Source organism: Oncorhynchus kisutch, linkage group LG3, assembly GCF_002021735.2.
Source record: "Oncorhynchus kisutch isolate 150728-3 linkage group LG3, Okis_V2, whole genome shotgun sequence".
In the NCBI taxonomy this organism is placed as follows: domain Eukaryota; kingdom Metazoa; phylum Chordata; class Actinopteri; order Salmoniformes; family Salmonidae; genus Oncorhynchus; species Oncorhynchus kisutch.
The window spans coordinates 45,962,891-46,084,786 of NC_034176.2; the positions used below are offsets into that span (position 1 = coordinate 45,962,891).

A 121,896-nucleotide genomic window follows, 5' to 3' on the forward strand; every position below is an offset into this window, starting at 1 on the left:
CATGGGCATTAATATGGAGTTGGTCCCCACTTTGCTGCAATAACAACCTCCACTCTTCTGGGGAAGGCTTTCCACTACATGTTGGAACATTGCTTCGGGGACTGGCTTCCATTCAGCCACAAGATCATTAGTGAGGTCGGGCACTGATGTTGGGCAATTAGGCCTGGCTCGCAGTCAGCGTTCCCATTCATCCCAAAGGTGTTCTATGGGGTTGAGGTCAGGCCAGTCAAGTTCTTCCATACCGATCTCGACAAACAATTTTGGTATGGACCTCGCTTTGTGCACAGGGGCATTGTTATGCTGAAACAGGAAAGGGCATTCCCCAAACTGTTGCCACAAAGGTGGAAGCACAGAATCATCTAGACTGTCATTGTACGCTGTAGCGTTAAGATTTCCCTTCACTGGAAGTAAGAGGCCTATTCCTCCTCCACCAAGCTTTACAGTTGGCACTATGTATTCGGGCAGGTAGCATTCTCCTGGCATCAGCCAAACCCAAATTTGTGCGTAGGATTGCCAGATGGTGAAGTGTGATTCATCACTCCAGAGAACGCGTTTCCACTGCTTCAGAGTCCAATGGCAGCAAGCCACTCGAGCCAACATTTGGCATTGGCTTGTGCAGTTTGCTCGGCCATGGAAACCGATTTCATGAAGCTCCCGATGAACAGTTATTTTGTTATGCGCTTCAGCACTTGGCGGTCCTGTTCTGGGATCTTGTGTGGCCTATCACTTCGCAGCTGAGCCGTGGTTGCTCCTAGACATTTCCACTTCATAATAACAGCACTTATAGTTGACCGGGGCAGCTCTAGCAGGGCAGAAATTTGACCAACTGACTTGTTGAAAAGATGGCATCTTATGACTGTGCCACGCTGAAAGTCACTGAGCTCTGCAGTATGGGCCATTCTACTGCCAATGTTTGTCTATGGAGAATGCATGTGTGCTTGATTTTATACACCTGTCAGCAACAGGTGTGCCTATAATAACTTAATCCACTTATTTGAAGTGGTGTTAACTGTCAAGGCTGTGGGTAACTGGTGAAAGGAGTCAGGCGCAGGAGAGTTGAGATGCGTGGACAAGTTATTTAATTCAAGAAAACACCAGTATTAAAACAATACTATGGCACTGGAAAAATACTGGTACCACGAAATAAACGGGCGTAATAACAAAACCCGGCAACGATATACCAGCCATCAGACACAACCTTACAAAAAAAAAAAAAACGCACACAAACATGGGGGAAACCAGAGGGTTAAATGATTAACATTTATTGAAACCAGGTGTGTAAAAAAACAAAGACAAAACAAATGGAGAATGAAAAGTGGATCGGTGATGGCTAGAAGGCCGGTGACGTCGACCGCCGAATGCTGCTCAAACAAGGAGAGGGACCGACTCCGGGCGGAAGTCGTGACATTAACATACTTTTGGCCGTAGTTTATAAACATTGGCCTAAATGTAGACACATTTTGCTGGAGGGCAATGAGGATATTTGGGATCTTTCCCCAACGGCCCTTTCTCACACACGATTTTATGGCATTCCATTGTTTTGGTTGAGTTCAGTTGACTTATTTACCGCATATATGTGGACAATTACCTGGTTTGCTCCCCCACTCGGGAACAAGCAGTACGAGACACAGCTTCTCTTGTAACCCACCTCTCCGAGCTAGTGTTTGAAAACTAGATAAAAAGCTGTTTGGTGCCAGCACAGAGAATAGAATATCTAGGTGTTATGCTAGACCCTCTCTCATCAGGCATCTCTTTCGGACAGGCGCATTGCATCGTCCCGACAGTGCCTCTCCCTGTTCCACATGGGCACTTGGTCACATTCCGAATGTGTCTCCGTGTGCTGGAGTTGATGGCTTCCACCATTTCAGTAGTACTGTGGATGAGAGACTTCCTGCATGGGTATCCTCCCTACGTCTGTGGTCCCGAAGTCACCTCAATCATAAAGGTAAAGGTGACCTCAGCATGTCTTTCAGCTCTCTGTCATTGAAGGACCCCTTCGCTCTTTGTTTTTGGACCACACTCAACGAGCTATGTAGGGCCATAAGCAAACAAGAAAATGCACATCCAGAGGCGGCATTTCTGGTGGCCGGTGATTTTAATCCAGGGAAACTGAAATCCGTTTGACCTAATTTTTACCATAATGTCACCTGTGCAACTAGAGGTTACATTTACTCCACACACAGAAATGCATACAAGGCCCTCCGTTGCAAATCAGACCATAACTCTATCCTCCTGCTTCTTGCTTACAAGAAAACACCCAAACAAGAATTACCAGTGACACTCTCAATACGGAAGTGGTCCGATGAAGCGGATGCTAACCTACAGGACCGTTTCGCTATAGCAGAGACAGGAATATGTTATGAGATTCACCTGATAAAATTGAGGAGTTTACTACATCAGTATGTATTTCATTTCCTGTAAAATGAAAAATGAAGGATGGCACGTTGCACAAGCCCTGCACTTTTAAAATGTCTGTGTTCCTATGGAATATGCACATGTTTAGAGTGCCACCATTAGGTGAAGAATTAGACAAATTGTTAATAACAAATCCATTTGGAACAATAAATTGGTGACATATGTTATTTTAAACCTAGACTTTCCAATCTCTTAATCCCCAACACAGGAACATTTAGGGGAACATTTCAGCTGTATCTCTGTAGTAGTCACATTGTTTCTGACTCTCAGAATCCCACGGTTCTTATATTTCTAACAGTACTAAGCATGCGTTTGTAGGACTTACAGTTTTGAAACCGAAATGTACTTCATGAGGGCAGTATACAATATTACGTGTCGTTTAGAAAATGCCATCAGAGGGCATCAGAGTTTAAAAGGATAAATTCAAGATCCTTTAATTCATTTATTCACATAAATCCACCCTGTCCCTTGGCAGCCAGTACACTTCTGGAGGTATTCAAACACCTCTCTATTAGTATCTCTTGTATGGAAGAGCACAACTTGATACCTGGTAACTACAGTATGGTACTAGCTATAATACATACTGTAAAAGTCTGCTCTTGAGCGGGAATCAACAACCATATCTGCCCGATGAGACTTGAAGTCTCATACGTTCTCTCTTTCTTACACCATGATCATTCTTATCGAGCTTTGGGAGTCTTGTGCTTTTCTGTGGCAATTATTTATTGCTTATGAGTACTTGTATTTATAATGCATTTATATATTTATAATGCACACATATTTGTACTTAGTTTATTATCACATGTTGGCTAAATAATAGACAGATCTTCATTGTAAATAAGTAATGTAGAAGTTAAAACTCATATCGAGGTTTCCAAGGCTGGACCCCATACTGAATTCAACGTTTCGCATGGATGGACAGGATGAGGTACCTGTATGTAAACAGCAGCCCAGGGGTCTTGGTTTGTCTTGGTTTGTCATTACAGTCATTGAAGCAACACACCTATGATTAATCTGAGTCTGGAATATACATTGGAATGTAAAGTGCATATGTTGGTTTGTGAGAACTCCCTATAATTAATTATGTTTGGATAAGCACATCTACTTCTTTATCCTCACCTCTCCAACTTGGACATTGATTTCTGTTTCAACAGTCAGTCTGGTTAGGACAAGCTTCAGCGGTCGCTCATTGTGAGGTGAAAGCATGTGACATCGGTCAAGTATCTGTGGCTCTATTCTGTAAAGATGAAGCGTTACAGATTCCGCTGTAGAAATGTAAAGGCAATTTCTGATTGAGCGGACATATGCAGAGTTAAGCGTGAATGCAGTGAGCTGCTAAAGCGGTGTTGTGGCAGAATTGGGGTGAGCTTTTGTAACTTCAAGATGTATGCTCTGTTCTGTGTTGAACTGTGATGTTGTGCATTTCATAGACTCCTGTTATGTCTGCACCCTAACACAAGGCCATTGTGTTCTGAAACTGTTTCTTGCACAAAAATAACTGTGGTGTAAACAATATGATTGTATTATCACCTACCACTATATAAGGGACATGTAGCCTGACCATTTTCTCTCTGAGCTCCTTCCCTGCCCACAATCAGAGGGATCTACCTTGTAGCTGCTCATGTATTACAGATTCACTATTATAATTATAAATTAGACTCTCCTTAATATTCGGATTGAGTTTACCACATTACCTTGATATTTCAATCACGCTGTCAAGCTGAAATTCCACCCAAAGTCAATGGACGCTCCTGTTCGACATGCTGTACATAAGAATAACTGCACTCCAGACAGACAGAGGTCCCCCATTTACACAGAAAAATGGATAGACAGGTTCTTCCTGCAGGATTCTGTAGGCCTACAGAAAGTCAAGATGTATAACCCCATCCCCCTATGATTTCAGGACATTTCAAGTGGCTTCATCTCCTCGCATCCTCGCTTTCATCTGGCTCCTATTCACTAGAAAACAAGCATAAGGAAACAGTCTGAAACAGGGAAGCACTGACAGAAAAACACCTGTTTTCATTTTGCTACGGTGTGTACTAATGAATACCAGTGGCGTGTATTCATGGATGCCAAAGGAAGCCAGGCTTCCTAAAAATATTGACCAAGAAAAAATATTTTAAAAACAAACAGTTGTTTATCTTTTGTCTCTCTGTGTTTCATAATTTTCCTTCAATTCGCAAGATGCTGAATGTATCTCACCGGAGAAAGCATTCGAGCAAGCAAAACAGCACCCTTCTGTCTCGCTATGTGTAGGCCATCTATCTGATGCTGTCTAGTCAAAACGAGTATGAAATTGTTGCCGTCCATAGCATTGAATGGAATGCAAGGGAAGCCAGACAGAGGCCTCCCTTGATGAAAAAAAGCATAACAAATTTAGTAATCAGCATTGAGCTAAACTGAGCGAGCTCAACTATGAATGGTCCTGGCGCACCAAAAAAAACATGATAAAACAAAGGTGTGGTTGAATTTATTCTGCCACTATCTTCCCCCTGGTCTTCTGAAATATTGAACATTTTGAACTGTTATTATGGTGGCGATTTGACACAATTACAATCATGGTCTTGAGTTAGACTCACTGTTCTGGTCTCGGTCCTGAATCAGTCTCCTTTAGGTGGCCTCGAAAACAACACTGTGACGCTGCACTGAAGACAAACAACTAGACAGTTGAAAGCTACATTCCTAGAGGGTGAATGGGCATCATCCACCACCACCCTTGCACCTATTCCTGTACTATTAGATCAGGATTGATAGGCTAGGAAGAAACCAGGAGAGGAAGCGCCACTTAAGAGTATTAGGATGTAGCCCTTAGTCTTCTTCAGCGTAGACCAGCTGAATATTGACCTGGTCTCTCAGTGCCTCGTTCTCTCTGTACACGTACAGATGGCCATTCGGGATGAGCCCGGAGCTGCCTTCATCCTCTGTCTCCCTCCCTCGCCACATCTCTATCCTCTTCCTGGACCATCAGGTCAATTGAAGGATTTAACACAGAGGTCGTGCTCCTGGAGGGAGGCGGGGTAGCGAAGTGCAGACCTATTGATCCTCACAGAGCACCTGGCGTGGGTGAAAAACCTCAGCTCCTGTCCATCCATCCACGCGGGCCACCGCCAACTCCCTCTGCTGGCTCCTGAAGCCACTGCGGGTGGGAAAAATCAGAGAGAACAGCTTATAGTACATAAAGATGGTGATGATTTGAAATAGCAGCTCCAGTCAAAAGTAGTGCAGGGAATAGGGTGCCAATTCAGACATGGTGATGGATACGTGACATACAACAACCTGACTGCTTGTTGTATGTAATGCATGTAGTGGCTGGGCACAAATATGTGGCATAAAATGAAGCCCTAGTCAGGTAGGCCTACATTTTCTGCAGCATAGCCTATGCTACAGTAATATTAAGAGTCTAATTTAACCAGCTCCCTTTGGCTATCTGGGGTCACCTTGTTTTTTAACTGTAGAGATGATTTTTTCTCATTGCAGCTGCAGAGTTTGAAAACAGCCTTTCACTCAAATATCGTTGCTTTAATTCAGTGTACTCTCTCGCTGTCTCTCTCTCCATCAACTCCATTCAAATTGCATCCAAAATAGAGAATCCTGTTCTAGATTGATATACAGTACGCATGTCCTAGCCTACCACTTTCAGGTAATAAATTCAAGGCAGTATTAGCCTTATATTTAGCTAATTAGTGATGGTTTATGCATAATAAGCTTCTAACTTATAGCTGCTGTCTCTTACGCAATACGCAAGCACCTGTGTTCCGCTGGCTTCTGCTTAAAAAAATGCCCCTTGCTCTTGGAGTCTGACTGTTTTAAATGCCATGATGAAACAACTTAGTTAAGGCATGCTCTTTTTCAGAAGCAAAATTATCTGAACTTTTGAAATGTTAAAGCAGCTCAGCCCTGGTAGGGTCAAAACAGAAAGAGAAACCCTGTGCACAGCAGTGCATCCAGATCCGGGTGCTGGTTTTGGCAGGAACAACTATGGCCAGGATTCAATTCAAGGCGCATTATAGCTCAACACACTAGGTCATTTATGCTTGAGCCGGTTTGAACAGCATTTACTACCACCAATGTGATGTTATGCAAAACGTAGGGGAAATAAAAGTCACTTTGCCTGCTGTAGGGGAGTTGTGATAGTCTTTTCTAGGAAACCTTATGTGACCTAATATTTAGGAAGATGTATCATTTAATGGAGCCTGAAGGAAGAAACCCCAGATTATCCATTATGCTGACCAGATACTCCATTGGCCGCTCTAACAATGAAAATAAATGTCTTCAAAAATGGAAGGCAGTCAGGAGGAGGCAAGGTCAGGTGGGAACATTCTAGCCAATGAGAGGGCAGATACGAGTGTGATAACAGGTACAACTCCAATAAAGTGTTTTTTCTCACATGTCCTACTGACATTGAGTGTGTAAAACATTAAGGACACCTGCTCTTTCCATGACAGACTAAGCAGGTGAAAGCTATGATCCCTTACCGATGTCACTTGTTAAATCCACTTTAAAATCAGTGTAGATGAAGGGGAGGAGACAGGTTAAAGAAGGATTTTTAAGCCTTGGATTGTGTATGTGTGCCATTCAGAGGGTGAATGGACAAGACAAAATATTTAAGTGTATTTGAACAGGGTATGGTAGTAGATGCACCGGGAAAAGGGATACCTAGTCAGTTGCACAACTGAAGGCATTCAACCAAAATGTGTCTTTCGCATTTAACCCAACCTCCCTGAAATGCGGGGAGCTGCCTTAAATCGACATCATCCATGCCTGGGAGCAGTTGTTAGGGGTTAACGGCCTTGCTCATGGGCAGAATTGCAGATTTGACCACCTTTTCCACCTTAGAACCAGCGACCTTGAAGTTACTGGCCCAACGCTCTTAACCGCTAGGCTACCTGCCGCCTGAGTGTGATAACAGGTTAGTGTGTCAAGAACTGTAACGTCGCTTGGTTTTTCACGCTCAACAGTTTTCCGTGCATATCAAGAATGGTCCACCACACAAAGGACATCCAGCCAACTTGACAACTGTAGTCAACATGGGCCAGCATATCCCTGTGGAATGCTTTCAACACCTTGTAGAGTCCATGCCCCAAGAAATTGAGGCTGTTCTGAGGGCAAAACGTGTGTGTGGGGGGGTTCAACTCTATTAAGAAGGTATCCTTAATGTTTTGTACACTCGTAAAAACCTAAGCATTACAAAACTTCTAGTCGATCAAATAAGCCACATGTAGCAAAAAAATACTAAATTTTTGTGAACCAAATTCATCACACTCATTGACCTATAGTTATCCTTCTCGCTTCCACTCTGAAGAAACCAATTGGAAAAAGTGGTTTCTAAACCAAAGTAGATCATTTTAAGATTGTTGCTTAATAGAGACTCTAACAGATGTATAAAACAATGTGAGCCGAGCATGAACAGAGCATGAAAGTGCTTCCTTTTCCTTTCTGTGTGGGCTAATAATAATAAAAATGGTTGCTTTGGGGTAAATTATGCCAATTGGCCAGGGGCAAGTTAAGCTAATATACCCCGTACAAATTAGCATTACATATGTTCAGTTTTATGCATAATATGCATAGTATTTTCAAGACACCTCACATTCGTGAAGTTCAAATGAGGAAAAATGCCTTCCTCAGTTGGGTTTGCCCCCTTTCTTAATTTTTTATTTATTTTTTCCTTTATTTAACTTGGCAAGTCAGTTAAGAACAAATTCTTATTCACAATGACAGCCTAGGAACAGTGGGTTAACTGCCTTGTTCAGGGGCAGAACAGATTTCTATCTGGTCAGCTCGGGGATTAGATCTCGCAACCTTTCGGTTACTGGCCCAACGCTCTAACCTCTAGGCTACCTGCCGCCCCCTTTAGGTCACAATTGAAGTGTTTTCTTCCCAGACTTAATGCTAGGCATTATTACTGGGATATGAGGTTCCACCAGGGCCTGAGCCTATGTTAAAAGTGTTTTTAAAAAGTACAAAGTGTTAGAAAGTTGTCCCTATCCTTACCTTGTCCCTATGCTCAATTTACCCCATAAAAACAAGTTGTGCCAAGAGACCACTTTTTTGGAACAAGCTATGTTTTCAAAACTGCAATGTTTACATTAATTCGGATTATTTCCAAGGATACACAGAATCCAGAAATATTATGAAGAGAACTTTGTTAGAAAGAATACTATATTTCCCTTGATGAATTTATGCTGAATATATCTAAAACAAGTGTAAAATGGCACACCAGTGAGCTGAACCTTTTAGGGGCATCCAGTTAAGATGGGGAATCAACCTCAGAGCTCAGACACTCGTTGGAACTTCTATCTCAAATAATAATTCCTTGCATCCTTCTCAAACGTATTGGAGGAGAAGATCCACTGTCCCTGTCTTCAGACCTTCTTCTCCAACACATTTTGAGACTGAGGCGAGGAGAGAGGATGCGAGGAAAGATGAGATAGTCATTGTTTAATAGGGATGTTGCTGCCTCATTACCTTGTGTCTCTTCCTTTTTTAACATCTCAAACACATCAGCTCATCAACTGGCTGGAGAGAATGGGGAGAGGAAATAGATAAGAAATAGATACCAAGGGAGGCAATAATTTTTCTTTTGATTACATTATGTTTAAGGAAATCTTCAGAAATCTCAGAAAGAGATTGATGATTGACATAACTAGACTCCCAGCCAGGTGGTTTAATAGTGATACAGAAGAGAGGGAGTGGGAAGTGTGGGAGGGAGACAAAGGATAGAATGTTTCAACTGTGGGACCACTCGTACTGCTTCCTCAAACAGGAGAGAAAGGCAGAGAGAAAGCCAGAGAGGGAGTCATAAGGAGGGAGAGGTAATAATTAATTAATTAAAATATTTGATTGAATTTACAGTGCATTCGGAAAGTATTCAGGCACCTTGACTTTTTCCACATTTTGTTGTGTGACAGCGTTATTCTAAAATAGATTGAATAGTTTTTTCCCCCTCAATCTACACACTATACCCCATAATCACAAAGCAAAAAGGTTTTTGAAAATGTTTGCAAATTATATTACATACTGAAATATCACATTTAAACAAGTATTAAGACCCTTTACGCAGTACTTTGTTGAAGCACCTTTGGCAGCGATTACAGCCTTGAGTCTTCCTGGGCTACAAGCTTGGCACACCTGTATTTGTGGAGTTTCTGCCATTCTTCTCTGCAGATCCTCTCAAGCTCTGTCAGGTTGGATGGGGAGCATTGCTGCACAGCTATTTTCAGTTTTCTCCAGAGATGTCCGGGCTCTGGTAGGGCCACTCAAGGACATTCAGAGATTTGTCCCGAAGCCACTCCTGCATTGTCTTGGCTGTGTGCTTAGGGTTGTTGTCCTGTTGGAAGGTGAACCTTCACCTCAGTCGGAGGTCCTGAGCGCTCTGGAAAAGGTTTTCATCAGGGATCTTTCTGTGCTTTGCTCCATTCATCTTTCCTTCGATCGTGACTAGTCTCCTAGTACCTTCCCATGAAAAACATCCCCACAGCATGATGCTGCCACCACCATGCTTCACCGTAGGGATGGTGCCAGGTTTCCTCCAGATGTGACGCTTGGCATTCAGGTCAAAGAGTTCAATCTTGGTTTCATCAGACCAGAGAATCTTGTTTCTCATGGTCTGAGAGCCCTTTAGGTGCCCTTTGGCAAACTCCAAGCGGACTGTCATGTGCCTTTTACTGAGGAGTGGCTTCCGACTGGCCACTCTACCATAAAGGCGTGCTGCAGAGATGGGTGTCCTTCTGGAAGGTTCTCCTATCTCCACAGAGGAACTCTGGAGCACTGTCAGAGTGACCATCGTGTACTTGGTCACCTCCCTGACCAATGCCCTTCTCCCCCGATTGCTCAGTTTGGCCAGCCGGCCAGCTCTAGGAAAGGTCTTGGGGGTTCCAAACTTCTTCCATTTAAAATTATGGAGGCCACTGTGGGACCTAGGGACCTTCAATGTTGCAGACATTTTTTGGTACCCTTCCCCAGACCTGTGCCTCGAAACAATCCCGTCTCGGAGCTCAAGGACAATTCCTTCAACCTCATGGCTTGGTTTTTGTGGGACTTTATATAGACTGTGGGACGTTATATAGACGGATGTGCCTTTCCAAATCATGTCCAATAAATTGAATTTACCACAGATGGACTCCAAATCAAGCTGTAGAAACATCAAGGATGATCAATGGAAACAGGATGCACCTGAGCTCAATTTCGAGTCTCATAGCAAAGAGTCTGAATACTTATGTAAATAAGGTATCTATTTAAAAAAATTGTAATCAATTTGCTAACGTATCTAAAAATGTATTTTTGCTTTGTCATTATGGGGTATTATGTGTAGATTGATGAGGGGGGAAAAACAATTGAATACATTTAAGAATAAGGCTGTAACCTAACAAAATGTGGAAAAAGGGAAAGGGTCTGAATACTCTTCGAATGCACTGTATATAGCGCTTTTCTAGTGATAGATTGTAAATTACGGTTTTATATCCTCTGAGTATGAATAGATGATTTTTATAATATCCTTAGAGATTGAAAGTATTGTTTAGGTTCAAGTTCAAGTGTAATTATTTAGTGGATTGCAATGGACTGTAGGAATCTATACTTTCAATAACTCAAGGCCTCTGATAAGAAGTCCTGTCATATGCACGGAGGAGTACGGAGAAATCCTGGGTACTGAAGTATATATTTGTGGAAGGGAGGTGGCGAGAGCTGAAGATATAAGTGGACACAGCGGCAGGTAGCCTAGAGGTTAGAGCGTTGGACTTGTAACCGAAAGGTTGCTAGATCGAATCCCTGAGCTGACAAGGTAAAAATCGGTCATTCTGCCCCTGAACAAGGCAGTTAACCCACTGTTCCTAGGCCGTCATTGAAAATAAGAATGTGTCCTTAACTGACTTGCCTAGTTAAATAAAGAACAATTAAAATGTATTCAGCTGATACTTCTTTGCTGAGTAAGCATTTGAAACATTCAGAGTTTGGGCTCTTCTGTATGATATATACATTCATCACTAGTCACCGAAAGTGCTTTACATCGTAAGGGAGGAGAGAGGGATTAGGTAAAGGGTGTACGCTATACCTCTGACAACACCCAACCCGAACTGCCTCTTCAAACAGGGGCAGGACCTGCAGAAGTAAAAAAAAAAAAAAAAAAAAAAAGTGGTATAGAAGGAGGTAGAAAGAGAGAGCGGGAGGGAGAGAGTCATAGGTAGGGATGAGAGTATGTTATACCTCTAGCATCACGCGTAGTGCCCCCTCAAACAGGGTCAGCACCTCCAGATTGCCCTGGAGCTCCATCAGGCGAACCTGTCAGATCCAGTACTTAGAGAACTTCCCGCCATGGGCAACCTGGACAACATCTCCTGCACCTGTGTGGACGGGCAGCCCTGTAGGGGGTAGATGTTGACACACAGTCAGAGACACGTACACACAAACACTCTTTACCAAATCTTTATGAGGCTATTACAAATTACACAAAAATGTTAATCAACCGTGTTGTATTTTCCTACAACAAATTACCAGATTTGCTATTCAGTAAAGGGGTCTGCCAGGCCACGCTGGAAAGATATGAAGGTTCAACGAACTTGCTTGTTTTTCTCATTTATGATGTGTGTAAGAACTGATCAGACCCCAAAAGAAGTGATGTTGAACATCTCGGCTATTTTCCAATTATCTCTCTATCCTCTAAAAGTCTGCCATTGATCACTTCACTCTCCTATGCCTCCACAAATCCAATGGATTTTTTGGGAAGTAGTGTGGGACGCACCCCTTCTTTCCCCACCACAGGTCATAAGAGGTTTGGGAACAATAAGCAACAATCTCTTCGTTATAACATTGCTACAGGAAATTATCATTACTGTTGCGACCACGTGAACTTCGGGAAGTTAAATTCTTGCTACATCAAGGGGAACTAAATGTTACTAACAGTTCATAATCAAGTGAAGTTAATAGCCACATGTTATGCACGTATGTGCGCCTTACACAGCCTGGAAGAGTTGCACCACGAATAAAATGACTGTTCTAGTGGAATTAAAACATTATTTCAACCTGTGGGTCGTCTCAGGGTTCAGAATAATTATGTTGTGGGTTGGAAACGTTTTAAATGAAGATCACACTTTTTACAAACCCAGGAGCTTGTTGTGTTGCTTTGTGAGCGGCGAGGCAGCCATAAGGCTACCAGCCATGCATGCATTGAGTGTGTGTGGAGCAGGGAACTGTCCATTATTTGTGTGGCACTGAAACATTCTAATTTGTCCACTTGCAAAGCTTTATGTTCCCTCTCCCCACGTGAGAATACGACACGTTGCCAAGTTTACTTACCCTGGCTAGCCCAGCTCAAACGAAAATGGCTAACGTAGGCCTAGCCGGAGAAATCAAAATAAAGGTTTTGATGGGGGAAAACATTATAGTAGCAGGTGCTGCGAGAGTGAAATCCCCCGTTTGAAAGGACAAATGGATATACACAGCCTGCACAGACCCACAGGTTGAAATAATGTTTTATTTCGATAATTCAGTCAATTATAACATTAATTCAGGCTTTTGTTCATTAGACCATAGGCTATGCAGGCCATTAAAGTGTAAACCAGTACAGTTTGACTACCCCTACTAAATAAATGTAGCCTATTTTTGCAGCCTATATTCAATTCTGTGAAATGTTTATTTATGTTTTATTAGGCCTAAACCATTTGATTATCGAAACAATATCGAATGGAAAGGGTATTGTTTTGATATGTAGGCTATAGGCTTTCATTAGGTGGAAGGATAATTAAAAGGCTTTTTTGCAAAGCGATTTGAGTTGTCAATGTGAGGCATATTCAAATATTGAATAGAAATGCAGACAAATTCATTCAGGCAGGGAAGGGGAATAATAATAATAATAGTAATTATTGTTATAATAAAGCCTACCTACTATGGAGGCATACAAATAATGAAATTGCAATTTCAGCCCAACCCCCTTAAAAAAAAAGCATTCTGGTGAGAAGTTATAGGTGGGGGAATTGATCATAAATATTCATTTTGGTGGTGGGTAAACATAGTTGTACCTGATCCCAACAGTTTCTCACTAAAGCATACTTACCAGAAGTCCACTGGCATGCTCTGATAATAACATTATGTGCATCACGAGCAAATTGGATAGTTAGCTCACAGTAGTAAGGTGCAGAGTTCCTGACTTCTAAATCCCCCATGGGGTGCCCCAAAAACATCTTTGAAATGTGGACTCACATTTATTGCAGTATTGTTTGGGAAGATAAGTGCAATCGTCACCTTTAAAATTAAGATGTGGGGCTCAATTCAATCCAAACCACATTGCAGTATTTACACAGTAGCTCTTTTTAGAATGGTCTCATAGATTGGTTACTGTATAAATCCTCTATGGGCTGAGATCCCGCTAATGGGATCGATATGACAACAGCCAGTGAAAGTGCAGGGCACAAATTCAAAACAACAGAAATCCCATAATCAAAATTCCAAGCATACAAGTATTTTACACCATTTTTAAAGATTCCCTTCTTGTTAATCCCACCACAGTGTCCGATTTCAAAAAGGCTTTACGACGAAAGCAAACCAAACGATTATGTTAGGTCAGAGCCAAGTCACAGAAAAACACAGCCATTTTTCCAGCCAAAGAGAGGAGTAACAAAAAGCAGAAAGAGATAAATGAATCCCTAACCTTTGATGATCTTCATCAGATGACACTCATATGACTCCAAGTTACACAATATATGTATGTTTTGTTCAATAAAGTTCATATTTAAATAAAAAAATCTCAGTATACATTGGCGCGTTACGTTCAGTAGTTCCAAAACATCTGGTGATTTTGCAGAGAGCCACATCAATTTACAGAAATACTCATAATAAACATTGATAAAAGATACAACTATTATGCACAGAATTATAGATATACTTCTCCTTAATGCAACCGCTGTGTCAGATTTCAAAAAAGCTTTACCCGAAAAAGCACACCATGCTATAATCTGAGTACAGCGCTCAGAGACCAAAACAACCCAAACAGATATCCGCCATGTTGTGTAGTCAACAAAAGTCAGAAATAGCATTATAAATATTCACTTACCTTTGATGATCTTCATCAGAATCACTCCCAGGAATCCCAGTTCCACAATAAATGTTTTTTTTGTTTAATAATGTCCATAATTTATGTCCAAATACCTCCTTTTTGTTTGCGCGTTTAGCCCAGTAATCCAAATTCATGACACGCGATCACAAGGAGCAGACGAAAAGTCAAAACGTTCCGTTACAGTCCGTAGAAACATGTCAAACGATGTATAGAATCAATCTTTAGGATGTTAACATAAATCTTCAATAATGTTCCAACCCTGAGAATTTCTTTGTCTTCAGAAATGCAATGGAACTCAAGCTAACTCTCACGTGAACGTGCGTGACCAGCTCGTGGCTATAAGTATTTGATAACCTGCAAAATCTGCAGTGTTTCCTACTTACAAAGCATATAGAGGTCTATAATTTTTATCATAGGCACACTTCAACTGTGAGAGACGGAATCTAAAACAAAAATCCAGAAAATCACATTGTATGATTTTTAAGTAATTCATTTGCATTTTATTGCGTGACATAAGCATTTGATACATCAGAAAAGCAGAATTTAATATTTGGTACAGAAACCTTTGTTTGCAATTACAGAGCTCATACGTTTCCTGTAGTTCTTGACCAGGTTTGCACACACTGCAGCAGGGATTTTGGCCCACTCCCCCATAAAGACCTTCTCCAGATCCTTCAGGTTTCCAGGCTGTCGCTGGGCAATACGGACTTTCAGCTCCCTCCAAAGATTTTCTATTGGGTTCAGGTCTGGAGACAGGCTAGGCCACTCCAGGACCTTGAGATGCTTCTACGGAGCCACTCCTTAGTTGCCCTGGCTGTGTGTTTCGGGTCGTTGTCATGCTGGAAGAACCAGCCACGACCCATCTTCCATGCTCTTACTGAGGGAAGGAGGTTGTTGGCCAAGATCTCGCGATACATGGCCCCATCCATCCTCCTCTCAATACGGTGCAGTCGTCCTGTCCCCTTTGCAGAAAAGCATCCCCAAATAATGATATTTCAACCTCCGTGCTTCACGGTTGGGATGGTGTTCTTGGGGTTGTACTCGTCCTTCTTCTTCCTCCAAACACGGCGAGTGGAGTTTAGACCAAGAAGCTCTATTTTTGTCTCATCAGACCACATGACCTTCTCCCATTCCTCCTCTGGATCATCCAAATGGTCATTGGCAAACTTCAGACAGGCCTGGACATGCGCTGGCTTGAGCAGGGGGATCTTGTGTGCGCTGCAGGATTTTAATCCATGACGGCGTAGTGTGTTAGTAATGGTTTTCTTTGAGACTGTGGTCCCAGCTCTCTTCAGGTCATTGACCAGGTCCTGCCGTGTAGTTCTGGGCTGATCCCTCACCTTCCTCATGATCATTGATGCCCCACGAGGTGAGATCTTGCATGGAGCCCCAGACCGAGGGTGATTGACCGTCATCTTGAACTTCTTCCATTTTCTAATAATTGCACCAACAGTTGTTGCCTTCTCACCAAGCTGCTTGCCTATTGTCCTGTAGCCCATTCCAGCCTTGTGCAGGTCTACAATTTAGCCCTGATGTCCTTACACAGCTCTCTGGTCTTGGCCATTGTGGATAGGTTGGAGTCTGTTTGATTGAGTGTGTGGACAGGTGTCTTTTATACAGGTAACGAGTTCAAACAGGTGCAGTTAATACAGGTAATGAGTGGAGAACAAGAGGGCTTCTTAAAGAAAAACGAACAGGTCTGTGAGAGCCGGAATTCTTACTGGTTGGTAGGTAATTAAATACTTATGTCATGCAATAAAATGCAATAATTAATTACTTAAAAATCATACAATGTGATTTTCTGGATTTTTAGATTCCGTCTCTCGCAGTTGAAGTGTACCTATGATAGAAATTACAGACCTCTACATGCTTTGTAAGTAGGAAAACCTGCAAAATCGGCAGTGTATCAAATACTTGTTCTCCCCACTGTATTAGCAACTGGGCCTGAGTAGCAGACAGTTTACTCTAGGCACCTTATTCATTCAAGCTACTCAATACTGCCCCCAGCCATAACAAGATAAAAACTATAACTAGGTCGACCCCCTCATAGATATGCTTTCACTTTTCTGAATTACAACTGTGTGGGCACGGGATTAATATTTAAAATAACTATGAGCCAACTGGCTTAACAGACACCACCGATCAGTCATTACAGGTAGGAAAAAATACAATGTGTTGACACCAGTGTCATCTATTTCTTGTCAGGATGAATATAGCTACAAATATAAACGATGATCGTGGATTTCAGGAAACAGCAGAGGGAGCACCCAACCTATCCACATAGACAGGACAGCAGTGGAGAAGGTGGAAAGTTAAGTTCCTCGGCGTGCACATCACGGACAAACTAAAATGGTCCACACACACACACACACACACTGTGGTGAAGAAGGCGCAATAGAGCCTCTTCAACCTCAGCAGGCTAAAGAAATTTGGCTTGTCACCTAAAACCCTCACAAACTTTTACAGATGCACAATAGAGAGCATCCTGTCGGTCTGTCACCGCCTGGTACGGCAACTGCACCGACCACAACCGCAAGGCTCACCAGAGGGTTGTGCATCACTGGGGCCAAACTACCTGCCCTCCAGGACACCTACAGCACCCGCTGTCACGGGAAGGCCAAAAAGATCATCAAGGACAACAACCACCCAAGCCACTGCCTGTTCACCCTGCTACAATCCAGAAGGCAAGGTCAGTACAGGTGCATCAAAGCTGGGACCGAGAGACTGAAAAACAGCTTCTATCTCAAGGCCATCAGACTGTTAATCAGCCATTACTAACACAGAGAGGCTGCTGCCTACATACAGACTTGGCAAATCATTGGCCACTTTAATAAATGGATCACTAAGTCACTTTAATAATGTTTATAATGTATACTGTATTTTATACCATCTATTGCGTCTTGCCTATGCCACTCTGTCATTGTTCATCTATATATTTATTTATATGTATATATTCTTATTCCATTCCTTTCCCTAGATGTGTTTATTAGGTAGTTGTTATGGAATTGTTAGATTACATGTTAGATATTGCTGCACTGTCAGAACTAGACTAGAAGCATTTCACAATAACATCTGCTAACCATGTCTGTGACCAATAAAATTTGATTTCATTTCATTTTTTATCATCATAGCCTACATGTTTTTTTTCCTTCGTAAAAGTACAGATGTGTATGAAACAGAAAGCAAAAATTTGGAACTTGGTCATATGCGCCTTACTGCCTTTTAAAATTTTGTGTAAAGCCAGTAGTCTAGTCAAAGTAGCATCATGCAAAATATTGCCACACTCAACTAACCAAGACCATTGCCAAATAAGGCGCACTGTCAGCAGTTTTTATAATAAGCCTTGAGGTGGTATCACCCAGTACATCTATAAAGGGTGTATTTCATACCGAACCCCTCCCTTGAGAACTCAGAAACACCTTCTCAAGGTGCCTCAACATCACCATTTCAATGGTAGAGTTGAACCGCTAGGGCCAAAAGAGCTAGATTTACTACTAAAAAGACCAAAATATATCACTTTTGCAACGAACTGTCAAAATGAAGACCCAGATTATAAAAGTATTTCACTATCACCAAGTCTAAAACTACTTTTCTCATAAAAAAAAACAGATTTCATTATAGTTACTATGAACAATTCTATGCGGGTGGGTTGGTTGCGGTGAAAAAGCTGTCCTGATGTCAGGTATTGGGTGGGGCTTGGAATTAATGTGCCCAGCGTGGGGCAGCTCCAAAATAATGGCCCGTGCCAGGTTCTCATTTATAAACGTTGTGTATGCACAAATATGCCCAAAAACACACGTGTGCCAGTTTAAATGCTTAAATTAGCATTTATAAAAATTTAACTTGATGTGCTTATACTCCCAAACTTTAGGCCATGTGTACACACAGGCAAAAAAGTTGCCTATAGTAGTAGCCTTGTGCAGGAATATACAGTGCCTTGCGAAAGTATTCCCCCCCTTGGCATTTTTCCTATTTTGTTGCCTTACAACCTGGAATTAAAATAGATTTGGGAGGGGGTTGTGTATCATTTGATTTATACAACATGCCTATCACTTTGATGCAAAGTATTTTTTCTTGTTAAACAAACAAGAAATAAGACAAAAAAAATTACAGCTGCAAGTCTCTTGGTATAAGCTTGGCACATCTAGCCACTGGGATTTCTGCCCATTCTTCAAGGCAAAACTGCTCCAGCTCCTTCAAGTTGGATGGGTTCTTGCTGGTCTACAGAAATATTTAAGTCATACCACAGATTCTCAATTGGATTGAGGTCTGTGCTTTGACTAGGCCATTCCAAGACATTTAAATGTTTCCCCTTAAACCACTCGAGTGTTGCTTTTAGCAGCATCATTAGGGTCATTATCCTGCTGGAAGGTGAACCTCCATCCCAGTCTCACATCCCTAGAAGATTAAAACAGGTTTCCCTCTAGAATTTCCCTGTATTTAGCGCAATCTACCATTCCTTCAATTCTGACCAGTTTCCCAGTCCCCGCTGATGAAAAACATCACCAATACATGAAGCTGCCACCACCATGCTTCACTGTGGGGATGGTATTCTAGGGGTGATGAGAGGTGTTGGGTTTGTGCCAGACATAGCGTTTTCCTTGATGGCCAAAAAGCGACATTTTAGTCTCATCTGACCAGAGTACCTTCTTCCATGTTTGGGGAGTCTCCCACATAGCTTTTGGCGAACACCAAACATGTTCGCATATTTATTTTTAAAGCAATGGCTTTTTTCTGGCCACTCTTCCGTAAAGCCCAGGGTTACCTTTGTTGCCTCTCTGATTAATGCCCTTGTCACGCCCTGACCTTGGAGAGACGTTTTATTTCTCTATTTGGTTAGGTCAGTGTGTGATGTGGGGTGGGCATTCTATGTTCTATTTTCTATGTTTTGTATTTCTTTGTTTTGGCCGGGTATGGTTCTCAATCAGGGACAGCTGTCTACGTTGTCTCTGATTGGGAACCATACTTAGGCAGCCCTTTTTCCCCACCTGTGATTGTGGGTAGTTAACTTTGTTTGCGGCACTTAGCCCTGTTGAGCTTCACGGTCGTTTTCTTGGCGACATTTATCTTAAATAAAAATACATGTACGCTTACCACTCTGCACCTTGGACCTCTTCTTCAGACGCCAGTGACAGCCCTCCTTGCCTGGTCCATGAGTTTTGGTGGGTGTCCCTTTCTTGGCAGGTTTGTTGTGATGCCATATTCTTTCCATTTTGTAATAATGGATTTAATGGTGCTCCGTGGGATGTTCAAAGTTTCTGATATTTTTTTAATATCCCTCCCTGATCTGTACTTCTCCACAACTTTGTCCCTGACCTGTTTGGAGAGCTCCTTGGTCTTCATGGTGCCACTTGCTTGGTTGTGCCCCTTGCTGAGTGTTGTTACAGACTCTGGGGCCTTTCAGAACAGGTGTGTATATATACTGCGATCATGTGACACTTAAATAAAGTCCACCTGTGTGCAATCTAACTAATTATGTGACTTCTGAAGGTAATTGGTTGCACCAGGTCTTATTTAGGGGCTTCATAGCAAAGGGGGTGAATACATATCCACGCACCACTGTTCCGTTTAAAAAATTAAAATTCACTTCACCAATTTGGACTATTTTGTGTATGTCCATTACATTAAATACAATTCAAATTCAATTTAAAATTACAGATTGTAATACAACAAAATAGCAAAAAAGCCAAGGGGGTGAATACTTACTCTTATTCATAACAAAAAAACTGTTATAATAACTAGATGCAATAATTTGCTGTAAGCAAGAAGAGCGAACATTTATTTTCTTTTATTTGCATTTTAAAATAATTACAAATAGGCATTTATTTCCTATTTATTTAATTTCCATGATCATTGCAGAATAATTTCCTCACCGTTTCTGACTGTGATGGTCTCATACTAGCGAAAACGCCAACCAGTTTATTTGGACCTTTTCACAGTAGTAAATAGATGAGCTATTTCCAGAATTTTGCTCTATGCGACCCGAAGCGCAGTTTAATTGTAGAACAGACGGGTCAAATTTCTCAAGTAGACAATACTTAATTTAACCATTGCAGAATAAGTTCCTCACCTGTTCTGTGATGAGTGAGTTCATATTCCTGAAGTAGCCATCCAACAAATTACCATTAGCATCTCAATTAATTGGGCCTATTACAATTTCAAGTTTTTGCTCTATGCATCTGAAAGAGTGTGGTTTATAACATACAGTCAAAATTAACAGGTGAACAGAAAGTTTTGATTTTTTTGCAGTGTGATAGCTACCACTGTAAGTAGGCCTACTGCAGTTATTTATCGAATCAACTATGTTTAATTGTTACCTGATTAAATTAATAATGTAACCATTAACTCATTAGGAATTTGGGGCACCACAAGAGTGGTCCTTTAAAGAGTTACAATCTCCCGAATTAAACTCCTAAAGGTCTTTACCTATCACATCCATAAAACAGTCAACGTATTAATAACCTCTTATCATATCTTCATTCTGAACAGTCGTAACCTCCTGCATCTGCAAAATCCCCAGCCTTATAAGGCAGTAATACACAAATTGTTTTAATTATGTATTTACTAACTAAATAAATAATAACACAGGATAAACATAGACACTTAAGACATTAGAAAAAATGAAGTCTGTTTTTTATATCCGTTGAGAATGACCATAGTTCCTCTGTCACGCCCTGACCATAGTAAGCTGTTTTTTCTCTGTGTTGGTTGGGGTGTGATAGTGACTTGGGTGGGTCATCTAGGTGTTTTTGTATTTCTATGGTGGCCTGATATGGTTCCCAATCAGAGGCAGCTGTTTATCATTTTCTCTGATTGGGGATCATATTTAGGTAACCATTTCCTCATTTGTGTTTGTGAGATCTTGACTATGTGTAGAGCGTCAGCACTATTTTGTATAGCTTCACGTTTCGTTTGTTCATTTTGTTGGTTTGTTCGGTGTTCATTCAATAAAAGAGAATGTACTCATACCACGCTGCGCCTTGTTCTCATTCTAACGACGGATGTGACAGAAGAATCCACCAAAAATGGACCAAGCAGCATGTACAGGAGGAGTGGACTTGGGAGGAGATCCTGGATGGAAAAGGACCCTGGATGCAGGCCAGGGAGTATCGCCGTCCTAAGGAGGAGATAAAGGCAGCGAAAGCGGAACGGCGATGATACGAGGAGATAGCTCAACGGAGCAAGAACGAGAGGCAGCCAATCTCCCCGTGGGGGGGCTCACCGGGAGATTGGCGGAGTCAGAGTTTAGACCTGAGCCAACTCCCCGTGCTTACCGTGGGGAGCGTGTGACTGGTCAGGCACCGTGTTATGCAGTGATGCGCACGGTGTCTCCAATACGCATTCATAGCCCAGTGCGCTCTGTTCCAGCTCCGTGCAGTTGCCGTGCTAGATTGGGCATTCAGCCAGGACGTGTCATCAGCCCGGTAACACCAGTGCCAGCACCACGCATCAGGCCTCCAGTGCGCCTCCACAGTCCAGAGCTTCTGGCGACAGTTCCCAGTCCAGAGCTTCTGGCGACAGTTCCCGGTCCAGAGCTTACAGCGACAGTTCCCAGTCCAGAGCTTCCGGCGACGGGCCACAGTCCAGAACCTCCAATGATGGGCCACAGTCCGGAACCTCCAAGAATAGACTAACGAGTTTCAGAAGAATGTTTCAGAAGAACTTTAAAAGTTATTTGTTTCTGGACATGTTTCTGGACATTTTGAGCCTGTACTCGAACCCACAAATGCTGATGCTCCAGATGCTCAACTAGTCTAAAGAAGGCTAGTTTTATTGCTTCTTTAAATCAGAACAATAGTTTTCAGCTGTGCTAACATACAGTTGAAGTCGGAAGTTTACATACACTTAGGTTGGAGTCATTAAAACTCGTTTTACTCTACAAATGTTTTGTTAACAAACTATAGTTTTGGCAAGTTGGTTAGGACATTTACTTTGTGCATGACACAAGTAATTATTCCAACAATTGTTTACAGATGGATTATTTCACTGCATCATAATTCCAGTGGGTCAGATGTTTACATACACTAAGTTGACTGTGCCTTTAAACTGCTTGGAAAATTCCAGAAAATTATGTCATGGCTTTAGAAGCTTCTGATAGGCTAATTGACATAATTTGAGTAAATTGGCATATTTGAGTCAATTGGATGTGTACCTGTGGATGTCTTTCAAGGCCTACCTTCAAACTCAGTGCCTTTTTGCCTGACATCATGGGGAAAATCAAAAGAAATCAGCCAAGACTTGTAGACCTCCACAAGTTCCTTGGGAACAATTTCCAAACGCCTGAAAGTACCACGTTCATCTGTACAAACAATAGTACGCAAGTATAAACACCATGGGACCACGCAGCCATCATACCACTCAGGAAGGATACATGTTCTGTCTCCTAGAGATGAATGTACTTTGGTGCGAAAAGTGCAAATCAATCCCAGAACAACAGCAAAGGACCTTGTGAAGATGTTGGAGGAAACACGTGCAAAGGTATCTATATCCACAAAAAAACAGATCCTATATCGACATAACCTGAAAGGCCACTCAGCAAGGAAGAAGCCACTGCTCCAAAACCACCATAAAAAAAGCCAGACTACGGTTTGCAACTGCACATGGGGACAAAGACCGCACTTTTTAGAGAAATGTCCTCTAGTCTGATGAAACAAAAATAGAACTGTTTGGCCATAATGACCATCACTATGTTTGGAGGAAAAAGGGGCGGCTTGCAAGCCGAAGATCACCATCCCAACCGTGATGATCGGGGGTGGCAGCATCATATTGTGGGGGTGGCAGCATCATATTGTGGGGGTGCTTTGATGCAGAAGGGACTGGTACACTTCACAAAATAGATGGCACCATGAGTTAAGAGAAATTGTGGATATATTGAATCAACATCTCAAGACATCAGTCAAGAAGTTAGTTTGATCACAAATGGGTCTTCCAAATGGACAATGACCCCAAGCATACTTCCAAAGTTGTGGCAAAATGGCTTAAGGACAACCAAGTCAAGGTATTGGAGTGGCCATCACAAAGCCCTGACCTCAATCCTATAGAACATTTGCAGGCAGAACTGAAAAAGTGTGTGCGAGCAAGGAGGCCTACAAACCTAAGACAAGGATTTTTTATTAGGATTAAACGTCAGGAATTATAAATGGGACCCTGTATGCCTATGTAGATTTCCATTAAAAAAAATGTCATTTACAACATTAACAATGTCTACACTGTATTTCTGATCAATTTTATATGGACAAAAAACGTGATTTTCTTTGAAAAACGAGGAGTGACCCCAAACTTTTGAACGGTAGTGTGTGTGTGTGATATGTGTATATTTATATATATATATATATATATATATATATATATATATACACACACACACACACACACACACACACACACACACACACACACACACACACACACACACACACACACACACACAGTGGGGCAAAAAGGTATTTAGTCAGCCACCAATTGTGCAAGTTCTCCCACTTAAAAAGATGAGAGAGGCCTGTCATTTTCATCATAGGTACACTTCAACTATGACAGACGAAATGAGAAAAAAAATCCAGAAAATCACATTGTAGGATTTTTCATGAATTTATTTGCAAATTATGGTTGAAAATAAGTATTTGGTCAATAACAAAAGTTTATCTCAATACTTTGTTATATAGCCTTTGTTGGCAATGACAGAGTTCAAACGTTTTCTGTAAGTCTTCACAAGGTTTTCACACACTGTTGCTGGTATTTTGGCCCATTCCTCCATGCAGATCTCCTCTAGAGCAGTGATGTTTTGGGGCTGTTGCTGGGTAACACAGACTTTCAACTCCCTCCAAAGATTTTCTATGGGGTTGAGATCTGGAGACTGACTAGGCCACTCCAGGACCTTGAAATGCTTCTTACGAAGCCACTCCTTCATTGCCTGGGCGGTGTGTTTGGGATCATCGTCATGCTGAAAGACCCAGCCACGTTTCATCTTCAATGCCCTTGCTGATGGAAGGAGGTTTTCACTCAAAATCTCACGGTACATGGCCCCATTCATTCTTTCCTTTACACGGATCAGTCGTCCCGGTCCCTTTGCAGAAAAACAGCCCCAAAGCATGATGTTTCCACCCCCATAGTAGGTATGGTGTTCTTTGGATGCAACTCAGCATTCTTTGTCCTCCAAACACGACGAGTTGAGTTTTTACCAAAAAGTTATATTTTGGTTTCATCTGACCATATGACATTCTCCCAATCTTCTTCTGGATCATCCAAATGCTCTCTAGCAAACTTCAGACGGGCCTGGACATGTACTGGCTTAAGCAGGGGGACACGTCTGGCACTCCCATCTTAGCCACAGCTGCATGCATGGCCCTACTCAGAGCCTTGGCCTGTCTTTGGTTCCCTGTTATCCCGGCGGAGGCTTGAGAGGCAGGCTTACATGTCCGAGTGGTGGCCCCTCCGGCTCCTCTAACCTGTGCTTTGGTGGAGCCCTCTTCACAGGCTCAACCACTTGGATCGAATCTCTGGCTGCGTTTTTCCCTTTCTCCCCTGGCTTCATAGCTGCAGTCTTGGATCCAGGTAGACCAGTAGGGCTTTGGATGGTCGGTTTAGGCCCAGTGACAGGTTGCCTCAGCCCTGCTGGTTTACTGGTTCTCCCTGGAAGTGGTTAAGAGTCAATTCTGCTGAGAGCTTGGCTCCTCCTTTGCCCATTGTCCACAGCCGAGGCATCTGTCCTCTGGTTATGTTTTACTCACGGTAGTGACTCGATTCATTCTCCTCTGAGTAGTAACTGGCCTCTGAGCCACTGGGATTGTGCTTGGGCAAACTCTGTTTAAGACATAGGTGGTGGTGGGGGTTGCATCAGGTGCAGGGATGGTGGCTATGGGGTGTGTATTTCTAGGCTGCACCCGAGCAGACATGAGGCCTGTCTTGGTTTTAGCCGCTGTACTAAGACTCATTCTCACACTGCTAGATGTGCTGGGGCGGGTGCTGGCTGTATTGGAGTGTGTGCTCGCTGTATTGGGCTGTGTGTTGGTGTGTTTCCCAGTAGTGTTTGGCAGTGGTCTGGTTGTGTTGGCAGAATATGTCCTAACAGTGTTGGCCAGAAGTTTGGCAAAGTTAGGGCATGCATTGCTAGCTTTAACAGCTGGGTTGGGCTCAGTTCTGGGGTGGTTGGTGGTGCCTGGGCATGTTTTTGTAGGGAGAGTGGAGTGTGGTCTGGCTGGCACTATTTTCATGTGGGCAGGGTGACAAGTGAAAAGCATGAGCTGGGGCATACACAAAAAAAGTTGGTAGAGGTGCTGAATAACGGCGAGTAAACTGTAGACTATACAAATAAAGAGTTGCACACTGAGTGTACCAAACATTAGGAACACCTGTACTTTCCATGACATAGACTGACTAGGTGCATCCAGATGAAAGATATGATCCCTTATTGATGAAACCTGTTAAATCCACTTCAATCATTGTAGATGAAGGGGAGAAGACGGGTTAAAGAAGGATTTTTAAGCCTTGAGACATTGTGCATGCGTGCCATTCAGAGGGTGAATGGGAAATACAACATTTTGAAATGCCTTATGGTAGTAGGTGCCAGTCGCACCGGTTTGAGTGTCAAGATCTGCAACACTGCTGGGTTTAACACAATTAACAGTTTCCCATGTGTATCAAGAATGGTCCACCACCCAAAGGACATCCAGCCAACTTGACACAACTGTGGGAAGCATTGTCGTCAACATGGGCCAGCATCCCTGTGGAACGCTTTCAAATCCTTGTAGAGTCCATGCCCCAACAAACTGAGGCTGTTCTGAGGGCAAAAGGGGGTGCAACTCAATATTAGGAAGGTTTTGTACACTCAGTGTGTAAGCTGCCAGTAATTTATTGGGTAAAACACCAAAGTTTTGGATTTACTGTGCCTTCTTCAGCGTAATATCATGAATGCTTGAACCAGGTTACTATGACAGATCCCTCACTATTGTCATTGGTTGCACTAATTGTCTACATAACCTGGCTCATGCATTCATGATATTACCTTGAAGGTGGCACAGTGATGCCGAAACATTGGTGGTTTTCCCAATAAATTACTGGGAGCTTATATATAGTTTGCGACTATTTCTATATATGTGTAATAACAAAACAACATCTGTTAATATAGCTAGCTAGCTTAGCAACTTTTCTGCTTTGAATCAACAGTGGTTGCTGGATCGAATCCCAGAGCTGACAAGATAAAAATCTGCCATTCTGCCCCTGAACAAGGCAGTTGACCGACTGTTCCCCGGTAGGGCGTCGTTGTAAATTAGAATTAGTTCTTAACTGACTTTCCTAGTTAAATAAAGGTTAAATAAATACTAAACAGTGGGCCCAACTTCTCAACATCAGTAGATTATAATTGATAGTGCGCAAACTGCCAAGCTTGCTTTGAGAGAGTGTCAAAGAGGAGAGAACAGGGAGAATTACTTACGTCATCCTTCACTGCAGACATGCTGCTTCTCTCTGCTTTAATGTCATCTCGGAGATAAGGTCTGAAATACGTAATGTGTGATAAGACATTATTTACACAAGTCCATGGATAAGACATGTCAAACTGAAGCATTGCCATTAATGGCAGTTAGTTACTTCATACAGGCCATAGATACTGTAGCTGTCTAGCCAGGCAGATGTATTACTTTGGGTTGGGGGGCTTCAGTTTTCCCTTGACTGCTAAGTACTCCATCAACTTCTGCTTGCGCAATTCTGTAAAAGAAAGAAGCAACGTCAATTGATAAAAATACATGTTTGTTTATTTTATTTTTTATTCAATAGCTCTTACACAAAGTGTGCCAAGACTATGAACATGATATAATGTGAATCAGGGGAAGATGGACACAAATCCACAGCGTTTGAAGATTTAAGGCAAAATAAATAACATTTCAAAAACAAATTAAGCCGTGAATTTTTGTCCATCCTCCCCCGATTCAGAATATATAACTTCCATAGTTATGGCACACTGTGTAAGAACTATTGAAATTGAAAGCAAGAAAAAAAGCTGTGGATTTTTCTCCATCTACCTCTGATTCAGAATATACCATCTTCATCGTCATGGCATGATTGGATCAATAACTATTGACCGAATATCCAGTAAAAAAATATTTTGACCTCGGTAACGCCAATGTGCCCCGCAACATTGTTGTTGCAGGATGATGGCTGTTCTCAAACTTTACGAACTAGCTAACGTTAACTAACTACGTAAAACAATATTCACGTACACTACTCTCCGTTGAGCTACGTTTGCATTTAGCCAACGGTACACCTTACCTTTTCTGTGGATTTTAGTCACCATTTCTTCCGCCTCCATTGCTGTTTGTACAAAATCTAGTCACTTGAGAAAAGTTTTATTTGTGTAAATTACTTGCTATTTCAATGGAATAAAAGTTACGGTTCGCTATTAGCCGGCTTCCGAGTTGGATGACCGTTCAAAATGATTTATCACAGTAGGAGTACGTTTTTCCGTGTTCCCAGTTGTCTTGAACGAGAGATTCAGAGATTTCCTAGTTTCCAGTTGATTTGAACGCGGCATTAGACGCTCCTGACACCTGACAGATCTACAACGTCTGAATAGCAATATCATCCTGCGCTTAACTATGCGCCATTACAGGGACATCATCTGGAAAATGGCCAAGGGGAACAAGTTTCTGGATGAGAAGAAGCTCCGCATCAAAGAAGCTCTGATACTGCAGGATCAGGCTGCCAGAGAGAAAATGTGGCCGCTTATACAGAGGACACGACAAGAGGGAAAGAAGGCTGGGTTCAAGGGCCCACACGCGTTTATCCAAGGAAGAATGATTACTGGGTAACTCGGTTGACATGAACTAAATTGGAACTGTGAGTACTACCAAGAGTAGAGTTAACGTACTACCACAAATAAATGCACTACAACTGATGAACACTTGCCAACTAAAAAAAGGAAGTAAATAGATTTGTTATTCTGCTACCTCAGCCAGGTGTAATTTTCCGTCGGAGTAATCCTCTCAAGGTTCACTGTTTGTTTTATTGTTCACATTACTACTTGTGTTATCTAATTTGTGTTCTTTCTTTTTTTAATGGGGGAGTTTGTTTTCAATTCACTCAATATCGTTAGTCTGAATGCTAGGGGTTAGAGAAATGTATTTTATTTGTAGCTTTATTTTTATATTGTAAACGCAGTAACGCAGATTTTGTCCTTCAGGAAACTCATCCGGGTGAAAGTGATTTGAAATTTTGGAAAGCACAACCAGATGCAAAGGGTTATAACTGGACCAACAAAACTAAGTCACGTAATTAGAATAGATTTATTCCTAATTTCCCCTTTTTTGTTACAATTTGTTATAGAAGTAGATCATCAGTTGGCTTCCTTTTCTGATCATCACTTGATTTCCCTGAATTTACAAGCTACCAAAAGATCAAAAGGTACTTGAGGATACTGGAAATTAAACAACACACTTCTTAAAGATACTGATCTCATTGAAAACATCAAATCATTAGCTAAAGATATTTTTGCAAGAAAAGACTTGGGTCATGGAAGTAGGTGGGAATTCTTCAAATATAAAGTCAGAGTGGTAGCCATTAAACGCGCCAAAGAGCTGATGCAATTAAAGAACCTTAAAGAAGCTTGACAGTTTTCTAAAGAAAGATAATCTATCTGAAGAAGAGGAGTCTGTATTCAAATCTTTACAACTAGAATTAGAACAGACTTACACGGATCTGGCAAAGGGCGCCTTTGTAAGGTCAAGTGCAAAATGGATTGAAGAGGGTGAAAGAAACACTAGTTACTTTTTTGCACTTGAAAAGAGAAACTACAAAAGAAAAGCAATAACTGCACTCAACATCAAAGATGTTTTATGCAAAGATCCCATTACAATATCATCATTTGTCAATTCCTTTTATGAAAAGCTATACAGCTCTCAATTTCAGGAAGAGGGTTGTGAAATCTACATTTGCCACATTCAGAATTATTTCCCTGTGATTGAGGATGATTTCCACTCAGTTTGTGAATTCAAAACTGATTTCCACTCAGGTTGAGGCTCTGAATTCAATGAAAAAAAACACCTGGCCCTGATTGCCTGTCAGTTGAATTCGATAGACAGTTTTGGGAGTTACTAGAAGAACCAATTGTTTATGTTTCAAGATTGCATTAAGTGCAGTTAGTGCAGTAAGTGCAGTCCACTATGAAACAGGGCCATATTTCATTGATTCCGAAACCCGATAAAGACCCTTCTCTCATTGACAATTGGAGACCAATTACTTTATTAAATATTGATTACAAATTGATTGCTCTGGTTTATGCCAAAAGATTAAAGAAAGGAATAGATACCATTATAAATGATATGAGACTCAAACAGGATTTATGAAGGGCTGTTGCCATAAGCTCTAACATTTGTTTAGTCTTGAACCTTATAGATTATTCAGATGCAATTGACTCTGATGTGGTTGCCTTATTTTTGGACTTCTGAAAAGCCTTTGACACAACTGAACATTAATTTCGCTTTAGGTCTCTTAAACCTTTTGGATTTGGTGAAAATTTGATCAAAGTAATTCGCATGTTTTACAAAGATATAAATAGTTTTGTGTTACTAAACCTTAATACTTCCAAAAGATTCAGTATCAACAGAAGTGTACGACAGGGATGCCCAATTTCGCCATTTTTATTCATTTTGGTTGTGGAACTTCTATCTCTCAATATTTCTGAATAATGCAAATTTGTATGGCTTAAACATTTTTACCAAAGAAATCAATTTCCCAACTGGCTGATGACACCACTATTTTCTTAAGAGACAAAGACCAGGTCGCCCATGCCCTTAATGCTATAACTGTATTTTCTATTGCATCAGGATTCAAACGGAATGTTTCTAAATGTGAAATCTTATGTTTATTTGACTCTGATGATAAAGAAATAGAAAATATTCCTGTAAAGGACTCTGTTAAATATTTAGGAATACATCTGTCAAAAAACACAACATTTGAATTTCTCTCCTGAATTTCTCCCCTCATTATCGTTATGTGTAAATCCTGCTACTTGTAAAGAGATCAATAAGACCTTTCTTGACTTCATCTGGAAAAATAAGTCTCACAAACTAAAAAAGTCAGTCCTTTCTAACAATAGAGCTGAAGGCGGTGTAGAAGTGTTGGGTTTTTTGGACATAAATAACACATTTAAACTGGTTGAAAAGATGTTTGATCAATACTGATTCAATATGGTATGTCATTCCAAATAATGTGTTTAATAAGTTGGGAGGTCTTCAATTTTTACTGAAATGTAATTATATTCCTGAAAGATTGGCTAGGTTTCACCAACAAGCTTTAATGGCCATAAAATCCCCATAAAGCTCATTGTTCTACCCCAGCTGGCATGAGAGGAATATTGACTTTGTTCTTGATGTTTTTGACAACAAGGGTAATATATATATATATATATATATATATATATATATATATATATTTACCCCTTTTTTCTCCCCAATTTCATGGTATTCAATTGTTAGTAGCTACTATCTTGTCTCATCGCTACAACTCCCGTATGGGCTCGGGAGAGACGAAGGTTGAAAGTCATGCGTCCTCCGATACACAACCCAACCAAGTCGCACTGCTTCTTAACACAGCGCGCATCCAACCCAGAAGCCAGCCACACCAATGTGTTGGAGGAAACACCGTGCACCTGGCAACCTTGGTTAGCGTGCACTGCGCCCGGCCCGCCACAGGAGTCGCTGGTGCGATATGAGACAAGGATATCCCTACCGGCCAAACCCTCCCTAACCCGGACGACACTAGGCCAATTGTGCGTCGCCCCACGGACCTCCCAGTCACGGCCGGTTGTGACAGAGCCTGGGCGCGAACCCAGAGTCTCTGGCGGCACAGCAGTACAGCGCCCTTAACCACTGCGCCAGTGGTCTAACTACACTAATGAAAACTCTTCTTAGCTTTGGTATTTTAAGTTTTGTGACGACCCTCCCACACTGTCTGCCGAATTCTTAAGACACACCCTCGTCCACTTACCCTCGCCTTATGCCCCTGGGGGAATCCTCGTCTCCATCTTAGGGGTCGGTCCAAATGTTTAGCCAAGAAAGGGAATTTTGCAAGGTAAACCCCTCAACCCTCATTTTAGTCGGCTTTGCAAGTGTACAATTATGTTCACCCCGGGCCTAAAACACCCAATAATTAAATTTGCTACGATTGTACATCTGCTAAGAAAAGTCTGCGAAAACTTAAAAACAACATCCATGGATAATGGAACACTGTCACGTTTTGACCCTAGTTCCTTTGTTTTGTCTTTGTTTATATGGTCAGGGCGTGAGTTGGGGTGGGCAGTCTGTTTGTTTTTCTATGTTTGGTTTCTGTGTTCGGCCTAGTAGTGTTCTCAATCAGAGGCAGGTGTCGTTAGTTGTCTCTGATTGAGAATCATACTTAGGTAGCCTTTTTTCCACCTGTGTTTTGTGGGTGTTTATTTTCTGTCTTTATGTTACGTGTGTATGTCACCAGACAGGACTGTTTCGTTCGTTCATTTTGTTATTTTTGTATTGATTCAGTGTTTTCTTCAATTAAAATTATGAACACTTACCACGCTGCGTTTTGGTCCGATCCTTACTCCTCCTCAGACAAAGAGGAGGAAATCCGTTACAAACACACAAGTGTAAGTAAAAACGAATGCAAATATGTTAGAAATTGAGCAACTAATGCACATGACGGCACAAACACGTCTCATAAAAAGTAGATATGATTTTTCCTTCTTCAGCAGTTCCAGCTAGGTAGCCTCTCGTTAGTTAGCTAATTAATTTGCTAGCTGTCATACAGTAGGAGCATTGATAATAATTATATATTTAATATAAGTAGACATACACTCTTAATGACTACCACATATAAAGCAATCACAAGCTACCGGTGGCTGAAAACACAATCATCGTTGAATGAAAGAGTGACGAATTTAAAAAATAATTTATTCCGCCCTTGCCCTGCAAGTGTATACTAGTCAGACTTCATAATACGTCATCAGAAGTGTCCACTTAATTTGAGGGCTGAGGGGATAGGGTGTGTCTTAAGTGTTTGGACCGTATTCTTTGCTCTTGTTTTCCGTGAAGCCGGAAGTGTTGTCAGCTAAATGGGTATATCTGGGCTCCAGTGTGTCCCGGGGATAAATACACCTTTCCCCCATACATTGAAGAGACTCTTCACACAGACACATTGTTGTTTTTGCTTGTGGCATTTTGGAGCTTCTTTGTGTTTTTGTTTTGGCACCCCTCATTATCACCATCTATGCATGCATCCACTCACTGGCACTACTGACTACACACACCATTGTTACTTGTATATAGTTTACGTTGTTTAATTCATGTTTGTTATGTCTTTATCTCTGTGTTGTCTCCCTCACTGTTATGGGCTATGAGCCAGTGCAGTAACAGTGTCAGCTAACCACACCCAGAGCCATGTATTTAGAGCAGTAGCGACCTGTCATTTTGAGCCCCACATTTGAGCAAAAAATACAAAGAACTAGAAATACACTTTTTTTGTACTTTTTTAATCATTGAGTTACTAAAGTCGTATACAAACATGATCTCTTTTTTTTCTTTCTTGATTAAGGCAGCTCCAACATGCAGGTGTTTCAGCTTGCTCAGTGCTCTCTGTGGTGGGGCAGCCAGTGGAAAATACGGAGCGTAGGGGTTGGTAATGTTCTCTAGTTGCGCAGTGATTGGCTCAGTGTTCTGTCACTCATGGAGACACTACATCGCTGCCAAATCTAATGGTAGGGCTTGAAAATTCAAGCTCCTTGGGTGCTGCCATAGAGTTACATTAGAAGTGTTCATCCAAGAAGGCTCAAAGTCATTGGCCACGGATAAAATGACATCGAATCACGTTATGTCTACATTAGCTTTGATTGGACTGATCATGTCAACATCATACTTTCAAAATCTTAGCTAGCAGTCATCATCATGAAATAAGTCAACAATCTACTGACAAATCCATTTTAATGGATAGTCATGTGAATATAAATAATTAAGAGAAATAATAGATAAAATATATTGGTGCTTATCATCCATTGGACATAAACATTCCACAACAAGTTGTAAATTGCAAATTCAACAATGAGTGGTTTCGAAGGAATCCGTCACTAACTGCAACCATTGCAAAGCAATCACTAGCTTGCTATTCAGTGGAGTGGGTGTGGAGTTTCAAGTCTGTGTCTCTTTTCCAAGCTTAAAATGATAAACATTCAACATTGGCCATGCTGTCAATCCAGCATGATTTCTGCCGCACTCAAAACAACTTAACTCCAGACTGGGAAATCTGACATCAGTGAGTTCAAGACAACTGGGAACTCAGGAAAAAACGAGCTCCAACTGGGAAAATACGTTTTGAATGGTTATCCAACAACGGAATTGTAAGTCGGGAACTTGGGACTCTTTCTAGCACTACGACCTGAAGATCATCATAATTTTTTTCAGATTTTCCAGTTGTCTTGAAAGCACCATAAATCCAGAAAATGCCAGACTTTGATGGCAAAATTCACCCACGAAGGACTGCAGTGCCACCTTCCTGTTCAAGTGAGCACAGCACAACAAGGCAAGTCCAAAAATGTTTGGTATGCTGCTGAATAAATTATGTAATATGCCAAGGAGATATGTATACGGTAGCTAAGAAAGTAATACTAAGTGTCTGTTGTGTAGTAAGCTGTTAGTAGCCATGTGCTTCATCCTTATAATTGGTATATTTTCCCCTCTTCATTTCGCCCAGTGTTCTGACTTGGTAGTGCACATGTAGCCTATAACCTGTTGTAGAGAAATGTAATCATTGAATATTGTACGAGCTTTCATTGTCTGCTTATATGCCCCTTTTATTTATCCTTGACACGTCCTGACCATAGAGAGTCCTTATTTTCTATGGTGGAGTAGGTCAGGGCGTGACTGGGGGGTTAGTCTAGTTTATTATTTCTATGTGGGGTTCTAGTTTTGTTTTTCTATGTTGGTGATTTTGTATGATTCCCAAAAAGAGGCAGCTGATAATCGTTGTCTCTAACTGGGGATCATATTTAGCTTTTTTCCCACCTGTGGGTTGTGGGATATTGTATTTTGAGTAAGTGTATGTAGCACCGGTTCGTTGTTCTTTTATGGTTTATTGTTTTTGTTAAGTTTCACTATTAATAAATTATGTGGAACCCAACATTCGCTGCGCCTTGGTCCGTTTCTACAAATGATCGTGACAATCCTACCATTCTGACTTGGTGTACAGGGAGAATACTGTAAGAATGGCCCATGTTCTGAATTCTGTCGCTGTACATTTCAAAAGTGCTGAATAAATAGTTATATTGACTACGTAGTGTCCTAGCTCTATATATATTTTTTAAAGTTAGTAAATGAGGCTGAATGAACTGTTTCGCTGCCAGACAAGGCTTCGCTGATAGCCAGGTCTAGCAATAGTAAGGTGTTGGGACAGCTTTAGGCTCTAACAATTTGTGGGCACCATTTGTCACAGTTATAGTGCAATTAATGTATTGTTCAGTGTTTGTATTGTGTATTGTTTAGTGGCTTTGCTGGCATGCATCCCCAAAAATGTTTTTTGTTTGCTTCACCAAGAATTTGTCATCACACCAGAGGGCGGCAGAGACCGTCCTACAGAACTTTTATTGGACTCAGGTGTCTTATTATTTCATGATTGTCTCCGTGTTACAAGAGGTGTGATTTCTGTGGTCATCTGCAGACGCTTGAATTGTTTACTGTGTGCGATTGGTTCCTGAGTGAGTATTCAAGACTTAGTGGTGTTTTTTCCAAGTGTACTGTGATCCTGCATCTACCGTATCACAGTAAAGTATTATGTTTATCCTTTAACCACTGATTCCTTGTCTGGTCTCTTCGCTGCACCTGGGTCCAACCTTACCACGTCACAGATTTACATGCTAAAATCACCACTGATTTATAGAGTTAGAGGCTAATGCAGTTTCTACATTATGATGCATTTACATGACACTTCAACGTTCTATGGCAGCCATGGTAGCTCCCCATTAACATTACATGGAGAATATAACATTTTTTTAAATGATACAACTGAATGTATAGACTGAGCATTATGATGCATTTACACAGGAAGAGGCGGTGCGAGATGTTTCACTCGCGCCAAAATATGTCTAAAACAAGCACAATGCATTTCTATGGGCTTATTTTGTACCTAAGCTTGGGTGTATTGTAGAGCCCACTTGTCACACAGTTAGTCAACAATGCTCTGGATATCATGAAACCAGATCTGCTAGGGCGAGTAAAATGGTCAGAGTGAGGTGTTTTCTCATTTGTGTCTGGAAGTAGCTAGCCAATGTTAGCTAGTTAGCTTGGGTGTTTGACTGCAGTTGTGAGGTCAGAACGCTCTACTCCTCGGCCAGAGCATCCAGTGTGCGCTCGAAACACTCTGAATTTTTTGAACGGACAACCTAACAACACCTAGATCGCACTCTGGCACTCCGGAGTGAATTTACGAACACACCCCTTGTCTTTTGCCTTCCCTCCTTTGGGACAATGACTATCATTGTTAGGGTGGGGGGCTGAATAATTTTGCACGCCCAATTTTTCAGTTTTTGATTTGTTAAAGTTTGAAATATCCAATAAATGTCGTTCCACTTCATGATTGTGTCCCACTTGTTGTTGATTCTTCACAAAAAAATACAGTTTTATATCTTTATGTTTGAAGCCTGAAATGTGGCAAAAGGTTGCAAAGTTCAAGGGGGCCGAATACTTTCGCAAGGCACTGTATGTTATGGTGCTTTCAAGACAACTGGGAAATCTGGAGAGAAAACAAGGTCAAATCATGACATCCATGCTCTTCAGGTCGGAATGTTGGCACTCTAGAAAGATGAGTATCCAACTTGGAATTCCGAGTTTTTCCCAGTTGGGGCTCATTTTTTTCAGGGTTCCGAATTGTCTGGAATTCACTGAAGTCAGAAGTCGTAGATTTCCCAGTTGCGACTTGTTTTGATTGGATATTATAGCAATCTATCAGTCGATGATGTAGCACTCAACCATACATTGGTTATTGTGTCACATCCCCTTTGCTGTGGAATGTAGCCATAAGTATGGTTCTATATCTATGGGTACGCCCAGAGCCATATATAACATTTTCTTAATATATGGCTCTGGGTACTCCTACTAAAGTTGTGAATTTATAGAAAATTCATTAACATACTGGTGAACTATGATTTATATACATTTGTCATCTTTTTTTATTGGTGTGTTGTGGTTCTGGTATTTGGTCTCCCAATGACCATGTTATTACAGTACCATGAGAGAGAAATATATATATTCAATTTAAATATGTTTATTAAAAAGAGCACATAAGAATTTTAAATGTTTGCATGTATCAATGAATATGTGCAACATCAACAGAGCCAAATAAATACATTGATAAATAAGTATAAATTACTGAATTATAGATATATTAATAAATAGTAGAACAATAATGAATTAGTTTTCGTTTTAAGCATATTTTGATTATATCAGGGGCGCTTACCACAATATTGACTACGTCAATACACCCCAATGGTAACATGCTGTACTCAGTACATACTCTAAACCTCATGAAATTCTTGTGTCTTACAAGCAATACACTTAAATCTGTTGATGTGCGTGCACCCACAGTGGCAACCCAGTCCTGATCACAGAGGCCCAATAGAATCACATGAATTGTAGAGGATCTCTATTGGAGGCCTGGTGTTGTGTCAGTGTTTGCGGCCATCTTAGTTGTGGCGCTGGATGGTGAAGGTGGTAAGGCGGTTGGGGGCTGCCTTCTGACACATGTCCACCGGTTTGGTGTAGTCCTGCTGCATGTCCGTGCTGATGAACCAGTTCCTGAACCTGGCAGACTCCAGGGTACTGATGTCAACCCCGGTGTTCCGTCTGTAGAAAAGGAAACGCACCATGTCGCTCTGCTGGCTGATGGACTTCAGCTGCTCCTTGTCCGCAACCTCCTGAGGAGAGAGAGAGAGGATCAGGGGTTAAACTCAATATTAAAGGTCAGAAGTCACAACCAGGAGTGAATATAAATGGTTATTGGTTTAAGGATGTGGCTGTTGGAACAAAACCTGTCCACACTGTGGCTCCCCAGTACCAGGGTTGGCCACCCCTGGCCTAGCTATCGAGTCTTATTTAACTACACTGCAACTATCTCCTACATTCCACATGTAGTAGTATGGGGTGCCATTTGTAAGGCTGAACGGTCTATTTTTCTAGGCACTTTTCCCCAAAATGTAGTTCTGTTTATTCAGAAGTAGTAGTATTAACTCAGTATTTATCCAGTCATAATATTATTCAGTAGTAGTATTATGCATTATTATTATTATTCAGTTCTAGTATTGTTTATTCAGTAGTAGTTTTCATTCAATAGTAGTATTCATTTAGTAGTTGTGGTATTTACCTCTAGGTGCAGGGTGGGCCTGCCTCCCGATTTGGAGCAGGACAGGTAGAGGTTGGATCCCTTTATGCCTAGGGCTACAGGTCTGGCTTCAGTCTCAATGGGGACGGGCGTGACGTACGAAGACAGGTTCAAATGCACTGGGACAGAGGAGAGGAGAAGAGAGTCAGTCAGCATCATTCATCAGAACTCAACTGTGAATTAAAATCATCTTATTTAATTAGTTCATATATTTAGCATGTGATAAGGCCACACAGAGGGCCAAAAATGATTACAGACAGCTGTGATAATCAGAAGTACCCAAATGGGCCACTAGATGTCTTGTGATATATTACACAAAATCCTTGAAATTTGGGACTGAGCCTCAGTTGTTAACATACCTTTGTGGTAGCTGCTGCCTCCCTGGAGCATCATGGCGTGCAGCTCCATAGCCTCATTCATCAGGACCCAGCACTTGTTTTCAGAGTCAGTGACGCTACACTCATACTGTGATGTACTGCTGAACCCTGCTGCCCTCCTCCTCGCTGAGGGCGCCGACTCCAACTCCAACACTATATGTTCTGGTGAGAAGAGAGAAAAGGATGTAGGAGATGAGTGAATGGTTGTATGAATACACTTGATTGAGCTCCCGAGTTGTACAGCGGTCTAGGGCACTGCATCTCAGTGCTAGAGGCATCACTAGACACCCTGGTTCGATTCCAGGCTGTATCTTAACCGGCTGTGATTGGGAGTCCCATAGGGCGGCGCACAATTGGCCCAGCGTCGTCCAGGTTTGGCCGGTGTAGGCCGTCATTGTAAATAACAATTTGTTCTTAACTGACTTGCCTAGTTAAATAAAGGTTAAATGTCAAAAATTATCAATTAATTCCATCCCTACTGGTCTATGGGCTCTGTTAAGATATCCACACTACAGTAGCATACCACTTTTAATGAAGCAATGTGTTGGGCATGCATTTTAAATGGTATTCTATAGTGTGATGTTTGGAACATAGGCCAGTGGTGATAGCTAATGGTATTGTCGTGGTACACATTGGAAATCCCCTTAGGGGTAGCCTGGTCCCAGATCTGTTTGTGCTGTCTTGCCAAATCCTATGGTCATTGTCATACCAAACAGTACAAAAAGATCTGGGATCAGGCTAGCCCCTTAGGGTGCTCCTCCAGTCCATTGTCTTTGACCTTGCTCCCTACCTTCCACAGCACTCTCCAGCAAGAAGTTGAGCAGGTCTTTGTCCTTGAACTCGGTTCCCATGGTAACCCCCTCGCCACCCTTTAACCTCTCCATGGCGATGATGAGGTTGGCAATGTGGCGCATGGTGATGGGGTGATGGGATACCTCCAGATCCAGACCCTGAGGCAGCTTGGAGCTCCATGCTGCGCTTTCAGAGGTGTTCTGCACAGGACACACACAGGGGAAGAGGAAATATTACATTATATGTTGTATCAGTGTAGAATTGTTTTGGGGGGGTTTAACATTTCCTGTATAATTAAATTTGAATGTTTTATGTCCAACTGTATGTCTTGTCCTTGTAGGAGCTGGGGACTCACCTCTATTAAACTGTAGTTTGACTCAAAATCCATGTCTGTGTAGTTAGATCTGGAAAATAAAAGCATCAGTTTGTAAAGCTCTGTCCTGTCCATAATATATTGGCATCATGCTTAGTCAGTTGCTTAAAGATGCTGAAGAGTTGAAAGCTCATTCAGATCTGATGTTAACAGTAAATACATCAGTCTAAATAAACATTTTAAATATGAGTTATTACTAACACTATATAGCAATAAATAATGCTACCACAATTAGCTGTATAATACATGGACATCAATACAGTAGAAGTATTATTGCAAACATGAGTAAAGACAGAATATAAAGTTAATTTACCTTAATGAGTTGTTTTGAAGTTTGTAGGTAGGTAGCAGTGTCTTGTATTCAGTCCTTAGTTCTTGTGAATCCTAAATTGTTCTCTGAAACAATGTTTTCTGACTACATGTTGTGAGCTGTATGTCCTATATACACCCTGGGCACACACTGGGAATTTCCCTCTACACACAGGAGGAAGTGGGATGGTTTTACCAGACCAGCTAGCACATTGTATTGTTTAAAGGGACAATCCGCAGTTCAAACGATAAACAAAGCGACCTCCCGCCCGTTTCATTAAAAAGCTGAGGGATGGGGCTGGAGAAATGTAACCACTCTCAAATTCAGAGACAGAGCTATGAATGCAATTACTGACCATCCACGATACGATTTAACCATGTTTTGAAGCTATATGGTGTTTGTTTATATGTTCTGTTTACAAACATTGTAGTGAAACCAGCTATGTTTTGGGTTCTGATGGGGTACTATAGATATGCTGAAATATGCTCGTGAGGCATTTATAAATTCAAGAATCAATGTGTATGCCTAAATGTCATTAATTTTTTCCAAAAAGGAATGTAACATCTGCAGATTGCCCCTTTAATGATGTTGGTGATGAAATACTGGACTCGCAACAGTTTGACGTACAGTATTACACTCATATGTTAAATTCTGGTTTGTGTACATGCTCGTTACTGACGTGCCACTAATTGTATTGATTTATCTTCTTCTGGTTGATGTCATGTGCCTGTTTGTCTGATACTGATGTGTTGAGGCTGCTGTCGTGCTCCAGGTCTCTCAAAGAAATATGTGTTTTAACTCAATGGGACTGGTTAAATAAAGGTTAAATAGAAATGTTTTAAAAACAGGATACTAATGCATTTGCCTTTTTTCCCTGTTGATAGAGTAAGTGCATTGTAATAGTGCCAATATACTTTATTAAAGACATTTGTGTGTTTTCATGACTTCAAATCTCAATATAACTAAATGAATAGAAGATAAACCATTGTTCATGTCAACACTAAGTAAGATGAGTCCGATTAAGCAACTTAACACCTGACTTTATAATAAAACGTATTATAATACTACCTTGTAATTTTACTTGTAAAATACTTTTCATACATTACGGTTAAAGTGCAAAGAATGGTCTATAGTTGAAATGACTGTGGTATCATATGTTGTTTTTCCCTACTCAATTTAGTTACAAGCACTGACTGACTGTAAAATACATGTAGCTCTGCGAAATGACAAAAAATGTCATGTATATGTAAATACGAATACAATATTTACTGTATGTTTAAATCCATCTTCCTAAAGGCCTAGGAAACTAAACTTCATTTCTAAAGTTGTCTGAGGTCATAAAAATAAATGGAGAGTAGGCTTAATCCTGTTGTTCCCTCAGGTGAAATACTAGAAGTTTTTGTTCTATTCTATCATTTCCTAATCTTGTCATTTCTGCTTATGTCAAGCATGCTTAAATGTAATGATTTTCAGATGTGAGTAAATTCCTTAATCCCGGCTCATCATATTGTGAAGTAACAAGGGACTTCCTCTACTATTTCCCCACTTCCTGAAGTACTGTAGTTGTCACGAGAGGTTAGAAAAATAGACCACAATCTGCCAGGACAACAGACAGACAGAATCTTGTCCAGCTACCTACTACCATATTAGCATATCTTTGCCAGTCATTGTTAGAACCCATTGAGTGAATCTCCCAAATTCACTAAAATATCAGGAATATTTGTATAATATCTGAATTGGAAACATGCTCAATCTGGTCAATATGTTCAATAATATGCCACAAAATGAGTATTCTTCTAATGTATTGTGTTTGGCTCACTAACGTTTCACCTGTATAGAATAACCATTGGACATAACGAAGAAAGTTGTGTAACAGTATATCAATCCTTATCACCCCTGTAGGCTGTATGAAACCTACCAAGGTATAACTATCTGGCGTGTGTCTGAAATTGTTACCTATTCCCTACATAGTAGACTACTTTTGACCAGATAAGTCAAATATGGACCCTGGTCTAAAGTAGTGCGCTATATAGAGAAATGGGATACTTTCCAGACACAGACGGTGTCTTTTTGGTTATGGATCTCACAAAACCGGTTTACCAATGGATTTCCCAGTGATTCAACATGTTTAGAAAGCTGTCGAGGATTTCTCAAGATGATATTTGACACCCCCCACTTCCGCTCTTAAAATCTTTGAATTTCACTTCCAGATTCACACTCATGGTATAGGTTTAGGCCTACGCCATTTCTGACCACAAAAACTAAAATGTCACCATTTATTGTCACACAATGCCACCTCATTCATGTTTGAAATAAAATAGAATAAGTATGTTTTATTTGACTGGCTTAAATACAGTTGAAGTGAGAAGTTTACATACACCTTAGCCAAATACATTTAAACTAAGTTTTTCACAATTCCTGACATCTAATCCTTGTAAAGAATTCCCTGTCTTAGGCCAGTTAGGATCACCACTTTATTTTAAGAATGTGAAATGTCAGAATAATAGTAGAGAGAATGATTTATTTCAGCTTTAATTTCTTTCATCACATGCCCAGTGGGTCAGAAGTTTACATTACACTCAATTATTATTTGGTAGCATTAACTTTTAAATTGTTTAAACACGTTTTGGGTAGCCTTCCACAAGCTTCCCACAATAAGTTGGGTGAATTTTGGCCCATTCCTCCTGACAGAGCTGGTGTAACTGAGTCAGGTTTGTAGTCCTCCTTACTCGCACACGCTTTTTCAGTTCTGTCCACACATTTTCTATAGGATTGAGGTCAGGCCTTTGTGATGGCCACTCCAATACCTCGACTTTGTCCTTAAGCCATTTTGCCACAACTGTGGAAGTATGCTTGGGGTCATTGTCCATTTGGAAGACCCATTTGCGACCATGCTTTACCTTCCTGACTGAAGTCTTGAGATGTTGCTTCAATATATCCACATAATTTTGCTTCCTCATGATGCCATCTATTTTGTGAAGTGTACCAGTCCCTCTTGCAGCAAAGCACCCCACATTATGATGCTGCCACCCCCGTGCTTCCCGGTTGGGATGGTGTTCTTCAGCTTGCAAGCTTCCCCCTTTTTCCTCCAAACTTAACGATGGTCATTATGGCCCAACAGTTCTATTTTTGTTTCATCAGACCAGAGGACATTTCTCTAAAAAGTACAATCTTTGTCCCCATGTGCAGTGGCAAACAGTAGTCTGGCTTTTTTATGGCAGTTTTGGAGCAGTGGCTTCTTCCTTGCTGAGCGGCCTTTCAGGTTATGTCGATATAGGACTCCTTTTACTGTGGATATAGATACTTTTGTACCTGTTTCCTCCAGCATCTTCACAAGGTCCTTTGCTGTTGTTTTGGGATTGAGTTGTACTCATCGCACCAAAGTACATTCATCTCTAGGAGACAGAATGCGTCTCCTTCCTGAGTGGTATGATGGCTTCGTGGTCCCATGGTGTTTATAATTGCGTACTATTGTTTGTACAGATAAACATGGTACTTTCAGGCGCTTGGAAATTGTTCCCAAGGATGAAACAGACTTGTGGAGGTCTATAAGTCTTGGCTGATTTCTTTTGATTTTCCTATGATGTCAAGCAAAGAGGCACTGAGTTTGAAGGTCGGCCTTGAAATACATCCACAAGTACACATCCAGTTGACTCAAATGATGTCAATTAGCCTACCAGAAGCTTCTAAAGCCATGACATCATGTTCTGGAATCAGACAGACATTGCCATCGTAATCCAAGGGTGCTCTCTTGGGGTTCCACACCATCCTGGGTAAACAACAGCTCACTGCTCTCCGACCAGGACTCTCATCCACAGAAGGGAGGCTTTGTAGACAGTTGTCTACATAGAAACAGCATTCTATACAGAAGCGCACATCTTCTTCTTGGTCGCTGTGGTCGAACACAGGGCAAACGAGGCGCAACAGGAGCTACATGTTGTCCCAAAGTGAAGAACCTGCCACTCATAATCAGACAGACATTGCCATCGTAATCCAAGGGTGCTCTCTTGGGGTTCCACACCATCCTGGGTAAACAACAGCTCACTGCTCTCCGACCAGGACTCTCATCCACAGAAGGGAGGCTTTGTAGACAGTTGTCTACATAGAAACAGCATTCTATACAGAAGCGCACATCTTCTTCTTGGTCGCTGTGGTCGAACACAGGGCAAACGAGGCGCAGCAGGAGCTACATGTTGTCCCAAAGTGAAGAACCTGCCACTCATAGCCATCAGGGAAATCATCACGGATTAGGTCTCGCCACAGAAACCGGAGAAGAGGCTGATCTCGGGTAGCAAGCAGACTTGATGGAACATCCCCTTTATGTCACTGAAGAAGGACTCCAAGCAGAGTAGCTCCCAAGGTAGATCCGGGAAAGAGTTGTTCGTTCAAGCTCTTGCCACCAATATCTGAAACACTCTATTGCATCTACCGGTAGCACATCGTCGAGGGCCACCATCAGTTTTGTCGAGGGCCACTCTCTTGGGTCTTCATTGATGAAGTTGAGGATGTTAGGAGTTGGTCCACGGTAGGAGTGCTCCCGGCTGGGTGCAGTAGGGGACAGGTGAGTACCAATGACGATCAGGTGAGTAGGCCCAGCGGCGATAGTCAGGCGAATAGTCGCAGCAGCAACGGTCAGGTGAGGGCTGACGACAATGGTCACGTGAGTAATCGTAGCAGCAACAGTCAGGCGTGGGCTGACAATGGCAATCAGTTGAGGGTTTACAACGGTAATCAGGCGCAGGCTGACCGTACTCCTCAGGTGAGTAGTCCCAGCGGCGTCGGTCAGGTCAGTAGTCACGGCGGCTACAGTCAGGTGTGAGCTGATGGTGGCGATGAGGTGTAGGCTGACCGTAGCGGCCCAGTGAGTAGTCACAGTGGCGACGGTCAGGTGTGGGCTGACGATGACGATCAGGTGTAGGCTGACCACAATGGTTAGGTTTTGACTGACATTGTAAATCATGTGAATTCAGCCATCTAAGTGGCTGGTGATGCTCCATCTTAACTGATGCGGGTCAACCTGGGTAATGACTTGAACAGTTGGGGACCCATTGAAGTGGATGGATTTAGCTCTTCCGATAGCTCCAGAATCTCCAGTGTCAACTTCTCAGTTTCCTCTTCGATCAGCTTCAGGCATGTTAAGACTGTTCTGGAAGAACTGGTTTCTCTCTCATCTTGTACAGGAGGGTAGCTGCTTGCTGTTCTTGTTGTCCCCCGTTGTAGTGGTGTCTGCCTTGTCTCGTAGCTTACCTCATAGTCGACCAGACGATGTGGGGGTGGGGGAGTCTGACGGTGGACCACAGCTTGTTACTGCATCCGGCTCGAATGGGTTGTTTAGGAATTCGAAGGACCAATAAGAAGGGATAAAAACTTAGGTGCTGGATTTTAGGCTGGTAGCAACCACAACAGGGTGTCCGTTCAGAACATGAGGGAGCAGTAGTTTCAGTTCAAGGGTTTAATGAAGATCCACACACACACACATACACCACCACTCTCTCTTATAATAATTGTGGTTCTGTAAAGAAAATAGGAGAACTTAGGGTATGGGTAATATATAACTATTTGCATATCAACAAACTAAACAGGCTATGTGGACCCAAACACATGTTAGATGCACAAAGAAACAATAGAGCAATGTAGAAATATATACACATTATAAATTACCATGAGCATGAGCGATCTACAACCACATTCAAATGCTAACAAATGCTAATTAGCATACCAAAAAGTAATGCATTCCGGATGACAATGCTAATGTTCATTCTAACTCTAGCGAGAGAACGAGCGCTAGCTAGCTAGCTAGCAAGTTTAACACAAATTGTACATACAGTGCATTCGGAAAGTATTCAGACCCCTTTCCCTTTTCCACATTTTGTTACATTACAGCCTTATTCTAAAATTGCAAATTTTTACTTAAAAATCATACAATGTGATTTTCTGGATTTTTGTTTTAGATTCCGTCTCTCACAGTACCTCTCTCACAGTGTATCAAATACTTGTTCTCCCCACTGTACATATGAGATGAGTAATGTAGGGTATGTAACATTATATAAAGTGGCATTGTTTAAAGTGACTAGTGATACATTTATTACATCAAATTTTTTATTATTAAAGTGGCTAAAGATTTTAGTCAGTATGTCGGCAGCAGCCATTCAATGTTAGTGTTTAACAGTCTGATGCCTTGAGATAGAAGCTGTTTTTCAGTCTCTCGGTCCCAGCTTTGATGCACCTGTACTGACTTCGCCTTCTGGAGGATAGTGGGGTGAACAGGCAGTGGCTTGGGTGGTTGTTGTCCTTGATGATCTTTTTGGCCTTCTTGTGACATCGGGTGGTGTACGTTTCCTGGAGGGCAGGTAGTTTGTCCCCGGTGATGCGTTGTGCAGACCTCACTACCCTCTGGAGAGCCTTGCGGTTGTGGGCGGAGCAGTTGCCGTAGCAGGCGGTGATACAGCCCGACAGGATGCTCTCGATTGTGCATCTGTAAAAGTTTGAGTGTTTTTGGTAACAAGCCAAATTTCTTCAGCCTTCTGAGGTTGAAGAGGCACTGTTGTGCTTTATTCACCACGCTGTCTGTGTGGGTGGGTGGACCATTTCACTCTGTCTGTGATGCTGGGGAACTTTACTTTCCACCATCTCCACTACTGTCTTGTCGATGTGGATAGGGGGGTGCTCCCTCCTGCTGTTTCCTGAAGTCCACGATCATCTCCTTTGTTTTGTTGATGTTGAGTGTTAGGTTATTTTTCTGACACCACACTCTGAGGGCCCTCACCTCCTCCCTGTAGGTCATCTCGTCGTTGTTGGTAATCAAGCCTACCACTGTAGTGTCATCTGCAAACTTGATGATTCAGTTGGAGGCGTGCAAGGCCACACAGTCATGGGTGAACAGGGAGTACAGGAGAGGGCTGAGAACTGACCCTTGTGAGGCCCCAGTGTTGAGGATCAGCAGGGTGGAGATGTGATTTCCTACCCTAACCACCTGGGGGGCGGCCCGTCAGAAAGTCCAGGACCCTGTTGCACAGGGGGTGGTCGAGACACAGGGTCTCGAGGTTAATGATGGGTTTAAAGGGTACTATGGTGTTAAATATTGAGCTGTAATCAATGAACAGAATACTTACATAGGTATTCTTGTCCAGATGGGTTAGGGCATTGTGATTGCGATTACGTCGTCTGTGGACCTATTGGGGCGGTAAGCAAATTGAAGTGGGTCTATGGTGTCAGGTAGGGTGGAGGTGATGTGATCCTTGACTATTCTCTCAAAGCACTACTTCATGATGACGGAAGTGGGTGCTACAGAAGTGAGTGCGATACCCGTTTAGCTTAGTCACCTTTCTTGGGAACAGGAACAATGGTGGCCCTCTTGAAGCATGTGGGAACAGCAGACTGGGATAGGAATTGATTGAATATGTCCGTAAACATACCAGCCAGCTGGTCTGCACATGCTCTGAGAACGCGGCTAGGGATGCCGTCTGGGCCGGCAGCCTTGCGAGGGTTAACGCGTTTAAATAATTTACTCATGTTGGCTGCGGTGAAGGACAGCCCGCAGGTTTGGGGAGCTGGCTGTGTCAGTGGCACTGTATTGTCCCCAAAGTGAGCAAATAAGTTGTTTAGTTTGTCTGGGAGCAAGACGTCGGTGTCCACGACGGGGCTGGCTTTCTTTTTGTAATCTGTGATTGACTGTAGACCCTGCCACATACGTCTTGTGTCTGAGCCATTGAATTGTGACTCTTATGTGTCTCTATACTGATGCTTAGCTTGTTTGATTGCCTTGCGGAGGGAATAGCTACACTGTTTGTATTCGGTCATGTTTCCGGTCACCTTGCCATGATTAAAAGCAGTTTTGCACGAATGCTGCCATCAATCCATGGTTTCTGGTTGGGGAAGGTTTTAATTGTCACCGTGGGTACAACATCACCGATGCACTTGCTAATAAACTCGCTCACCGAATTAGCGTATGTTGTGGTCTGAGGCAATCCGGAACATATCCCAGTCCACGTGATCAAAGCAATCTTGAAAAGTGGAATCAGATTGGTTGGACCAGCGTTGAACAGACTTGAGCATGAGCGTTTCCTTTTTATAGGCTGGAAGCTACCTAATGGAGTTGTTGTCAGATTTGCCAAAAGGAGGGCGAGGGAGGGCTTTGTAAGCGTCACGCAAGTTAGAGTAGCAATGATCCAGAATTTTGCAAGCCCAGGTCGCGCATTTGATATGCTGATAAAATTTAGGGAGTCTTGTTTTCAGATTAGCCTTGTTAAAATCCCCAGTTACAATAAATGCAGTCTCAGGATATGTGATTTCCAGTTTACATAGAGTACAATGAAGTTATTTTAGGGCCGTCGAGGTGTCTGCTTGGGGGGGATATACACGGCTGTGATTGTAAAGGAAGAGAATTCTCTTGATAGATAATGCGGTCGGCATTTGATTGTAAGGAATTCTAGGTCAGGTGAACTAAATTACTTGAGTTCCTGTATGTTGTTATGATCACACCACGACTCATGAATCATAAGGCATACACCCCCACCCTTCTTCTTACCAGAGAGATGTTTGTTTCTGTGGCACGATGGGTGAAGAAACCGGGTGGCTGTACCGACTCTGATAACATATCCCGTCATGTGCCGGTTTACTAATGACTGGCTTCCGTCTGGCCCCTCTAACATAAAGGCCTGATTGGTGAAGTGCTGCAGAGATGGTTGTCCTTCTAGAAGGTTCTCCTATAACCACAGAGGAACTCTAGAGCTCTGTCAGAGTGGCCATGTGGTTCTTGGTCACCTCCCAGACCAAGGCCCTTCTCCCCAGATTGCTCAGTTTGGCCGGGAGGCCAGCTCTAGGAAGAGTCTTGGTGGTCCCAAACTTCTTCCATTTAAGAATGATGGAGGCCACTGTGTTCATGGGGACCTTCAACTCAGCAGAAATGTTTTGGTACCCTTCCCCAGATCCGTGCCTTGACACAATCCTGTCTCTATGGATAATTCCTTTGACCTCATGGCTTGGTTCTTGCTCTGACAACTGTGGGACCTTATATAGACAGGTGTGTGCCTTTCCAAATCATGTCCAATCAATTAAATTTACCACTGGTGGACTTCAACCAAGTTGTATAAACATCCGAAGGATGATCAATGGAAACAGGATACACCTGAACTAAATTTTGAGACTCATAGCGAATGGTCTGAATACTTATGTAAACAAGATATTTCTGTTTTTTTATATTTAATAAATTAGCAAACATTTCTAAAATGTTTTCAAAACCTGTCATTATGGGGTATTGTGTTTAGATTGCTGAGGATTTGTTATTTATTTAATCAATTTTAGAATGAGGCTAAAACATAACATTTGGAAACAGTCACGGGGTCTGAATACTTTCCGAAGGCACTGTATTTACAACAGACAGCTCCAAACAACAAGACATCAGGATGTTGGCACTTACATTTAGCTGCGCATACCATAAACATCAGAAAGAAAAGCAATTTCTTCTAGAATAAATTAAACAGGTTGGTCGTCAGAATGGAAACTACAGACTGCCTGAGGCAGGCATTAGTCCCGGGGGGAAAAGGCTGCGAAGTGGGTAATACAATTATGATGATTGGCGTGACCTTATTCCAACAGTAAGGCCAAAAGAAAGTTGGGGTCTTGGAAAGGAGACGAGTTGGCTGTTTTTACAGGTGTAATCATCTACTTCTCTGTGGACGTGGATGAACGTAAGCACCTGCCTCTGATTTGATGTGTAAGCAACATGGATGAACATCTAATTATGACGTGAGACTGTGAGAGCTGGTAGCCCATACCACCTAGACCTGTTCTCCTTCTCCCTGGGCACGCCCTCCGTGAGTGTTGCAGCACATTATCATTGTCTGTTTGAGTATGTGAATGAAACGTATAAACCTATTGATATTTGTTTGTGAGATCTGATATTGTCTGATTCCCATGCTCCACTCCTTGATGTAAAATTACCTGTTATGTTTAGCTTAGTCTTGAGGACCTCCCATCGTGTATAAAAAAGGGGGCGTAGTACAACGTTTTGGGATAGTTAATTCATCAGGAACCCCCTGATAATTAGAAAACAACTTGAGTGAGATTAAAAATACAAGGACATTTACTAGGGCTTTTGCAGTGCATCGCCGGACGAACCATGTCTCAGGCCCTGAAAAGGAACATTTTAAAGGCCCGCCACTTGGCAATGGAGAGAATTTTGCAGTATGAGTTCATTTCCTGCAATTCTACACATTTTGTCATGTGGCAGAGAACTTTGTTACAGTGCATTTATGTTCCCAAAAAATATTTGGGGGATTACGAAAAGGAGTACTTTGGATACCAATATCCCTGTGAGGCTCCAAGGCCCATGTTGCCCAGGGTTAAGAACATATTGTAGATTAAAAATATTACATTGTATTGTATTACACCCTCAAAAATTATTCCATGGATCCCTTGGCCAAAATTAGATTAATCTGTTAGTAATATTCATATTTTGGGGGGAAATTGCCATACCAGCCACAGGGTTGACATTTGAAATGGGTTAAAGTCAGAATGGCATTATGTCAGCACTGTAAAAAAAGAAAGGAAAAAAAAGTAGTTTCAACAAATTATTATAAAGTAACTGGTTCCACAGCCTTTTTTAACTTAAAAAAAATGGTTGGCCCAAACTCAGGCAATAGTTCAGTCAACATAAAATGATGTGTTTGCTCAATTTGTCTCATATGTTCATTCAACTATTATTTGGGCATCTTAACAAAAAAAAGCTTTCAGCTGGTAACACACACAGTGCTTTTAAAACTTCTTTGGGATCGGTGTCCCGTCTACGGGACAGTTGAGCTAACGTAGGCTAATGTGATTAGCATGAGGTTGTAAGTAACAAGAACATTTCACAGGAAATAGACATATCTGATATTGGCAGAAAACGTATATTCTTGTTAATCTAACTGTCCAATTTACAGTAGCTATTACAGTGAAATAATGCCATGCTATAGTTTGAGTAGAGTGCACCATTTTTAACATGAAACGTTATTAATAAACAAATTAGGCACATTTATTCAGTCTTGATACAAAAATGTGAACATTGATCCAATGAACCATTGCATTTGTCTAAAACGTCACACATACACTGTTGCCATCTAGTGACCAGAATCTAATTTACACCTGGGCTGGAATGATACACTAGGGCCATTCTCTTGCATTTCAAAAATTGTATAAATAGTTTTTTCTTTGTATTATCTTTTACCAGGTCCATTCTCCTACATTCACATTTTAACAAACTTTAAAGTGTTTCCTTTCAAATCAGCAAAAATTGGGAAAAAGGAGCGGATCCTCATACAACGTTTTTAACATAGATTATTTGACACAGGTTGACATGCGCTGTGTGTACAAAACATTAACAATGTACCAAATCTATAGTAGTGGTCCAAATGCACAACATTGTTTTACCAAATAATCACTTTATATTTCCTCTCAATTTATCAATGTTTTGTAAATCAAACACAGTACAACTGCAGATTCCAAAAAGAACACAGTCACCAAATGGATATATTCTCTGTAATATCTTTGCGCTGGACTGGTAGGCCAACACTCACCTCCTTTAAAATAACAAGTGTTAACATTGATCCTGGAACCAAAACTGGACTCTACACTGAGTGTACAAAACATTAGGAACACCTGCTCTTTCCATGACAGACTGACCAGGTGAATCCAGGTAACAGCTATGATCCCTTATCGCTGTCACCTGTTAAATCCACATCAATCAGTCTATATGAAGGGGAAGAGAAAGGTTAAGGGGGGATTTAAGCCTTGAGACATGGATTGTGTATGCATGCCATTCAGAGGGTGAATGGGTAAGACAAAAGCTTGAATTGCCTTTCAACATGTGCTAGCATCCTTGTGGAACAGTTAAAAAAAAATTGTATTGTTGAGAGGAATGAGGCAAAAGGTATGGCAAATAAAACTGATTGGCAAACGTACTGCAAATTAAGAAATCACGTGATTAAGCTAAATAAAAATAAACTACTACTATGAAACAAATTATATAAATAATGATAGTAAAAAGTTTTGGAGCACCTTAAATTACATTTTGGGTGGACAAGCCAACTCGGTGCCATCATTCATTGACTCAGATAGCTAATTTATCACAAAACACCCTGATATTGCCAACTACTTTGACTATTTAAAACTTTTTTTGTGTGAATTTTACCCCTTTTTCTCCCCAATTTCGTGGTATCCAATTGTTGTATTAGCTACTATCTTGTCTCATCGCCACAACTCCCGTACGGGCTCGGGAGAGATGAAGGTTGAAAGTCATGCGTCCTCCGCTACACAACCCAACCAAGCCGCACTGCTTCTTAACACAGCGTGCATCCAACCCGGAAGCCAGCCGCACCAATGCGCCGGAGGAAACACCGTGCACCTGGCCACCTTGGTTAGCGCACACTGCACCCATCCCGCCACAGGAGGGTGCGCGATGAGACAAGGACACCCCTACCGACCAAGCCCTCCCTAACCCGGGCGACGCTAGGCCAATTGTGCGTCGCCCCACGGACCTCCCGGTCGCGGCCGGTTACGACAGAGCCTGGGCGTAACCCAGGGACTCTGATGGCACAGCTGGCGCTGCAGTACAGCGCCCTTAACCACTGCGCCACCCGGGAGGCCCTACTTTGACTTTTTCATTGGCAAGATAAACAAACTTAGGGATGATATGCCAGCAACAAACGCTGACACTACACATCCAAGTATATCTGACCAAATTATGATAGACAAGAATTGTACTTTTGAATTCCGTAAAGTCAGTGTGGAAGAGGTGAAAAAATGGTTGTCTATCAACAATGACAAGCCACTGGCGTCTGACAAACAATTCCTAAGAAGACCCACTTCTATCTGGAATTTTATTCCTCATCATGTCTTCTCTACTTTTGGTGGCCTTAACTTCATGTTGTTTTGCAATTATAATATTGACAAAGTTCCAGTGAAACTTTCTGCTTTTCATCGGCAGGTTTTCTTGTCATGGTCCTTAATTTATAAACACAATTTTTCTCCACACAGATATTATATATGGAATAATCGTGATATATTGTATAAAAATACCTCTCTGTTTTTAGAATATTGGTTCAGAAATAATATCCTATTGGTGAGCCAACTGGTAAATGCAGAGGGTTTTTTACTCAGTTCTAAAGAATTCTTATCACTTTACAAGGTCCCTGTAACACCTAAAGATTTTGCAATTGTTTTAGATGCCATTCCCTCAGGTGTTGCTATGTTATTCAGGAACATGTCAAGACCTGACCCTCAGAGCCTACCTTCTATTGACCCTGTTGACTCATCAGTAGGAAAGATTTGTTTCTCTTTTGGTCCATTCAACAACAGAGCGATACGATCCTTGTTTCAGCAGGATGTTGTATCTATACCTTATGTCATGCCTTATTGGAATGGATTTATTGATAATATCTGTTGGAAAAAAGTTTGGATGTTGCCACAAACATACCTACTTGTTAACAAAATTAAGGAAATTTCCTTTAAAATTATTCATAAATATTATCCTGCCAACCACTATATGAAGAAGTTTAAGGAAAACATCAACTCAAATTGCTCCTTTTGTAATGACCACCCAGAAACAGTTGTGAATCTTTTTTGGCATTGTATGCATGTAAGAAAACTGTGGCAAGACATCAGTAGGTTTATAATTGAACACATTTATGAAGATTTTACACTATTGTGGAGAGATGTACTGTTTGGATTCTTTACATACAATAGAAATAATCATTTTTATGTAATTAATTTCATTATTCTTTTGGCCAAATTTCATATACACAAATGTAAATTTACAAACAGAAAACCACATTTTCGTACCCTACAAAAAGAAATTGAACTGTATTTTAAGACGGTTAAATGCTCTACTAACAAAAAAGCTGTTAGAATTGTAAGTATATGCATGTCCCTTAAGGTCCTTGTGTAATTGTAATGTGATATGACCCCCTAGCTCGATTGTCTATTATTTGTAATCTATGTATGCTTGTGTTCCCTCATGTGCTTTATGTATTGATTTGTTGTTAATAAAAAAAAATAAAAAAATATAAATAAAAAAACAATGAACAAAGTGCCAACACGGCCTAACATTAGGCTCTAACTAGAAAAGCAAACAGCTCTGGGGAATGAATAATAACGTCCGCTAGGGAGCCAGCCAGCTAACAGTATACTTTAGCTTAAGACATAGCTAGCTATCTAGGTAAACAATGAACCTTACTAGGTAAACAACGTTTACGATCACACATGTCACAAAGTTAGCTAAAGAGCCAGCCAGCTAACGTTAGCTAGCTAAACAACAATAAGCAAAGTGGCAACAATGCCTCAGTAGGCTGGACACATGACATTCTGTTGTCATCAGAGGCCACGAAATACCTTTCGCCCTTGGAATTCTGAGCTCCCCCCATTGTTTTCATATGGAGATGCACGCTGGTATATTTCGCCAAATATCTCGCAATGTGTATATTCTGATTTTTTTCAAGTCGGACACGTATTCTGTTGCCATCAAACGCTAGAACAGAAATAGTCAGAAGTTGTCTTTTTTTATGCAGACATAAGCACACTTGGCACCATCGAGGTTCGGATGTTTACTTTCTACACAAGTTATTTTTCAGTTACGTCCTAAGAACAGATTGTAGTGGTCAAATAAAAAGGGATACATTTTTTGGTGCCATTTAGGGGCGAAATGTAACTCTAAGCGTCACTCCAGTCAAAACAGACTGTGAATGTTCGATTCCATAAATTTTCTATGGGCTTGCATACTTCCAGCTTAACCAATGTTCTTTTGCCATTTTTCAGCCTTGGGTGAATTTGGACTCTTCTATTGTCCAGCCTAGCCACAGTGCTGGGAACTAACCAACCAGGTCCAATGTTAGCTAGACTAACTAGAAAAGCAAACGATCTGGGAAACAAATAATGACGTCAGCTAGGGAGCCAGCCAGCTAACGTCAGCTAGCTAGCTAACAGTTCACTTTAGCTTAAATTAAAACCACTTTCTGTCAAAATTAGAAATGTATAATATATGACGATAAACTATCTTATTTTTACGTTCAAACGGCTCTCCTGTGAAGTCGTGACTTGCGACATATGCCTAGTTTCCTGAATCGGGTCACGTATTGCCACTCCTATTTTCCACATCTTCAATTTAAGCCTGCAAGAAAGTGTGTGCCCTCAGCCCTGGAGGGAAGCTAAAGTCATTCTGCTACCCAAGAGTAGCAAAGCCCCCTTTACTGGTTTAAGTAGACGACCTATCAGTCTGTTACCAACCCTTAGTAAACTTCTGGAAAAAATAGTGTTTGATCAGATACAATGCTATTTTACAGTAAACAAATTGACAACAGACTTTTAGCATGCAAATAGGGAAGGACACTCAACAAGCACGGCAATTAAAGAAATTACTGATGATTAGCTGAGAGAAATTGATGATTGTGGGGGCTTTCTTGTTAGACTTCAGTGCAGCTTTTGACATTATCGATCATAGTCTGATGCTGGACAAACTTGTGTTAGGGCATTACACACCCTGCTAAAATGTGGATAAAGAGTTACTTGTCTAACAGAACACAGAGGGTGTTCTTTAATGGAAGCCTCTCAAACATAATCCAGGTAGAAGCAGGATTTCCCAGGGTAGCTGTTTAGGCCCCTTGCTTTTTTCAATCTTTACTAACGACATGCCACTGGCTTTGAGTAAGGCCAGTGTGTCTATGTATGCGGACTCAACACGAAATGCATCAGCTACTACAGCAACTGAAAAGACTGAAACACTTAACGAAAAGCTACAGTTTCAGCATGGCTAGCAAGGAATAAGTTAGTCCTAAATATTTCCTAAACTAAAAGCATTGTATTTCGGACAAATCATTCACTAAACCTTTAACCTCAACTAGATCTCATAAGGAATAATGTGGAAATTGAGCAAGTTGAGGTGACTAAACTGCTTGGAGTTACCCTGGATTGTAAAACTGTCATGGTCAAAACATATTGATACAACAGTAGCTAAAATGGGGAGAAGTCTGTCCATGATAAAGCACTGCTCTGCCTTCTCAACGACACTATCAACACGCAGGTCCTACAGGCCCTGGTTTTGTCACACCTGGACTACTGTTCAGTCATGTGGTCAGGTGCCACAAAGAGGGACTCAGGAAAATTTCAGTTGGCTCAGAACAGGGCAGCACAGCTGGCCCTTAAAAGTGTACGGAGAGCTAACATTAATGACATGCATGTCAATCTCTCACAGCTCAAAGTGGAAGAGAGACTGACTTCCTCATTACTTGTTTATGTAGGAGGTGTTGACAAGCTGAAGGTACCGAGATATCTGTTTAAAATACTAGCACACAGCTCAGACACACATGCATACCCCACAAGACATGCCACCAGAGGTCTCTTCACAGTCCCCAAGTCCAGAACAGACTATAGGAGGCGCACAGTACTACATGGAACTCTATTCCACATCAGGTAACTGATGCAAGCAGTAGAATCAGATTTAAAAAGCAGGTAAATATACACCTTATGGAACAGCGGGGACTATGAAGTAACACAAACATAGGCACAGATACATGCATACAAACACATGATAAACATACGCACTATACAAAGATGTACACATGGATTTTGCGTTGTAGATATGACAGTGGAGTGTGGGCCTGAGGGCACACACTTAGTATGTTGTGAATTCTGTAATGAATGTATTTTTATACAAAATTATATAACTGCCTTAATTTTGCCTTGGCATCAGCTAATGTGGATCATAATAAATACAAATACAAACACATTGTAGAGTCCATGCCCTGACAAATTGAGGCTTTTCTGAGGTCCAAAGGGGGTGCAACTCAATATTAGGAAGGTGTTGCTAATGTTTGTACACTCAGTGTACATTATTACTTTGCATGGTCATTTATACAGTGATTATGCAACATAATCACAGCATGCCGATCGTCCTGCTATGCCACCATGTCTGTATCAATTCTCAGTTAATCCAACTATACTTTTGACAGATCTGATATTTACTTTGAAGTGCAAAGTGTAGCAATAAAAAATCAGTCATTGACACAGACATGGTGGTGCAGCAGGAAGCTCAGTATGCCTTGAACCAACCGGTTGTGAGTTCAAATCCCAGGTTTGAATAATTGAATAATTGAATAATAATTACTGTATAAATGATCATGTACTTTGTGTTAAACATGTACGTTGAAATTATTGAATGTCAAGAGCACCGTCTGTGTGTAACTAGTTCCACAACATTTTAAGTTGACTGAAAGTTCTCAAGTTGAAGCCAAGTTTGGCTCAACTAAAAATTGTAAGTTCAGGTAACACTTTGATCAAATAGTTGAGTAAACAAAAAAAAGTGCGGAACCAGTTTCTTAATTATAATTCATTGAAACAACTATAATTTTTTCCAGTTAGAATGTGTGTATGTCTGTGTGTTTTTGCACATGTACATACACGTAACTGCCAAAATAAAGGAAATCCCAACAAAGTGGCTTAAGGGCATTTGGTCACCACGAGCCAGAACCGCTTAGATTCTACAAGTGTCTGGAACTCTGTTGGTGGGATGTGAGACCATTCTTCTACAAGAAATCCCATCATTTAGCATTGATGGTAGTGGAAAACGCAGTCTCAGGGATCGCTCCAGAATTTCCCAAAAGTGTTCAATTCGGTTGAGACCTGGTGACTGAGAAGGCCATGGCATATGGTTTACATTGTTTTCATGCTAAGCAAATAATCCAGTGACAACTCGTGCCCTGTGGATGGGGGATTGTCCCCCTATGGGGGCATAGCCATGGTAGCCAAAATAATGGCCTGCCCAGCATTTTTATACATGACCCTAAGCTTGATGGGGTTTTAATTGCTTATTTAACTCAGGATCTACACCTGTATCTCTCATGCTGTTCAACATCAGGGTGTGTGTGTGTATGGATGTTCGCGCCCACACACAGTCTCCTCAGTCCTTGGTTGTGTGTATACGCACATATATAGGTATGTGTACTATTGTCTGTGTGTGTGTGTTATATGCTGGTCTCTGACAGGTTGTGGGGCAGACAGCCCTGCTCATTGAGGAGAGAGGTGGTCTCGTCGGCCAGAAGGGAGGCGGTCTCCGGGGTGGGAGTTGGGTTGGGAGTGACGGAAGATAGTTTGCCGGGAGTGGTGGTCAAACCGGGGGACGTGGTACCCTCCAGTCGAGGCTGGCCGAAGTCAGGTGACTGGGGGATGGAGTCCTGACGAGACGACATCACACCGTTCTGGTACTGGGCCTGCGAGATCTGAGAGAAAGGAAGGGAGAGATGGAGGGAGAAGGAAGGAGAAAGGGATGGAGAGAGGGAGAGAGCGAAAGAGAGACAAGAGTAAGAGGAACAATGATCATTGTAGGTTATGGTTGGGAATCCTTTCAAATGTATTGTATTTCTAAAGCTTGACATTTGCTTTGATATAATTATGCAGAGAATTCAGTCTCTTAACTTTCTGCACCTTAGCTACTTTGTTGTGTTAGATTTCTCCAATGGATGGATGGTCCTCCTTACCTTGACAAACTGCAGGTCTGTGAGAGCTCGTACGTAAAAGTCGGGGGTGTATGTTGGTGAGGGGATAGTGAACTGAGTAATGAGCTGGCTATTGCTGCCGCTGACAGACAGAGACGCTGTACTATCTTCAGCGCTCAGAGATGCTGTCCTGTTCAAACCACTGATGTGTGACGGACAGCGGAACCCTGAAACACACACATAAAATGTAGCGTTAGTCAGCAAAAAAAAACACACACATGTGCAGACGCATGAAACTGATTTGAAAAACAAATGACCCCATTTTGAAATCATCAGACCCAACATGGAAGGAAATTAGCATTAAAACTACACAATTTTCTCTGCATCCCATGGCAATGTTTATTGAATTAGTCTTAAACTTACAAAATGTTGTCTCTGCCAACAAGAGGCGTGTGAACCGTTTTTGTCATGAACAGTGCTTGTGCCTATAGATATAGACGTGGTGTGTGCGCACAGGGATGTTTCCCAATGCTGGAAGGGGGGCCTGAGTGAAAAAGTTTGGGAACCCCTGGAGTACAGTAGAGTATGGTACAGTACAGTAGTTTAATTCAATGGAGTAGAGTATGGTACAGTAGAGTTTAATTCCGTCGAGTACAGTATAGTGAATTAAAGTTTAATTCAATAGAGTAGAGTACAGTTGAAATCAGTAGAGTACAAAACAGTACACTATACTTTACTTTTCTTTGCTTTACCTGTACTCTAATGTGCTCTACTGTATTGTACTTTACTATAATTGTCTTTACTGTACTGTACTCTGCTGTGCTTTACTGTACTATACTGTACTGTTCTTTCCAAACTTGTGAAAGATAGATTTGCATTTGCCAAGGCAGTAGCTTCTCTGCCTGGGGTCCAAACACATCAAGGCACTTACATTGCATATAAAACAAAATATAAAATATAGACGTCTATGATTGGTTCCGTGGATATTGAAATCACGGCCTGTCCAGACTGCACCAAAAAAGACTCTCGGTCCGGATGGGACCAAGAAAAGATGTCCTTAAGACTTTGCCTGACCATAAATGCTTAGTGGGATGCCTCTGTTGACTGGAAACGTTATTTTGCTGAAACCGAATTGTTTAGATTTGGTTTATCAAGGGCGCCAGGCTATGGAAACGTCGGCAATCTGTCCGTAAACAACAGCTCGTGCGGGACGAAGTAAAATATAATTTGCTGAAGGAGCAATCACAAATCACTCCTAACCAATAAATTGGAAAACTGTATGGGAGCCCTCCATGACAGTGCCATAATAATAACAAGTCCTAAACCAGGGGTTCAAACTTTTGGCCTGTGACCCCATTTTGAGATCAAATTCTTTTCACGATCCGGCCAGTGTTTACTTTTGTAATTGACACTGTGACAAAAATTCGTCAAAAATACTGTCAGACTGATTTGTAAGTATGATTTGAAGTGAATGAAATGCATCAGAAAGGTATTGAAGTTTAGGAAAGCTCATTCAGCAATAATTGTGTGAATGTGCTTATTTATATAATGAATGAGTTTGCGGGGATAAAATAATTCAATATTAAAGAATTAAACCTCTCACTAAAAGCATCAGTCATACGAAGGTTATACTTAAACCTGAACTGGAGAACCAGATGCTTTTAAGTGAGAGGTTTAATTCTTTAATATTGAATTATTTTATCCCCCCCAAACTCATCACTTGTTCAAAAATTGAATTTTTCCCTTTATCCAGATTACAACCTCTCACTTTCAGTTAATCGAAAATGGATAATTTTCAAAATATCTCCCTTTCAAAAACAAGCCATACACAAAGCTGGTTGTAATTTCAGTTCCATCCTCCAGAAAAGACAGAATAAATAGTATGACAAAATATACAAATGGATTAAAAAATATATATTATGAAAAAAGGAATTATCTTTGTTACTGATATTATGAATAGGAAAGGTGGAGTTATGGAACTATATATGGAAATGTTTGCTCTATCCAAAATGGAGGCAAGTGGAAGGGGTAGATGGTAGGAAATATGTTTGTTTGCCCATTATTTGCCTTTACAACAAAAAATGTAATAAATACATATCAGTTTTACTATAGGACCAATTTGATCTTGTCCCATGTTTTCCTCAGATTACACAGACCCACAAAGAATGTGAAAACAAATCCAATTTTGATAAACTCTCATATCTATTGGTTGAAATACCAGTGTGCAATCACAGCAGGAAGATTTGTGACCTGTTGCCACAAGGAAAGGACAACAAGTGAAGAACAAACACCATTGTAAATACAACCCTTATCTATTTGCCCATCGTTACAACACTATATATAGCCATAATATGCCATTTGAAATGTCTCGAGTCCTTTGTAACCTTTGTGAGTGTAATGTTTACTGTTTATTTTTGATTGTTTATTATCTAGTTCACTTGCTTTGGCAATGTAAACATATGTTTCCCATGACAATAAAGCCCCTTGAATTTAATTGAATTGAGAGGAGAGAGAGAGAAAGATCGAGAGAGAGAGAGGAGAGAGAGAAACAGACAGAGCATATAATGGAAGAGAGAGAGGACTTGCCTAAAGTGGGAGCACTGAGGGCCATGACACCGTAGAAGGAGAATGGTCCTGTCTCAAACTTCATGTTTTCGTTCCCGGCCTCCACTTCCACTCGCCCCTGAGAGACACAGAGAAACACAGACAATGGACCAGGGACAAGCAACAACACAGAGTGTCACTGTAATATTAAAATCTTGGGCGTTCCTGAGATGACAGAAAACAAAGACATGATACAGTCCCTACAGAGGAAATCCCGAATAAGCTGGAATGCCAGTTTGAGAGGCCACTTGAGATACAGTCCCCCACAGGCCCACCCAGAAGAGAGCAGAAAGAGGGAGGCCTGCCGCGGCCCATCAAATCAAATTTTATTGGTCACATACACATATTTAGAAGATGTTATTGCAGGTGTAGCAAAATGCTTGTGTTCGTAGCTCCAACAGCGCAGTAGTATCTAACAATTCACAACAATACATACATCTAAAAGTAAAATAATGGAATTAAGAAATTTATAAATATTAGGACGAGCAATGTCGTAGTGACATTGACAAAAATACAGTAGAATAGCATACAGTATATACATATGAGATGAGTAAGGCACTATGTAAACATTATTAAAGTGGCCAGTGATTCCATGTCTATGTATATAGGGCATCAGCCTCTAGGGTGTAGGGTTGAGTAGCCGGGTGGTAGCCGGCTAGTGAGGGCTATTTAACAGTCTGATGGCCTTGAGATCTTTTTCAGTCTCTCAGTCTCAGCTTTGATGCACCTGTACTGACCTCGCCTTCTGGATGATAGCGGGGTGAACAGGCTGTGGCTCGGGTGGTTGATGTCCTTGGTGATCTTTTTGGCCTTCCTGTGAAATCGGGTGCTGTAGGTGTCCTGGGGGGCAGGCAGAGTGCCCCTCGGTGATGTGCTGGGCAGACCGTACCACCCTCTGGAGAGCCCTGCGGTTATGGGCAGTGCAGTTGCCGTACCAGGCAGTGATACAGACCGACAGGATGCTCTCAATTGTGCATCTGTAAATGTTTCTGAGGGTCTTAGGGGCCAAGCCTCATTTCTTTGTTATTTCTACATTATCAGGTGAAAGAGGATATTCTCAGAGCAGCGAGAGAGAAGAGACAGGTGACATGGCAGGGATCTACAATTATGTTCTTCCCAGACTATTCCAAATGAGTTAACGACCGGAGGATGGCATTCAAACAGTTAAAAACTGAGATAAAACTCAATGAAGCCAGGCACAAGTTTGACTCACCAGACGAAGCCTCAGCTTCATCCAGAGAAGATCCGCCAGAGAGAACCATTGAACCCAGAATTCTATTGGATGCAGGACTATCAAGGTCCGTCTGATAAATGCCTTAGAAATGTAATTAATAATCATTACTATTAATAATAATAGACTCAGCCCTAGGGCTGGATTTGCCTGGACAGTTTCTTACCAGTGGGCTATTTTTATTTAATGTTTTTCTCAACAACAAAGAAATCTATATATTTTTTAAGGGCCTTCAGATTAGCTCTATTTAAAGATTAAGTGTGAATTCAATGCAAAGCTATGCTTTTCCAGTAGGTGGTGACAAAGTACTATAGCCATAGATATAACAATGAGACAGATATTCCACAGGATGTAGAAATGTGAAGCAATCGCTTCACGTTTCCAGTCACTACCAAATACAGTGCATTCGGAAAGTATTCAGACCCCATGACCTTAATGAAAACCTGCTCCAGAGCACTCAGGACCTCAGACTGGGGTGAATGTTCACCTTCCAACAGGACAACGACCCTAAGTACACCGCCAAGACAACGCAGGAGTGGCTTTGGGACAAGTCTCTGAATGACCTTGAGTGGCCCAGCCAAAGCCCGGACTTGAACCCGATCGAACCTGAAAATAGCTGTGCAGCGACGCTCCCCATCCACCCTGACAGAGCTTGAGAAAATCTGCAGAGAAGAATTGGAGAAATTTGTCTAATACAGGTGTGCCAAGCTTGTAGTGTCATACCCAAGAAGACTCAAGGCTGTAATCTCTGCCAAAGGTGCTTTAACAAAGTACTGAGTAAAGGGTCTGAATACTTAAATAAATGTATATATTTCTGTTTTTTTAAATACATTTGCAAAAAATTCTAAAAACCTGTTTTTGCTTTGTCATTATGGAGTATTGTGTGTAGTTTGTATGAGGAAAATAATAAGCCTGTAACATAACTAAATGTGGAAGAACTGTACATACTGTCACGTTCGTCATATAGAGGAAACCAAGGCCGAGCGTCGCTGGAGACCCTGGCCTGGAGGCTCCGGGCTGTGGCCCGTCGCTGGAGGCTCCGGACTGTGGCCCGTCACTGGAAGCTCCGGACTGTGGCCCGTCGTTGGAGGCTCCGGACTGTGGCCCGTCGTTGGAGGCTCCGGACTGTGGCCCGTCGTTGGAGGCTCCGGACTGTGGCCCGTCGTTGGAGGCTCCGGACTGTGGCCCGTCGTTGGAGGCTCCGGACTGTGGCCCGTCGTTGGAGGCTCCGGACTGTGGCCCGTCGTTGGAGGCTCCGGACTGTGGCCCGTCGTTGGAGGCTCCGGACTGTGGCCCGTCGTTGGAGGCTCCGGACTGTGGCCCGTCGTTGGAGGCTCCGGACTGTGGCCCGTCGTTGGAGGCTCCGGACTGTGGCCCGTCGTTGGAGGCTCCGGACTGTGGCCCGTAGTTGGAGGCTCCGGACTGTGGCCCGTAGTTGGAGGCTCCGGACTGTGGCCCGTAGTTGGAGGCTCCGGACTGTGGCCCGTCGTTGGAGGTTCCGGACTGGGTACTGTCCCCGGACGCTCTGGACTGGGTACTGTCGCTGGACGCTCTGGACTGGGTACAGTCGCCGGACGCTCTGGACTGGGTACAGTCGCCGGACGCTCTGGACTGGGTATTGTCGCCGGACGCTCTGGACTGCCAAAGGCGCACTGTAGGCCTGGTGGGTGGTTCCGGCACTGGTGGTACTGGGCTGGGGACACGCACCTCAGGGTGAGTGCGGGGAGGAGGAACAGGGCGTACTGGACTGTGGAGGCGCACTGGAGGTCTGGAGTGTAGAGCTGACACAACCCGTCCTGGCTGGATGTTTATTTGCAGGGCGCTGGCACAGGACGCACTGGGCTGTGCAGACTCACAGGAGACACAGTACGCAGAACCGGCGCAGGATATCCTGGTCCAAGGAGGTACACTGGAGACCAGGAGCGCTGAGCCGGCACCCTCCTTCCTGGCTGGATGCCCATTCTAGCCCAGCCAATGCAAGGAGCTGGAATAGAGCGCACCGGGCTAGAATAGCATACTGGAGACACCGTGCGTTCCACCGCATAACACGGCGCCTGGCCTGTAACAGGAGTTGGCTCAGGTCTCCAACCTGACTCATGCAATCTTCACGTGTGACCCCCAAAAATGTTTCTTGGGGCTCCCTCTTGGGCTTCAGTGCTAGCCGTGTACCCTCATAGCATCACCGTTCCTCCCGTGCTATCTCCACCTGCCTCCATGGTAGGCGATCCTCTCCTGCCAGTATTTCCTCCCACGTCCAGGATCCTTTACCGTCCAGTATTTCATCCCATGTCCATGCTGTCAGCTCCAAACGCTGCTCCTCCTTTTCACGCTGCTTGGTCCTTTTATGGTGGGTTGTTCTGTCACGTTCGTCGTATAGAGGAGACCAAGGCGCAGCGTGGTAAGTATACATACAGTGCCTTGCGAAAGTATTCGGCCCCCTTGAACTTTGCGACCTTTTGCCACATTTCAGGCTTCAAACATAAAGATATAAAACTGTAATTTTTTGTGAAGAATCAACAACAAGTGGGACATTTTGGATATTTCAAACTTTTTTAACAAATCCAAAACTGAAAAATTGGGCGTGCAAAATTATTCAGCCCCCTTAAGTTAATACTTTGGAGCGCCACCTTTTGCTGCGATTACAGCTGTAAGTCGCTTGGGGTATGTCTCTATCAGTTTTGCACATCGAGAGACTGACATTTTTTCCCATTCCTCCTTGCAAAACAGCTCGAGCTCAGTGAGGTTGGATGGAGAGCATTTGTGAACAGCAGTTTTCAGTTCTTTCCACAGATTCTCGATTGGATTCAGGTCTGGACTTTGACTTGGCCATTCTAACACCTGGATATGTTTATTTTTGAACCATTCCATTGTAGATGTTGCTTTATGTTTTGGATCATTGTCTTGTTGGAAGACAAATCTCCGTCCCAGTCTCAGGTCTTTTGCAGACTCCATCAGGTTTTCTTCCAGAATGGTCCTGTATTTGGCTCCATCCATCTTCCCATCAATTTTAACCATCTTCCCTGTCCCTGCTGAAGAAAAGCAGGCCCAAACCATGATGCTGCCACCACCATGTTTGACAGTGGGGATGGTGTGTTCAGGGTGATGAGCTGTGTTGCTTTTACGCCAAACATAACGTTTTGCATTGTTGCCAAAAAGTTCAATTTTGGTTTCATCTGACCAGAGCACCTTCTTCCACATGTTTGGTGTGTCTCCCAGGTGGCTTGTGGCAAACTTTAAACGACACTTTTTGTGGATATCTTTAAGAAATGGCTTTCTTCTTGCCACTCTTCCATAAAGGACAGATTTGTGCAATATACGGCTGATTGTTGTCCTATGGACAGAGTCTCCCACCTCAGCTGTAGATCTCTGCAGTTCATCCAGAGTGATCATGGGCCTCTTGGCTGCATCTCTGATCAGTCTTCTCCTTGTATGAGCTGAAAGTTTAGAGGGACGGCCAGGTCTTGGTAGATTTGCAGTGGTCTGATACTCCTTCCATTTCAATATTATCGCTTGCAAATCAAATCAAATTTTATTTGTCACATACACATGGTTAGCAGATGTTAATGCGAGTGTAGCGAAATGCTTGTACTACCAAATACAGTGCATTCGGCACAGTACTCCTTGGGATGTTTAAAGCTTGGGAAATCTTTTTGTATCCAAATCCGGCTTTAAACTTCTTCACAACAGTATCTCGGACCTGCCTGGTGTGTTCCTTGTTCTTCATGATGCTCTCTGCGCTTTTAACGGACCTCTGAGACTATCACAGTGCAGGTGCATTTATACGGAGACTTGATTACACACAGGTGGATTGTATTTATCATCATTAGTCATTTAGGTCAACATTGGATCATTCAGAGATCCTCACTGAACTTCTGGAGAGAGTTTGCTGCACTGAAAGTAAAGGGGCTGAATAATTTTGCACGCCCAGTTTTTGATTTGTTAAAAAAGTTTGAAATATCCAAGAAATGTTGTTCCACTTCATGATTGTGTCCCACTTGTTGTTGATTCTTCAAAAAAATACAGTTTTATATCTTTATGTTTGAAGCCTGAAATGTGGCAAAAGGTCGCAAAGTTCAAGGGGGCCGAATACTTTCGCAAGGCACTGTAACTCTTTAATGAAAGAGAGAACACTGAACAAAACTATACATAACTATACAAAACAACAAAACGAACAGTGAAACTAAATGGCTAGTGCAGAACAGGCAACTAAACATAGAATAACAACCCACAAAATAACCAAAGAATATGGCTACCAAAATATAGTCCCCAAACAGAGACAACGATAAACAGCTGCCTCTGATTGAGAAACAATCTAGGCAACCAATGACATATAAACACCTAGACTAGAAAATCCCTAGACAATAAAAAAATAAACAAACCACCCTTGTCACACCCTGACCTAACCAAAATAATAAAGAAAACAAAGATAAGTAAGGTCAGTGCGTGACACATACGCTTGCTATGACTTCTTTATTGCTCAATGACCAATATAGCTGAATTAAAATGTGGAACCTTAAATGGATTAACCATGTAATCAAGAAAAAGAAAACGTTAGCATTTCTCAAGTCTTCTAAGGTGGCTTTTGTCCAGGACACACATTTGAATAAAAAGGAATCAGAAAAACGAAAATGCTCTTGGGTGGGAAAGGCTTTCTCTGGCTCAGGTACAGGCATATGCAGGGGAGTATCTATTCTCATACATAAGGAAGGCCGTGAACTTAACTAAAGTGCTAATTGATTCAGATAGTCGTTATATAATAGTTTGCAGGCTCTGGATGGAAACTTCAGGTGTTCTTTGCAATATACTGCATATGCACAGGCACAATTCTTTTCATGTCTTATCTTAACTCTCTTAGAACTGGGTGACATCCAAATATTGTTGGCGGGTGATTGGCAGCTGCAATAAGACTTCTAGCTAGGGATATAGGCTTAAAAGATACCTAGAGGTTAATGTACCCGATGGGAGGGACTATTCTTTCTTCCCCCCCACCCACAATGTTTACTTTGGGATTGATTACTTCCTAATCTCCCAGTTACTATTGGATATATCTCTCAGTGCTACTATAGGTAATATTATAATTTCAGACCATGCTCCTGTGTTCATATGCCTTTCCAAGTTTTCACAGACTCCTAGGAGCCGCAAATTGTACTTGAACATGTCTCTGTTAAAATATAGTATATTCATCAAAATGATTAGTGATGAAATATCTATTTTTTTAGCAAACTAGCAAGAGGCAGGAAAGTACACTGACGGTTTGGTGAGATACTCTTAAAGCAAATTTGAGGAGGAGGATTATATCTTATGCTTCATTCAAGAAAAAGACAGCCAATCTACTCTCCACCAAAGTAGAATGTTAGCTTAAGGCACTTGATACCTTATACACCCTAAACAGAGACAGAACTATGTTAAACAAGATAATCGCTACTATTGCTAATTGTGAGTTTAATAGATTATATCATAAAAAAGCTGAGTTTGCACTGTTCCACCTTAACCAATCTTACTGGGAGATGGGTGAAAAACCTGGCCGCTTGCTGACATACAGACTAAAGCTGCAAAACAGTAGGAACCATATAGCTGGCATACGGTTGCAAGATTGTGCAATTTCTACCTCTTCAAAGCAGATAAATGAGGAGTTTAGAGGCTTCTACAACACCCTTTATACATCACAGGGTGTACTGGATAAACAAAAGTTGGATAGCTTGGTTGCACACCTGAATTTACCACAACTCTCAGATAAGAATAGAGATTATTTAGATGCACCACTTACGGTTGAAGAGATCTCTTAAGTTTTCAAGAATATGCCTTCTAACAAGCCTCCCTTCTGACTTCTATAAAAAGTTTGAGACAATTATTACTCCAGGTTTGCTAGAGGTAAATAATGATGCATATAAAGTTGGATCTTTTCAGCAATTATCTCTCATCCACAAAAAAGATCCACTTGACCCGATAGGATATCGGCCTATTTCTCTTATTAATAATGATGAAAAGATCTTAGCAAAAATGCTTTCAAACAGATCGTCGGTCATTGGTAGCATCATCAACCTGGATCAGACTGGCTTTATCCCCCACTTACACGATTTGGCATTTAAGACGTATGCCTGTGTTTTAACGAATGGTCTCATATCCAACCCTTTCCAGTTAAATAGAAATACAAGATAGGGATGGCCTTTAAGCTCCGGTCTATTTGTGCTAGCTTTGGCCCAGAAACAGAGGTCACCAAATCTGGTCAGAGAGCGACGCCTTCATGGCACGCCATGAAGCTTGATCGACTCTAACTTTTGTAAAATAATCACCAATCGGGGTGAAACAAAGCTAGCTAGATAGCCAATGAGCTGAGCCAATGAGCTGAGCTTTACGAGAGTATCAGGAAACCCTGTATCCGTCGCAAATTGTAGCTGCTAACCTTGTGCAACAGCATGCCTTTTCATTTTGGACAAAAATTATGTTATTTGTTATTGAGTTTTTTTCCAGAGTTAGGGAGCTATGAAAACTGGTTGTTTTGCAAATGTTGAACTTGCAATATGGCTACTAATACTGAAAAGCTGAATCAAAGTCCAAGTATACAGATTTGCCGATATTCTTGCAGAAAAATGTAATATGAATGCAAATGTCTCCTTCACGATTTGCCCAAATGTAGCTGGGTGACTTCACAGTAAATGTCATGCCGTTTGCACATACTTCAAGTTATCCATCTGAACCTTTGCACATACACTGCGGCCATCTTGTGGACACCATCGGAATTACAACCAGAGTGATGGCTAGACGTGGGACCTTTCTGTTGCATTTCAAAGATGGCAGTAGAAAAAAAAATGGTTGTTTTTTTCATTGTATTTTCTTCTACCAGATCTATTGTGTTATATTCTCCTACATTCAATTCACATTTACACAAACTTCAAAGTGTTTCCTTTCAAATGGTACAAATGATATTCCTATCCTTGCTTCAGGGCCTGAGCTACAGGCAGTTATATTTAGGTATTTCATTTTAGGTGAAAATTGGAGAAAAAAAAGGGGGCTAAGTTTTATTAATTGATTAAAAAATATATATTTTTGGGATTGTTTTGATCTTACGGTATAATCTTTGTAAATGATATCATAAATAGGACTGGTGGAGTTATGTCACACATGCAGCCAACAAAAATATATGGAAATGTCTGCTCTACTCAAAATTACAACTAACTAATTGCAGCATTACTGCAAAAATGGAAGAGGCAAGTTGAAGGGGAAGAAAGTAAGGAACTCGTCTAATGGCCCTACATTAAAGACCAAAATCGAATAAAGAAAATAGTGATATATAAAAAATGATTCCAGTTTATTTAAGGACCAGAAAATTGACATTTACATGGAGCTAACTCCGTAAATAGCACTGCTCGGTGATTTAAAAACTCATAGTCAATCGATCAATAATATAATAATACTCTTAGCAAAAAATGTTATCTTTAATTTACAATCGGTAGAAACTATGAGCATAGAAAGGTTCAGAACTTTTGTGAAACATCACAGTTGAAAAATATATGGCAGATACAAATCAAAACTGGATGGTCTTCAGAGATAGATGGGAGGGGTTGAGGGTAGCTGAAGGATGGGACTAAAAATAAACAGAAGTAACAAACAAAAGTAACACAGTAAATCATACTGTCCTAACAAATTTGTTTAAACTCTGCAAAAAAATAAAACGTCCTCTCACTGTCAACTGGGATTATTTTCAGCAAACTTAACATGTATAAATATTTTCATGAACATAACAAGATACAACAATTGAGACATAAACTGAACAAATTCCACAGACATGTGACTAACAGAAATGGAATAATGTGTCCCTGAACAAAGGTGGGGGTCAAAATCAAAAGTCACAGTCAGTATCTGGTGTGGCCTTAAGTACTGCAGTGCATCTCCTCCTCATGGACTGGACCAGATTTGCCAGTTTTTGCTGTGAGATGTTACCCCCCTCTTCCACCAAGGCACCTGCAAGTTCTCAGACATTTCTGGGGGGAATGGCCCTAGCCCTCACCCTCCGATCCAACAGGTTCCAGACGTGCTCAATGGGATTGAGATCCGGGCTCTTCGTTGGCCATGGCAGAACACTGACATTCCTGTCTTGCAGGAAATAATGCACAGAATGAGCAATATAGCTGGTGGCATTGTCATGCTGAAAGGCCATGTCAGGATGAGCCTGCAGGAAGGGTACCACATGAGGGAGGAGGATGTCTTCCCTGTAACACACAGCATTGAGATTGCCTGCAATGACAACAAGCTCAGTCCAATGATGCTGTGACACACTGTCCCAGACTATGATGGACCCTCCGCCTCCAAATCGATCCCGCTCCAGAGTACAGGCCTCGGTGTAAAGCTCATTCAGTTGACGATAAACGCGAATCCGACCATCACCCCTGGTGAGGCAAAACCACAACTCGTCAGTGAATAGCATTTCTTGCCAGTCCTGTCTGGTACAGCGATGGTGGGTTTGTGCCCATGGGCGATGTTGTTGCCGGTGACTTTTGGTGAGGACCTGCCTTTACAATAGGCCTACAAGCCCTCAGTCCAGCCTCTCTCAGCCTATTGCGGACAGTCTGAGCGCTAATGGAGGGATTTTGCGTTCCTGGTGTAACTCGGGCAGTTGTTGTTGCCATCCTGTACCTGTTCCGCTGGTGTGATGTTCGGATGAACCGATCCTGTGTAGGTGTTGTTACGTGGTCTGCCACTGCGAGGATGATCTGTGGTCCGTCTTGTCTCCCTGTAGCGCTGTCTTAGGCTTCTCACAGTATGGACATTGCAATTCATTGCCCTGGCCACATCTGCAGTCCTCATGCCTCCTTGCAGCATGCCTAAGGCACGTTCACACAGATAAGCAGGGACCCTGGACATCTTTCTTTTTGTGTTTATCAGAGTCAGTAGAAAGGCCTCTTTAGTGTCCTAAGTTTTCATAACTGTGACCTTAATTGCCTACAGTCTGTAAGTTGTTAGTGTCTTAACGACCGTACCACAGGTGCATGTTCATTAATTGTCTATGGTTCATTGAACAAGCATGGGAAACAGTGTTTAAACCCTTTACAATGAAGATCTGTGAAGTTATTTGGATTTTTACGAATTATCTTTGAAAGACAGGATCCTGAAAAAGGGACATTTTTTCTTGTTGCTGAGTTTAGTATGTATAACCTGGAAGTGGAACCCTAAGTGCTGTTGTAGTTTACTCCAATTAGGGGAACAGTGGTAGGGTTATGTGAAAATAATGAAGTAAAATATATTGAAAAAATGTATATATTATATATACAGTACCAGTCAACATTTTGTACACACCTACTTATTCAAGGGTTTTTCTTTATTATTTTCTACATTGTAGAATAATAGTGAAGACATCAAAACTATGAAATAAAACATATGGAATCATGTCGTAACCAAAAATCAAAGTAGCCACCTTTTGCCTTGATGGCAGCTTTGCACACTCTTCGCATTGTTTCAATCAGCTCCACTCTGTGGTCCAAATCATCCCAAACCATCTCAATTGGGTTGTGGTCAGGTGATTGTGGAGGTTAGGTCATCTGATGCAGCACTCTATCACTCTCCTTCTTGGTCAAATGACCCTTACACAGCCTGGAGGTGTGTTGGGTCATTGTCCTGTTGAAAAACAAATTATAGTCCCACTAAGCGCAAACCAGATGGGATGGCGTATCGCTGCAGAATGCTGTGGTAGCCATGCTGGTTAAGTGTGCCATGAATTCTAAATAAATCACAGACAGTGTCACCAGCAAAACACCCCACACACCAGCACACCTCCTCCTCCATGCTTCATGGTGGGAACCACACATTCGGAGATCATCTGTTCACCTACTCTGCGTCTCACAAAGACACAAAAATCTCAAATTTGGACTCAGACCAAAGGACAGATGTCCACCTGTCTAACGTCCATTGCTCGTGTTTCTTGGCCCAAGATAGTCTCTTCCTATTATTGGTGTCCTTTAGTAGTGGTTTCTTTGCAGCTCTTCCACCATGAAGGCCTGATTCACGCAGTCTGGCTTAATGGCTTACTGGTGCTCTTCCATGTCGCCCCTAGTAGGGGTGCGGCACTTGAGTGGGTTGAGTCTCTGATGTGATCTTCCTGTCCGGGATGACGCCCCCCTCGGGTTCGCGCAGTGGGGGAGATCTTCGTGGGCTATGCTCGGCCTTGTTTCATGGTAGTAAGATGGGGGTTGAAGATATCACTCTAGAGCGTGGGGGTTGTGCTTTGGCAACGTGGGTGGGGTTATATCCTGCCTGGTTAGCCCTGTCCAGGGGTATAGTCGGACGGGGCCACAGTGTCTCCCGACCCCTACTGTCTCAGCCTCCAGCAATTATGCTGCAATAGTTTATGTGTCGGGGGCATAGGGTCAGTCTGTTATATCTGGAGTATTTCACCTGTCATATCCGGTGTCCTGTGTGATTTTAAGTATGCTCCCTCTAATCCTTTCTCTCAGAGGACCTGAGCCCTAGGACCATACCTCAGGACAACCTGACCTGATGACTCCTTGCTGTCCACAGTCCACCTGGTCATGCTGCTGCTCCAGTTTCAACTGTTCTGCCTGCGGCTATGAAACCCTAACCTGTTCATCGGAAGTGCTACCTTGTCCCGGACCTGCTGTTTTTGACTCTCTCTGCCGCACCTGCTGTCTCTAACTCTGAATGATCGGCGATGGAAAGCCAACTGACATTTACTCCTGAGGTGCTGACCTGCTGCACCCTCTACAACCACTGTGATAATTATTATGTGACCCTGCTGGTCATCTATGAACATTTGAACATCTTGGCCATGTACTGTAATAATCTCCACCTGGCACAGCCAGAAGAGGACTGGCCACCCCTCAGAGCCTGGTTCCTCTCTAGGTTTATTCCTAGGTTCCTGCCTTTCTAGGGAGTTTTTCCAAGCAACCGTGCTTCTACATCTGCATTGCTTGCTGTTTGGGGTTTTAGGCTGGGTTTCTGTATAGCACTTTGTGATATCGGCTGATGTAAGAAGGGCATTATAAATACATTTGATTGATTCATGCAGTCTCCTCTGAACAGTTGATGTTGAGATGTGCCTGTTACTTGAAATCTGTGATATCACAACTCAGGATATGACCCAGATGCAGACACGGAGGAGGATAGTACAGTTCTCCGATTATTTATTGGAAACACGGGGCAGGCAAAGGGCAGGTCGAGGCCAGTCAGAGGTTCGTGATCAGGTCAGAGTCAGGCAGGTACAGGACGGCAGGCAGGCTCGAGATGAGAGCAGGCAAAAGGTCAGAACGTGAAAAACTACAACTAGAGAAACAGGAAGGTCGGAAAGAACACTGGTAAGACCTGACAAGACAAGATGAACTGGCAACAGACAAACAGAGAACACAGATATAAATACACAGGGGATAATGGTAAGATGGGAAACACCTGGGGGGGGGTGGAGACAAGAACAAAGACAGGTGAAACAGATCAGGGTGTGACATGTGATGCATTTATTTGGACTGTAATCTGAGGTGCAATTAACTCTAATGACCATCCTCTGCAGCAGAGGTAACTGGGTCTTCCATTCCTGTAGCGGTCCTCATGAGAGCCAGTTTCATCATAGTGCTTCATGACCTTCATGTCTTAAAGTAATGATGGACTGTCGTTTTCTAATGAACTTTTAAAAAAGGCAATCCAGGTGACTACCTCATGAAGCTGGTTGAGAGAATGCCAAGAGTGTGCAAAGCTGTCATCAAGGCAAAGGGTGGCTACTTTGAAGAATCTCAAATATAAAATATATTTTGATTTGTTTAAATAATTTTTGGTTACTACATGATTCCAGGTATGTTATTTCATAGTCTTGATGTCCTCACTATGCAGACAATTACATTGATGGAAGCCACAATCTGTCTGCAATATTAAAGCTGATCTCAACCTAAAGAGATAAATCAATAAATAATATAAAATAGCTCACAGAGAATTACCTGGAAAGACTCATGGCTGTAATCGCTGCCAACGGTGATTTTAACATGCATTGACTCAGGGGTGTGAACAGTTATATAAATTGGATGTTTCTGTATTTCAACACAGGTGAGGGGCATGAGGGTAAGGGGGAGGGGAGGAGAGACCACACATGTCACCTACTGCTCCACACCTCCTCCCTCCTATGTCTGAACAGAAACATCCCACTGACTCGACCCAGCTCCCCATGGAGGCATGTACACAACTGCAGTATATTTTGTGGAAGTGCTGGGGATGGCCAGGGAGTGTGTGTGTTGTGAGTGTGTGCAGTGCCCAGGGTTGAGTCACACAGTAAAGGAGTATACAAAAGAACATATGGACTTACAAGTAACAAACTCAATGGTTTACACAAATCAAAACCATATATGGTATGTTTAACGCAGGAGAGGGGTGGAGAGCGAAATAAATAATCTATCCAGAGAGAAAGTGGGAGGAGGACACAGGACAGACGGTAGAGAGTGAGGGAGGAAAATAAATAGGTGAAAAGCTATGCGTTATCCATCAGCTTTAACAATATACCGCACTGACAGCAGCCACACACACACACACTGTCGGTGAGTCTGCTATTGAGCACACAGACAGGCTTTTAGTATATGCTGAAATCATCCCTGGACAAAGGCACCTCTGGAGCACTTGCTATCACTCAGTCCTATAGTTATTTACCTGGATATAAAGCCTTTTCATAAAGTACAGTTTACACCAGACCTGGGTTCAAATACGGTTTGAAATAATTTCGCAATACTTTATATGTATGTGCTTGATTGACCTTGGTTTAATTGGACTGATAGAATAGTCCCAAAACGGCAAAATCTGCCAATCTGGTACTTCAAGTATTTACACACACACACACACACACACACACACCTGAGAAACCATGCAGAGAAATCATCAATAACAACACACACACACACACACACACACAGACAGGGAGGCACAGACGAAAGCACACGCGCTTATTACTTCATTCCGATGAGTAACCTTGAGTAAGCTTGTGTGAGACTAGCAAACATAGGCTACACACACACACAAACAACCCATCCCACCCATAATCATTCTCCCATCCCAACAATAATCATTCTCCCCTCTCTCCCTCATCCCCCTCAGTCACACCAAGGAATACATTTTTGTGTGATGACAATATTCAGGAAACTGAAAGACAGAAAAACAAACAGAAATGTTTATATACATACGTAATGGTTAATACCAGGATAGATGCACGGACACACACACACACACACAGTAGCTATAATGGCGGTTGAATGAAGATTGGGGTTCCCATGCCTATGCTCTTTCATAAACAAATGCAGCCCACACACACATACACACACTGTACATTTCCGGGAACAACCAATTCATTAATTCGTGACCACACAGGTCATAGTACCACAAACACAGTTACTATAGGAACCTCATGATGTGTACAAACATATGATTACACAAAACTAACCAAATATCTCCTCTTTCCATCTACTCTCTGTTCCTCTCTTTCTTTTACAGGCAGTCCAATCCCCCTGTAGGAGTATAACATTATTTTCAAGAGCGACAATAAACAATGAGGGAAACTTCCCATTCCATCTCCTAACATTCTATTGTTGGCAACATGGCTTTGCATGTTGACAGTGTTGCTCTCCCACCCCTAAACATAGCTCTATGGATTATTCCACCTGTGGGGTCTCCTATGTCCCCCCACTGGGTGTATACCATTATCATGAGTGAGGGGTGGGGAGGCGAATAAGTTGCTCAACGATAACTGGATTACTGGCCCTGGATAATGACTATTTGGGGACCCTAATGCCATAAATGACTTATGCGAAAAACTATGGGGTGGGGGGGGGGGGGGGGGTCGGGTGTTTGTGTGTTTCTAGTGTGTGTACACAAAGTGGGGCAGAGGCTGGCTGGGGGGTTAGAGGGGGGGTTGGTATTTTTAGCCTTAGCACAGCTCTACCAGACACGGTCCATCACAGCACAGCTCAACCAGACCCGACCTATCACAGCACAGTGCTACCAGACCAAGCCCACCTCAACTCAGCCCAGCTCTACACAGCACCGACCACTATCCTAGGGTCTATTAAAACACTGTCGAGGTTAGGGGACCACATGATGCAGTCCACACCATGTATCATTCACATCATCAGCCCTCATATGCTGAGAGTTTGGAGCGTCGGCAGCCACACTGCCCTCCACACCACCCTCCTCCTCATTCCCCCACAACCGCCCTCCCAGGCTAGTTTTGGTTAACTTCCTTACTCCCATCCCCAGGACAGGCCCAATTGGTGGGGATAGGCAACAACACATTCGACCACATGCGTGCTTAGTCCCCTCCTGTGCTCCCTGTTCACCCACAACTATGTAGCCAAGCACGACTCCAACACCATCATTAAGCTTGCCAATGACAAGACGGTGGTAGGCCCGATCACCGAGGACGATGGACGTGCAGTGTGGTGCCAGGACAACAACCTCTCCCTCAACGTGAACAAGACAAAGGAGCTGATCGTAGACTTTCACAACGATGGGGCTATAGGGAAGCACTTTTTTTGTGAAGAATCAACAACAAGTGGGACACAATCATGAAGTGGAACGACATTGATTGGATATTTCAAACTTTTTTAACAAATCAAAAACTGAAAAATTGGGCGTGCAAAATTATTCAGCCCCCTTAAGTTAATACTTTGTAGCGCCACCTTTTGCTGCGATTACATCTGTAAGTTGGGGTATGTCTCTATCAGTTTTGCACATCGAGAGACTGCAATTGTTTCCCATTCCTCCTTGCAAAACAGCTCGAGCTCAGTGAGGTTGGATGGAGAGCATTTGTGAACAGCAGTTTTCAGTTCTTTCCACAGATTCTCGATTGGATTCAGGTCTGGACTTTGACTTGGCCATTCTAACACCTGGATATGTTTATTTTTGAACCATTCCATTGTAGATTTTGCTTTATGTTTTGGATCATTGTCTTGTTGGAAGACAAATCTCCGTCCCAGTCTCAGGTCTTTTGCAGACTCCATCAGGTTTTCTTCCAGAATGGTCCTGTATTTGGCTCCATCCATCTTCCCTGTCCCTGCTGAAGAAAAGCAGGCCCAAACCATGATGCTGCCACCCCCATGTTTGACAGTGGGGATGGTGTGTTCAGGGTGATGAGCTGTGTTGCTTTTACGCCAAACATAACGTTTTGCATTGTTGCCAAAAAGTTCAATTTTGGTTTCATCTGACCAGAGCACCTTCTTCCACATGTTTGGTGTGTCTCCCAGGTGGCTTGTGGCAAACTTTAAACGACACTTTTTATGGATATCTTTAAGAAATGGCTTTCTTCTTGCCACTCTTCCATAAAGGCCAGATTTGTGCAATATACGACTGATTGTTGTCCTATGGACAGAGTCTCCCACCTCAGCTGTAGATCTCTGCAGTTCATCCAGAGTGATCATGGGCCTCTTGGCTGCATCTCTGATCAGTCTTCTCCTTGTATGAGCTGAAAGTTTAGAGGGACGGCCAGGTCTTGGTAGATTTGCAGTGGTCTGATACTCCTTCCATTTCAATATTATCGCTTGCACAGTACGCCTTGGGATGTTTAAAGCTTGGGAAATCTTTTTGTATCCAAATCCGGCTTTAAACTTCTTCACAACAGTATCTCGGACCTGCCTGGTGTGTTCCTTGTTCTTCATGATGCTCTCTGCGCTTTTAACGGACCTCTGAGACTATCACAGTGCAGGTGCATTTATACGGAGACTTGATTACACACAGGTGGATTGTATTTATCATCATTAGTCATTTAGGTCAACATTGGATCATTCAGAGATCCTCACTGAACGTCTGGAGAGAGTTTGCTGCACTGAAAGTAAAGGGGCTGAATAATTTTGCACGCCCAATTTTTCAGTTTTTGATTTGTTAAAAAAGTTTGAAATATCCAATAAATGTCGTTCCACTTCATGATTGTGTCCCACTTGTTGTTGATTCTTCACAAAAAAATATAAAACTATCTTTAAAGCCTGAAATGTGGCAAAAGGTCTCAAAGTTCAAGGGGGCCGAATACTTTCGCAAGGCACTGTACATTGTAGATTAATAATATTACATTGTATTGTATTACACCCTCAAATTATTCCATGGATCCCTTGGCCAAAATTAGATTAATCTGTTAGTAATATTCATATTTTTGGGGGAAATTGCCATGCCGGAGAAGATGGTTAGGGGTTGGGGGCTAGCTGACGATGTCCCTCACTACCAGCCACAGGGTTGACATTTGAAATGGGTAAAAGTTACAATGGCATTATGTCAGCACTGTAAAAAAAAAAAAAAGTTGTTTCGACGAATTATTATAAAGTAACTGGTTCCACAGCCTTTAACTTTAAAAAAATGGTTGGCCCAAACTTAGTCCGTCAACTCAGGCAATAACTCAGTCAACATAAAATTATGGGTTTGCATCTTAAACAAAAAAAAGTTGCAGCTGGTTACACACACAGTGCTTTTAAAACTTCTTCGGGATCGGTGTCCCGTCTACGGGACAGTTGAGCTAATGTAGGCTAATGTGATTAGCATGAGGTTGTAAGTAACACGAACATTTCCCAGGACATAGACATATCTGATATTGGCAGAAAGCTTATACTCTTGTTAATCTAACTGCACTGTCCAATTTACAGTAGCTATTACAGTGAAATAATACCATGCTATTGTTTGAGGAGAGTGCACAATTTTGAACATGAAATGCTATTAATAAACAAATTAGGCACATTTGGGCAGTCTTTTGAACATAAATCCAATGATTCATTGGATCAGTCTAAAACTTTGCACATACACTGCTGTCATCTAGAGGGCAAAATCTAAATTGCACTTGGGCTTGAATAATACATTATGGCCTTTCTCTTGCATATCAAAGATGGTATGAAAAAAATACAAATGAACAGTTTTTTTTTCCACAAACTTCAAATTGTTTCCCTTTAAATGGTACCAAGAATATGCATATCCTTGCTTCAGGGCCTGAGCTACAGGAAGTTAGATTTGGGAATGTCATTTTAGGTGAAAACTGAAAAAAGGGGTGGACCCTACTCAAAATGGCTACCTGGACTATTTGCATTGACCCCCTTATTTATTTTTAATTTTTTTGCACTGGCTCTCTTGCACAGGCTTGATGTACACTCACTGGACCAAACCACACTGACATTCCAACACACACAAAACACAAGAGGGCAGAGCAGGCCCCTTTTCACAGCGATGGGGCTATAGGGAAGCACTTCAAATTGGTGTCCACATCACTACGGACCGATCATGGTGCATACACACCAAGGCAGTCATGAAGAGGGCACACACACACACACACACACACACACACACACACACACACACACACAGGAAGAGAGCACTGGGGGAGTGGAGGCAGGTTAGGGAAACGCAGGATGAGAAGTAGAGGGTGTGGCAGGAGCAGATGCAACACTCAGACCATGAGAAACAAGATTCTCTGGTCTGATGAAACCAAGATTGAACTCTTTGGCCTGAATGCGTCACCTCTGGAGAAAACCTGGCACCATCCCTACGGTGAAGCATGGTGGTGAACAGCATCATGCTGTGGGGATGTTTTCAGCGGCAGGAACTGGGAGACTAGTCGGATTGAGGGAAAGATGAACGGTGCAAAGTACAGAGAGATCCTTGATGAAATCCTGCTCCAGAGCGCGTCCTCAGACTGTGACAATGACCTTAAGCACATAGCCAATATAACACAGGAGTGGCTTCGGGACAAGTCTCTGAATGTCCTTGAGTGGCTTAGCTAGAGGCTGGACCTTAACCCAATCGAACATCTCTGGAGATACCTGATATTAGCTGTGCAGCGACGCTCCCCATCCAACCTGACAGAGTTTGAGAGGATCTGCAGAGAAGAATGGGAGAAATTCCCCAAATACAGGTGCGCCAAGCTTTTAGCCAAGAAGAATTGAGGCTGTAATCACTGCAAAAGGTGCTTCAATATGTAAAAGTGATATTTCAGATGTTTTATTTTATTATACATTAGTTAATACTTCTAAACCCTGTATTTGCTTTGTCATTATGGGGTGTTCTGAGTAGATTGATGAGGGAAAAAAACGATTTAATCAATTTTAGAATAAGGCTGTAACGTAACCAAATGTGGAAAAAGTCAAGGGGTCCTAATACTTTCCGAATGCACTGTACTTTCATAAAACTCTGTATTATTGGCTAAGGGCTCGTAAGTAAGCATTTCATGATAAGGTCTACAGCTGTTGTATTCAGTGCATGTGACAACTACAATTTGATTTGATTTGGCACTTATGCCCCCAATTGCAGTCCCAACCCTGCAACGGGAACCACACCAAGGCCTCTTGTGTACACCAGAATGGAGCATTGGCAGTCCCCTGCAGCAGTTCCACTCCTTTGGCGGAAGCTTCATCCGGGTGGACTGAGCAAACACTGCTCTCCCAGTTTCCGCCCCAGTCCCTGCATCCAGCAACTTGAGGGAGGTCTGTCAAATACTCAGTCTGCTCTGCTCTCATGTGGTTGGCCAGTGACCTTGGCAAAGTCTCAGCTCACTCACCAAAAAGTTGCAGCTGACCCTATGCCTGTTAGCGCTTATGGGAATGAGCTGAATACCCCCTCTGACTTTAAATCTCGTAGGAGGTTTGGACTAATGCACCTAAATGTGCGACGTATGATTTAAAACATGTACAAAATTGACATTTGGGTCCAGGACTTGTGTCCTGACATTCTGGTTCTCTTGGAAACATGGTTAAGTGACCAAGTGAAGTATTTGCATATGGTCTCAGTGATGTTTGTCCCATAGTCTGTATTAGAGATACAAAAATACCAATCTTCATTTATTTAAGAAGATACATTTTCTCCTCAAGGGTTATTACATGTTCTACTCTGATTTATCCACTGTCTCCTGTATTCCTGACCCTGAGTTGGCACTAGAAAATGTATCCTCCATTAAAAATAGATCTAACCCTTGGTTTTCATCAAAGCTATCTGAGCTCATTCAGAAGAGAAAGCAGGACTTTCTTAACTGTATCTCTAACTGCTGGTGACCTTTCTAAATTTGAGAATGCACGAAAGCATACACATTCCTTTTCTTCCCTGCCTAAGCAAGTTCTGTCTGACTCTGGCATCATAAGTGAGGAGAATGGGAAAATTGATGCTTTTCATCATAATTTTATCATCTCGGCAGGCTTTTTATTCGAGAGAAACAGTGGTTTCATTGACCCTAGTCAGTCAATCGAATGCGCTTCCCTCTGACTCGATGGTTAACGCGTCAACTTCTAGTGAATCTTTGTTTTCATTTCAACAATTTACTATCTGTGATGTCCTAGATGCCTTGCTTAAGATTTATGTTTTAAAAAATCTACTGGAGCTGACATGCTTGATCCATTTTTGCTGTTGATACATTGCTATGTTTTCATTTATTTACAAAAATACCCACTGTACCTAACATCATAACTAAACTTTATACATACGACTTAACACACTCAGTCTCACGGATGGCTAACTCTGGAAATTCCTTAGGTCGCTAGTGAGTTAGGTGAATCCGATTGAAGTTTTCTTGCACCTCATTTGTGGAACAATCTTGAAAATGTTCTTAAATGTGATGTTTCAGAAAGCTAATTGAGGACCTTTTTTACTGATGACCGGGTTTTTCTTTTTGCTTCCATTTTGTATTTATATACAGTGCAGTCGGAAAGAATTCAGACCCCTTACTTTCTCCACATTTTGTTACGTTACAACCTTATTCTAAAATGGATTAAATTACCTTTTTTCCTCATCAATGTACACACAATCCCCCATAATGACAAAGTGAAAACAGGTTTTTATACATTTTTGTAAATGACGATCCCCGCACCAGAGGCGCCACCGAAGTGGGGGGAGCCTCAAGAGGAGGCCTCTGTGTCCCACACCGGAGCCTCCACCGAGATGAGATGCCGACCCGGACCCTCCCCTATAGGTTCAGGTGTGCGGCCGGAGTCCACACCCTTGGGGGGGATGGGGGGGTACTGTCACGCCCTGACCTTAGAGAGCCTTATTTATTCTCTACTTGGTTAGGTCAGGGTGTGACTTGGGTGGGCAAATCTATGTGTTCTATTTCTTTCTTGGCTGGGTATGGTTCCCAATCAGAGGCAGCGGTCTATCGTTGTCTCTGATTGGGGATCATACTTAGGCAGCCTATTTTCCACCTGAGTTTGTGGGATCTTGACTTTGTTAGTTGCTGTATAGCCTGCAGAACTTTACGTTTTTTCTTTTGGTGTTCATCTAAATAAAGAAAGATGGACGTTTACCATGCTGCACCTTCGTCTCATTCCAACAACGGGTGTAACAGCTGTTGTCACGCCCTGGTCTAAGTATTTTGTGTTTTTCTTCATGTATTGGGTCAGGCCAGGGTGTGGCATGGGAGTTGTTGTATTGTGGTGTGTTTTGTCTTGGGGTTTTGGTGTGTATGTTTTTGGGATTGTAGCTAGTGGGGTTATCTAGCAAGGTCTATGGCTGTCTGGAGTGGTTCTCAATTAGAGGCAGGTGCTTATCGTTGTCTCTGATTGGGAACCATATTTAGGCAGCCATATTCTTTGAGTTTGTTGTGGGTGATTGTCCTATCTGTTCTATGTGTACTCTGTGTACTGTTCTATGTGTGTACTGTTCTATGTGTACTGTTAGTTTGCACAAGTATAGGCTGTTTTCGGTTTTCGTTTATTGTTTTGGAGTGTTCGTGTTTAGTCGTGTTTACGTTTGTTTAAATAAACATGGATCGCAATCGACACGCTGCAGTTTGGTCCGACTCTCCTTCATCACAACTAGAAAGCCGTAACAGCTGTCATCAAAACAAAGGGTGTCTACTTTGAAAAATCTAAAATATGTTTTGATTTGTTTAACACTTTTTTGGTTACTACATGATTCCATATTTGTTATTTCATAGTGTTGATGTCTTCGCCATTATTCTACAATGTAGAAAATAGTCTAAATAAATAAAATCCCTTGAATGAGTAGGTGTGTCCAAACTTTTGACTCTTAGTGTTTTTATATTTTACATGTATATTTTCTGTAATTTATGTAATTCAGGGCTCGTCTGTAAAAGAGACCTTGGTCTCAGTATGATTCCCTGATTAAATCAAGGTTAAAACATGAATAAAACAAAAAAAATGGTGTTTTGATACACAGATAACTGACAGCATGGTACGCATAGTGTCTTCTCCTCCCTCCCTTTTCCACCTCTCTTTCCCCCTTACATAAGAGGGATCAATTACTGAAGGCCAGGCCCCTCTGGACCCAAATATATCTCTCCCTTCCTTCCTCTGCACTTACACTCTCTCGCTCCACCCTCCCCTCTCTCACCCACTGTTCACCACACACCATGCCCTCTCCAGGAGCCCCCAGTACCTTCCGCTCCATCCCTTGCAGCCTCTAACCTCCTGCTGCAGTAACAGCTGCAGTAACGCTACCCCCTGACTATACCCCCTGCCCTGCATCTCAATAGTCTAGTGGTCTCCTCGTCTCTTATCCTCTGCTTTATCTGAACGGATATGAATATACAGGTTCGGGAGCGCTACAGTATATGTTGAAGAGAGTGTAGGTGTGAGTCCAAAGCCGTCATTCTCAACAGTCCTTAAATAGGATGGTTAATCTGGCAGTGTGGTTAATTGATTATTTTTATCCAACCTTCATTTAACTAGGCAAATTCTTATTTACAATGACGGCCTAGGAACAATAGGTTAACTGCAATGTTCAGGGGGCAGAACGACAGATTTTTACCTTGTCAGCTCAGGGATCTGCTCTAGCAACCATTCGGTTACTGGCCCATGACTCTAACCACTAGGCTACCTGCCGCCCCAAAATGTATAGGCTCCCTCTGGGTTAGTGTTGTTACACAAAAAGCTTAAAAATGCTTTGTGGACCCTTTTGTGACCCCACTCAAGACAGGACGGGGAGCTGCCATTTGTGACATGTAGCAGGGATGTTAGAGCGTGTTGCTCAGGCCTATATAGTGCAGTATGAATAGAGTGAGCAATGATTAGTGAACTAACAAAGGAGGAACCTTTCATGTGGGAATTTGATGTAGCATGTGATTTGGTGGGTGCACAGAAACCAATTTTGGACCAGAATTAACCTGTTAGTTGTTTGTTATACTTGTTTGTAGAGGTTATAAAAGAGTTGAGGGAGAAAAAGAGAGACAGAAAGAACAATCGACCATTGAGAGGCCTTACCTGCAATATGAGTATGAAGTAGTCAACTGCCTTCCCTCTCTGGTAGACATAGTGTTGAGGACAGCGTTTGTCACTGTCATTAAACTTGATCTCCTGGATCACGTCTGGGTGTCTTAGAATCCTCAACAGAACCTTGTCTGAGATCTGGGACGGGCTGAACAACGTCACCTCTGGATGAGGCAGGAAGATAAATATATTGTACATACAATATGTAAGGTACGTAAATGCATATATGAGATCTGGTATGGGCTGATTAACCTCTGGATGGGAGAGAGACATACAGTATATTAGACGTATATTATAGACAGACATTTATGAGTCTGTGGTTTATCACAGCTATATATTGAATTGAAATGATCCAATGATAAAGTAGTCCAACAATATGCTGCTTGTCTTTAGTGGTGATGGCATGATGTCAGCAACATCACAGAGACATAAAGACAGAGAGAGAGAAGCAACAGAAAGAGAGGAGACAGGAGAATGACAGCATCAGAGAGTGGTGAGATAGACTGATATAGACACTGAAACAATCCCAGTAGTGACAAAAGGGAAAGACAACAAGACTTGTAGAGGCAGACACAGACAGGCATGCTGTAACACTGCTCTGTCTGTTATTTTAGAGAAAGAGGTAACTGCAACGGCATTCTCGCTCTAGCTGACAGCATGCTACAACAGACCACATGACTAGTGGTGCTAGCAACACTTTGTGTTACATAGATTACTACAAGTGAATCATTTATGTAATTACATTCAAACAGGTTTGAGAATGTTTCATTTTTACAATGAATGTTTAATACCTGCAGGAATTGAAACCATGACCTTGAGTTGTAACCGTATCTTACCAATTGAGAATCAAATATTGTGCTATATGGTGATTCTATAGTGCATGTGAGTGTTCTGCTTTGTATGGTGTGGTTGGGAGGTTGATTGCCCCAACATGTCATTATTTTGGTTGGTGGGCAGGGTCACATGTTCTAACCTGTAGTCAGGAAGCGGTGAGCGGCCAATAGCAGTTGAGGGGAGATCTTGACTTTGGATTCACTCTCGCTCTGTTTGAAGGCAGAGAAGTTCCTCTTGTTCTTATTGGGTGCCACCTTTTTCCTGTTTCTGCTGTTGTCAGCTGGGTGGGAGAGAGACAACATAAAGGACAGGTCAGAATCAGAGATACATCCTTATGTCTTATATAAAACCAATAACAGCCTTTTCCAAAACCCTTTTCACACTATCCATCCTGAACCTTACTGAACCATACTGTGGTAACAATTCACATTGTCCATTCCAGCATGGTGGATGCATAAACAGGTGAGCAAAGTACAGCTCAGCTTTGTTTGGCTCAGTAGTGTGAAAAGGGTATAGCTTGTATCTATTATTTCAGTGCAAGTAATGAATGTGTTACAGGCTCATATGACATAAGAGAAGATGCAATAAATGTGTTATGAGCGTGTTACATTTTAGACTCACTGTAGAGGTCAGACTCATCCAAGATCTCTGATTTGATGATCTCCTCGATGACATCTTCCAGGGTGACCAATCCCAGCACCTCGTAGAATGGATCCCCCTCCCCCTCGTCATTCACCTTCTGAACAATGGCCAGGTGGGACTTACCTGGAGAGAGAGGGGGGGGGGGGGGGGGGGGGGGGTTAGGAGTTGATCAATATATTACAGTGCAAAGTTAATGTCCATGGAATGTTAGAGCCATGCATGACTTTGTCACTGCCTCCAGGACATACTTCTAGTCACCAATATCCTTATTAAAATATCATTGTTAGCCTACGTTAATACTAAGTTAATGCTAAAGGGCCAGTATGACTGCATTAAAACAACTACCTGCCCAGTCCCAATTTTACCATACACTCCTCTGCTTGCCCTGCTTTGATCGCTGACAAGATGTTGATGTGTATCCGTATGTCATTAAGACTGTCTGTAGCCATGGTCACTGTTACAGTACAGCAAACACATCCTAACACAGTGGTATTCAAAGTCGGGGTCCCGACAGCTAGTGGGGTCGCAGGGGAACTGCACTAGGGTCACCAAAATGTTTTAGGAACAAAAAAATGTACAGTACAGATTATTGTATGGGTCAACATAGACGTTTTTGAGAAAGATCATTTGAAAGATACAATTTCATTGAGTAAATGTATTCATTGGTTTCTTTTCATTTTGATACATACATTTCCATTCAAATGGGCAAAAATGGCTTTTGTAGCAAAAACCTACTTCTCAAGCAATAATTTTGTTAGGTTGTTACTGTTCGGGAATGGTCTGAGTTAGGAGGAGAAAACTGAAACTGAGCTGTTATTGGCAGAGAGGTTTGTCACTCTCTTTGATATTGGTCTATTAGCAAATTTACCACATGGTGATTTCACCATGTAAAACAGAAAAACTCCCGCCCATGCAAACCTACTAATTAGAAGGTCCTGTGTAGATTGTATTTTCAACCAGCAACTACACTACATGACCAAAAGTATGTGGACACTTGCTCGTCGAACATCTCATTGCAAAATCAATGGCATTAATATGGAGTTGGTCCCCCTTTTGTTGCTATAATAGCCTTCTGGGAAGGCTTTCCATGAGATGTTGGAACATTGCTGCAGAGACTTCCTTCCATTCAACCACAAGAGCATTAGTGAGGTTGGGCACTGATGTTGGGCGATTAGGCCTGGCTCGCAATCGGAGTTTCAATTCATCCCAAAGGTGTTCGATGGGGTTGAGGTCAAGGCTCTGTGCAGGCCAGTCAAGTTCTTCCACACTGATCTCGAAAAAACAATTTCTGTATGGACCTCGCTTTGCGCACAGGGACTTTGTCATGCTATAACAGGAAAGACCTTCCCCAAACTATTGCCACAAAGTTGGAAGCACAGAGTCATCTAGAATGTCATTGTATGCTGTAGTGTTAAGATTTCCCTTCACCGGAACTAAGGGGCCTGAACCATGAAAAACAGCCCCAGACCATTATTCCTCCTCCATCAAACGTTAGTTGGCACTATGCAATGGGGCAGGTAGCATTCGCCTGGCTTTCCGCCAAACCCAGATTTATCCGTCGGACTGCCAGATGGTGAAGCGTGGTTCATCACACCTGGGAACGCGTTTCCACTGCTCCAGAGTCCAATGGCGACGAACTTTACACCACTCCAGCCAACACTTGGCATTGTGCATGGTGATCTTAGGCTTGTTTGTGCGGAAACCCATTTAATGACGCGATTTCGATTGATTTCGTTTTGTTTAACACTTTTTTGGATACTACATGATTCCATGTGTTATTCCATAGCTTTGATGTCTTCACTACTATTCTACAATGTAGAAAATAGTAAAAATACATAAAGAAACTGGAATGAGTATGTCACACCGTGATCTGTTTCACCTGTCTTTGTGCTTGTATCCACCCCCCTCCAGGTGTCACCCATCTTCTCCATTATCCCCTGTGTATTTATACCTGTTATCTGTTGCCAGTTCGTCTTGTCTTACCAGCATTCTGACTCTGACCTGATCACGAACCTCTTCCTGTCCTGATCCCGAGCCTGTCTGCCGTCCTGTACCTGCCTGACTCTGACCTGATCACAAACCTCTGCCTGCCCTCGACCTGCCCTTTGCCTGCCCCGTGTTTCGAATAAATCACCTGAGAACTGTACTCTCCTCCTCCCGTGTCTGCATCTGGGTTATATCTTGAGTCATGATAGAGTAGGTGTCCAAACTTTTAGACTGGTACAGCCTTATTCTGAAATGGATTCAATTTTAAAAATGCTCAGCAATCTACACACAATACCCCATAATGCTAAAGTGAAGACAGGTTTTTAGACATTTTTACAAATGTAAAAAAAAAGAAAAATATACCTTATTTACACAAGTATTCAAACCCTTTGCTATGAGACTCAAAATTGAGCTCAGGTACATCCTGTTTCCATTGATCATCCTTGAAATTATTCTACAACTTGATTAGAGTCCACCTGTGATAAATTCAATTGATTGGACATGATTTGGAAAGGCACACACCTGTCTATACGGTCTCACAGTTGACAGTGCATGTCAGAGCAAAAGCAAGCCATGAGGTCGAAGGAATTGTCCGTAGAGCTCCGAGACATGATTGTGTTGCGGCACAGATCTAGGGAATGGTACCAAAACATTTTTGCAGCATTGAAGGTCCCCATGAACACATTGTCCTCCATCATTCTTAAATGGAAGAAGTTTGGATCAACCAAGAGTCTTCCTAGAGCTGGCCACACGGCCAAACTGAGCAATCGAGGGAGAAGGGCTTTGGTCAAGGAGGTGACCAAGAACACCATAGTCACTCTGATAGAGCTCTAGAGTTCCTGTGGAGATGGGAGAACCTTCCAGAAGGACAACCATCTCTGCAGCACTCCACCAATCAGGCCTTTATGGTAGAGTGGCCAGACGGAAGCCACTCCTCAGTAAAAGACACATGACAGCCCACTAGGAGTTTGCCAAAAGGCACCTAAAGACTCAGACCATGAGAAACAAGATTCCAAGATTGAACTCTTTGGACTGAATGCCAAGCGTCATGTCTGGATTGAACCTAGCACCATCCCTACAGCTAATCATGGGGGTGGCAGCATCATGCTGTTGGGATGTTTTCAGCAGCAGGGACTGAGAGACTAGTCAGGATCGAGGCAAAGAGAACGGAGCAAAGTACAGTGAGATCCTTGATGAAAACCTGCTCCAGAGCACTCAGAGCCTCAGACTGGGGCAAAGGTTCACCTTTCAACAGGACAATGGCCCTAAGCACACAGCCAAGACACCGCAGGAGTGGCTTCGGGAAAGTCTCTGAATGTCCTTGAGTGGCCCAGCCAGAGCCTGGACTTGAACCCGATCGACCATCTCTGGAGAGACCTGAAAATAGCTGTATAGCAACGTTCCCCTCTAACCTGACAGAGCTTGAGAGGATCTGCAGAGAAGAATGGGAGAAACCCTCCAAATACAGGTGTGCCAAGCTTGTGGCGACATACCCAAGAAGAATTGAGGATGAAATCGCTGCCAAAGGTGCTTCATTATTTAAAAGTGATGTAGTGCTGTAAACACTGCCAAATTTGCATACATTTCTAAAAAACCTGTTTTCGTTTTGTCATTAGGAGGTATTGTGTGTAGAATGCTGAGGATTTTTATTTTTTAATCTACTTTAGAATAAAGCTGTGACAAATTGTGGAAACAGTCAAGGGGTCTGCATATTCTCCAAAGGCACTGTATATATAGAAACACACTCACACATATATACTCTGGACTCTGACGTTGCTCGCCCTAATATTTCTATATTTCTTAATTCCATTCTCGTACTTTTAGATTTGTGTGTATTGCTGTGTATTGTTAGATATTACTGCGCTGTGGGAGCTAGGAACATAAGCCTTTCGCTACACCCGCAATAACTTCTATGAAATATGTGTATGCGACCAATAAAAATGTATTTGATTTGAAAACAGTAGAGGCCCTGTGTTAATTCTCATAAAGTGGCTGTTGATATGTGCAGTTACAAGAGACTCTTTTTTTCTTAATTTCTCCATTGAATTCTAAGTAGGCTATACTGTATACAACTTTTCTACTTGTATAGCCACTTTAACCTGTCCTAACTCTTTATGAAATGAAAAGCAGAAGAAAATATATACAGTGTACGATTAGTATGATCAAGAATTAGGACAGAATGACAGGCTTCTCTCCTGTTAATTTGTAGCAGCCTATTTAATTCCCAGAAATAAAAGTGTATACAATATGTACAGGGCATTCAGAAAGTATTCACACCCCTTGACTTTTTACACGTGTTATGTTACAAAGGGGGATTCAAATTGATTTAATTGTCCTTTTGTGTAACCGATCCACACAGAATTATACATTTAAATGGAAAATATATTATTGTTCTATCTTTACTTCATCCACCTGAGTCAATACATATTAGAATCACCTTTGGCATCAATTACAGCTGTGAGTGATTTTGGGGTAAATCTCTAAGAGCTGTGCATACCTGGATTGTACAATATTTGACCATTAGTCTTTAATAAATTATTGTTTGAGACGTTTTAAGTCAGAACTATAACTAGGCCATTCAGGAACATTCATTGTCATCTTGGTAAGCCTTGGCCTTGTGTTTCAGGTTATTGTCCTGCTGAAAGGTAAATTCATCTCCCAGTGTCTGTTGGAAAGCAGACTGAACCAGGTTTTCCTCTAGTATTTTACCTGTGCTTAGCTCTATTTAGTTTATTTTTATCCTAAAAAAACTCCCTAGTCCTTGCAGATGACAAGCATATCCAAAACATGATGCAGCCACCACCATGCTTGAAAATATGAAGAGTGGTACTCAGTGATGTCTTGTTGGATTTGCCCCAAACATAACGCTTTGTATTCAGGACAAAACATTAATTTCTTTGCCACATTTTTTGCAATATTACTTTAGTGCAAACAGAATGCATGTTTTGGAAAATGTGTATTCTATACAGGCTTCTTTCTTATCACTCTGTTAATTAGGTCAATATTGTGGCGTTACTGCAATGTTGTTAATCCATCCTCAGTTTTCTCCTATCACAGCCGTTAAACTCTAATGGTTTTAGATCACCATTTGCCTCATGGTAAAATCCCTGAGTAGTTTCCTTCCTCTCCGGCAACTGAGTTAGGAAGGAAACCTGCATCTTTGTAGCGTGTGGATGTATTGATATACCATCCAAAGCGTAATTGATCACTTTACCATGCTCAAAGGGATATTCCGTGTTGGCTGTTTTTATTTTCACCCATCAACCAAAAGGTGCCCTTCTTTATGAGGCATTGGACAATCTTCCTGATCTTTGTGGTTGAATCTGTGCTTCAAATCAACTTCTCGACTGAGGGACCACACAGATAATTGCATGTGTGGAGTACAGAGATGCAGTAGTCATTTAAAAAATCATGGGGTATTATTACTACTATTATTGCACACAGGGTGAGTCCATGCAATTTATTATGTGACTTGATAAGCACATTTGACTAGAGACAATTCAGCTTTTCATTTTTAATACATTTCTAAAACATTCAACAACAAAAAAATAATCTGTTTTGACATTATGGCTTATTGTGTCTAGATCAGTGACACAAAATATCAATTTAATCCATTTTAAATGCAGGATGTAACACAACAAAAAGTGGAAAAAGTCAAGGGGTGTGAATATTTTCTGAATAGCTTTTTAGTGAATTTCCATGAATAAAAAAAAACTCTGCAGAAGTCTCAACAGCCAATTATTGCAGGATATCCAATGATATGCAGTAACAACAATCACCAGTATTTCGGTTCTCAAACCATAGTAAAGAGGAACGACAGTCCTGCAGGCATGGTCAGTGAGTCAGTGCTGTGTGTGTGTGTGTGTGGTTGGTTGTGGTTGTAACAGACAACCTTACACAATTCACCCCTTCTCACCCAATATGAGCGAACAGTGTGGTTGAGGAAGTGGTCTGGGTTTAGGGTCAATACATTAGTCAGATTCCTTTGCAGAATGTTCGGTCTGTTGCAAAACGTTTTGCAATGGTTACTGTTTACCTTTTATGATAGACACCAAACTGAAGCAAAAGGGGAGGGACCTACCTGAATTTGTCTAATAGAAACTCTTGTTTTCGTTGAAAACCTTTTTCCATTTGGAGTAAACGGATGCCTAATGCCTATGTTGACATTGTCACCCTGTGTGGTATTTCAAGACAAAGACTTTGCAGTTGTACCCAAAACAATAGATGTTCTGAGGCTGAGAGAGAGAATGAGGGATATTAAGATGTCCTCTAAATCCTAATTTGTCACTTTCATGATGACACTTTGTTGCCCTGTTTATGCTTTTAGCAAAATCAGATCTTGAGGTAAAATTGATTCAACTGACAGTTCAATAGGCCTGGATAGATTTTGTGTGAAAGCTGCAATGAATTTGTACTTCAGGAAGGCTACGTTCACATCACATTTCTCAGGTTGTGTTTCTCCATCTCTGACCTAATTAAATCATATTACCACAGAGCCTCAATGTATTGGTTAAGTGTTGGTCAATTCTTAGGCTTGACCTGTTCTGTGTGTGTATGTGTGTGTGCACGAGACATTCAAAGACTCATTCAGGGACTCAGCAGCAGAACACTTGGGGGTCAGTCTTGTTAAATTAGAACACATCACACTGGCCTCACACATGCTTCACACCGACCAATGAAAACCTCAGCAGCAGCCAGTAGTTACAGTGAGGAGTGAGGAGAGGAAGCAACACCTAGGCCTAAGTCCTCTTTCCAGCTGTTTGATAGAGGGAAAGAGTGAGAGCGATAGAGAGAGAAACAGAAAGGGAAACACCCTGGCCTTGCGTTGTCTAACACACAAAGGAGGAGTAGACAGAGAATCACTCATGTCTGACTGTCTCGTGACAGGTCTTGTCAGCACGAGGATTAGGCAACATCTTGACGGTAGTCATAAAGGTGTGTGTGTGTGTGTACGTATGTGTGGTGTGTGTGCATGACTTGTTCACCTGAAGTAGTATGAAGTTGCTTAGATACTGATCTAAGGTCATACTCCTGTTCCTAGATATATGCGCCAAAGGTCAATTTACAGTTAACCACCCCAGAGCGGTGTGTCCCGAGCTCAGCCCTATGTGTCTGAGGGAGTGCCTTGTACAAGTGGAAAATGTTGCTGGGTACAAGGTTCAGAGGGTCGATGATTGACTATGAAGACATCTGAAATAATGTGCCAACTGTTTAAGATAAGAGATGAGGAAGAGAGAGGGAAGGGAAGAGAATGAGAGAGGAGAAAGGGGGAAGGAGAGAGAGAGTGAGGGGTAAGATAAGAGAGAATGTAAGGAAGATAAAGAGTGAAAAGGAAGGAAATAAAGAGAGGCTCTGAGAAAGCAGATGAGTCACACCCACGCAACAACTTCCTTAAACCATAGGCTTAACAGTCAACAGATCTTCACAACAACCTCCACAGCTTTCCAACAATGTGACATCACCAGGCAGTAAATTAGTTAATAGACCAATAAGAAAGAGCATAAATTATAAACATGCTGTTTTCCATGCCATTTACAACAGAGCAGGACAGGAAGTTAGCCTATAACCTGGATATTGACCACTGACCAGACTTTTTCAGTGATTCATGTAGGCCTACACTCTTCAGAAAAAATGGTTCTGGATAGCATCTTTTTTTCTAACAAATAGTTTTCAGTTTTCCACTCCCCACTCAGACCAATTCTAGACAGTCCTAGCAAAATGATTGCTTAAGAAAAGCTATTTGCTAAGAAGTTATTTTAGTTTCTTTTTGACTATTTTAATTGGAAACAATCACAGTAAGGTACTTACTTGTTACCCTGAAATTATTTGATATTTTAAAAAACAGCTGCATTGGACCTTTAAACAGAAGGATTTTAACGGCATTTTGTATTATGCTAATTAGATGTTTGCACAGGCATGGACATCGACTCAAGGACCAGACATAATGTCTAAAGGGTAAGGCTACATTTCTAATTTCATAGACAATGAACAACATTAGGCTGGGTTATCATGAAGCAATGTCACGCATGCACACATATACACAACTGCCCAAGCACAGTGTAGGGTGGCCATATATCTGCCAGCACAGATAGACAGGGCTCAGGATCCCAATGACAATCTATAGACAGTTGACAACTGGCGTGGAGACACAGCAGCTGTGTGAAGAGACTAGGGATATATTTAATGATGCAATGAATCTACAGGTAGCCTAGTGGTTAAGAATGTTGGGCCAGTAACTGAAAGGTCACTGGTTCTAATCCCTGAACTGACTAGGTGAAAGATCTGTTGATGTGCCTTTGAGCAAGGCACTTAACCTTAATTACTCTTGAAAATTGCTGGATAAGAGTGTCTGCTAAATGACTAAAATGTACATTAAATCAGTGACTGATACATTGAGGAATAATAGAGACTTTAGCCATATATTTATGATTATTTGTTACTTTATTTAACTAGGCAAGTCAGTTAAGAAAAAAATATTATTTACAATGACAGTCTACGCCGGCTAAACCCGGACGACACTCCGCGCCGCCCTATGGGACTCCCAGTCACAATCATGTGATGCAGCCTGGATAAAGAAAAGGTTTGTGATATTATCTCTCTATGACGAGGAAATTATGATACATACACACCATGGAGTATCCTTTAGGGTGAGGAATACACACACTTCATGAGAAATCGATGAGTAATGTTGTACTACATCACAGAGCACAAATGATAAACATGTTGTTTTTTCATGCCATTACAACAGGAAGCTAGTCTATAACCTGGACATTGACCACTGACCAGACTTTTTCAGTGATTCATGTAGGCCTACACTCTTAAAAAAGAACCTTTTTTTTCTAAGGAAGTATTTTACCCAGGACCATCTACACCACCATCTACATCATGGTTTCCCAAACTTTTTTGCTCCGCGACCCCATTTTGAAATCAAACATTTTTTGCAACGCCACCATGTAAAAAATTGATGTAATCAACGGCCAATGTAGACTTTCTTAATTGGGGCTATGACAATCTTTTACAAATCAGTCTGACTACTTACATCTGAAGGAAGTATAGTTTGAAGTGACTGAAATGCATCAGGAAGGTTGGGAAGTTCAGAAGATCATCAGGCAATCATTTTGTAAGAACTTCATCATAAACAGGTTACCATCCAACCCTTTTATGCGAGTAAAGTGGAGGTCGGATAAAAAATGTCATGACAGGCCTGATGGAAACAGAAAATGTTTCAGGTAAAGTTTCCAAATGTCTACAAAAACAAAATACACTGGACCAGGTGGGATTATTTTGTGTCAGTAAAATGAAATATGAGAGAAATGTCACTGGAAACGCTTATATACGCACACGTGTATATAATAACCATCATATCGAAGTAAACTTGTCACGCGATGACATGTTGTGTGGTCCTCCCACTAAAACTCCTTGGGAAAGCGTGCAGTTTATTAGGCTACAGATGATTTAAGTTATGATGAACTTCACAGGGTGTTGAAATTGCAAGGTAAATATCTAGTCTTATTTTTGTGATATGATCATCGATGTTTGGCTGCTGTTTGACAAGTAAAAATCATTTAGTATTTTTGTCCATAATAATCTCTTCATTGTCTGCATACTTGAGCTCTAGCTCATTGCCAATACCAGAGTGGGCACACACAACATAATGCAACATTTTGGGTGAGAAACCCATCAGTAAAATGCAATGGAAACCCATTTACCTTAAAATGTTTATTTGGTAGAGTATGTCATCATGCAAAGCCTTTTATCTCCATCAATTTGATGGAAACATCTCTGGTGGGAAAATGCTCATATTGTTTTTATGCAGATTTTAGAATATTCGCATGAAAGTCTGTAGGCAATTGGATGGAAACCTAGCTATTGATGATGTCATTTTTCACCCAGTCTGATTTAGTGCCTGGTCCACACCGTTCTGAGACTTGTGGGCATTGTAATTGGAAACGGTCGTGTCCTTCAAGTGATGGGGTCATAATATTTCATAGCTTAAACCTTTCAAAAGATAGAGCAACATTTGGAGTAAGAAAACAGAAACAGCTGTGTTTATTACAACTGCAACTAGTGGCTACCGGAAGTTACTGACACTACCTGTCAAACCTTGACCTGTTTCACCTGTCTTTGTGCTTGTCTCCACCCCCCTCCAGGTGTCTCGGTGTCGGCGAACCATATCACATTTTGCAGCGTACAGTAGGTTATACCTCTAGTTTACAAGTCCATTCGCACATTGTTCATGCCTATGACATGTGGGAATGATCAATAATGGTGCAATAGCCTACAGTTTTCTTGATATTTTGTTTGAATTATTGCACCATCCCGGATTATGTTGTGTATTGTTGATTAAATCAATATTTTTAAACCAAAGAGTATTGTCTACCAGGGTGAGTGTGTCTAAAGTCGAGGGATCATGCAGTGAGAGAATGGCACCGTCACTGGCTTCATCAATAAGTGCATCTGTCAAGGATTTCCTCCTCCTCTTCCGAAGAGGAGAGGCGAGAAGGATCAGAGGGCCAATATGCGGCGTGGTAAGTGTCCATGGTTCTTTTAATATGCAAACTTACACATGAACAACTGATACAACAAAACAAGAAACATGTGAAACCCTAAACAGCCCTGTCTGGTGCAAACACAGAGACAGGAACAATCACCCACAAACACAGTGAAACCCAGGCTACCTAAGTATGATTCTCAATCAGAGACAACTAATGACACCTGCCTCTGATTGAGAACCATACTAGGCCGAAACATAGAAATACCCAAATTATAGAAAAACAAACATAGACTGCCCACCCAACTCACGCCCTGACCATACTAAATAAATACAAAACAAAGGAAATAAAGGTCAGAACGTGACAGCGTCGATGAAGTCGTCCCCACAGTGACCGTACGTATATACCCCAACCAGAAGCCATGGATTACAGGCAACATCCGTACTGAGCTAAAGGGTAGAGCTGCCGCTTTCAAGGAGTGGGACTCTAACCCGGAAGATTATAAGAAATCATCCTATGCCCTCAGAGGAACCATCAAACAGGCAAAGCATCAATACAGGGCTAAGATTGAATCATACTACACCGGCTCCGATTCTTGTTGGATGTAGCAGGGCTTGCAAACTATTACAGACTACAAAGGGAAGCAAAGCCGGAAGCTGTCCAGTGACACGAGTCTACCAGATGAGCTAAATTACTTCTGTGCTTGCTTCGAGGCAAGTAACACTGAAGCATGAATGAGAGCATCAGCTGTGTGATCACTCTCTCCATAGCCGATGTGAGTAAGACCTTTAAACAGGTCAACATTCACAAGGACGCAAGGCCAGACGGATTACCAGGACGTGTACTCCGAGAATGCGCTGACCAACTGGCAAGAGTCTTCACTGACATTTTCAACCTGTGACTGAGTCTGTAATACCAACATGTTTCAAGCAGACCACCATTGTCCCTGTGCCTTAGAACACGAAGGTAACCTGCCTAAATGACTACCGACATGTAGAACTCACGTCTGTAGCCATGAGGTGCTTTGAAAGGATGATCATGGCTCACATCAACACCATTATCCCAGAAACCCTAGACCCACTCCAATCTGCATTACTGCCCCAAAAGATCCGCTGATGATGCAATATCTGTTGTACTCAACACTGCCCTTTCCCACCTGGACAAAAGGAACACCTATGTGAGAATGATATTCATTGACTACAGCTCAGCGTTCAACACCAAAGCATCCTCAAAGCTCATCACTAAGCTAAGGACCCTGGGATGAAACACCTCCCTCTGCAACTGGATCCTGGACTTCCTGACCGGCCGCCCCCAGGTGGTAAGAGTAGGTAACAACACATCCGCTACGCTGATCCTCAACACGGGGGCCCCTCAGGGGTACGTGCTCAGTCCCCTCCTGTACTCCATGTTCACTTATGACTGCATGGCCATGCACGACTCCAACACCATCATTAAGTTTGCAGATGACACAACAGCCGTTGGTGAGACAACCATCAATGATGAGACAGCCTCTAGGGAGGAGGTCAGAGACCTGGCCGTGTGGTGCCAGGACAACAACCTCTCCCTCAACGTGATCAAGACAAAGGAGATGATTGTGAACTACAGGAAAAAGAGGACCGAGCACACCCCCATTCTCATTGACGGGGCTGCAGTGGAGCAGGTTGAGAGCTTCAAGTTCCTTGGTGTCCACATCACCAACAAACTATCATTGTCCAAACACACTAAGATAGTCATGAAGAGTGCACCGCAAAGCCTATTTCCCCTCAGGAGACTGAAAAGATTTGGCATGGGTCCTCAGATCCTCAAAAGGTTCTACAGCTGCACCATCGAGAGCATCCTGGCTGGTTGCATCACTACCTGGTATGGCAACTGCTCGGCCTCCAACTGTAAGGCACTACAGAGGGTAGTGTATATAGCCCAGTACATCACTGGAGCCAAGCTTCCTGCCATCCAGGACCTCCTTACCAGGCAGGGTCAGAGGAAGGCCCTAAAAATGGCCAAAGTCTCCAGCCACCCTAGTCATGGACTGTTCTCTCTGCTACTGCATGGCAAGCACCACCGGTGCGCCAAGTCTATGTCCAAGAGGCTTCTTAACAGCTTCTACAAACAGCCATAAGACTCCTGAACATCAAAAGGCTACCCAGACCCCTCTTTTAAGCTGCTGCTACTCTCTGTTTATTATCTATGCATAGTCATTTTAACTCTACCTACATGTACATATTACATCAGTTACCTTGACTAACCGGTGCCCCCACACATTGACTCTGTACCGGTACCCCCTGTATATAGCCTCGTTATTGTTATTTTACTGCTGCTATTTAATTATTTGTAACTTTTATTTTCTATTTTTTACTTATCTATTTTTTTCTGAATGTTTTTTTCCTAAAAACATCTTAAAGCATTGTTGTTTAAGGGCTTGTAAGTAAGCATTTCACTGTAACATTTGATTTGAATCTGCCAACCTTTGTAGGACTATGTTGTTCAAGGTTGAGTGAGATGGTGAGAGTAGAATGAGAATTACAAGGCTGCTGGGGTTCGAATTCTAAATGAATGGAAACATAAACATAGATAAGGTATATGATACGTTTCGACAGTGTGAGAGATCGGCTGGGGTAAACCAGGAACAGAGCAGGAAGCATACTCCAGGCAAGAGATACTGAAAACATAAAACAAGCCCACAGAAAAAAATCAATAACTACAGCTGCTCTCCAACAACCACTTAAACGTGGCTGAAACTGAGTGAGAGAAAAACATGTTTGTATTTGTGCACAAGTGTCTCTGTCATTTGTCAAGTGATCATTTGTCAGGTGAGGGTGAGGTGTGCCACAGTGACCTCTCACACACACACACACACACACACACGAGTTGAATCCTATCACCTCACCTTACATACACACTTCCATCGTAAGAGCCCCCATCAGCTTGTTGAAAATAACTTGTTTACTGACAAGGTAAACAAACAAATCAATGTGAAACAAAACCACCTTCATTACATCACCCTCACTACTTTCCCTCCCTGTGACCCTGACTGCGTCCCAAATGACCCCTATGGGCCCTGGTCGAAAGTAGTGCACAGGGAATAGGGTGTCTTTTGGGATTCAGCCCCCGTGTATCCAAACAAACCTTTCTTGAACTCCTCCAACATGGAATCCAGCTTGGTGTCATGGAACACGAAGTGGACTGTGTGGTTGTAGAACTTGGTGATAGTCTTCAGCGTCGTACAGTCATCCGGGTCAACGAAAGCCAGGTCCTTGACAAACATGATATCCACAATGTTCGACCGCTCGTGCTCGAACACCGGTATGCGTGTGTACCCGCTCTCCATGATCTCTGACATGGTGTTGAAGTCTAGCACAGCGTCGCTGTGGATCATGAAGGAGTTACTGATCGGTGTCATGACATCTTGAACGGTTTTGGTCCTGAGCTCGAGCGCACCTTGGATCATGTTTAGCTCCTCTTTGACCAGGTCATTGTATGGTTCTGTCACCCTCAACATCTCCACTAGCTTCTCCCGGTTGTACACAGTACCAATCTCCTGGCCCAGGACACAGTCCAGGAGTTTACTGATAGGCCATGACAGGGGGAAGGTGACCAACATGAAGAACTTGGTCACCATGATAGTGTTGGCTCCTACAGCCAACCCGTGGCGAGAGCACAGAGCCTGGGGCACAATCTCCCCAAATATGACAATACTTATAGTGGAGGCGACCACAGCACCCAGGCCTGACCCTATCAAGTCATCCAGAAGGATAGTGAGAGTTGTGTTGACAAGCACATTACCCAGGAGCAACGAGCATAGCAGATAGTTCCCTTTCCTCCGAATGGGATCAATCTTGCTGGCGTACCTCTTCTCCTTCTCGGTACCACAGCTCTGGACTATCCGGAGCTCCATAGGATCCAGGGCCATGAGTCCCAGGTTGAGCCCGCTGAACATACCTGACAGTACCAGCAGGCAGCAGATGAGGATGCACTGGAACCACATAGGAAGCATGGACTTCTTCTCCTCCACCACCCGCAGCCTTCCGTCATCCTCACCCAACAGGTACCACTTGCCATCCTGGCTTTCCTGGACACACAGCCCATACTCCTTCTGGAGCTCGCTCTTCCTGAGAGGCTTGATTTTCAAACTCAGAACCCCCCAGGTTCGGAGGTGGCTCACGTTCATGCCACCCCTGATAACAATATCTTTGCTATAGTCTGCACAAGTCCTGTTAAAAGGAGTATTGTTGCTGGTAACATCACCTTCCTCATGTTCATGGTCGGTGAATCTGATCTGTGATGAGGTGTCAGGAAGAATCTGTAGCCCGTAGAACCTCAGGAAGATGTTGCTCTCTTCTGTTACCTGAATCACCCCGTCATTGGTGGTCGTGGCCGGCTTGTCACTCCTCTCCAGCCGCATGCCGAAGATCCGGGTGGGACTACCAGTCTCCGGGACTCCCGTCTCGGCTCCTGTGCCTGCCATCCACCATATGAAAGCTATTAAAGTTAGTGTAGATCCCTGCCAGACACTCCAGTCTGTTGCCATGTTTATTTCCCTTTGTGCTAACTGGGAGCTGAGATCACCTACTCATTCTGCACAGCCTGCCCGTCATTAACATAATGCTACTGTGCCTCCAATCCGCATCAGAGACATCACATAATGAATATGAGCGAGCCCCTCTGCTCGTTTTTTTTTTTTTTCGACAATCAGCAGTTGAAACAATAACAAAGACTTTTCCCCGCCCCTGTTTCAGTAAAAAGCTGAGGGATGGGGCTGTAGAAGTATACCCACTTTCAAATCCATAGACAGAGATATGGATGCAAGGACTGACCATCGATGATATCAAAACTATGGCTTAAACCATGTTTTGAGGCTATATAGCCTAAAAATGTAAGTCTAAAAATGAATGCAGCACTGGACACGCACTGGTTGAATCATGTTTCCACATAATTTCAATGAAATTACCACAATGATATTTAACCAATGTGGAATAGACGTCTGTGCCCAGAGAGGCATATAGCCCCTTCATGGTGGGATGCTAGAATTTATTTGTATTTTTAAATGGACTACAGGGTATCAAAAAACATTTTTGGCATGGTTTGTTTGTTGTTGTTTTTTTTATCACACACTGTATACTTTTAGTCTGCACATGCTCCTATGCAGCCCATGGCACCCCACCTGGTTGGTAAACAGTACAGTACACCGGCTGTCTGATTGGACAGCCATTGAGAGAATTTCAGTACTGGGGTATAAAATGTATTTCAAACTGAGTGCGCCCTAACCTGCAATATATTTTGAAACACTTGAAAATAGGCTTGTTTTTACCGACCTGTGGGGGCTCATATTGATAGGACAGCTAGTACCTGTACTACATTGTCAATGTAGATACCCATCTTGTTATGAGGGACTGGAAGCAGGGCATTGTATGGCCTAGTATGTGCCTGGTGCTTCTGGCATCTGCCACTGTTACCTAGATCATGACCTGCTTTGGTGGCCAACACTGTACACAAATGGGATTTCTTGGAAATTAGCTTTCATGGAGTCTTCAGCCAGCTGCCATAATGCAGGAGTCAGGACAAAATAGATGCTAGAAGAGATCCTGGCCCCTGTATGCGTTAGAAGAAAATAATTAGATTGGGATCTACTCAATTTGAACCTTTTACAACTCCCCTATTTCCATCCTGTGTGTGAAGTATTGTGGCTCACGTCTCAGTGTTAGTTCGCCCCCTTGTGTACAAACCACAGAAAGACACCACAGGTTCTCTTGGCCAGAGTTGGGGTCCATTCCTGTATTGTCAGTTGAATGTAATTTCTCCATAGGAGTGCTATTTAATTCTGAATGGACTAGTTTATTTTACTTTGAACATTCACACCATTACCAAATGATAAAATACAGACAGTGTAAGCTTAGAATTGTTACAGCAGATACATACGTGGAGGTGATGACCATACTATGTGTATTTTTTTTTATTTTTAATTTTACCTTTATTTTACTAGGCAAGTCAGTTAAGAACAAATTCTTATTTTCAATGACGGCCTAGGAACAGTGGGTTAACTGCCTGTTCAGGGGCAGAACGACAGATTTGTACATTGTCAGCTCGGGGATTCGAACTTGCAACCTTTCGGTTACTAGTCAAAAGCTCTTACCACTAGGCTACCTTGTTCACTGTATTGGAAAACAAACTTTTAAAACTTTTTTTAAAAACTTTCCGTGACCAAACATTTGCTCACTTAATTTATAGTCTGTAAATGTTAGGATGTCTTACCACCTGTAAGGGATGAATTCTGTCTTGACAAATCCCCCACCGGTCATACACTTTCAGTTAAACGCCTAGTTTTGATTTACAGTTGTGAACTAATGTGAATTCAACGTGAAATCAACAAAAGTCACCATGTCATTGGATTTAGAATAAAAAATTATGAAATGCCCTTACGTTGATGTCTTTGAAAATGTTGATTTCGTTTCAACGTCATCACATCGATTTTTTCTGGTTGAAATCAACTGTGTCACGAGTCCGACGGAGGGTGGCTTCCCTTCCCGGTCGGGTTGCGCTCGGCGGTCATCGTCACCGGCCTATTAGCTGCCACTGATTGTCTTTCCTCCCCCTCCTTGTATATGTTTATTGTTAGCACCTGTTCGTGAATCATTAGTTGGGCTTTATTAGACAGCCTGTTTCTTTGTGCGGGATTAATTATTGTGACCTTCGGTTATGTAGTAGAGGAACGTGGTTGTTCCTGGTCGTGTATTCTGCTGTACTATTTTCGTCCCCCGTGTTTGGGGCATTTTGGTTTTAAGCACCCAGTGTTGCGTTAGCATTTGCACTCTCTGTTTCCTGCGTCTGACTCCACACCCACGAAACCGGGAGCGTTACAATTTGTCACATGTGCCCAATACAACAGGTGTAGACTTTGCCGTGAAATACTTACTAACGAGCCCTTTGCCAACAATGCAGTTAAAAAGTAAGGTCCTAAAGCACACCGCTGCCTTGTTTTGTATCACATTTCAATTATAAAACTGGGGGGGACAAACATGCTATTTCAGAATGTGGCAGGGACATCCACAGTTCTTATGTGAGTAAAGTCATACGGTATATTTAAATAATCACGACAGCCGTGATGGAAGTTTCGGTACAATTTTACAAGTGCCAAATGTTGATATAATAACCATCTTATCGAAGTAAACTTGGAGTCACGTGATGACTTGCTGTGTGGTCCTCCCAGTATGACTTGGGAAACCATGCAGTTTAGGTTATTAGGCTAAATATTAAATAAATGATGATGGATGTCACAGGGTGGTGAAAGTGCACGGTATGAGCTTGATGATCCTTTCCAATAAATGTTGAGGGTCTTATTCTGGTGACATGATGATCGATGCTTGACTGATGTTTGACAGATGAAAATATTCTTGCTGTTATCCATAATAATCTCATCACGTAGACTAACCTGCCCGCAGAGCCCACACTGTATCTGCGAGCTGTTGGCTAAAACGCATGTACCAAGACTAGACTAGGCACATTTACTGTTTAACACAGCAGTTTTTGTGACAAAACTATCGGTGGAGTTCATAATTCAATGGAAACACGTTAAAAAAGTACATTTTGTGTGCACTATGTCATCACACATGGATTTTCATCTACCGCAAGTCAGTTTGGTGGAAACACCACTGGTGGGAAAATGCATATTTTCTTCATTATGATTTTAGAATATTTGCATGAAAATTTGTCGCCAATTGGATGGAAATCTAGTTATGGACTGACCAGGTGAAAGCTATGATTCCTTATTGATGCCACTTGTTAAATCCACTTCAATCATTGCAGATGAAGGGGAGGAAACAGGTTAAAGAAGGATTTTTAAGACAATTGAGACATGGATTGTGTATGTGTGCCATTCAGAGGGTGAATGGGAAAGATTTAAGTGCCTGAACGGGGTATGGCAGTAGATCAAGAACTGCAATGTAGTCAAGAACTGCAATGCCGCTAGGTTTTTCACGCTCAACAGTTTCCCGTGTGTATCAAGAATGGTCCACCACCCAAAGGACATCCAGCCAACTTGACACAACTGTGGGAATTAGAGTCAACATGGGCCAGCATCCATGTGGAATGCTTTCGACACCTTGTAGAATCCATACCCCAACGAATTGAGGCTGTTCTGAGGCCAAAAGGGGGAGCAACTGAATATTAGGAAGGTGTTCCTAAGTTTTGTACACTCAGTGTGGTGAAATATGGTGTAGATATGCCAGACTGTTTTTAGTTTATAGATCCCTTCTATCTCTATCCGATCAGGTTTCTCCATGCCTGTCTGAGAGTCTACTCAAATGCATAGGGTGCTTCTTAATGTTTTCTTCTAAACTGTCTGATTTCAATTGTGTTTCTGTGTTGACAGTGTGGACCATCTACGCCCTAGCTGCTCTCCTGACTCTGACAGTCATAGCCATGGTGGCTAAACTACTACTGCATATTACAGTGAAGTAGGCATTACATTTTACAGTTTGATGTGAATTATGGACAATAACATTGTATTGTACTAATGCCTCAAAAGTGTAACAAAGTGTAGTTTATTGCATGTAATGTATTTTTAACACTGTGAGAGCCCCACTGCCATACCAAGCAATTCATTTGGTCATTTTCAACCAAATTAGCAGTTACTGCTTGGTAGTGCAGCCATAGCTAGCACAGGTGGTTACCTCTCTTCTCCCTTCTGTTTCCGTAAAGAAGTGATGTAACATGGAGATATGGCCGTGTGGGAACACAAACCCTAACCAGCCTGGTCACCTGTGAGATGCAAGTCAATATTCAACGTCCATCCACTTCTGACGTCAGGAGATGACGTAAAAACCGGCCACTAGGGGTAAATGAGCGTTGTTACATTCAAGAAGGTTTCAGTTTTGCTCGAGCGTTCTGAACAGGGATGGCGTAAGCGACTGCCTCTGATTCCAAAGGTTGTAAATTCAAATCCAGCGATAGAAAGTTGTTTTTGAGAAGAAAGAAATTAAGCCTATCCCAAACCTTAAGCATCTGCCACTGATTCCAAAAGTAATTTAGAATCCAGTGATGGAAAGTCGTCTTTGATTTTTTTAAATTAAGTCTCTCCCTAAACTTAACTCTTACCTTATTAACCATTCGGAGTTAATGCCTAAACTTAACCTTAAACACTTGAAGTTTGCAACAACATCAAAATTTGACGTTTGAGAAACATTAATGAATCTCTAAGTCTGATGTGAGACTGTGAGCTAGTTGCCCTATCAAGGTGTGTATCAATTTAACCTTTTTTTTAATTATTATTATTTCTAACTGATATGAAAGATACGGTCTTGATGCTTCCAAAACCATACCGCAAACGATGCATGTTAATGTTCAGACCGAGCGTCGGGGATCTAACAAAACTCCACCATACAGAAGACGTCTTCGTCCAATGACTCTTATGTGCAATGTAATGGAACTGAGAGTCATTATCAAGGGCTAGATGCTGTCATGGTGGAATAAGTCCCCTAGTTCCAGTGCCTTCAGGAAGTATTCACACCCTTTGACTTTTTCCACAGCCTGTTACAGACTGAATTTAAAATTACACTTTGATTTTTGGTCACTAGCCTACCCCCATAATGTCAAAGTGGAATTATGTTTTTCAAAATGTTTACAAATTAATAAAAAATGAAAAGCTGAAATGTTTTGAGTCCATAAGTATTCAACCCCTTTGTTACGACGAGCCTACATTAGTTCAGGAGTAAAAATGTGCTAAACAAGTCACATAATAAGTTGCATGGACTAATAATAGTGTTTTTTTAATGACTACTTAATCTCTGTACTCCACACGTACAAATATCTGTACGGTCGAGCAGTGAACTTCAAACACAGATTCAACCACAATGACCAGGGAGGATTTCCTGATGCCTCGCAAAGAAGGGCACTTACTGGTAGATGGGTAAAAAAAAAAAAGCAGACATTGAATATCCATTTGAGCATGGTGAAGTTATAGATTACACTTTGGAAGGTGTATCAACACACCCAATCACTGCAAAGATACAGGCGTCCTTCCTAACTCCAGAGAGTTAGGAAAATCTATGGAAAGACCTGAAAATGGTTGTCTAGCGTTGATCAGCAACCATTGCAAATGTTGCACAATCCAGGTGTGGAAAGCTCTTAGAAACATTTTCAAAAAGACTCACAGCTGTAATCACTGTCAATGATGATTCTAACATGCATTGACTCAGGGGGTTGAATTACTTATCTAATCAAGATATATTAGTGTTTTAATGTTCATTAATATTTTACAGATGACATTAGAGTATTTTGTGTACATCATTGACAACAAAAAAATGACAATTAAATCAATTGTAATCTCACATTGCAATACAACAAAATGTGGAAAAAGTCAAGGGGGTGTGAATCCTTTCTGAAGGAACTAAGCTAGACAAAAAAATGATTTTTAGCCACAATAGTGGAATTTGCTGTTCGCCTATGTTAGTGATTGTTAGTGAGATGAGACGTGGAGCCATAATATAAATAAGTTTAGCTAGCTATAAATGTATATAGATACCATGTCATTTGTCATAGCCAATACTTTTAATCAGCTCTATTGTTGTCATTTACAGACATTAATTCGATGTAGACAAACTGATACATGAATCCTAAATGCAGGTACCATTTTACTAACTTCTGCGGTAACTTAAACATCAAGACAACACTTAGACACTTAGTAAATGCACATTTCATGTCCAGGGTGAATACATTTTTAATCACATACATCACGCATCATACTGGTGTGTCAACTAAAATATACACTGAGTGTACCAAACATTAGGAACACCTTCCTAATATTGAGTTGCACCCCCCCCCCCCTTTTTTTGCCCTCAGAAGAGATACAATGAATTTGGTCATGGACTCTACAAGGAGTCGAAAGCATTCCACAGGGACGCTGGCCCATGTGTACTTCAATGCTGAGTGTGAAAAACCCAGCAGCGTTGCAGTTCTTCCAACCGGTGCGCCTGACACATACTACCATACCCCATTCAAAGGCACTTAAATCTTTTGTCTTGCCCATTCATCCTCTTAATGGCACCAATACACAAACCATGTCTCAATTTTCTCACGGCTTAAAAATCCTTCTTTAAGCAGTCTCCACCTCTTCATCTACACTGATTGAAGTGGATTTAACAAGAAACATCAATACGGGATCATAGCTTTCACCTGGATTCACCTGGTTAGTCTATGTCATGAAAATAAGTCAGTTAAGAACAAATTCTTATTTACAATGATGGCCTACCCCGGTCAAACCCTAAGCCGGGTGACGCTGGGGCCAATTGTGCGCTGCCCTATGGGACTCCCAATCACGGCCGGTTGTGATACAGCCTGGACTCTAACCAGGGTCTGTAGTGACGCCTCTAGCACTGAGATGCAGTGCCTTAGACCGCTGTGCACTTTGGAGGTGTTCTTAATGTTTTGTATACAAGATTTAAGAATGGGACAAGAAGACAAAATTAATATAAGTCAGTAATTGTGTCTAACAGTTTGTATGAATTTGAGTGGTTTAATATATATTTTTAAGTATTTGTATTTTATTAGGATGTTGCGAAAGCATGAGCTACTCTTCCTGGGGTCCACACAAAACATGAAACATGACATAATACAGAACATTAATAGACAAGAACAGCTCAAGGACAGAACTACATCAATTTAAAGGCACATGTAGCCTACATATCAATACATACACACAAACTATCAAGGTCAAATAGGGGAGAGGCATTGAGCCGTGAGGTGTTGACATAATGGTTGCGAGACAGAGACTGTTGCTGTACTCCCAGGTAAGGCCCTTGCTTCTGGTACCATTTGAAGGCCACAGTATTAAAGCTTGAAGAAAGTGTGTCACCATCCAGGCCACCATCTCCTGGTATATTCACTGTGTTGGCAGGATGTTTTAATCTTTAGCAGTAATTTATGCTGTATCTGGAAAAGGACTGTGTCAATTTCTGAAAGTGAAAACAATGGGAAATTGTTGTGGACCAGTTAGCAGAATGATTGAATTCAACAATGCTTTGCATCAACTTTTCCCTCCAACCTAAATATGCCTACAAATTCTCAAACGTTGTTTAAGACGGGCTACAAAACAAATGAAATTAGAGTATTTACAGTAGCTTACTAAGGCCAACTTCAATGCAAAATATAAATTGTTCACCTGTTAAATTCAACTGTATACCATTATTTTAATCCGCACTACCTATGATATTGCAAAACCTGAAATACATAGCCCATCTATTTACTAGGCTATACAGTAGTCCAAATAATGAGAGATGCGCATGATCATTTGTTGCATGGCTCCTTAGGAAATATGAATCCATCATGGCCAGAAAAGTTGAGGAATGTATTCTGCAATGGTTATGAAAATAAAATAAATAGGAAAAAGATTGCTGTCTAATTATTTTAGATTCTAAAAATAAAACAGATTTTTGTTCTTCTCACTAATGGCAAGTGGCTGCATTCTTGTTAATAGGTTTTCCTGTTTTTTGTGAATAAGCTTTTCATCATATTTGCACAAAATACTTACTTGCCAGCTTGCAATATAACATTTAAATCACGAACAGATGTGCGTATGCATAGTCTGACATTTGCGGGGAGGTGAGCATATTCTTACGTCAAATAAAATGTTTATAAATACCAACTTCTGTGTGAACTGCTGCACCCACATTTTGGGGTATATCTTATATATAAATGAGGCCCAGCTGTGTTGAATTTAGGCAATCACTGAACTGATCAATTAGCTCAGTCAGGGCTGCACTCGATATATAAAACGTAATTGCTTCAAGCCACACCCCACACACCCACCAAACAGAGCAAAGGTATCTCAAAGTCTGTTCAAGAACGTTTTGTACAAACCGTTCCGCAACAAAGAAAATGTTCAAGACAAACGAATGCACCCCTGGTGTGGTGCCTAATTGGAACAAAGACCTGCCGTACTCCAGGAACAGGGATGCATGGTGAAACGAATGCAAGGTATTGGGAAACAGCTTTCGTACAGGGCCCACATTCACAAAGTGTCTCAGAATAGGGATAGTGATCTAGGATAACCTCCCCCTTGTCAACGTAATTGTATTCCGTGTGAATGCAAAACTGATCCAAAAATCTGTACTACTACTCTGAGATTCTATGTGAATATGGGCCCTGACGTGTCAGCATGCTGGCTGTCAGAAATGCCACTCCACCTGAAATGCAACAACAAAACATGAAAAATAATTGGCTTATTCAATAACTTAGCTAACTCGTTAATGAAACACTAAGGTAATTGTGCACAAGCCTAATCAGCCAAATTATATGAAAACACAGTGGAATTAGGAGGGGCATTTTCCTTGACAACTTTAAGTCACCAATAGATCAATAAACAGGCAGGTGAAGAAAATAGTTTGACAAAAAGTGTTCAATAGTCAGTAACTAGCTAGCCTTTAAAATATAGCTAGTTGTTATTTTCTAGAAAACAAGCCACAGTCCACTAAAGTGAACTCTGATGGTGGGAGTAAACTAACATTAGCTAGCTTTCCCCCAGTTTCAAGACAGCTGGTTAGTTAATGGCATTTTCATGAACTTCATCTTCATGAAAAAGCTGGTAATATGGAGAAGTGTTGTTTTCAGCAGTGGCCATGTTTGCCAGGTCAAGCAAAAACTTATAGGCCAATGACCACTCAATAGCCGCCCTAAAGGCCTGAAAACTAGCCCAATAATTGTTTTTTTCACAGCAAGAGAGGAGTTGCCATATCTATACAATAAACAATTTTTCCATAACATTACCGAGCCTATTAAGAATGAATATCATGGTGTTTCAAACCGACTCGTAGACCGTAACAAAAAGGGAGACAACGCGGAGATAAAGAAATAACAGAAATATATTTATTAAATAAAGTAACCTATATACAAGTAACAATGGTATGTGAAGTCAGTAGTGTACGTGAGTGGATGCGTGCATATGGAGCCCCCCTCTGTCATACGGTACGTACAATAAGGACAAGCGAACTCTGGGACATCTGTTATTCCAGATAAATATAGTGAACATATTTTTAAGCCTTGTAAAAGACGGATGGCGGCGGCGTAATGGGCAATTCGATGTTCCATGTGATCTATTCTGATACCTGAAATATTGGGGTGGGACCTAACAGCTATGGCTAGAGGCTCAATGACTAGAATAAACAGGAGAGGAGAAAGAGGGCAGCCCTGCTTAAAACCCCTGCAGATGTTAAAAGGTTTAGATACCATATTAGCAGTACGGATCTCTGCAGTGAGATTTGTATATAGTTTCTTTATCCATTTACAAAAGCTCTCACCACAACCAAAACGAGTTAACACTTTAAAGAGGTAGAGCCACTCAACCCTGTCGAAGGCCTTCTCTGTGTCCAACGACAGGATCGCAGAGTCTGACGACCGAATTCTTGCATGTAAAACATTTAGCACTCTCCTAACATTATGAAATCCTTGACAACCTTGAATAAAACCATTTTGGTCTCTACCCACCACATCCGGGACAGAACCTCAATGCCCAACCTCCTCGCAAGTGCTTTACAAAGAACCTTAGTGTCAGAATTCAAAAGTTAAATTGCATGATAGGAATCACATTTGGTATGCAGCTTTCCAGGTTTTAGGAGCAGAGTGATTGGAGCTCCTCTCAAAGAAGGGGGCAGGAGACTATTTTCGTAAGATTCCAAATACATCTCCAGGAAGGGAGTGCACAGTTTGTTCTTCTTCAGGCTAGGGTCTATTTTTCTCCACTTCCTGTCTGACTGACGTGCCCAAAATAAACTGCCTGTTACTCCGGCCCAGAAGCCAGGATAAGCATATAATTGGTACCATTGGATAGAAAACACTTTGAAGTTTGTAGAAATGTTAACAATGTATGAGACTATAACATTAATTAATATGGTAGGAGGAAATCCAAAGAAAAACGAGCCCATGCTCTTACAATGGAAAGCTTTGGGGCAAATGCAATTCTAGCTCCCAGATTGCAATTCCTATGGCTTCCACTAGATGTCAACGGTCATTGTTCAAGGTTTCAGGCTTGTTTCTTCCCAAATAAGGAAGAATTTAGAGTTTTGGTACTGGGTGTCAGAGTTGGAAATCAGTCTGTGCACGCGTGACGAAGAGGACACGCACCTGATAATTTTACTTTACTATTGAACATACTTCTTTCCGTATGAAATATTATAGTTTAATTACATTTTAGGGTACCTGAGGATTAAATAGAATTGTACTGTATTTTGACTTGTTTTATTAAAATTTACTGGTAGCTTTTTGGATTCCTTTCTCTGCATGTTGAACGAGTGGATCACTCACATCGATGGCGCCAACTTTTGAGATATAAAGAACGATTTTATCTAACAAAACGACCATGCATGTTGTAGCTGGGACCATTTGGATTGCAAATCAGAGGAAGATTTTCAAAAAGTAATTGAATATTTAATGGCTATGATTTTATGTTGCCTGTGCTGGTTGAAAAATATTTTGATGTGGGTCGCCGTCCTCTAACAATCGCATGGCATGCATTCGCTGTAAAGCCTATTGTAAATCGGACAATGCAGTTAGATTAACAAGAATTTAAGTTTTTAACCCGATATAAGACACTTGTATGTACATAGATATTTAATATCCATAATTTTTACGATTATTTATTTGAATTGCGCGCCCTTCAATTTCACCGGAAGTTGTCAACGGGTGTCCCACTGGCGGGATGCCTAGCCCTAATAAGTTTTTAAAAAATCTCTTGGAAATGTCAGTGGGCAGCCCATCTGGGCCAGATGACCTCCCCGCCCTCATACTATCAATATCATTGGACATTTCCTCCACAGTCAGCTCAGCATGAAGAATATCCTGAGATGTATCTGAAAGATTGGAGATTCCCAATATATCTAAAAAGCTAGCCTGGGTATCAGTTTCAGGAGGATACTCTGATGCATATGATTTTACATAAAAGGATTTAAATGTATTGTTTATCTCCCGAGGGTCTACCGTCACAGCTCCCCCTGCATCCTTAATTTAATTGATTGCTCTCTCTGCTTGCTGTAGTTTCATTCGCCAGGCCAACAGCTTTCCAGCTTTTTCACCCTGGTCATAATATGATTGGTTTAGTCTCAATAAGCTTGCTGCAGCTCTACCCGCAGAAATTCTGTTATATTGAGCCCTGAGCAAGAGCAACTCCTTGTGTGCACCTGTGGAATTAATGAGGAACATTTCTCTCTCCAGAGTTTTAATTTTGGGTTCAAGTATTTTTTTACTTGGAGCTGGTGAAATGTATAATTTGACCCCTTATGAAAGCTTTAAATGCTTCCCATCTAGTACAAGCTGAAGTCTGTGTTGTATTAATTGAAAATTATAGGTCAATTTGCTGTCCAATGTATTCTGTAAAACTTGTATCTTGCAGCCATTTAGGTTGGAAGCGCCATTTAGGTGGGTCACCTGCTAAATTATTATCGGAATATATAAGAGATGCTGGAGCATGGTCAGAGATGACAATACTGTCATAAAAGCAATCTTCAATTTTAGAGCGTAATGCTGCTGAGATATTTTTTTTTAAATAGTCGATTCGAGAATAGGTCTGGTGAGTGCTAGAGTAACAGGAGTATTCCACATCATCTGGTTTCATTTCTCTGCAAATCTCTATTAAGTTTAAATCCTTCATAAAATGCTGTATGGTTTTCCTAGATTGGGTGTGGGAGTAGTTCGAACCCGAGGTGTGATCTTTAACAGGATCTAAAGTGCAATTAAAGTCTCCTGCAACAATATAATTACCTGGAAGTGTGGAAAGGTTTAAAAACAAATCGTTAAACAAGTTAGTCATCTTCGTTGGGACCATACACATTAATTAAATTTAACTGCTCGGACAGCAAGTTATCCCGTATAGTAATATATCTGCTGGCGGGATCACAAATTGTTCGCAATATCTGATATGGAATGGACTGGATAAGAATAATAACTTTCCTTGCATGGGAACTAAATGAGGCTGCAATGACCTGCCAAGGCCACCTCTTGCATATCTTAGGAATGTCGCCAGATAGTAGATTTGATTCTTGCAAAAATATGATCTTCGCCTGAAGTTGTTTTAATCTACTTACTACCTGTTTTATTTTGCCGATTTTATTTAATCCCCTACAGTTCCAGGATGTAAATTTAACCTTAAGACTATGAGTCATCGAATTTACCACGGACACTTGAACTAAAACATTGCCCCATCAGAGGATCAGCCTAATATACCAATAGACCTCTGTTACCATCATAAACAAAAATCCATGCCTAACAATCAACCACGAACGTGTGATTAACCCCAAAGTCTCGAACAGACCTCCCCCTTTCAGTGACGCGATAGTTGTTGGATTGCAATTGATAGAGGAGGTGCAACGAAGAAGAGTAGTAATATGTTCGGACTCTGCATCAGTTCTGTGTAGTTTAAGATCTGGAAAGTCAGAATGTGAGGATTAATGGTTAGAAATAATGATGCTGTCCAATTCTGTTGGATTCCGGCTCGTATAGGTGTTTATGGAAATGATATAGTAGATATAATTGCAAAACGAACCCTGAAATACAATATTGTGGAAAAATGGGTTAGATTGCTGTCAGAGACAATGGGATGAAAGTAGTAAGGGCATACATTTTTATAGTACAAGGAAATCTTTACAGGAGATATTGTCATATAATGGGAAAAGAAATGATTGAGGATATGTTGTGTAGGATGAGATTAGCGTGTACGGGATTGTATTAATCTTTGTAATTGATAGGGAAACATGGTACTGGAATGTGTAATGGATGTATGGTAGAGGAGATGGTTAAACATGTATTATTATTTTGTGAAATGTATGATGTAGAAAGGGTGAGGTTGTTTGACAGGGTTGGATGGGAATGGGGAGTGGGTGGTATTTTGGGTAGGGGTGATGGGAGTAGTGAGGTTTGTAGGGAATTATTTTATTAGAATTTCATGGTCAGTTAATTAAGAGAATATGGTGGTATACATAGGTCGTGACCGGCCTCGCACTCCAGTAAAGTAGGTGGCATGCACCTGTCAGTTGGTTGCGATCCACCAATAAAACTTGAAGAAGAGATTTATACTATAGTCCAGTTGGGGGTGGTAATGCAACATTTTGGATGCCAATCTCCGTTAAACCCCACCGAAGAAGAAACTCAGCAGCAAATACATATGTTTAACAAACTAACGTTACCTGCGGCCACAATGAAAGGCAAACATGCTAAGGTTGTCAAGTAAAAACCTATGTATTGGTTCGTCCGTATTCATATGTGACCAGAGTTTTAGAATACAGCAGGGGATGACGTGTGCCTGGAACCAGATATCTTTCTCATCAGGTAACGTTAATGTCAGGCTCTCCACGTTAGTTCTGAGAACATCATTGTTGTGTAACTTAAGGTAGCTAAATATTCTTTGTGATCGGTGTCCCTTCCACGAGACGGTTGAGCTAACTTAGGCTAATGCGATTAGCATGAGGTTGTAAATAACAAGAACATTTCCCGGGATATAGAGATATCTGATATTGACTGAAAGCTTAAATTCTTGTTAATCTAACTACACTATCCAATTTACAGTATCCATTACAGTAAATAATACCATGCTATTGTTCTAGTAGAGTGCACAATTTTGAGCATGAAAAGTTATAAATAAGAAAATTAAGCACATTTGGAGAGTCTTGACACAAAATTATGAACAGGAATGCAGTGGTTCATTGGATCAGTCTAAAACGTTGCACATACACTGATGCCATCTAGTGGTCAAAATCTAAATTGCACCTGGGCTGGAATAATACATAATGGCCTTTCTCTTGCATTTCAAAGATGATGGTACAAAAACAATACAAAAGAACGGTTGGGTTTCTCTTTGTATTAACTTTTACCAGATTTATTGTGTTATATTCTCCTACATTCCTTTCACATTTCCATAAACTTCAAAGTGTTTCCTTTCAAATGGTACCAAGAATATGCATATCCTTGCTTCAGGTAGTTAGATTTGGGTATGTCATTTTAGGCATTTTTTTTTAAAGGGGCTAATCCTTATTAACTAACTAACAACGTTACTTGCCACTCGTAGCTGCCAAATAGATGTCCGAAAACAAAATGGTTAGTCCGTATGCCTTTGGAAATGTGAAATTTGACACAATATATCTACAGGAAAGTTAAAAAAATTCCAAATGCGTGTCAGGAGATGCAGGTTCAGTCTGGCACATGCGTACATGATTTAATAACATATTGTTTTCATTCTCATTTTCAGCACCTGGGTAACTCTCACTGTCTCAGAACCCAGTCCGTACCAAATGACACATCTAAGACTGTGGTTGTCCCGTTGACTGCCCTATGTTCATCAGAGGTAGCTGCACCAGCATATTGGCTTTCAGGAGACATTGCATATGGATATTCAAATTTTTGTTGTGTGGAGGGGGAGCAGCAAGGTGTAGAACCTTGGGCCATGTTAATCAACAGGTCCTGGAAAGCCACAGGGCCTGGTGTGTAGGCTTTTGTTCCTACCCTGCACTAACGGATGATTCAAATAACTAATTACCAACACCATGACTAGTTGAAGGTACTGGGTGGGAATAAAATCCTGCAACTCACACTGAACAATCCAGTACCAGGGTTGGTGACCGCCAGCTGACAGCTGATCTAGGGTGCTCATACAGATTTTTTTTAATGATGTCACACAATGACATTGACAACACTGTATGTGTGTTTCTCTGGCCTAGTGGTCACATCACCCATACATGCAGAGGGAAACGCTGTTCAGATAAGGTACTGTGGGAGACGAGAGGAGTGGTAGCAAAGTGTAGTAGCACCATTGATGATACATGCTCATCTTATTTTATCTCTTGTGAAGCTCCTCATGGCAACATTAATGATTTGTAACTGCAGTATTACACTTGGCTGCAGTATACACAGTACAGTATGTTTAATCTCCACTTTGTGGATGGGCTTAGCCTTACTTGTTTTGTCAGATGGGTCAAGCGCAGCTCATATCAAATTGACCTCTCTGTTTTTTACACTCATTCTGGCCATAAACCTATGTGTTTATCTTCTCTCCAGTGAGATCAGTGGAGGCAACCTATGAGAAGCTGGCAGATGAGGCTCTGGATGAGTTGGCTGACTACTTTGAGGATCTGATGGATTGACCACTAGCAGGGCCTGAGTTTGATGTTCTCTTCTCTGTAAGAGCACACGTGTTAAGTTCTTATTTTTCAGAGTAAATAACTCACGGATACTAGAGAAGCTTAACCAAGTTTAATTCTTCCCAAAGGGGTCGTTACAGCTGTAATTCAGACAAAGACATGTTCCCAACATCACAAGTATATAAACTCCACGTTAGACACCCCTCCTTCTCTCCAATACTTACATCCTATGATTCAACAGGAAGAGGGTAACAGGATAATAAACCATTATTTCTCCATTCAGGGGATCTGACCTGACCTCCTGACCTCAACCCCTCCTTCGCATAATCCACAGATGTCCTCTCGTATCACCTATCGCACTCCCGTGACTCCCTCTTGTCCACCCAGCACATTCCACAGCCACTCTGTCTTACTACAGAGAACCATTAACTTCTCACTCCTTTATATACAATGCGTCTGATTTATCATGTCTTTAATATCTCAATGTTCAAAGTTTACCCCGAATCCAACACATGAAATGTTGTCTTCTCTGTAAGTAGGCTACTGATTGTAATTCTGATTGTAAGTCAATCTGGATAAGTGTCTACTAAATTATGGAAATGGCCAGAGTATGAAAGTACAGGGACTTCTCTATAAGTACAGGGAGATACTGTACATACCAATTGCGCTCCTTTTGGGAAGTTCTTAACTTGATCTATTCTTATTTTATCCACTAGGGGTAGCTGTTTAATTACATATCATTCCGTTGGAAGTTTGTCATTCCTTATTTGCATCAAAACACTTTCTTTATGTTAGTTTCCCAGAGCACAAATGTAAAAAATATTATTGGCATTTTATTATATTGGTGAGAAGTAATGATGTTGCAAATATAGTACTCTTTTCTGTTATTTTTTCATCCTTTCTTGTCACCCTTCATCAGAGCAGTTCTTCATCAGAGCAGACTACTTGTGAATGTTGATTGGTAGCCTATGTACCTATTAGGGATCCGTGAGTCATTAGAGCTGTAGGATTGTGCTGTTGCTGTAATGTGCAGGGCCAATTACTTCCCGAGTGCAAAGGTCACAGGAGGAAATAATGATTGTAGTGTCTTCTAATCACTGACGCACAGGGCACTAAACACCACGTCAATACACTGATGGCACTGTGTGTGTGTCCATGAGATTAAATTGGTCTAACATGACGCTAAAAAGTGTTTCATGGTAATAATGACCTGACCTCTTGACCTGGGTCAGTGCTGTATTGAACAGCCAGAGGATCTATTGATAGAGAGCTGACTGACTAACCCACCCACTACTGCTTGTGCTGATGATGGTGTGTGTGTGGGAATGTACCCCTGTGAGATGTTTTTTTGTGGAACAACTGTCAGAAGGTCACTTCTGGTGACTTTTTAAAAGGACATTCTACTCCAAAATTAATTTAAAAAATAATTATGTTGACACCATCTGAAATATAATTTTCCCTTTAAAAGTATTAGAACCTGTAGCCCAACTGATGCAGCATAGCGGCTTTAAATTAATAGGCTGAAGCATCGGGTTGCCCATCTGCATTAACCTCATTGGAAAACTCCAAATGACTATGAATGCATTGAATTCTACAAATAGACATAACTTGACACTCCAGAGGGGTATAATACAAAGGTAACTTTGATAAACAACCAGAAATAATTATTGATTTTCTGGTTCATTAAAAAAGCTGAACTTAGATATGTGTTTTTGGTTATTGAGTCAATTAGACCCTGCCCATTTCATGTTTATCTTCTTAAAAAATACAGTTATTTCAGGATATTCTGGTAAGTTAGGTGGCTGGTAAGTCATTGATCTTGCTTTGTAGTATACCCCTCTGTTTTTTTCTGGATCAAATGGGGCTTGGTGGTGGGCGTGGTCTCCGACAGAATATTGCTGTTTGTTTAAAGCCACTTTTTCTAGTAGGTCTGACCCCATTTAGTCAATTGAGATTGTTTTAATCAAGCTGTGACAATTACACTATATAAAAAATTGTTATGGCACACATCTGTCTGGACTAAGCCATTGCGGAGGCCACAGGGATGGCACACCAGTGTCACATTTATCCTACCATTTTTATTTAACCAGGTAAGTTGACTGAGAACACCTCATTTACAGCAACAACCTGGGGAATAGTTACAGGAGAGAGGGGATGAATGAGCCAATTGTAAGCTGGGGATGATTAGGTGCCCATGATGGTATGAAGGCCAGAATGGGAATTTAGCCAGGACACAAGGATTAACACCCCTACTCTTACAATAACTGCCATGGGATCTTTAGTGACCACAGAGAGTCAGGACACCGTTTAACATCCAATCCAAAAGACAGCACCCTACAGAGGGCAATGTCCCCAATCACTGCCCCAGGGCATTAGGATATTTATATTAGACCAGAGGAAAGGGTGCCACCTACTGGCCCTCCAGCACCACTTCCAGCAACATCTGGTCTCCGATCCAGGGACTGACCAGGACCGACCCTGCTTAGCTTCAAGCCAGCAGTGGGATGCAGGGTGATATGCTGCTGGCAATTATTTACTTCTCATAATTTGTAATCATTTGTACAATGTTTGTTTGGTTATGGTCATTTCTGTTAATGCATTCAATATTATTATTATTATTATTACAGTCTTACCGTTGTCATTGTAGGAGTGGACACGTTTTTTGCTGAGCGCACAACCTAGGCTACCTTAGTTTTGGTTTATTTCATTCCATTTACAAGTTGTCAATTTATAAATTGTCTTTTGTTTGGAGCCTCCTGTCAGTCTTGAGTAAGGACACAAACCTGATTACGCATAGAAGTAGGCCTATGCTATCTGGCCTGCATGCAAATGTAGGTCCATAAATGTATCCATTTTGGTTTCTGATTTAACTCACCATCACTGTGGAGCTTCTCACCAAAGTAATTTTTTTCTTTGCCTCAAACAGCAACTAAATTAAGTCTGTTTTTACATCCAATAGTTCCCTAATATAGCCTATTTGAAAAATCTTTCTAGCTTTCGATAACCACAGCATGAAAGATGAAAAAAACGTCATGAAATAGGCACACCTGATTACTTCTTATCCCTTGCAGAAATAGTCTACAGCTGTGTCTGTCTGTCTGGAGCTCACAGGTGCAGGTGCTGGAAACTCTGAGGGCCCAGAATATTGTATGCAATGTTGCTAGCATGCGTTTTGGGCTGGACCAAGTTGTTTCAAGTTCCTTGTAGACAGGCCAATGTGATTTATAGGATATTTATTTTCATCAGGATATTTTCTACCTGTGGGCTGCAATGTTTTTATTTGTTGGCTACTAAAAGTAGTAGCATACAAAAAAGAAAAATTCCAGGTAAACAAAGTGCCCAGATAAAAATATGTTATAAATATTAGATGACGCTTACCCAGACACACTTGTCTAAATTGATGGGTCATATGAAAGAAATGCTTTCACCCCCAGCCACAACTTGCTAAGTGGATGGTCTCTACAGTAAGTGTAAATGGTAGGGCCAAATGGTTACTTGCAAAGTAGCAATATCAGAAATAGATAGTGTCAATATAAATCAAATAATATACAGTATGTACAAGAACAATATCAATAAAAATGTCAGGGATAGATGAGGTAGTTATATGCATACAATCAGGGGTAAAGTCAGCAGTAGTAGCAGCAACGTATGGCATGTGTGTTAGGAGAGAGTCATTTGAATTGAGGCACTGCAGAAAGTGCTGATGACTGGTCCGTCCGAACCACGCACGATCAAGGGAATCTATATTCGGAGAACCTGTTTCTGTCCTGCCCTTGACTTTGGTGCAGGGCATGTGATGTCCATACCCTCATCTCAAAGCTCCTTGATATTCAAAAAAATATATGTTTGTCTAGCTGTGTCCAGTCCAAGTGATGCTTGTACAGGCAGACCATCAATGGGAGGAAGGATGTCAACGTTGCGCAGCAGCTGATACCTGATCCCTACTGAGTCCGAACACTCCTTGGCGACAACACCAGGCTCAGAGCATCAAAGGGAATAACAAAAAAAATTGAAGACATTACAACCTTGCACAACATCAATTCACCTCCCAAGTTTATATAAGAAGAATGACCTCGTACAATGCAATGAAAATTATATTCACCCTAAGTGCTGGTATTGCTTGAACTTTGGCAGCGGCCTGAAGTACGGAGTCAGGTGTTGTTGCCAGCCGTAGCTTTCCACCAGCACCGTACCATCCTCCAGTCCAACCAGCTGTATGTTGCTCCCTGTCACTGTGCTGTCCTTCACAACACCAGCAATCTCAGACAAAGTGTTCACTCTGGTATTTCTGAAGCGCTGCTTGATGAGGCCTAAGCACCAGGCAAACTTGATTTGGCCTGTAATCAGGAAGTGAAGGTCCAGACTGTGGTGGAGCTTGTGCATGGTCCGCCAGGCACAATACCAGAGCACAACATTTTTCTTGTTTTGGCCACTGCAGTTATCACAATTCAGGTCCACACGTGTTTCCCAAACTCTGTAGTTGGAGAAGAAATGGTACATGTAGTTGATGACTGCGCTGCTGCCTTTGCTGGATGACATGCCTTCATCAATCAAGTAGTTGACTTGTGCTATTCCTTCACAGCAGACACCAAACAAGCCACACTTGCGAGGAGTTAAAAAGTAGGTGGGACCTGGCTGCATAGGGTGAGAAGGATAGTGCACCTGCAAACAACAAAAGAACATTAAGATAAGTTCATGAAAAGAAAATGTAACGTAATATAATTTTTTTATGCATCATTATCAGGTAAGTTTCACTTACAAATGTGCAGTGCAGCAGCACTGCATACAGAAGCATCATCTTGGAAACTGGATTATTAAAATGCTAACACACAGCCCGACTACACTCTGGAAAATACAGAAATAATGTGAGATCAATAAAAGTAGTGCCAATCATGTTGGAGGTCAATTAAATAATTAAAATGTGTTGTAGAGAAGCCACACTCCTGCTTTTGTCACATGGGATGGCAGCAGCTTTCCTCCAAAGTGTTTGTGTCCTGGGTGGCGTCCTGGTAATCCTATTGCATTATCCTCTGCGTAGTTGTTGATGTTCACAACTCGCTGCAAGTCCTCATGCTTCAGGAGTAACCTGTGCTTGCTTGGTCCAGCTCTCTTTTTGATGGGAGGCATTAGACCATTCTCCTTGTATGACTGGTGGAGGAGGAGAGTCAGGCTTGTTCTACTGATGCTGAAAGACAAATTCCAGATACAAATATTTTGGCATTATTATACTAATAGATAGCCGTAATCATCGTCAGACACACCTGGCTAACTTGATGGGTAATGTCATCATCTGGCGAAGTGGAGTCTTTTGTTTAGACATGCTAGCTAAAAAAATAACCATAATCCTAATCCATAGGGTACTAGCAATACAAACTGATTGTCATAGCTAGCTAAAGTTAACCAAATAGGTTCAATGTTAGCTAGTTAGCTAGCTAACATTTGGCTATAACTAGCAATGAAAAATGGCATTCTGAGAACATGACTACACACAGATCATAAACGTAATGTTAGCTAGCGAGCCAGCCATCTACCATCAGCCAGCTAGCTAACAGTAAAATTTAACTTGCAATGAAAACACATTACGTGCTTCTCCACCTGCATTGCTTGCTGTTTGGGGTTTTAGGCTGGGTTTCTGTACAGCACTTTGAGATATCAGCTGATGTACGAAGGGCTATATAAATACATT

General features: G+C 41.8%; 3 protein-coding genes and 1 long non-coding RNA gene across 4 annotated transcripts; 1 reads left to right on the forward strand and 3 right to left on the reverse strand.

The window, feature by feature from the left end:
- Positions 1 to 36,724: 36,724 nt before the first annotated feature.
- LOC109883834 (interleukin-1 beta) lies at positions 36,725 to 39,834 on the reverse strand. Its single transcript, XM_020475860.2, has 6 exons — positions 39,705 to 39,834; positions 39,374 to 39,422; positions 39,017 to 39,218; positions 38,209 to 38,388; positions 37,832 to 37,968; positions 36,725 to 37,385 (listed from the first exon to the last, which is right to left on the reverse strand). Exons 2-6 carry the CDS (start codon positions 39,404 to 39,406, stop codon positions 37,155 to 37,157), a joined length of 783 nt encoding a protein of 260 aa, XP_020331449.1. The 5' UTR covers positions 39,407 to 39,422; positions 39,705 to 39,834; the 3' UTR covers positions 36,725 to 37,154.
- Positions 39,835 to 56,210: 16,376 nt separating this feature from the next.
- On the reverse strand, positions 56,211 to 100,541 carry LOC109874096 (metal transporter CNNM4-like). Its single transcript, XM_020465870.2, has 7 exons — positions 99,229 to 100,541; positions 85,607 to 85,750; positions 85,125 to 85,265; positions 84,146 to 84,315; positions 60,749 to 60,845; positions 58,205 to 58,389; positions 56,211 to 57,946 (listed from the first exon to the last, which is right to left on the reverse strand). Exons 1-7 carry the CDS (start codon positions 100,502 to 100,504, stop codon positions 57,692 to 57,694), a joined length of 2,268 nt encoding a protein of 755 aa, XP_020321459.1. The 5' UTR covers positions 100,505 to 100,541; the 3' UTR covers positions 56,211 to 57,691.
- A 2,055-nt stretch (positions 100,542 to 102,596) lies between these two features.
- LOC116357827 (uncharacterized) lies at positions 102,597 to 117,964 on the forward strand. Its single transcript, XR_004205858.1, has 6 exons — positions 102,597 to 103,045; positions 104,468 to 104,552; positions 104,797 to 104,932; positions 115,322 to 115,417; positions 116,128 to 116,249; positions 116,494 to 117,964. It is a non-coding gene; the product is annotated as an uncharacterized LOC116357827 (long non-coding RNA).
- A 1,822-nt stretch (positions 117,965 to 119,786) lies between these two features.
- Positions 119,787 to 121,570, reverse strand: LOC116357826 (uncharacterized). The gene is made up of 3 exons (XM_031807221.1): positions 120,970 to 121,570; positions 120,313 to 120,872; positions 119,787 to 120,203 (listed from the first exon to the last, which is right to left on the reverse strand). The coding sequence occupies exons 1-3, from the start codon at positions 121,006 to 121,008 to the stop codon at positions 120,152 to 120,154; spliced, it is 651 nt and encodes a 216-aa protein (XP_031663081.1). The 5' UTR covers positions 121,009 to 121,570; the 3' UTR covers positions 119,787 to 120,151.
- Positions 121,571 to 121,896: the final 326 nt, after the last annotated feature.

Excerpts from the sequence above, each read along its gene's own strand:
- LOC109883834 (XM_020475860.2), bottom strand. The coding sequence starts at position 39,406 with ATGGATTTTGAGTCAAACTACAGTTTAATAGAG. Across the intron at positions 37,969-38,208 it reads AGGCAGCAGCTACCACAAAG|TGCATTTGAACCTGTCTTCG; the intron begins GTATGTTAACAA and ends CCTCTGTCCCAG. Across the intron at positions 37,386-37,831 it reads GGCCCACCCTGCACCTAGAG|GAGGTTGCGGACAAGGAGCA; the intron begins GTAAATACCACA and ends CTCTCTCCTCAG.
- LOC109874096 (XM_020465870.2), bottom strand. The coding sequence starts at position 100,504 with ATGCGGCTGGAGAGGAGTGACAAGCCGGCCACGACCACCAATGACGGG. Across the intron at positions 85,751-99,228 it reads GTTGGAGGAGTTCAAGAAAG|GTAAGTCCCACCTGGCCATT; the intron begins GTTTGTTTGGAT and ends CTCTCTCTCCAG. Across the intron at positions 84,316-85,124 it reads TCACCGCTTCCTGACTACAG|AGGTGACGTTGTTCAGCCCG; the intron begins GTTAGAACATGT and ends TGCCTCATCCAG.
- LOC116357826 (XM_031807221.1), bottom strand. The coding sequence starts at position 121,008 with ATGATGCTTCTGTATGCAGTGCTGCTGCACTGCACATTT. Across the intron at positions 120,873-120,969 it reads TGCTGCTGCACTGCACATTT|GTGCACTATCCTTCTCACCC; the intron begins GTAAGTGAAACT and ends TGTTGTTTGCAG. Across the intron at positions 120,204-120,312 it reads AAGCAATACCAGCACTTAGG|CTTTGATGCTCTGAGCCTGG; the intron begins GTGAATATAATT and ends TTTTGTTATTCC.